The sequence below is a fragment of the Sphaerodactylus townsendi genome, linkage group LG06 (assembly GCF_021028975.2).
Source record: "Sphaerodactylus townsendi isolate TG3544 linkage group LG06, MPM_Stown_v2.3, whole genome shotgun sequence".
Lineage (NCBI taxonomy): Eukaryota > Metazoa > Chordata > Lepidosauria > Squamata > Sphaerodactylidae > Sphaerodactylus > Sphaerodactylus townsendi.
This window is the reverse complement of record NC_059430.1, coordinates 59,108,406-59,247,496: the sequence shown is the minus strand read 5'-3', so window position 1 is coordinate 59,247,496 and position 139,091 is coordinate 59,108,406. Positions and strand designations below refer to the sequence as shown.

Sequence of the window (139,091 nt, the reverse complement as noted above, 5' to 3'; positions counted from 1 at the left end):
TGGCTGGGCGAGCCTGCATGAGGCAAGTTTTTGAGTGCCAGCATTCGGGTCCATGGAGGCGGTGATGGTGGTGGACCACCAGCAGTGAGAGTGCTGGGGAAGCATTTGTTCACCATATGCAACCCCCAGACAGCAGTGGGGACCAGTGGCAGGGGCTCCCACAGTATGCATAGGACTATCGTGCTTGAAACAATTATGCATGGAACTCTCTTGCTCGACAGTCGAGGCAAGAACATGGCAGCAGATCATCATATCCCTCGGAGAACAGAGTTCAGCGTTGCTATCACTGAGTATGCATGCACTGGCTAGTGGGGAGGCTTAGTGCCTCAGCCAGCTGTTGTGAGATCTTGATTAGGTCCAGTTAGTTCAGCCTCCTTGCAATTGTTAGGTAGCAATAGCTCGCTTGGTTTCATATCATTAATAGTTTATAGAGTTAGTGTTAGGGTAGTTTGACTATGTATTAAGCTTCGTTTAGTGGTTGTTCTTATTTTTAGGTTAGTGCTAGGCTTACTCATTACCCTACCACTGCTATGGACTGTTTAGATAGATAGAACTAGTTTCTGATATTTTGGCTAGGATTATTGATGTTTTTGTTAATTAATGATATTGGCCTGTTATTGTGTAATATTTAATGATATTTATTGGTATTTTGCTATGTATATTGTCATGATTGTTGTTATCTTGTTGATATTGTTACATTATATGCTAATTTGTGATGTTACTGATATTTTTCTATTTTGTGATGGTATACTATGACTTTGTATTGTGCAATATTATGCCCTGCTATTTTGCTGACTTTATTGCCCATGTCTATTGATGTTTCCTGTTATATTGTGTTGCTTATTGATGTTTTGTTAGTATTGATATTGTTACTCATAGTACTGTTGTATGCCACCCTCAGCCCTTTGGGATACAAATTGGCAGGATACAAATTGAATCAATCAATCAATCAACATTATCCACACACACCCATTCCTGTTGTGCTTGTGGCTGCCACCACACCATCCTGCTTCTCCCCTTTTCTGTTTTGGATGTGCAAAAGCACAGCATGACAACAATTTTCATGTCCCCCAAGGGCCAGAACCCCCTTTCCTTTCCTTTCCTTTCCTTTCCCTTCTGAGCCACAGTGTAATGCTATGGAATGGGATAAAACCCCTAAAAGAGCTGAGTGGGATGCAGATGGGATGTGGAGTTTAAGGTCATTTATGCACTTGGTCTCCATCGCATTAAACATAGGCCAGTTTTTCATGGCGAAATTGCACCGGTGTGAGCACAGAAATATGCCTGTACATTCAAGGATTCCTCACAACTCCCACTGATTGGGGTTACTACATATTAAATTTGGCTGAAAAATGTAATTCTTTGTGTGTGTGGGTGTGGGTGTGGGCTAACCTGTTTCTATTCCTTCAGGTAATGATGCCTGCTCCAGGAATTGCTTTGGCTTCCATTTTGGGGTGGTAGTTCTGAATAGTAGAAATGGAAGCTGTGTCATTTTTTAATTGCTGCTTCAAAATGTAACTATGAAGTAATGCTAGTGTGCCTGCACAACAGAAAAATAGCAATGGGTTGTTCTTCTGCATTATGGATGACATCCCACTAACATCACGAATAGTATATTCCCAGCAGTAGCATGTAGAATAAATGCAGCTGAAGAGACGGGGGGGGGGGGGGGGACCAAAACAACAGGGGAAAAGGAGGTGCGCAGAATGATTTCACAGAAACATATCCAAGACGCAAGGTTCAACCAGTGGGAAAATTTGTGGTAAGCAATGCATGTGGGAAAGGCCCCAGAGCTGTTTTGGCCTCATGCAGCAAGTCCAATGTCTTCAATGAATTTAGAGGTGTGTAACTCTGTTTAGGATTGTACTAAATCCTGGATGCCAGACTATGAGACTCTAAATGGGATTTTAAATTTTTGCAAAGGTCTTATTGTAATTTTACTCTGAAGCTTTTAGAAAAGAATGGTTTGGGAAATAACAAAATTAGTAAAATTAATATCCTCCCAAAATACTTGTTTAAATTAAAAAACGTAAATCTTGTTTGGAGATCAGTAATTCAATTCATAATGTGAACTCAATGACAGAAGCGTATCTATAGGGGACAGGGGGTCACTTGGGGGCACATTTGTACCCCAACCCCAGTGAGTTGCTGGCCAGCATGGTGTTGCTTGGATGGAGAAAAAAGGTCTGTTGTGGGGGGTTGCCAGGATGGTGAAACAGTGGTGAAGGTGGCAGTGGGGGAGTTTAAAATGGGGTGGGGCTGGGGAATTTTGGTGGGGGCAGGGTGGGGGAGTTCAGTAAGGGCAGTGGGAGTTTGGTGGGGGCTGAGTGTGACACCTGGGCCTTGCTCTGGGTGCAGCTGTGTGGTGTTGTGCCACTGTTCAATGATAATATTTTACTATGGTCATTTTTATTTTAAGTTCTGCAATAGAGATTGTACTGAAGACTGAATGTGTAATCCCTCCAAAATTCTTTATTAATGTAAGGAAAATAATAAGGCATTTTTGTCTTCTATCTGAAAATAATTCCTCTTGCTCACCCTCTAAGTAATCAATCCTCCTTGCTTTTTAGTTTTTTTCAATAATTATTTGTAAACTCAAGGAATTCCTGTGGGGGTAAGTAGAAAATGCCATCAGGTCATAGCTGACGGACCTTGACCCCTCATAAGTTTTCAAGGTGAGAGATGAACAGAGATGGTCTGCCATTGCCTCCCTCAGCAGTGCAACCCTGGATTTCCTTGGTGATCTTCCATCCAAGTGACTGAAGGTACTTAGTTTCTGATCTAGTGAGATCAGGTTAATTTGAGCTATCAAGATCAGAGCATGAATCCCTGCAGCCATTTGCAAAGAACCAATGGATCCCACTAGGCATTCTCTATCTTTGTTTTTATGTGCCTCCTTGGTGAACAGCTGCATGTATTGGTTGTCTAATTACTATAATTACAATTTTAATATATCATGCTTGCGCTTGATAATAGGCCATGTATTTGCTGAATATGATTGCAAATGACTCCTTCTCTTTAACTGTTGTTATTTTTTGCAGCAACCAGCTGTAAGTAGCTCCTTTTTCCCCTGAAAAAGAAATTGCATAGGAATAGGTCATGCACATATAAATGCGTAAATATTTCAGATTTGTGGAACACAAGGACCAGGAGGCAAGGATGAAAGAAATGCAACAGTGTTCCTGGTAAGTGGCAGATGTTTTAGTTCTGTGGGGCATGAGTATCTTTTAATTGAATCTTTACAAAACCACAGTAATTGGTATAATCCTCTCTAGACACAACAGCAGGATGAGCTTGAAGATATTCTATAACAATCATTTCAGGATCCTTTTCTATATCATCTTTATTAGTTTTTCTTGTTACAAGATATCTGAGGGACAATCTGGGTTAGTTCTCTGAGAAGCTTATATCTGGGGTGTAACTTGAGACTGAAAAGTACTTTGATTTGCCTTCACACATTTCTCAGCAGAAAGAAAAGCTGTATCAGGAAGAATAGTCCTAGCCCGACCTTTTCTTTTGCATGCTAGTTTTGACAGTGCAGAGAGATTTCTTTTGGGGATAGAGGGTTATTCAATTCAGTGAGATCCCACCTGCAATTTGAAGTGGTATGGCCTAGGCACAGGTTACCTATATCCACTTCAGTGAGAACTATGTCCAAACAACTTATGGTTATGAAAGAAACAGAAACCGTTGTGTCTACACAAGGGCTATTTATGCATGCACTACTGACCCCCAGCTGTTTACTTCACAGTGGGCTTTTCCCATGGTTTTTTGCTTACACAGGATTTCTTCTTCTCCAGTCCCTAGTCAAGCCACCATTTTGCCCTCTCACCACTTTCTTTCAGTGTAACCTCCATTTGGGGACATTGCCTGGTGGCCCCCTTTTTTACCTACCATCTTTGGTCTAGCATTACCTTGCTAGACTTTGTCAATTTCACGTCAATTTTATAAGGTTAAAATAATTTTTAAATCCCTTTGGATCATTTGAAAATGGTGGCTTGAAGAGTTGGTAGAATTGCTGTGGTATAGGCAAGGGGAAGTGGGGACAAGTGAGAGAACCTGAAGAAAGCCTTATACACATGGATCTCCTTTGCTTTCTCTGCAAAGGGAGAAAAAAACTTGCTCTTAAACAGAGATTCTCTGATCTGAGGGTGAGGTGACTGTCAAAGAGGGCAAAAATGTGTGCATAACCAAGAATCAAGTCTGAAGGGAATGTATGCTCAATGTGAAGGAGACCACATGTGTTTAAAAGCCCTAGGAAAAATATTTGACATTATTATCTTTGCATGCAAGTTAAACAATACTAATTTATGCTTAAAATAATATTGTACTTAGGAAATTATACCTTTACTGATCAGAAGAACATGAGAAAAGAGGTTTGAGAAGAAAATGAAACTTACATGGAATTAATTTGATCAGCAGCTATTAATCTTGTGATATTGTTAAACTATGGGTGAAATATAATGCACTTTTCCACGGATGAAAAAGAAAGGAAGAAATCCCTTTGAATAACCTGAAATGCCTTACTGGGGGTCACATGAGACTTGCATGGCAGAACCTTTGTCAGATGAAGGCTGATGTAAGAAGGAATGAGACTGAGCAAAACTCTCTCTCTCTCTCTCTCTCTCTCTCTCTCTCTCTCTCTCTCTCTCTCTCTCTCTCTCTCTGGAAAGTGATGGTTTTATTGATTTCATTAGGACTGCTTTGCTTTAACAGAATTCTCATCAAGGGGTAATCCTTTATAATTCAGCTGGACCCTTTAGTACAAGTAGTCAACATGTCACGTCATACAAAACAAAGAAGTAATATGTGTTGTGGGAATTTAATTAGACTGCAGTGGCTGATGGAAGAATATACAAATGTTTGCATCATACAGAATTCTTCTGTTAAGGCTGCAATCCTAAGCATTCTTATCAGGAAGTAATTTCCATTAAACTTAGTAGGTCTTCTGAGTAAATTTGTTCAAGTCAGTGCTATAATTTGTATGTGTTGTGAACATGGAATTATCCTCTCGATTCATAGTATCAAATAACTACTTGAATTATCTGTACAAAATCCAAGAGTCACGTTGTGGGTCCTTAGGAGTTCTGTGTATTTATTATCAGGCTACAATATGACACTATTTGGATACAGGGAAGCATGTTTTCTCTAGATAAATCTAGTCTGGCTGGTACAGTAGGAATGCTCCTCTTGACCTATTCTGACTGTTGCTCAGCAGCTGTTGTAATTTGGGCTGCTAGTAGAACAACCCGACTTTGGAAAAGTAATGCTTTATTAAACTTTGAATTCTTTAATTAAGAAGATTTCTTCAAACAACCTCAAAATTGGCACCCACAAGGCATAAATGTGCCAACTGTACAAATCCATCTGAACAGCTCAGCTGAAAAGAAATCAACAGGGATTTACAGCCTGAATATCTGTCTCATTTCAAAATTATTCCTCTAATCAAGTTTAAAAATATGCACATTGTAAGAGATAACTTTACTAATATACTTTATTATTATTATTATTATTATTTATTTAATTTGTATGTGTACATAATGCACATGGACAATTTCTTCTGACAAGTAGATGGCTGGCACAGTGGCTGATTATGCACAAGGTATCTGCTGCCCGATGGGGGTGAATGTCCATTGTGGCAAGATTTTTTGTACAGATATATTTCCTCAAGCTTTGCTTGCAGTTTCCATTCTCTCCATAGCAAGCGAGACCACTTCTAGCATGATTTTAATTTGCTTCACCATCATAGTGGAACAGATTTGCCAATGAGAACAGCTTTGCCCTGGACATCTTGTAAGGAATTCCATAGAAGCAGAAATAAAAGGCTCTTTGGTGAAAAAAGACCGTTTATTCAGACATCTTAGAAAGCTCAAGTACACGCAGTGGCAGGAATGACACTTCCCGCCAGAAGCACAGGTTATAACTCTATTCATCCCATCCCCCTCCCTGCTTCCCATGGGAACGGAGACCTCATCTCCCGCGCAGAGATAAAGTCTCCGCCGATGAAGCTGGCCCATCGCCCGGGCTGTGGAATGTACTCAAGGTTAGGCGGCTGCCCTTACCATCAACACCATTGAAACCTTTACACTCTGCCTCCCTTAAAGAAGACCCCTCCCCCCCGGGTTTATGCGGAAAGGCGCGGTGGAAAGCAGAAATAAGGGAGGGGGCGTCAATATTTTCGGAATAAACCCATTGATTATACCCAGAGGAATATCCCACCCAAGAGACTAAATATTGCAAGCGTTTGCGATTAAAGCGAGAGTCCAGGATGGCGTCAATTTCGTAGTGCTTGTGGCCATCAATAATAGTTGGTGGGGGTCTCTCCGGCGGGTCGTGCCAGGCATCGGAAGCGGGAGCCTCCTTGAGTAAACTGGAATGGAAGACAGGATGAATGTTACTAAGAGAGTTAGGCAAATCCAATCGGGCAGTGACATCATTAATTACTTTAGTAATCTGAAAAGGTCCCACGAATCTTTTGCCTAGTTTGGAAAATTTATGCACGTCTCTGAGATTTTTGGTAGACAAATACACCCAAGCGCCCACACGCAGAGGAAAATCCGAGCGGTGCTTATCCGCTTGCAGCTTTTGGGAGTCCTTAGCCTGTTGTAAGGCGGTCTGGACCGATTTCCATCCCTCGGCTAGGGATGAAATCCATTGTTGAAACTCTGGAGGATCCAAAGCTGTAGCGGGTAGTTGTGGCAACGGCGGGAACGAGCGGGCAGACACAATTTCAAAGGGGGTTTTCTTTGTACTGCTATGAACCGCATTGTTATAGGCGTACTCCGCAAACGGAATGAGCTCGCACCAATTGTCTTGGTGGTAGTTGGTGTAACAACGTAAATACTGCTCTAGGGTTCTGTTCGTTCTCTCCGACTCACCGTCACTTTGAACGTGGTAGGGGGCGGCGACCGCCGGGGCGGCCCCCAACAACCCCAAAAACGCCTTCCAGAACTTTGAAATGAATTGGGGGCCGCGGTCGGAGACCACCTTAACGGGGGCGGAGTGTAGACGGTAAACATGTTGAATGAACAGCCGTGCTAACTTAGGAGCGGAGGGGATGGAAGCACATGGAATAAAATGGGCTTGTTTAGAAAATAAGTCCACCACCACCCATAAGACCGTGTTGCCATGACTTTCGGGCAAATCTGTAATAAAATCCATGGAGATGACTTCCCAAGGGCGGGAGGCCCCCGGGAGAGGTTTCAACAGCCCATGGGGCTTTCCCGGAATGGTTTTGGCTTCTGCACAAACAGAGCAGCCTTTAATATACGCCTCAATGTCCTTGCGCATTGCGCGCCACCAGAACTGACGGCGGGCCAAATGCAGAGTTTTCAGAAAGCCAAAATGTCCAGCCGAGCGGGCATCGTGGCAGGCTTCAAGAACCTGCTTGCGGAGGGGGGGAGGCACGTACCAACACTCCCCCCTCCGCCAAACTCCATTTTCCAAACGCAATTGGGAGTCACTTTCCTCCGCTGGAGGCTCGTGCAGCGGGACGCCACCTGGGATCCCAACTGGATCCAATCAGCAACAGTGCGAGGAACCCGAATTAAAAACACCGTTTCACGCAGCTTGCCGTCAACAGCATCTGAGAAGTATTCACATTTCATGCGTTCAGGCCACTCAGGAGGGAGTCGAGCAGCCGCCGCACGAAATTCACGGGCAAATTCTGCAAACGGACGGTTGCCTTGCTGGATAGTTTTGATGGTGCGGATAGCCTCATTCTCGGCGCCCGGATCTTGGAAGCGCGCTCTTAAGGCTTGGAGGAATGCGGGCACCGTGCGAGAGTCTTCATCTTGTAAATCCAAAAGGGTCACAAACCAGTCGGCTGCTGCCCCATCCAGGACTGAGCCGATGTCCCGTATTTTTTCGCGCTCAGACCAGTATAAATCATCATAGTCCTCCATGTGGGCATCGAGTTGCAAAATGAAGTAGGGAAGCTTGGAAGCGGTCCCATCAAAACGGGCAGGTATCGGGGGCCGATAGTAACCCCTTTCCACGGCTCTTGGCGCCGGCAGGGGCGGCGGTTGCACGGGTTGAGCAGGTTGGGCGGGCAGCGGTTGCACAGGGGGGGCCGGAATCGGAGGCGGTATCAATGTCGGTGCCGCTGGCGTTTGGGTGGCAGGACCCAGCCACGTTGCCCCCCTGGCGCCGGCAGTTTCAGTAACGGCATAGACTCCAACTTGGGGCTTCCTGGTCTGCTGCTTCCTCAGTTCCCTCTCCAACGCAGCCAGCTCTCTCCTTGCGGGTCAATGCATCCTGGTGCGCATGCAGGGCTGCTTTTTCTCGTTCCAATTTAGCCAGTTCGTCCCGTTTAATAGCTGCAGTGAGCTCACTTTGCGTGCGCAAGGCCTGAACGCTTTCGCGTTGCCGCTGTAAATCCAGTCTGGAGTGTTCCAGGACCTTATCATGGACTGACAGGTTCTGCGCATATTGTCGTTGGAGCGCATCTTTGGCACGGTCCAACTCGAGTTGGACTTCTTTGCGTTGCTGTTCCCGGTCCCTCTGCAGGTTTTCGCGCTCTTGCTGCAACTGAGCCCGTTCCTCCTCCCATAGCTGGCGTTCACGGGTCCATGCTTCTTGGGCATCTCGCAGTCGGCCCACTTCCTCATCCCAGTTTTCTTTCGATGGGAGAGGAAACAGATCCGGCTGGGAGTGCAGGCTTTCTTCGGACTCTTCGTCGTCTGGAAGCGAGACATCGGAGACACCGTAGCCACCGGTGGCTCCCCGGGGCACCTCAGGTGCAGCCGCCGACCCGGGATCAGGGGGGTCCGATCGGAAACCGGTACGGACACCCCTCCCAATCCCAGGCTTAGTCCCAGTGTCCTTCGGACGGGCCCCAGTGCTGTGCCACGGTGGTTCTTTGGGAGCATCACCAAAATACGAGTCCAGGAATCGTTCAATGGACTCCTGGGTTGCCGCATGAAAGGTGGTCAGGCCCGTCTCCTCCATGACAGGTTGCATCTGAGGTTTGTAATCCATACGAAAACGGGTAGAGACCCGATCCACAGGCGCTCGATCCATAGACAGCGCCCCAAATGACTCATGTAAGTCCCCATGGTCGTCGTCACGTCCCTCGTTCCAACGAAGTAAAGGAAGACTCGTGCTGATACGAGGACGGGAAAGAGTCACCAGCGAGGCCCGTTCTCCCGCCGGCTCCTCCAAATCCAGAAGGGAAAGGTCGGAGCCCTCTTTGGGGGCTACCGCACCTTCCGCAGTAATATTCAACCTCTCCATGCCGAGACACCAGAGGTCCACTGCACTAGGGGTATAGATGAATTAGGATTCCTGCCACAATGTAAGGAATTCCATAGAAGCAGAAATAAAAGGCTCTTTGGTGAAAACCATTTGAAGTAATAATTTGAAAGCTTGTACAGGAATAAAATGTAAGATCAATGCCCATACTTTACTTTAGAATGCTTGGTCACTTGGAAATAGGGTTGCTGGGTCCCACTGCAGCCACTTGGTGGGAATGAGGGGAAAGGGTTGCCAGCTTCAGGTTGAGAAAGCCCTGGAGATTTGGGGATGGATCATCAACAGGGAGACAGGGGGCTCGATGGGGTACAATGCCATAGAGGCTACCCTTCAAAGCACCCATTTTCTTCATGAGAGAACTCTTCTCTGTAGCCTGGAGATGAGCCACCTGTAACTCAGGCAATCCCGAGATCTACCTGGAGGCTGGTATCCCTAATGGAAAACAAGTAATGCAGCATCTAAGAAGCTAGAGCAGTGACTTTCTTTTGTTAAACTGAAAGGGCATTTATGCTTCTTGAAAGTTGTTTGGAAAATCTTGTGAAGATGAATCCTGCTGGACTGTCATATTTCAAAGAAGCATCTTTTTTTAAAAAAATGGAGATATTTGTGATAAAAAAGTCTAATAGAAATGGAGGGATAATGTATCTCAGAACTCTGCTTAGAAACTTACTACAAATCCATTAAAAAAGGAAAGAAACATATGTATAGGTGCTTTGAAGATTAGCTTAGGGAATAAATTAGGCTGGATTCCACAACTGAAACAGCTGCATTGCCCAACCTGAATCGTAAGCAATCAGTTTTATCCAGACATATCTTCTGCAGAGGCCCTGCTCCATGTGCCTCTATCTGCAGAAACAGAAACTGGAGTTGCCACCAGAGATAGAGTGTTTCTGTGCAGAAAACTATTTCTCAGCCGATGAAACATGGGGTTTTTTTTTGTCTCCTCTCTCTCCTGCAGCCTACAATCCTTTGAAATTCTGTTCCTGGGCTTGTTGTTGGTCCCCCAGGACTAGCACCTGGGGGGGAGGCATAATTTTTAAGCTGCAACAGCACAGGAGAGAGCAAGAGAAAATACTGTGCAAATGGAAAGCATTTCATTTTCCGCGAAATGCTCTTGGGTCCAGGCCATGGCCATGACTGTTGCTGTGCAGTTTCATCTGCCAGTTTGGCTCATGACTTATTTGCCAGTTGAGAACAGGGTGCCACTGTTTTGGCCGGACTGTGGGTAAAACTGTTCCTGACTGTTCAACAAGGTTGTTTCAGTGTATCTTCATATAATACAGCACCATCAGTTTTCTGCATACATGTGTATTCTCCGCACAGCACAATGTTGTTTTACTTCCCTCTCCTCTTGCTGCTCAGCTCAGCAGCAAATTGTTCATATAGTCAGTTAAATCAGTCCTGGAAATAAATGTTGTGTTTTAAAAAATTCTAGCTACCATTTGGTATTGTTGGTAGATTACGTTAGTAGTAGAGTTTAGAGGCTACCAATAAAAACCCAGATTCTAGTCAAGTTGTTTAATATAAAGTTTACTAGCTAAAAAAGTTAGGGTAACAGCTGGAGAAAAAAAAACAATAAACACTCTCTCTTACACTAATCTACATTACACTATTTACATTCTTACACTTCTTTTTAGAACATGGCAAGGACTGAGCACAGAACAAAACTTAAAGCAAGCTAACTGCAACTTCAAAATACATGCTCACAGACATGTAAGTGATGGCTACCAAAACTGGCCGATAGCTAATCAATAGCTTATTAGAATGCATGGTCTCAAACATCTTGTTTACATACAAAACCAGTGGCATAATAGCCACTAATGTCCGGTGGAAACATCCAATTAGGCCCGGGCAGAGTGGGGATCCAGCAGGTTCTCACAGGTTCCCCGAGTAGGTTACCTAATTATTTGTGTGTGCCCGAGAGGGGTTACTAATACGTGATTTTGCCACGTGATTTTTTACCCTTAAGTGGCGGCCCTCCTCTCGCAGCAATGTAGCCACAGAACTTGAAGCAGTCCTTGCAGGAGGTGCAGAATGCGATGCACTGGCAGCCTGCACTCCGCGCTCATGTGCATTTGTTTCCTGCCCAAGGACTGGCGCAGTGGCTTTGAAACGTCCTTGCCTACAGCCCTGCCTTGTGAATCGTCCGGACCGCTGAATGCCCGGCCATGCCCCCCCCTATCATGCCCCTCGCCCAGCCCCATTGGCTACGCCAATACGGCACGGTGATTTGAATCCCACCACCATGAGAACCTGTTACTAAAATTTTTTGGATCCCAAATTCACTGGGCGTGACAGGGCATGACGAGGCGTTCTGGCTTCCGGGATGGTGGACAGTGCTGCACCTTACAGGCGCCCAGAGGGCGATGTGTACTAAGGTGGCGCAGTTCCCTCTCACTCTGCCCATGATCACAAACAGATAGCAAGTTAACACTTTCATGACTGGTTGTTACAGACACTTGCAGAAATTACCAACAAGTATTCATTGATGTAGTTTATACTCATGTTAATAATGGTTGATAGCTTTCATGTATACAAATTGCACAAAAAAACCAGTGAAAACCTAATCAGAACCTGAAATAAATTCAACTATCAAGGACAATCACCATGAAATCCTGTGGATATCCCAAGTCTCTGTGGATATCCCAAGCACCATGATCTTAAAATAATAAGCAGTGGCACAATCAATTACATATTCACCAATGTGGATTTCCGCAAAGAAAGAAAATCTTCAATCTCCAACCGCTAAAAATCCAACATTTTTTTCTCTATTTTATAAGAGTTAATGGAGTCCAATTTGAATGCATGGACGGGTACACTCACACATTGTAAAAGGTGCCTTCAATGGGTGTTCGTTCTCCAGCACAGCAGCTTGGCCTTTGGAGTAGATCTCACAGACGAGGCGTGGGCCAGAATGGAAATGCGATTTCTCTGGCAGAGGCCTTATCTCACGGAGAGAGATGAGCGTGCCGTTCCCATGCGAGAATGGGGCCCGAAGGAGAAGCGAACCGGTGGGGATGGAACCGAGGGAGAAGGTTATAACCTGTGGGTCTGGCGGGAAGACTTCATTCCTGCTGCGCCGCGTTATGCATTGAGCTTTCAAAGATGTCGCAGAGATAAAAGCGGCTCTTTCCAGCCAAACAAAGCCTTTTTTATTTCTGCTCTATGGAATTCCCGCTTGACATTTGTGGCAGGGGAATCCTAATCCTCATTTACTTCTACAAATCAGTGCGGACCTCTGGTGTTCCGGCATCGCGAGAGGTTGAATATTCCTGAAACTGAGGAAGGTTGGTAGCCCCCATAGAGGGTTCCTCGGAGCCTTCCCTTCCCCAACTTTTAAGGAGAAACCAAGCGGGGAACGGGTCTCGTAGCTGGCATCTCCGTCACTGGCAACCTCGACGACACGAAGTCTTCCGCTTTACTTCGTTGGGGATGAGGGCAGCCGAGGAAGCTTCGATCATGTGGAGAGTGGCATGAGGCGTTTGGAAGCTTGTCTATGGATCGGCCACCAGGCGCCGATCTCTACCCGCTGTGGATTACAAACCTCAGATGCACCTCCTTCGTCACCGGAGGAGAGATGGAGCTCGACCACTTTTCATCTCTGCGGCAACTCCAGGAATCAATAGAGCGCATTCCTGGACTACAGATTTCGATGATACTCCCAAGAATCCTCTCAGTGCGCATAGCACCGGAGCCCGCCCTCCTGGGAAACTGCAGTTAACACCGGTCTTCTTTAGCCGGTGATCGGGTTCGATGATTGGAAGCGGGGCTCGTGCCGAATTCACCCAATCTGGCCCATCAGATCCGGGCTTAGAGGGTAAGCTGATGTCAGTTATAATACTGGCTGGCCAGCGATGGAATGGACTGGAGGTGCTACTTCTCGACGATGGTGAGGAATCCGAGGAAAGTCTGCTCTCCCTCATCCGATTTATTTCCCCCCCCCTCCGTCCAAAGTTAAGAAAATTGGGGGGGGACGAGGAAGTGGGTTCCGACTGCGAAGATGCCCAAGAAGCGTGGGCGGCGAACGCCAGCGCCATGGGAGGAGGAACGGTGAACAGCTGCAAAGGAGCATGAGAACCTGCAAAAGATCGCATTGAACAACAGCGCCAAAAGGCGTCCAGCAGGGAATTGACCGGAGCCAAAACGGCGTTACAGCGGTATTATATGCAAGATTTATCGCATCCGCACAATAAAGTCCTAGAAACTCCTGGGATGGACCTGGAGAGCGCCAACGCTGCAAGGTATTAAGGCCATCCCCGACGCCAAAGGTGAACTGACTGCAACTATTCAACGGGACGAATCCTGGACAAACTGGAGCCGGGAGAAGGCGGCTTTTGCACACAGCATCAAGATGCATAGCTCTGCCAAAGAGGAGAGGAGTTAGCTTTGCCTTAGAACAGGAGCAGAAGCTGAAGCCGCTAGCGGACAGGGATGACTTCGAGTTGGCGCTGCGTTACACGGCTATTCGAGCCGACACCATTACCCGTCCTACTCGGGCTATCGCAGCCGAAGTCCTGCTACTCAGCGCTCCTGCCGCAGCTTCAAAGGTCCTGCTACTCAGCGGGGAACCAGCGCACCACAGGCCCCGCGGATACCTCCCTCGATTCCTTCTTCCTGCTCCTCCTGCTCCACAGCGCCCAACTCCAGTGCAACCGCTAGGCCTTAGCGGGTTCCATAAGGGCCGATGGAGAGAGGATACTACAGGCCCTCGATCCTGCCCGCTTTCGGACATGGGACCGGCTTCTAAACTCCCCTACTTCATCTTACCTTAACTCGATGCACATATGGAAGAATATGATGACTTACTCTTCAGTCTGAACGCGTGAAAAATCTCACGGGACATCGGGTCTGTCCTGGACGGGTGGCCCATGCTGACTTGGTTTGTGACCCTTTTTTTGAGCTGCAGGAAAGCGGATGATACTAGCGTGACAGTGGCTGCATTTCTTCAAGCCCTAAGAGCCAGCTTCCAAGATCCAGACGGCTGAAAATGAAGCCATCCGTACCGCATTTCATAGCAAAATCTATTCAACAGGGCAACCATTCTTTTGCCGAATTTGCTTTCGTGAAGTTCCGGCAGCGGCGACTTATGGAAGACTTCCTCGGAGTGGCCTGGAACGATGAAATGTGAATACTTCTCTGATGCCATCGACGGCAGTAAAACTTCGAGGAGATGGTGTTTCTCATCCGTATCTCAGCGCGACTATCGCTGAGTGGATCGAGCTTGCAGGATCGCGAAGTAGCGGCTTCGTTTGGACTTCACGCTTCGGCAGGGGCGCACGGCCATCGAAACCCAGCACCACGACTACGAATTTCACCTCGCTACAACTAAAGTAGCATGGGCTTCAAGCCCAGCCGCCTTCTACCGAAACCACCTCCTGAACGCCGTCGGCGTTTAGGATTATTTTGCCTTTTATTATGCGGGGACGAAAGGCCATCTGGTCGCCAACTGCCAAAAAAACAGAAGGCCCACGCTGCACCGAATTTTATCGCACCACCTCCTGCCAAGCCACCACGGTCAGGATCCTGCCCTCCAACGGGTCTTCGATCTAAAGCTGCTACCGGCGGGTGACACCGAGGAGTGGGAAGTGGCAGTTTGCCTCGCCGAGCGTTTCATGGATGTGGATCCCTACTCCAGATTTGCCGGTGAGTGAAGGCAGCCCGGTATTACTGTTCAGCGTTTATTCTGGCCAACCCTGCTAAGCATACACGTGTTTTAGCCTCAGCCCTGCGTGAGATTCTGGTTGCTCCCATTGCTTAATCACCGCGCCCCAGAGTGGCTGAAGAGCTCGGTTTAGACCGAAGTTCCTCTTAGCAAAACCCATACCGCTCACACCAAATGAATGACGGGTAGCCTTCCACTTTCGGGCCGAAAATCTCGGCTCGATTCAAAGCGCGAACTCTGTCCTCCTTCGTTGGTACGCTGACCATTGGGAGAAGATTAGTTTCATACTTTATCCGCCCGTGGCCAAACATTCCATTGTCCTGGGCATGCCATGGTTATTGCTACATGAACCAAATATTATTTGGAAGGAGCAGTTCTAGAATTCACTGATCCCCCTGTGGAGAGCATATGTGAATTGGAGGGACAACCCCCATCCAATGAGAAAATCCCTTGGTTTCTTCAGCGTGTGCACACCCCAATGGCTTTCAATTCCACAGACATTCCTCCAGCTTTGACCAGGACTTAGCCAGAGTGTTTCAAGAACAGGAATGTGATCAATTACCCCCCATAGAGACATTACTCGACTGCAAAATCATACTACAGCCGAGGGCTCAACTACCAAAGGGTAGAATTTATCGCATGAGCCTCAACGAGGAGAAAAGAACTCCGTGCCTTCTTAGATGAAAAACCTTTCGCGGATTCATACGACGAACTTACCAAACATCATACGCCACGCCTCCTGTCCTGTTTGTAAAGAAGAAGGACGGGAATCTTTAAGACTTTGTACTGATTGCACGATTATCGAGGATTAAATGCTGTCATTCCATGTCCAATAAATATCCCTTTGCCCTTAATCAAGGACCTTTTAGATCGTTGGGCAAGGGGCGACGATTTTTACTAAGTTAGATTTGAGAGAAGAATAATACAGAGTCAGAATTGCAGAAGGCTACTGAGCATTTGATAGCATTTAACTTGCTAAATTAGGACAATATGAATACTTTTACAATGCCATAATTCCGGGTTAGCTGGGGCTCCGCTTTCATGGCTCTCATAAATGAAGTTTCTTGCATGATTTATTATATAAAGGAGTAGTTGTGTACTTTTAGATGATGTGTTTAATTTACTCCTACAAACCCGTGGAGGAGCATGAGGCTTTGGTTCGGGAGGTATTACAACGCTTTGCTTTCGACAACTCCCTCTTTCAAGCGAAAACTGTCTAAGTGCTGCTTTCATCAACCCTCCATAGACTATTTGGGCTACAGGATCTCATCCGAAGGTTTAAAATGGATCCTGCAAAGGTTGAAGCAGTCCAGCAATGGCCAGCTCCTCACCAACCGTGAAAGAGCTACAATCTTTCCTTAGGGTTTTGCCTAATTTTATCTCGTGACTTTATACCCCGCTTTTGCTGGAATTCGACCTCTCTTCCCACTCCACAGACCTATGCTACGCACTAAAGGGTAGCGAGCTCACAAGCTTTCGCCAAGCCCGGCCTCCCTCCTTGGTCTCAAAGAATGTCGTAAACTGCCTTCCAGCTTTTGAAATCGGGCTTCACTACCGAAAGCCTCCGTTCTTAAAAGCAACCCTTCCGACCCAGACCTTCCCTTCCATTGGTTCCATTTGGTTACTTAGGACAAGGCGCTTACGCAGCCCTATTGCAGAGAAATAAAAATGGTAGAGGCTTTGTTCCGGTGGTGCTTATTTATCCAAAAAATTTCTCCGGGCGCCAAACTCCAATCTGGACCGTGAGGGGATAAAGAGACTGCTGCCATCAAAGCAGCTGCCTAATTTCCGCTTGGCGTCACTGGCTTGAGGGGGGGCTTAAACACCCCTTCCAGGTTTAGTGGGATCATAAGAACTTAGCTGCTCTCTCCACCCCCCTCAAAATGTCGCCGCTTCAAGCAGCTTCTACGTTGGGCAATGATTTCTTTTCCGCTTTTTTTCCTTCACATCCCATTTGTTCCCCGGAAAACCAACAAACGGCTGATGCGCACAATACCGGCGCTTCTTCCTGGGGTGGAGCTGCCTTACGAGACATCAGCGCAAGCAATCCTCTCCTTCCTCCCAACTGGGGTTGGCCGTCTACTCGATCCCAGACATCCGCTCCTCCTCCAACGCTCGTTCCTCAGGCCTTTGTCTCCCCGCTTTCTCGCGGAACTTCGAGGAGGCGGAGTCTTCATCAGCGAGTTACCGTGGGCATGGAGGGAAGGTTGCGACTCCCAACTCGCGCTTTCAGTGAATAGCAGACGACAGGCGAATTGTTGGTCACGTGCCCCCTTATAGAAAAGTAACGCAGGTTCTGCGAAGCCTCGCCATGATGCCCGCTCAGCTGGACATTTTGGCTTTCTCAAGACATCTTCGCACTTAGCTCCGCCGTCAATTCTGGTGAAAGTGGCGCCATGCACAAAGACATTGAGGCTTATATCAGGGTGCTCTGTTTTAAAGTCGCGGAGGCCAAATCCATTCCGGAGAAAACCCATACGGACTGGTTAAAACCTCACGCCAGTCGCCTCCGCTACCCTGGGAAGTCATCTCAATGGATTTTATTACGGATTTTGGGAGGAGCCAAGGGCTTCACAGTCTGTGTGGGTGGTGGTGGACCTGTTTTTCCAAACAAAGCTTCCATTTCATTTCCCTGCACCTCCATCTCCTTCCGGCTCCCAAATTGCCGTAGCGGTTGTTCATTCAACATATATACCGGCTTACACTCCTCCCCCCTCAAGGTGGTGTCCGACCCAGCGGGCCCCAATTCTATTTCAAAAGTTTGGAAAGTTTTCCTGGGTCTGTTGGGGCTACTGGCGGGTTGCCGTACGCTCTACCACGCCTTCAAAGTGACGGGTGAGTCAGAGAAGCGACCTAACAAGAACTCTTAGAACAGTAATTTACGCATTCAATTACACCAACTTCATCACCAAGACAACTGGTGGAATTTAATTCTGTTTCTATGGAATATGCCTATAACAATGCCGCTTCATAGCAGTCACGCCAATTTTAAAACCCCTTTGAGATTATTGTCTGGCCGCTCCTTCCCACCGTTGCTGTTCCAACTAATTCAGCGGAGGCACACCGATCCTCCAGAATTTCGGCAGCAGTGGATTTCATCTCTGGCCCGGAGGGGTGGAAAATGGTTCAGAACTGCTTTACAGCAAGCTAAAGATTCCCAAAAGTTCCAGCGCAGATAAACATCGGACTCGACTTCCCTTGCTGTTGGGGCTTTGGGTTTGCAATACTACTATAAAACCTCAGGGGCGTGCATAAATTTCAAAGCTGGGCAAAAGATTAGCGTAAGGACCTTTTTTAGGAATTACGTAAAAGTGATTAATGATGTTGTTACTGCCCGTTAGATCTTGCCTAATTCTTTTTTGCTAATATCCATCCTGTCTTTTCATTCCTGAAGTTTACTCAAGGAGGCTCCCGGCTTCCGATGCCCTGGAGTAATCTAATTCGAATTCACTGGAGATTCCCCGCCGACTATAATTGATGGCTGCACAAGCATTATGAAGTGGATCGCCATCCTGGACTCGTTTTAACGCAAACGCTTTGGCCAGAATATTTGGACTTTCCTTGGGTGGAAATTCCCGCTGGCTATTGGCGTAACTTCAATGGGTGTATTCAGAAAAGTATTAATGCCCCCTCCCTTATTTCTGCTTTCCATCGTACCTTCCTCTACACAAACCAGGGGGGGAGGAGTGTTTCTTAGGGGAAGCAGAGTGTAAAGGTTCTCTAATGGTGTTGATTCTCAGCACAGCCGCTTGGCCTTGAGTAGATTCCTGGGCTCGGGCGATGGGCCAGAATCGGCTGCGATTTCTCTGGCAGAGGCCTTATCTCACGGAGAGAGATGAGCGTGCCGTTCCCATGAGAATGGGACGGAGAAAACCGGGTGGGGGATGGAACGGAGAAGGTTATAACCTGTGGGTCTGGCGGGAAGACTTCATTCCTGCCACGCCGTGTACGTGAGCTTTCTAAGATGTCTGAATAAACGGTCTTTCAACCAACAAAGCCTTTTATTTCTGCTCTATGGAATTCCTTACACACATACTATATAATTTATTCTAGGATGCAGTTGATTTGGCAAGGAATTGATTGGAATGAATATTAATGGATCACTTTGTTCCTTTCCCCTTTTTGTATGACACAAGGGCATAAGAGTATTTAATTAAATTAAAAGGCAATAAATTCAAAAGGCAACAAACAAGAATACTTCTTTATTCTTTAGATTGCAGTTCCTCTAGTGCTTTCTGTTATGGGAATATCAGTCTCTGACTCCTTACGGATAGAGCCCACGGCTGATGCACCATCCAGGACCCTTTCTAAGCAGGCTGCAGACAAACCTCAGTCATTGGGGAAGGAAAAGGATACTCTCTCTCTCTCCCCTTTCTCCCTTGCTCCACTCCTCTCCTCTTAGTGCAAGATAAAGGTCTGCCCTGTCCCCCTTGGCTACCCTGCTTGCTGCCTTTCAAGGGATTTTCTGTGGGCAGAGAAGCCCTGGGTTCCTTTAAAGTTGAAAGGGCTACCAAAAAGAGTATGGTCCTGCTGGATATGAGTGGCAGAGGTTTCATGTTTGCCTGATTCAGACTTGTAACATGGAACAGAAATACTTTTAACTGTTTTTGACAGGAACCCCACCCAAACTGTACCTATCAAGTCCCTTATGAATTCCCTGCTTAACCATGAGACCTCCCCCCTCACCTTGGTCTCTGTGGTGCTCCATAATTGAATTCTGAGGGGAAAACTGCTCCTGCCATCTGGCTAAAAGTTTTCATGGTGATCACATTACACATAATATCTGGTTAGGGTCTAAAACATTTTTAGTTCTAAAAAGGTAAGGGACTGTGGAAACTTGTGATACCTTTTTCTTCACATGGAATCTAAAAAATCCCCCTTATAAACTCCCAGAATTGGGTTGGTGTCCTGTTTTACTGTTACCAGAAAAAAGTAGTGGGCCACTCATAGCTAGAACACTTAATGGTCGAATCCCCACTACCGTCTTAGCCAGGTTTCAGAACACAAACTAACCAGGTTTGAGGGATGACCTCCCCATTGCTTGTGTGGCAGATTCTGTTTCTGGCGCTCGTTCTCCCCGTTAATCCGTGTTCCGGCAGGACCTGGTTGCAAGTGGCATAGACCCCATTAACACGGTTCAGAGCTGATCCGAGGGGAGGGATGAGGGTTGAAACCCTGACTCGTTTCCTGCCCTGGAGGGTGATGTGGAATTCGGGCAACCAATCAGCGCTGTGATGCAAGTGCAGTCTTTCCTTGGTTTCATTTCCGCTTTTGGGCGAATCCCCACTTGAAATTGCAAGCGGATCCAAACCTGTTCCTTGTGAATCCGTGTTCTCCTCATCGCAGTTTCTCCCTCCCCACCACAGTGAACACACAGCAGAGACTCCCGGGTGCAGGCATCGTTGCAATCCCCACAGCCATGTGATCGCGCTTCATTGCCCTAATCTGATTGGTCGGTGTTCAGTTGGGTGGGACCTGTTAGCCACTTCAGAAACACTACCCATTTTTACCCATTAAAAAACCTGTGCGAACGCTGAAGTGCAACCACTATGAATACTTGTCATTTACAGTAAAGCAACTATTTTCTGAAAGTTTTACTGTTAAATCGGTTACCAGGCGACCGTTTACTTGTATTGCACATGCTCAGAAACGTGATCGTTCCATCAACCCGGAAGTAGACTGCGCAAGGGTCAAATCAATCTGATTGGCTGCGCGAAATGCACGTCACACTCTGGGGCGGGGAACAACTCCAGGTTCCAAACCTTGTTCCTCCCCTCGGAACAGCCGTAAACTGTGATAACGGGGCCTGAACCACTTGCATCCAGGTTCTGCCAGAATGCGGATTAACAGGGCGAACGAGCGTCAGAAACGGTTGCTGCCACAGAAGTCATGGGGAGGACGTCGATGAAACCGTGTTAGTAAGTGGCCCGAAACCGTGCTAAGGAGGCAGTGGGAATTCGCCCTTTGTGATCGGCCAGCAGAAGGGGACGCACGCAAACGTTAAACAGTCAAACGTGTAACTTTGAATCAATGGTTTACACAGGTAACAATTAACTGTTTTCACAGTTAAACAGTTAAATGTTAAACTTTTACACGATGTTTTTTTAATCATTCCCCTACAATGTACGTTTCTGCAGTGGGAAAAGGTCCCGCCCCATCAAGGCACGCCAGCCAATCAGGGGAGACTGGTGAAGTGAGCTCGCCTGGTAGTGGGGATTGCTAAGAGTTCTGCAACCGGGTATGTCTGCTGTGTGCTCGCTGCAGTGGGAAGGGAGAAACTCTGATGAAGATAACACGGTTCCACAATGAACAGGTTTGGATCTGCGTGCAAATTTCAAGTGGGGATTCGACTAATGTTGCTTAGCAATTGCCAGTTGTGCTCTTTGATCTGAAGCGGAACATTTGAAGCTACTGTATAGTGAGTTAGCACATTGGTCCACTACCTTGAGCTAGTTTACTCTGATTGGTGAAGGCTCCCAATGGTCTCTGGCAGGGAAAAATATTTTCTACCATCTCTGAGATATTTTAAGTGGAACTGCTAGACACCCAGCCTGGGACCTCCTATGTTCTACCCCTGAGCCATCAAGCACACAAAGCCCCTTCAGTTGACGCAGACTAGTTAACGAAAATGAGATTGTTATCCTTAGACATAATTGCCTAAAGATTGGAATGTGTGGTGATGATGCATTTCCCACCAAATGAGCCCCATGAAATGAGTTCTGTGCTGCCATTGGTTGGAAATGAGTCATGGATTTATGTTCCAAACAGTCCCCTGCCTGCCTTCCCACCACACTCCTCACTGGGTCCATGGTTCCCATTTGCCCCACCTACCCCTCACTCCTCTGCCCACCATCTCCCCCCCAAAGATGAAGCCAAGCTCTGTGGGGCATTGCCAGTAATTTGCTGATGTCCCACAGGGTCAAGCAGAAGCCCATCCATTCCCTTGCCCCCCATCTCTTTGTTAGAAGTGAAGAACTTCATGCTGTTTCCTGCCAATGACAGAGGAGGACATGAATCAAATAGCTTCCCCAGACCCCCACCCACCCTCTGCCACCCCTGCAAAACCCATCGGGCCAGCCGCCCTCTCCACCAACCCAAAAGAAGCCTCCCCAGGCCCCTGCCTGCCCTCTCCCATCCCCCAAAACTGGGCTGGAGAGACCTGTTGGGCAATTCCCCACTGGAAATTAAATATAAATAAAACCAAGTTTATTTTTAAACTGCACCTTTTCATCTGGGTTTCAACCTCCCCATTGCAGCATTTATTCAGCGAAGACATGTAGGACTATATTGGGTTCCAGAAATGCAGCAATCCCCACAACAAATTGATCTCCGTTTTTTGTCTCTCCTGATTGGCTGGCGTGCTGTGTTGGGGCGGGTCCTTTCCACCCGCAAAAAATGTGATCACGTCATGATGTTAGAATGGTAACCACGTCCACCCCTGCTTTTTGATTGAGAGCTGCTAATCCTTGGGGATATGTGCTCCTGCTAGGCAGGAGCAATGCTGGTGAGTGGGGTCTGAGGAAGTGGGGAGGCTCCAGTTCTCCTCTATGTGGGGGTAGGGAAAGGACAGGGTGCGCCTCTCCTGGGATCTTTTCTTTCTCTTCTCCATCTCTCTTTCTCTTCCCTCAACCCTCAGATTCTTTCCCCTGTGTGTGTGTGATCCCGCCCAATCAGTCCCCTATTTGCCCTCTCCACTTTTGAACAAAAAAGGGGTTTACTGCTAGTTTAAAGATAAATTGTTTCAGGAAACTAGGAGATTCTTATATACAGAAGTATTAAATGCTGAACATATTGATTTTTCCCAGTAACAAATCAACAGCACATCCTTAGAATATTAGTGTGAGTGATGACAGTATGTGCTGATTTCTTGAACAAATTAAGACTCAACTATTCAGTTGCCTTGTTTAAAAATTGGTTGTAATTGGAAAATGGAGATAAAAACAGGCAATGGACCAGGATATCCATTTGTGGTGCTCTTGTACTTTAGCTCTCTCTAGTCACAGCAGCATTCATATCCTTTTTAAAAGTTCAAAAAATGTAATGTTAAACTATCTTACATGCACTTAATGAAGACGCACTGTAATGTAAATGAAAGGTGATACAATGGGGAAAGCAACAGGGAGCCAATAGCAAGCTTTATGTGATCCTTAAAACTGTCAGTAAACTTTAGAAGCTGCTATCATTAACATCTGTTTGTGTTTTCCTTTTCCAGAAGTAACCAGGATTTCCCTTTAAACTTCAGTTCTACTGATTCAGCTGAAAGAGTGAACGAAGAGTATTCTGTTGACTCCCGCTTCTTGTGCAAAACATTTTGCATGTTCACAATAGATTACACTGACAGCTATTCTCAGTTACTCCCAGTACAACCATCTTTTCTCATTGTAGATGTTCTTGCTGTTTATGGTGTTACTGACGAGGGCTAAAAAGGAAATTTCCCAATTTCCCCCCGCATTCATCCAAAGATCTGAATAAAGTCCCACATGCATACAGCTGTGTGAACAGTCCGGTACACATGACACATGGGTGTGTAGTGGTAACCCACATAGTTGGAATGGAACTTACTGCTCTGGTGCCAACATGGATTAAACGCATTTCACTGTGGGGACAGATTTGTTGGCTGGAAGGGTGAGTTTTACTCAACCCTCACCTCGCCTCCCTCAGGCTTTATGGACTCCAGTATTTGATATGGAATTGTAGAGCTGCACTGCTTTCCTCTCCGAGCAGGCTGCTCTGCCTCTGGCTGGTGCCTTCTCGGAGCAGAGTGCTCCAAGCAGGTGCTAGCCAGAGGTCAAGCAGGCTGCTCAGGCACGCTTCCCATCCGAGCCGGGGGGGGGGAGCTAGGCTGAGGGGGCACCCGGGGCTAGTCATGCCCTGGGCGCCATTTCCCCCTGCTATGCCTTTGATGTTATGTATGTGTCTTAATGTTCTAGGACATTATAATAGCATGTTCTGTGAGATAATCATAATATGTCCATGTAAATGCCAAGTTAAGTTCTATGTGCTGCTACATAAACCAATGTATGCTCAAATATTTAACAGGGTAGATTTCTCATCTCTGTCCATCAAGAGATGGCATCATGACCTGTCTCACCACATAGGATGATGAATAAGTGCAGTTACCACTAATAGTCAGGCTGAAGCTGTCGACAAAGACTTTAGCACATCTGTGGAAGCTGCTTCCATAACAATTAGAGCCATGTGCAATGTCAAACATTTTCCACTCTAGACATTATCACTTCTAGCTCACTGATTAAGGGCTATAAGCTCATAATTTCTGTTAATTGCTGGGCCAGGCTGATGGAAAACTGTCTGTCTTACAAAGATAACATATTCTCTTGGCCTCTAGAAGTCTGAATTTCTTTTTAAAAAGTTCATGCCAAAGCAAGGAAATTAATGAATTTATCATAAAGTGTTAATGTAGGCACAAAATTCAAGAGTTATTGTATTTTGAAAGGAAATTACTACAGTGGTTTTAATTCAGGAGAGTGTTAACACTCAAGCACCATCTTAGGGCTGAATCACTGTCTTAGCAGTATAGGAGGCTGTAAGTCCAGGATTGCCTTGAGTTTAAACATATAACTTATTTAGAAAAAGAACAAAAAAAGAAAGGAGCCCAAATCCTCCCAGGATACTCAACAGCAGTTTGCCTACTGAGCATACCTGAGTCATAAATAAAACCGAAGCTGGAGCCACTCCAGACTCTGGTTCCCTGGAACTAATATAAAACATGGAATATTATTATTGACAAAAACAAAAAACACATTGTATCACAACCCCCAGCTCACTGGTTGGTGTTGGCCTTCTATCTGCTTCGAGTTCCGCCCTGGAAGTTAGGAAGACGTGATGTATTAGTGTAAAATGTTTGCAGAACCAAGTAGAGAAGCCTTCTGCATGTGGCAGACAGAGATTTTATTGATGTTAAGTTGTTGCAAGTGCTGCCCCAGGGATTTTGGGACAGCACCCAGTGCGCCGATCACCACTGGGATCACTGCTGGTTTGTGCCATAGACGTTGCAGTTTTAATTTTTAAATCTTGATATTTTGTAATTTTTTCTTGTTGTTTTTCTTTGACCCGGATGTCATTGGGTATTGCAACATCAATAATCCACACTTTGTTGTTCTCAATGATGGTAATGTCTGGTGTGTTGTGCGCCAGTACTTTATCTGTTAAAATTCTAAAGTCCCATAATATTTTGGCTTGCTGATTTTCGATTAGTTTTTCAATGTTATGTTCCCACAGTTCTTGGGTGTGGGAAAACCATAATTTTTACATAAATTCCAATAAATCATTTTGGCAACTGAATTATGTCGCAGTTTACGATCAGTTTGCACAATCTTCTTGCATGAGCTGAGTATGTGATCCACAGTTTCATCCATTCAGTACAATACTATCATTCGTTCGTTCGTTCGATTTGATAGACCGTTCTACCCGCGAAGGGCTCAGAGCGGTTTACAGATCAAACAAGACAAACAGTAAATACAAAGTACAAAGTAAGTACAAAGGAAAGACAAATTGAATAATACAGTTAAAAATTTAGCAAAATTCAATAAAATCAGTAGCAACAATATGGCCCACCCATAATTTGGTGGATGACGTCTGGTCCTACCCTTGGAAGGGACTGGCAAATTGCCAGAAATAGAAACAGATGATACACAGGGCATCAAGAAGGGGCGGTAACTCCGTGGCCAACCCCCCAAAAGCCCAGTGGAACAGCTCCTGTTCAGGCCCTGAGAAACTCACCAAGGTCCCGCAGGGCCCTAACAGCTGGAGAGTAAGCATTCCACCAGGAAGGGCCCAGGGCCTGGGTTCAGATCACCTCCCCATTAGAACTATGTAATCCTCTGTGAAGAATGGGACAGTATTTTTTGCTTGCTGTGACAATCAGTCAGGAGGTGACCATCAGAAAGGGTTCTCACAGATAGATCCTAAGCATGGTTACAGACTTTTCAGGCTGTGTTCAGTGGCCTTGGAAAAGTGAGTCTCTTCTGCTTACAATGGCACTGTTAATTTGAGGGCTGGTGGACAACAACAGCACTTATTCCATTAGATTTTGACCCAGGGAACTTGGTGTGGTGAGCAGAATGTGGCAAGATACTTTTTCATCAGGCATTTCCATACCCCATGTCTTGTTTGAGGAACCATTTGTGCTTGTGATATGCTGCGTGTTCATAGTTCGCCTGAGAGAAAGGTTTGGGCAGCAGTATGCAGTGTTTCCAGACCAACCTCAAGGGATGCACCCAGATTTCTTCCCTTTGTACTGAAGCCTAACAAGCTGCAGACACTTCCCCTCCCACTCACAGTCTCATACTAAAGACACTCTTTTTTTCAAATAAGATATATCTATGTATTGAAATAATACATCTGTGACAAAGAATGACAAGCACCACCACCAGTGTACAAAGTGAATGTACATTATTCCAACAGAAGTGTGGGTCTTTGTGTGCAGTCCACAGTGTAGCGTGTACATATATAAATGTCAAGCTGCTCTATACTGAGACAGATTGCAGGGTGCCACTCACATTAAGTCGATCTGTTAGTCAGATCGTCTCTCTTTATGCACTGTTATCCCTTGCCGCAGATAGATGTGTTAGCTATTGCCTGGCATTGCAGAGGGGATCTGACGCTGCTCAGCTTTCTCCCACCAGTCTCGCCTAGGGCCACTGGGACTTGTAGGAAGCCTGCAAAATGCATAGCAATGGTGGGCATGCCGGCTAGATCACCTCATTAGCCTGAGGCAAAGCATTGGAGGCTATGAACAATTAACAGCACTGACAATTCAAGCGGCACACATGGGGCGAAATCCCCAACCACGGGCCAGGCGATCCTGTTGCTTTCAGACAGGGACTCAGAACTGCCATTTGCAGCCACTCCCATATGCTCACCTACACCTAGAGGTCAGGGATGAGGAAGGCCAACCCTGCATCCTTGCTCAGGCAGGCATCTGGGGACCGGAATTTTGGAACCTGGCAATTTGCTGGCCCAGCCCTCAGCGAGGAAGCTTGGCATCCACGCGGATAATAAGCTCTCTTGTTGGGTGAGCACGTAGCAAAAGGCATGCTGCCTGCCCAGCTTTTAAACAAAGCGATGAACATTGCCGCCCCCCACATTGACTCATGCTGGTGCAGCAATAATTGGCTGTTTCCGAGATAACTGTTCCCCAACACACTGCCAGGGGAGGGCACTTGGCCTCCCAATGTAGTGAAAGGAAGAATAGCCACCAAACCATGGAAGCCCCCATACAGCCAGGCAGCATGTGGGCAGCCCCCTTCAGCCCTGGGTTCAACAAGAGGTGGCTGGCAGGCCACTGAGGGGGCCTGTCCCCACCTCTTGAACCATCCTAACCACCAAGTCAGGGACCCTCGAGGAAGAAAACGTTTCCATAGTTCCAGAACACACTCTGTTTTTTATTTGTGTAGTTTCAAAACACTTTTAAAAAAACAGTTTTTCCCATGCAGTGACCCAGCACTGAATATAATGAGAATGAAAAGTGCCTGCACAGATAGGAGACCGCAACCCAGAGGCATAGCTCCAAAGGGGTGGGGAGGTGCGCAACGCACTGGGCGTGCGCCCCTGCAGGGGTGTAGCGAGGGCGTTCTGGGGGCATTCCGGGGCGTGGCAGGGGCGTTCCAGGATGGGACGGGGGCGTTCTGCCGGGGGACGAGGTGGAGAATGCACCAGTGCTTTCCCCACTTGCTTTACCTCTGCCGCAACCAAAACATTTCAAGTATTTCAACATCTGCTAACGCCTGGGCTGGGTTTTTCCCAGCAATTCCCAGCAAATTGATTCTTAGTTGTGATACTTTGCAAACTATTTTTTCCCTGACAAAATCTTTAAAATTTGCTCCAAGATAGAGACTGGCTTCAGGCAGTAGACATATCTACCATACCATCTGAGCTGTTTATAGATCATTTCAACTTGGTTACCTTGTTGGATATCAACAGAATTTTCTAGCCTGTGAAAAACTCGGGTTTATCTCACATATTTTATCTCACATGTTTTACCTCTCAATTTATTTATTTATTTTATTTATTTATTTATGGGATTTCTATACAGCCCAATCCCCAAAGGGCTCTGGGCGGTGTACAATATGGATTCCACATACAGTATATAAACAAAACCCCATTAAATTAAAATGTAAGTTTAAAAGTTTAAATATTTAAAACGCAGCAGTAGCGTTTATGTGCAAAGTCCTTGGAAGAGATCATTTTTGTGGTTTTTTAGTTGGGAGCTGTCAATATGATGATGACACTCAGCTCTACATTTCTTTGTCTAGACCGTTCAAGGCAGGTGTAATTTTCTGAGCTTGTAACTAGCTAATGTGGTTAAATAGCTAAGGATGAACAAGTTGAAACTGAATCCTGACAAAATAGAGGCTGTGCTGGTTGGGCATTAAGGTTGGGAAGGGGCCATGTCTCAGTTGCAGAACATTTGCTTGGCATTCAGAAAATCCTGAATTCAATATTGTTCTTGGTGCAGGTATTGTTGTACCTGTTTAAGAAGGTTCAGCACAATGTGTTAGAATGGGAACTATGGAGAGACCAGATGAAAACAAGCTGTGCATGATCTACAGACTCTGTTAGCTATCACAGTGTGTTTCAGATATTGGCAGCTATTTAGCTTAATGAATATTAAATCATGTGATTTTTAAAAATTCTACTTTGCAGTGGTACAATAGGATGCTGTGGGTTTTCTGGGTTGTATGGTTGTGTTCCAGAAGTATTTTCTTCTGACATTTCACCTGCATCTATGGCTGGCATCTTCAAAGGATCCCGTGAAGATGCCAGCCACAGATTCAGGTGAAATGTCAGGAGAAAATACTGCTGCAACATGGCTCTACAATCTGGAAAACCCACAATATCCTAGTGATTCTGGCCATGAAAGCTTTTGACAGTGGTACAATCATTCATAATGAAGAAATTATCTTGCTCAGTTGAATCTTCAGATGTGGAAGAATCAAAGGCAAGGAAAAATAACATCTGTGAATAAAGGTACACAAGAATTATATATTACACTTTTTTTTCATTTCATCCAGTGTACTTAAGAGTCATAGATCTAAACTTTATCTGCTATCACGAAAGATTGTAACTAGGATGGGCACATGTGTATAGGCTGAATGTTTTTTGATGGTTATATATGTTAAATATGACTGTGGATCTCTCCCTTCCCATGCTGTTGTTATTTGCAAAACATAGCATTAATTTGTCTGATGCTGATGGTCTGTTATCCAAAAAGATGAGACATTGCTGAGTAAGATTATATTCTGAAATGAAAACAGTTTCAATGATGCCACAGAGCAGATGCCCAGTCGGTCTGCTTGCAGGAAATTAAATCCATGCACTGCATTGCATATGGTGCACAATGCAATCCTACAAATAGACGATTTTATTAGTATCAAGTACAAAGTGTCTCTTACTGACCATGCACAATGTTTGACTGCTGGCAGAAGCAAAGATCAAGCATGAAAAACAGCTAGCCAGCCACATGGACTCCAATCCTATAGGGAGTTTTGGTTAAATTCCTCCTAATTCCAGAGTATGGCGCATGCCTTCTGGGATCCAAAATACAAATGATTGTTCTTCTTGCGAAATTAATTAAATTTAAAAAAATTATGAAAAGGCAGAAAAAATCCAATTGAGGGTGAATGTTTCGTTTATATTATGGAAAGAGCTTTCTGATCATAACAGCATGTACTTGAGTTTTAGACTGTTATCTTTATTTTATTTTCATAGAATCATAGAGTTGGAAGAGACCCCAAGGGCCATCAAGTCCAACCCCCTGCAATGCAGGAACACATAATCAAAGCACTCCTGACAGATGGCCAACCAGCTTCTCTTCAAAAACCTCCAAAGCAGGAGACTCTGACACACTTCAAGGTAGTGCATTCCACTGTCCAACAGCCCTTGCTGTCAGGAAGTTTTTCCTGATGTTTAGGTGGAATAGCTTTTCCTTCACCTTGAACATTTACTCCTGGTCCTAATCTTTGGAGCAGCAGAAAACAAGCTTGCTCCCTCACCAACATGACATTCCTTCAAATATCTAAACATGGCTATCATGTCACCTCTCAATCTTCTCTTCACCAAACTAAACATACTCAGCTCCCTAAGTCCCTCCTTGTAGGGCATGGATTCCAGACTGTTTAACATTTTGGTTGCCCTCCTCTGGACCTGTTCCAGCTTGTCAATATCCTTCTTGAATTGGTGCCTAGAACTGTACACAATATTTTAGGTGAGGTCTAACCAATGCAGAATAGAAAGGTACAATTACATCTTTCAATCTATTATTATTATTATTATTATTATTATTATTATTATTATTATTATTATTATTATTATTATTATTATTATTATTATTATTATTATTATTATTATTATTAATTAGGTTTATATACCACCCTCCCCCGGAGGGCTCAGACACTATACTAGACACTATACTCCTATTGATGCAGTCCAGAATCACATAGGCTTTCTTGGCTGCCACATCACACTGCTGACTCACGTTCAGCTTGTGGTCTACTAAGACTCCCAGATCCCTTTTCATGTAGTGTTGTCAAGCCAGGTGGCACCCATCCTATATCTGTGCATTTCATTTTTTCTGCCTAAGTGTAGTATTTTACATTTATCTCTGTTGAAATTCATTTTGTTTGTTTTGGCCCAGCTCTCTAATCTGTCTGGGTCATTTTGAATTCTGACTCTGTCCTCTGGGGTATTAGCTACCCTCCTAATTTGGTGTCATCTGCAAATTTGATTAGCATGCCCTCTATTCCATTATCCAAGTTGTTGATAAAAATATTGAATAGCACTGTTCTCCAGGAGTTCTCAAAGATCATAGCAAGTGGTTCTGAGACAACTTCTGCCAGTTCCTTAAAGTAGCCAGGTGTTCCTGCACTACCTCTTTATTTATTCTGTGCTGAATTTTCTCTACTTATATGTTATTCTTGGAGGACTGACTATACATACTCCTTGTGTAGTGACTGCAAGTGATGGTTTGCATGCATCAGACATGCCACACAAATTAAAGATTGCGGACATACTGTCATGAGTCAGCCCTGGGCACTGAAGACTCTGGTGTAGAGCTTGAAGAGGCTGTGCATTCAGAGCATTCGGCACACAAGGAAATGCAGCAGCAGAGCCAGTTCCAAGTCTCTCCTAGCAAGCTCAGAGCCTGATGCCGTGCAGCTGGAAGAGCCATCGGGAATCCCAGAGGAGCCGAGTAACGAGCCGGCTGCTCAAAGGAGGCAAAGGCAGAGGCTACAGCTGCAGAGTCACAGGAGAAGTGCTCCCATTGCTGCAAGGTATGGCAGAAGGCTTTGCCAGATGGAGGCACCTGCGTCTGAGGAGAATTGAGCTCTTGTAGGATCCCAGCCTCACTGGCTTTTTTATTTAAACCCTGGCTTATGCTTGGCTCTGCCTGTGTACAATGATGATCTCCTGTCTATGCCTTGACTTTGGACTGCCTTGACTATGTCTTTGTTTGCCCTGATTCCTGACTGTTGACTACGCCTCATATGCTACTTCCCTTGACTCTGGCTTGTCCAACCACACTCTAGCTGTTGCCTACCTACAGCACAGTTTGCACCCAGCCTTTGAGGCACCCAGGTTACAAGGTTGCCATGGAGGACACCCTAGCAGACCTGGTTGCCCAGAACCGGGTTCTTGCCAACCAGATGCAGCAATTTTCAGCTACAGTGGTTGCCCTGTAGCAACAAGCGGTCCCAGCTGTCCAGGCTCCAGCCTCTGCACCCACATGACCGCTCGCTCCTCCTGAGAAGTTTGATGGGCAACAGGGGAACTGTGTAATGTTCCTGGCCCAGTACAAATTACTCATTGTCACAAGAGCCAGAGAGTTCCCTGATGACCAAGTCAAAATGAGTTTCATTATCAGTGAGTTTCACTATATAATGAAAGTGAGTTTCATTATCAAAGTGAGTTTCATTTTATGATGAAAGACTGTGCTGCCCAGTGGGCCATACCCCTGCTACTCGCTGGGGCACTGGAGCTAATTGACTTTGATGTTTTCATGGCCAAGATGGAAGTCACGTTTGGGGACTTTCAGAAGGTGAGCCATGCCAGTCATTGGCTCGAAGCCCTGAAACAAGGGAGACCATCTGTTACTGAATATCTCACAGAATTCCAGCTCATTGCTCAAGACCTGGACTGGAATGAGCCAGTATTGGTGAACCAGTTTTCATCAGGGTTATTAGATGCGATCCTGGATGAGCTAACCTGAGTTGAGTGGCTTCGTACTCTTTCTCTTTTTCTAAAAAAAAGATTTTTATTGATTTCCAGATATATAATAAACAATACAAAATACCAAAAAGAAAATAATGAAAAAGAGAAAGAAAAAAAGAAAAGAAAAAAAAGGCAAAAATAACATTATCAGGATATCAATTAAAGAAAGAAAGAAGAAATACTACACAGAGCATCCAGAAATAATAAAGAGTACATAAAATAGAGAAACTTAACATGACTTCCCCAGCTTAACGAGAGAATCCCAGTCTGCATGTTGATTACCAAGGTACAGTTTCTTCATAAAACTATTCTTCTGCTTAATACCATTATTTCATTCTTCTAAACCTAAGTTTCATTCTTGCAGCTATTTGTTAATTACTTGTTCATTACCATTTTTTTCCAGATACGATATATAATCTTTACGTTTTCTGAAACTAAAAGGTAAGTCCTTCATTCTCTAGACTCAGTTCTAGACTCAGAGAGAATTTACTATAAATTTTAAAGGAATCTTCCCAAACATTTTAAAGGAATCTTCCCAATCTTGTAATGAAATTTATTAAAGTCCTCTGCCCATTTTATAACTTCCTTCACTATTTCTTTTTCTGTTATTAAATTTAACAATATTTTATAAAATCTGCTTATCATTTTTTAAAATTTTCAGATAGTAATATATTATCTAACTCCATAGGGTTCTTATCTATCCCCCATTCTTTATTCTTGTTGTATTTTATGTTGTACACCACCCAGACCCCTTTGGGGGAGGGGCGGTATATAAAACAAATATTAAATAAAAAAATTAATAAAATATTGTCTTGAAAGAATTGTTAGGCTATTTGATGGTAGGTAAATCAATGGCACTGACTTTTTCCTATCCTTATGTTTTGTCTCAGCTTTAGTCTGGGATCATTATTTTCCCATAATATAATATCTTTATAGGTAACCCATGGTTTATTATTAACATTCTGAGTGTTCATGCAGCTTTCAGTTTTGGAAACCCAATATGGTATCTTTTTATAAAAGCTATACTTGTAATGATCCCAAACCTATAGGGTGATTCTTAAAATTAAGGGGGTGTTCATTTTTCTCTTTTTTCTTGGGTCATAGATATCCATGGAGTGGCCTCGTACTCTCAATGGGTTATCACAACTCTGTCAAGGTCATCAAGGATTGCCTTGAAGAACACAAGCAGGCCCGGGAGGGGGCCCAACTGCAAATATGAGAGCCAGCCTTTCTGCCTAGTTCTGGTCATCCAACAGGGGGTGGGTCACAACCTGAGATGGGTGAAAACCCCATGCAGCTTGGAGAGATATTTGAGTCCTGAGGAGGTGTGCCAGCACTCCTGGAACTTGTGTCTATACTGTGCTGGGAATGGCCGCTACGCCAGGCAGTGTCCAGAAAAACCAGTGAAACACCAACCCTCAGGCCAGAGTGACCCTCTCAGCCTGAGGGAACACACTGGACACTTTGGACCCTCTGACTCCCAATTAAACCACAATTAAACCACTTACTGCTCTCTATGTCTTAGTGGACTTTGGTGCTTTTTGGTTCTATGTAGACCAGACTTTCGCACAGCAAAACAGATGCAGGTGGAGGCCATTGATGGATGGCCTCCTAAACCAGGACCAGTGGTTCAGGAAACAGCTCTTCTCACTATGGTGGTTCTGGGCCATGCAGAAACGATCCCATTTGACATCACTCAGATACCCTGGTACCCCTTGGTCCTGGGCATGTCCTGGCTGGAGGCCCAAAACCCATTCACTGGTGAACACAGGAGCTGCCTGCCCTGACCCTGGACTGCCTTGACCATTCCTTTGCTTTCTGCCTTCCCTGATTCTGCACTGGTTATGACTATACTTTTGCTTGCTGCCCGCCTTGAATCTGGCTTGTCCAGCCACACTCTAACTCCTACCTGCCTACAGCACACATACCACTGAACCAGTTGAACATATACTACTTCATTGGTCATATTATGATATTCATTCCCTTTATATTACTCCAATTTCATCTAATGACCCAATTCTATTGGGGGGGGGCAAACAGGCTTATGAAGGAGACAGAGTGGGGTGACAACGGTGCTGTTTCCAGCTGCCTCAGGGTTAGGATTTGGCTGCCCATTTCCAGAAAGATCTGATAAAATTTTATATTTTTATTGGAAATTTCTTTAATGAACCCACTTTTCAGGTGGTCAAAGTTGTGCTTTGGCTCAATCAGTAAGGAAGCAGATGCTTCAATCTTTTTATTAACCATTTTGAATAATTGAAAGTGTTTAATGAAGTTAACACTTTTTTGTTTTCTATTTTTTATTTGCAGTTCCGTTGACAATCTTGGCTTGTAATAAATGAAACAAGAATGTAGGCGTAGCTTTTTACTGCATGTTTTCCAGAGGAGATACACCGATATAGTTCATCATACGTTCCACTGTGAATCATCCATTGATGAGACATCAGTACAATGATGTATCTGCATGCATGCATCATCCTTCTGCTCTTGGGTAACAAGATCATCTCTGCTACAGATCCCACATTATGTTAGGAAGGGACAAGAAAACAGTATCAGGCAAAGCTGCAGAAGGAAGAACATGAGGACAGATGGAGAAATCTGCTACATCATCCTGAACTAGTGTTTTGGCAAGTAAGGGCATTAATTATCCCATGAACATACACCGTGTCAAGCTGCTTATTGTTCAATGTGCTTCTTTTGTCTTGCTCTGTCTGATGATAAAGTAACTCCTCTCCAAGTTCTGCATAAGCTTTGGTGAACAAACAGCTGAACCCCTGCATGGAAAAGGAGAATTGCCGCCATATGTGCCTATCATGTTGGCTTCCTGCTGGTTTAGTAATATAGGTCTTTGAGACTGCCTGTCGCTCCTGCCTTAATTGTGACACAAGGAATTCTTTGGGAGAACAACATTTCTGTCATAAATTGTTTTTAGTTTGATATGGGTTGTTGAGGGGCAGGGAATGGCTTTTCTGAAATGGGCTGTCCTAATATTTAAAAACAAAACAATTTACAACCTTCCACTTGATTAAATGGTGTGGAGTTGTTATTTTTAAAGCAATGCAATACTGGGAATGTTGCTTTGTGAGGCCAGTGTTAAATTAGGTGACCTGATAGTTCATCTTCATGCTCTGAATATTCTCAGGTCTGCAATGCATTTCCTCTACAACCAGTTTAGTGTTGTCATGAAAATGGGTGAAGAGAATGGAGAAAATTTTTCCTCTGGAGATATCAAATGAGGGAGCTGACCATTCAGACTGAAGCCTGACCCGACTGATTTCTTTCTATCATGCCAGGAACAGAAGAGCAGCAGCAGCATCTCTCAGCAGATACTGCAGGGTTCAGAGTGCCTCATAGTGTAGCTTCTACACTGGGCAAAAGGAGCACCCCCTCCCCCAATTTAGGCAGTGACAGACACAAATAGCAAAAAGGATTTGCTGAAAACAATAATGCAGTTCCTCCATGAGCCTTGCAAGGAATACTGAGAATCCAGGTAGAGAGAAGTCGGAAATGAAGTTTATGTGTATACAGCTAGGTTTGGATCCTGACTATAGTTTCCACAGATTGAAAGATTTCAATCTAGGGAAGCAGGACTTCCCCATTTTTGCTTCCACACCCCAAATGCTGTTCATGGAAGATGAGAGATCTATTCCAGGGGTTCCAAACCATTTTGAGTCTGTTGATGCCTTTGGGATTCTGACACAACATGGCAGATGCAGAGGTTGGTGAGCACCATGGCACCCTCGGGTACTACACTGGGGACCCACGGATCAGTGGAAGCTGAAGGTATAATTTATAGAATCTTGAATCAGAAAGGAGGAGAAAAGGAATGGAGAAGAAAAAAGCCCTAGCTTGAGTCAGGAAGGGGTCTCTATTGCATGGTGCTTGGCTTTGGCAATTAAGCCTCCTAAGGCCACCCCCTCAGACTGGTTTAAGTTTCTTGGGGATTTCTCCCAATGATCAGAAACCCTACTCACTCATCATCTGATAGGGCTGCAACCCTTTCCTCTTTGAACACTCCATTTCTTGATTTATGCTCACACAACAATTGGTCATAAACAAATATGGAAGACAAGATATACAATTATAAATTATATAGTTACATTATGAGACATCATTGTTATTATGAAATGCCTCTGACAGGAATTTTGCCACTGCAAGACCCACAAGAGGATCAACATCAGCTAACAATTTAGCTACAATGTCTACCTCCGGAACCTTATGGGACAAACATCTACATTAAGTGTTAACCAAGATGCTTTATCCTGGAGATTCCTTCTAAAGGATCTGAATTGCTGTCTATCAGAGTAGTCAATACTGGGCAAGTTAGACCATAACTAACTCAGGTTCATATATTCATATTCCCCATTGTCCCGGCCAGTGCTTGTTTCAGAGAAGACTTGCAAGATGGTACATGTCCCCTGTGTGGGGCAACCTGATATAGGAAAGGAAAAATTCCAGTTCTACCTTTCCCCCGAATAGAAGATCTCTGGTCTCTTTATAGTCAAGTCAACTTTATTGTACAGCCATAGGCCATTACAATATTACTACATTAAAACATCTAATCCAGCTTAATATACAAACAGAAAAAAAATGTATTACTAAAAATCAATTATGTGGTCACTAAGTCCCTCACAATCCCCCTTCCAATGTGTCTAGATTGGATTCAGACATATACAGCTTTTGGTTTAATCGTTTACTTTCATGCGTTCTTGGAACGAATCTTTGAGGCTGCCAAAGCGAAAAGGCCAACCCTATAGGATATGTAAGGATCCAAATCTGCAAGGAGAAGGTATATTTTGTTTGACTCAGAATATATCTGGGAGGGCTCTTTATAGAACTTCCTGTAGACACACACCTCAGTAGAAATGTTGCTTACATACGTCAGGTAGGATCAGTGATAAGGCCAACATGTGGCATGACATGGAAAACAGGTCTCTATGGCAAACTGCCCTACTCAAAACATAGATTAATAAAAGTAAAAATGTATCAGGTCACATATAGTTCCAAAAAGCACTTGGAATGTCAATGTTGAAAGGAAGACAATAATTTTTGCACAATTTTATTTGCATGTGTTGAGTGTCTCTACAATATTTCACCTTGAATTGAGCTTCAGGGGTAAAGCATAGTACGGAGTACAGAAGAAAAATTAAACCGTTGAAATAATCTGATACTTTTTTCAGCATGTAACTGGCAAAGTTCCCATCTTTGATTGTAATCTATGCCTACACAAATCTGTGTTAAAACACCAGCATTAAATCAACAAGCACTTTAGTGGCTCAGTGTCTAAATTAAGTTTTTATAACGGTCCCACCCAAAGTAAAGCTTCTGAATGTTTAGCGATATGGTCATTAACAGTGGCAGTGAGTGTTTCTAGCACTTCATTATGGAATAACCTACTCCTTCTCTTCTCTATATACCCTGTTTCCCCGAATATAAGACATCCCCTGAAAATAAGACATAGTAGAGATTTTGCTGAAGTGCGAAATATAAGGCATTCCCCGAAAGTAAGACATAGCAAAGTTTTTGTTTGGAAGCATGCCCGACGAACAGAACACAGAAAAATAAGACATCCCCTGAAAATAAGACATACTGCATCTTTGGGAGCAAAAATTAATATAAGGCACTGTCTTATATTTGGGGAAACACGGTACTAACTGGGTATCTTATTCTGGCTTGTTCCCAATAATGTCTAAGCCATCTAAACTTTGAAACTGCGCACACTTGAAACAGCTGTCCCACAGATACAAATCCCAATGGCCTTTGTAAACTTAAGATAATCCAGAATCCCCATATATCTTACCTTTGTCCCTGTGTCTTAATTTCCTTCCTGAAAATCCCATTTGGTCAGTTCCAATATGATTTTTACTGTCACTCCATTGAAAAAAAGATGAGACTGACAAAGCATAAGCTCTATCCTATCACTGGCAAAGCATGAAAATTTAGTGATGTTAATAATCTAGAAAAATTGTAGGAAACCCCCCCAAAGATGGTTGAACATTAAAAAAGAAAATCCAATGGAATTTCCTGGCTAAAGGAACTGGATATGTTTTGGCTCTAGAAAATAGAATGGGAGACACTGGATATGTGCACAAAATATACCAGCAACATGCACATGTTGAAAAACTGATGGAAACAATTTAAAGGAACGGGAAAGAGAACAAAATTATCCAAATCATGGGGGATGTGGCAATGATTTTTTGATAGCCCATTTACACATTGATGTCACTGGTTATTTATTATTACATTTATATTCTACCTTTCTTCTGTCATGGAATCAGGAGCTGGGGGTATTCCATGTCCCTGGGCGCACGCCTTTTCATCATGGGGTGCGTGTGTGCCGGCTGCTGGCTGGGTTGCTGTGTCCGGCCTCTCCTGCAGCACAGTGACCTGGCCGGCGCATGGCGGTACCCCCCGTACTAGAGTGCTGCCCCGGCCTCCCTGTAGGTCAGCTCATGCTCTCCCCAGGGAGGCTGGGGAGGGCAGGGCTCAGTGGAGGGCAGCCCCAGGAGGGCAGGAGCTGGCCAGATGCCTGATGAGCCCCCCCAGCCTCCCTGCAGGCTGGCTCCTGCCCTCCCCAGGGAGGCAAGGGCCTGGAGGTGGGCAACCCTGGCTGCCTCTATGCCCACTGGAGCTACCTGCCTAAGCCGCCTGCCGCCGAATCCCACACTCCCTACCTCTAGTGAGATTAATCACTTCCCCTGAATTAATAGCTAAAAACTTTATCAAATACTTGGTCCTTCAAGTTGGCTATCCTAATGACCAGCATCAAACAGGCCCTATACTGTAAAATGAGTAGGAAAATCTCTTTTATAACAATCTGTTCTTTTCGCCCCGAAGCTAAGTTTGATAGCATTCGTCATTAACAGTTATCTTTGATGATTCAAGTTGACAGTTCATGTCCAACCTTCTTAAATCTCAGTATTCTTGTAGACTTTCTTGCTAATGAGTTCTACTGCCTAACATCCATGCTTACTGATCAAGTTATTCTTTTTATCAATTTGGAATGTGTCACTTTTCAATTTCAAATACTCATTTTCTTCTTTTGCTGTAAGATAATTTTCTTTCTGTCTTCTGAACATGATCTGTCTTTTTATATGCTCATCCCAATTCTGCTTTTGTCTCATTTTTAAATTAACGGGTTTCTAAATCGTTCCTTAAAAACGACTTTCTTAACTTTACTTATTATTGCTACACAAACATATCAATGTACATACTGAGTTCTTTCAAGAAAGGTTTCCCAAATTCTATGAAGTTTAGATACACCGTATCCTCTCTTTAGATTTGTTCATTAGGTTAGGAGAAAGGTTTCCTTACATTTCAAAATTCACTCACAAACTGTGGGACTTGAATGATTTCCAGTGGTGCATGAAGACTATTCTAGCACTGTTAGCATATAATAATATAATATTCTGTTTATTCTTCATGAACATAAAAGTATAAGTTAATAAAATAACCTCAGCTGAGAAAGGGAAATCTATACCAATACTTTTTTTAGATATGCTGCCACAGAAGACCAGTAAGTTTTTGCCCTGCAATATGTTCACCTCATGCAATTAATCTGTTAGTAATTTACAATACCAACATGTCATGCACATTCTTGTAAATTTTAATGTACTAAATTTGCATACTGACAAATGCTGTTGACACATTTTAATTAATTTTTCTGTAATTCTGACGACACAATCCACAGCCTGAGGCGGCAAGGGAAGGTGTTACTTTCTGGTGGCTTGGGGAGGCCGAAAATACAGAAAAACCTCCCCACCACTGGAAACCCCTCCATGTTTATTCTGTTACCTGCAGTTTAATGAAAATTTAAACACTCCCCAAAATCTGATATGCAGTTTTGTATGAACTGAATGTATTATTTAATGAGATTTTAAAAGTTTCAATAGGATCTGTTGCTGCTGTTCTTTTATAAGTGTTGCTTTTAGAATAACTGCTTGGTAAACCATGCTTATTGTTTTTACCTATGTTTGTGAAACACACTACAAATCAAGCAATAGGAACTAATACAATGAAATTGTTACCACAGGCTCAGGATTTTCCATGCTGCATGCTGGGCTGAAACAATGTGAAAAATTCAGCAGTCTTGATCTTTCAAAAAAAAAATCCCCCATTCTTTCCATTTGAAAATGAAATACATGCACCAGTAAATTTCACAGTCCTGGGAAACATCTGACAGTCTTTTGATGTGAATTATTCACAAATTGATTCTGTGTATACCCACTGTCAGATGTTTTAAAAACCTTGTTCCAGAGATCCATTCTATATTGGACTTTTAAAAGAAAAAGGGCATAGTTCAGCTGGTTTTGAAACCCATTCCAAATTATTATCACTTCCATCTATCTTCTCCTAGCAAAAGGTTGAAAGAAGTCAGTAAGAGCTCAGAAAAACTGTCGGTGTGGTGTTCTTTCCATCTGGTTGTAAATGGCCCTTAGATATGAAACTGATAGCTAAAAATCACTGCATTAACTGAAATTCCCAGATTCACATATACGAGTGTTATTTGTGAAAGGGAAGAAAACACAGTGAAAGTTCACAGAGATCACTAAATTTTAAAGGGTTTTTTGCAGGGTGGGAGGGGATAAGTCTCTATCAGTCCCACCCAAAGGGGGATGCCAAAACTGTTCGTGGGAGCAGGATGCTGGCTGCGCCAGTGGATTTGCCCTCTCTGGGGCACTCTGGGGGGTGTGGCCAGAGGAATTAGTCCTGGCCATTTGGTGAGCTATGCTGGTGTGCTGGAATTGAGACATCTATTAAGCCCAATGGGAGCTTCTCACTAGCAGGGAGACTTCCACATTTGCGCAACTTCCCTGCGGTGCTGGGAAGCCCTTTTGGGAGCTGTGAGGGGGTGTGGCTGGCTGCATGGACTTGTGGATGGTGCTGTCCATCAGATTTCATAACAACATAGACAAACCTTGGTTTGCATTTCTCAGTAGAAAATTTCCGAGCTGCATTTCTATCTTGTGATCCAACCAGTTAATTCACTGACAGGCTTCATATCAAGAATGCATCAAATTAATATAATCCCAATGACTACAGGTTAAATAGCTAATTTGGAGATAAATTTATTAATCTGCTTTAAAAAGTCACACCACTGATCCACCAGTCAGGTGATTTCTGGGATATTATGATGTCACCATACTTAGATTATATCTCTCATGCTCAATCCCAGCATCCCTTGCTGCCAAAAGAGCCCATAGCACTTCTATCAGATATCTCCATCGCCACATGTACACAAAGGCAGCCAGGAATACCTGCCACCATAGGGGTTTAAATACCTTGTAGTGCTAAAGAACAGACAGCAGCAACCTGAAAACTATCTTGCCACAAAAACAGCCAGATATAGACAGCATCTTAGCCCAGTGAAAAGTAAAACCTACCCACCGAATCCCAGAATAACTGCAAGAAAAGCTGAGAATGTCACACATATTTACACAGCAACTATGCATTGAGTCTAAGAAATCAGAATGGATATAAATATTTTAAATAAATACAAGCATTCTGAAAGGGAATGGCAAAAGAATTAACAGGAAAAAGGAAGAATGCACTTGGCAACAGCAAGCTAAGAGCATGTAAGATGCGACAAGGCCCATGACATATTCAGTTCCCTCTTCATACATAATTTTAACTGACTTATGTGGCGACTCTGTAGAGTTTTCAATTGCCTGTCTCATCACAACCCTGGTATTCCTTGGAGATTGCCCATCCAAATACTAACCATGACTGACCCTCCTGAATTTCTGAGATCTAATGAGGTCAGGCTATCCAGGTTAGCTTGTTCATACAACTTATAGCTCCATTCTAAAAGATTTCTAGATGCAGCTCAGTTCATAAGAGGTCCCTGATTCAATCCCAGAGGAGGGGGCTCATAAATGAAAGGCCACAGACACAAATTCCTAAAGTGAAAGCAAGTTACTAGCATACATGTCTGTAAAGTAAATACATAATCAGTAGTCTCTCATTCAGGGAACTCTTCTGTTTCACTCCTAGCACAGGACACTTTTCATCTACCAGTCTTCCCCATTCCACACTACTTTCTTCTTCAACATTCATTTGACTGATTGTCAGCACCTTCTGTCTCTTCCCTCACATGGCCTGGTAGCAATGCACCCTAATGGGTTTGGTGGATAGTAAAGCCATTGCTCTTTCCTACTATTCTTACAGAGGATCTGTGGCTGCTTATTTCTACAGCACATCTTATGCTTTCCTCTCTGCTGAAGTCTGTAGGATAGGAAGAATATAACCGTGTCATAGTGAGTTCTGGTAGTGCTGAAGTATATCCTTGTGAAATGCCTAAGCTTTGACTAGAGAGGACTATCTCTTGTTGGTAAGAGTAGCCTCACCCTTAGTAAAAGAGTAGAACGTAAGTAACTGCAGAAACAGTCATGATTCTTATTGAACATTATCATTGTTGATTCTTACTGCATTACAAAGGAATGGGTTGCTAAACTTTGGGGGGCCCGAGACCCTGAAAGTGGCACCATATACAGCAGAACAACATTTTTAGCTTTCTCCATCAGTGCATACCCATGATCAGTTCTACTGCCCTGAACTCTGCCCTTTTTGTCCTCCAGTTACATCAGTGCTATAGGACTATGGTTAAAACCTACCATACTGGCATAATGTTGTCTACAGTTTCAGTATATTCAGTAGCAATACTAACACCACCCAGCAAGCATAGCTTCACACTCTATAAGAGTATTGCCAGATGAACTTATTACCACTGCAACTTTTTAAACTGAGACAGAAAATCTAAAAAGTCCATGTCTGTTCATCCTCTCCTTCAGTTTACAAAACAAATAACACCAGGTATATATGATTTTGCCAACCAGTTGTCTTAAACTGGTCAATAAAAAAGATATCCCTTTGGGAAACAACAATATGAAGTTTCCTATAACTAATGATACATAGATTGCAGATTGAAATATTTTAACAATTAGTAAAAATGACTTATTCTGACAGAACTATTCTGAATTACTGCAGTGGGGCAAAGCTATGGTTTTCTCAAATTCGTGTGCTAGTGGAGGCTAAGGCTATGTGGCTGTGGTGAATCTCTGCTACTGTAGCAGACCTTTGTGCTGGTGGTAGATACAGTCAACCAGGCATCCCAGGAGGCAATGCCAGGGTGGAAGTTAGCTAACTTCAGCTCCACCCCCGGCCACGCCTTCAGAACTCCCCCAGCAGGGGTGCTGATATGGCACTCTGTGCCACAGCAGGGCCTCCCAGGAGGCCGAAGCAGTCACTTACTGATGGACTTGCCCCACTACTTGCCCCCACTGCCTCCAAAACTGCCCCACTCTGGATTGGGCCAGCCATAAACAGCAGCTTTATCACAAATAGTGGTTAACTGAAATACTGAGAAGGGTGAGCAAGAAAAGATCATTTGTTCATGTATAGGTAGGTTTAAAAGGGAAGGTGGGATAATATCACAGGAGCAGCATTAACCAGTTTCTTTCTCAACCATTGGACTTACCCATGGTCTTTCTCCTTTGAGGGAAAGAGGACATCTGGGTTATGTCCAGCTACCAATCAGGGAGGCAAAATTCTAATTAATCTTCAGTTTCCTTCATCTGCTGGGGACCGCCTCCTTCTCCTCCAGTTCCAGTGACTCTGACTAGCTGTGCCAGCAATCCTAACTATAGTAACTGAAGAGCTCTCCCCTGAAACAATACTTGAAACATAGGAGAAACAGACATCACACAGAACTTGCTGAGAAGGACAATCACCCCCAACACACTAAACATAACTTAATCAACCAGGAAGCTTAAAAAGAACACACAACACATACACAGTTGCCTTGCATCAAGAGAGGATAAACAACTATCTGAGAGGGCAGATGTCCTCTTGCACTCAAAGGAGAAGGACCCTTCAAGGGTAAGTCCAGTGGTTGTTCTCCATTTGAGCTCGAGGATATCTGGGTGACCTCTCCTAGCAGTTTCATGATTTTTAAAAGGGTGGGGTCATTATCCTCCCCTAGAATATGCTCAAACAACCTGCGGCTGTATCTAGTGTCTGTTGAACTGAAGATGTTCAATCTGTAATGCTGGACAAAAGTGGAGATGGAAGACCATGTGGCTGCTCGGCAAATTTCCTCCATGGGAACCATGTGGAATGCCGCATTGGTGCAGGCATTGCACATGGGGTGTGCTGCAATTCCTGCAGGGACAGCTGACTTCTGAACCTTAAGGGTCTCTGCGATACACACCCAAAGACACTTACTGATAGTCTGAGAAGACAACTTACGTCCTCTATTGTGGTTGGAAAAAAAGATGAACAATGCCTCAGAGCACTTGAATTATCAGGAAGGCCTTAAACGAATGCCTAACATCCAGCTTGTGCCAGTAGACCTTCTTTGTGTGACGAGATTCTGGGGAGAAAGAAAATCTCCTGCTGTCTGTAGAATGTGGAGTTGATCTTTGGTTTGAAGGTAGGATCCGTGTGAAGGTCCACCTTCTCCTTGTGGAAAACACAAAATGATGGTTTAACTGAGAGGGTGGCCAACTCAGAAACTCTTCTTGCTGAGGTGCTCAACTGTGCTCAACTGCTCCCTCCAGAGGCAGGAAAGAACTGGAGAAGGAGGTGGTCCCCAGCAGATTAAGATTAATTAGAATCCTGCCTCCCTGATTGGTAGCTGGAGATAATCCAGATGTCCTTGAGCTCAAATGGAGAACGCGCAGCTTTCTTGTTTCTGACAGGAAAAAAGATAAAGGATAGAATGATAAAGATCTCCTGATTCTCTTTTGAAAGCAACCCTCAGCATGCAAAATTAAAGATCTGCAAAGAGACAACCCTCTCTTGCTAAATTTTGGACCCATGTAGTCAGCAGAATTACAAGAACATAAGGTAGTCAGTAAACTGTAACTGAGTTAATATTTGAAAAGATAAATTCTCATTCCTTAGTTTCTTAAAATTCACAAAGTTGTTTCTTAGAACAGTGAAGAGTCACAATTCCACTGGGAAAACTGAATCAAAAGTCACCACTGTTCTTCTGTGTGCTCTAATTAAAGGGCCCTGCTCCAACAATCGTCCTGCGAACAAAACATTGGCTCAATTCATACATGTCAAATCATACATTTGTTTTTGCAGAAGCTATTCCTCTTCTCCTTATTGGTTCCTTCTTTTTACTTGTTTGTACAAATTCCAACTGTGTGAGTCCTAATCACCAATTCAGTTTCAAATATATTTTAAAATGTAGCTTCAAGTTGTGTTTTGGAAACAAAAAGACAACAAGAGTTTTCATTTCTGAATATCACAGCAAACTATGGATAGTGAAAACCTGAAAGTCAAGGAAGGAGCCTAGGAGTGAGGAAAGACATGGAGGAAGGAGTATAATGGATCACTCCTGAGTACCAAACAATAATGTGTTATGTCCAAAATGAACTAAAATGTTGCACATACATGGCTTAATGTCAATAACTATATTACTAAAATAGGTATAATATAAAACTATAAACAATGTGACCTTATTCCAAGAAAGATTGAAAATGGACAATGCAAATATCAGCAGAGAATCACACTGAAAAACAAGAGAATGCACCCCCACCCCACTCCCTGAAAATCAACCAATGCAGTCCAGACCCAGTGGGAGATAAATACAAAATGTATGTATGTTGTTGTTGTGTTGCAATGTTGAACTTATAAATTCTAAATACTTAAAATAATTTTACAGCTCATTTTATATAAGGTTATTCAGATAAATCTTTACCTTCCTCACAGTATAACATTATCTGTTTTTGTCTTAATTTTTTGCCTAGTCAACAGAAATCAAGACAAAGAATAACAATTTAAAAACCTAAACATATAATTTGTTATGTATAATACAAAAGCTATCATCACATGTCAATGGGAAAGGATATTGGGGAATGGCAAAAATACTTCCAGTAGCACAAATAAATTCTACATAAAAGGAAGAAAATGTATTGAACTAGTTGAAATTAAGACCATTTGTCATTCTGAGTTCTTTTAAGCAGTACAATATTGTGAATTGCAATTACATTCCGTGCTATGGTATACAAAATTATGCTTAAAATAAACCCACAGATTTGTCACTTGTCATGTAGAGATTATCAGAGCAAACTGATAGGTCACACAGGGCTACTACAGAAACCATGTATGGAAACCATGAACACTGTTTGATTATTTCAAGCTTTCAAAAAACACATGGAGCAAAAAAAAAAGCCACTCCTCCGTACCAGCCATTAAGGGTAGCAGACTCTGAAAAAATTATGCTAACATCTAATTGAGTAACAACAGTATTAAATCTGTTTTTGCTGACCTATAACAAAGTATGCCTGTAACTCAGTGAAAGTCTTGTCAAGTACTGTGGCAAGTAACACCACAATCTCTAGCTGGATTGGATGCAAATTGTTGGTATCTAGATAGGTTGTCCAGATACGATTTGATGCTGAAAAACACTCATGATTAAACAATGCAGCTGTGGGTAGAAAGCTCGCCCTCAGTATTCAGCCAAGATAACATCATGCTATCACCATAGTAATATTCAACAAGTTACACAATCGAACATACCAATATCAGATGACCAGGGTAACGTCTAGAGAACTTCCCAAGATGAGCAGGCCTCTGTTTTACAGTATACAGACACTTAAAATGTCCTACCTGGCTAGCCCTTTCCCAGAGATTACTATCCAAAGACACAACAAAGAAGATGTATTTGAGATCATCATAACTTGCTACCTATATTGAGCAATTTATTTATTTGAAACATTTATACAAAGAATGAATGATATACAATTGTTACTGATGTAGAAAAAGAATGTCTGAATGACCTTTAGAATAATATGGAGGCTTTTATGTAAACATAATTGTCCCTCCAGAAGCAGCCTATACCAAGGAGTAGTTTAGGAGGCAGAGAATTTGACTTTTTGTACACGCATTTAGATGAGGTCTAACCCTATGAAAATGGAATGGCATTTTTGTAGGCAATACCAGAAACTGTTTGTCTCTACTTTTTCAAGCTCCTCTGTAGTGAAAAGGGGCCCTGATTTAAATGTACTGAAAAGCAAACTAGAAGAATTTATCCGTCAGAACTGAATTGGTCCACTGTCTCATTTAAAGTGGTTGCTTTACCACTTTTAATATGTCATCCGCAGCAACTGGGGGCTGTGTTGGCTTGCTAACACTGCACACAAGGAGGCAAAAATACCATGTGTGCATACAACATTTAGGTGGGCAAGTTCTTCTGGTACATCATCAAATTTAAACCTAGCCCTAAGATGTATCACCTAAGTCCCATGACACTAGGCCTAAATGTTCTTTTTCCCTACTAAGTGAAAATAAAGGGGTGGGGAGCAGGTTATTTATCTTTTAGTCCTCATTTTCTCCAGATGAAAAAGAATACCTTTTTCTTAGACACTGAAGTGCAGACGCACATCCCCTGTGGGAAGGAGGTTGTTGACCTGAATGCCAGCTACTTCCTAACCTCATGCCATACAGGTAAGTTCATAATAAAATACAGAGAATGGCCACACAAACAGAAACCAAACAGGTGCCTCATTTGAAACAGTCTAGAATGGCAACCAACCTGCACTTCCTTCCTAACAGGGAGGTTATTTCCGCGGAGGCTGAAGACGCTCGATTCGTTTTCTGAGCAACAGGGTAGTTACAAGCTGCTCCAGAGGCAGGGGAGGAGAAGGCAGATGACTTCTTCCCCCTCGTGTCCCGGAGAGAGCGCAAGGGTTGCAAGCCCCGGTTTTGCCCCCTCCCAGAGACTGGCCTGCGTGCCTATGGGTGTCAGCAAGGTCCCTCCCTCCTCCCCACGCTCCCTGCAAGAAAAGCCCCTTTCCCTAGATGCCTCTCCGCTGTTCCTGCAGGGGGGCTCTGCGGCCGGCTAGGCCTCGAGCGGAAGCAGCGGCCCCGCGGGCGCCTCCAGCCGTCCCGGAGTGGGCGAAGCGCGGGCAGAGCGAGGCCGAGGCCGGCTGCTGTTCGGGCAAGGCGGAAACGAGGAAGGCGGATTTTCTTTCTTTCTCTCCGAAGTGCCGGGGGGGGGGGGAGGGAACGGCGAGTCCGGGCCAGCCTAAGCGACTGTCGTCGGTCGTGCCGGTCCTGCGCTCGCTGCCGCACGACTGTCGCAGCGACGGCGGGGTCACGACGGCAGCGGCGGGGTCAGAGGGTAAAGGTCGCTCCCCCAGCATCCTCCGTGCGGGGTGCTCAGCCATCTTGGATCCTCGGGACAAGAAAATTCATGCGGTGAGTTCGGCTCTGTTATTCTTCCCCCGCCGCCTCCTTCTCCGCTGCGGCCCACCCGAGGAGCCTCCGGGGGAGTCCGCGGGCGCCCGGGGGAGGCTCCCCGCCGACTCCGCTCCGGTTCTGGTTTGCCGGGGCCGGCCTCATCCCGCTCGGTTTCCGTTTGCTTTTGTCTCTCTGAGGGAGAAGAGGGGAGGGGGGAGCGGGAGGGAGGGAGGGAGGTGGGGGAGCGGGAGGGGAAGGCTAGGAGGAGGGCGACGCGGCGGCGCAGCGCTCGAGAACCGCCAGGCCCAGGCTGCTGGTCCCTCGGCCCAGGGGGAGGCCGCGCCGCGGGAGGCGGCACAGGGGAGCAGGCCGCACTCGCCAAGGCCGCCGCGTCCCGCTTCTGCTTCGGCCGCTCCTCCCCTGGACCCTGGGCTTCCTTTCCCGCTCTTGTCGCCTCCAGCTTGGCCTAGTTGCGACGGGCTGTCCCTTCCGTCGGTGCCTTTTATGCCGCTGGAATGTGAGCGCAGGTCGGGGCCCGTGGCCGAGCGCTCCGTCCTCCCTTCATGCCTGGGGCTCTGGGTAAGGAACCGGCGGAGGCGCTTCCCGCCGCCTCTCTGCTTCTCCGGTCCCCCCACCCTCGGCTCAGGGGCCTTTTCCTGGAGTGCGAAGGAGTTTTTGCGCCCTTTTTATAGGGTGCCCCCCCACCCGCCGTGATAAGTGCGGCAGGGGCCCGGTGTCAGCAGGGCCCCCCTTCGTTGATGGCTGTTGCCGTCCGAGGTTCTGCAGAGAGTCCTCTTTCGGTCCTGACGGTATTTGCAGAACAAACTTCAAAACCAGCCTCTGCGCGCTCCAGCCTGAATTGGCTGATGTGCTGTGGGGATGGCCCGTGTTTTTGTTTTGAAAAAACAACCACAACCGTTCACTTCGCAGCTGGCAGGAGATGAGTTGATAACGGATATGGGGTGGAAAGTAGTGAAATGGCACCCCCCTCCCCCAGTGTTAAGCGAACCCTTTGTTTAAGTCGAGGCTGTGTGCAATAACGTGATCGGACCTCTCACGTTGAGTGAGCAGGAGTGTGGGCTTGGGGAGACTGGGGGATGGGCAGTCCGTCGTCTGCAGTCTTCAAATGTTGCAGTGGAGTTTCCTTACAGGGTTCGTGTTTAAAGTATGCAGATCCGGCCTTGTACGTAGCACACTTTTATTCATGTAATTCTGTGTGATAATCCAATAACAGTAGACCTTCTCCCTTCTCCATCTCTCACTTTTAAAATGTTCTTACTTTTCCAGGAGACATCTATTATCTGGCATCTGTAGATATCAAACTTTAGAGGCCAAGTGTTGAAAGATTGTTGGAGAGCGTTAAAATTGGTGACATAGTACTGAACAACCCAGTGATATCTACAGTTACAGATGTGTAATCATGGTGCTTTCAGTAGGCCTAATTTTTACATTTGACCAGACTACAATGCTTCTAAAATATGATAGCCCATCACAGACTTGCAGACACCTAGTAATCTGTGATGTGATGGCCTCAACCCTACACTTGCAGTTGTTGTTCCAGGAATAATGCAGTTAAAGTTTTATTACAAATTATTCACTTTACTATACCCCTCAGGGTATAGTAACATTCAGGACATTTTTGGATGAAAACGTGAAGTCACTGGAATGGATACTTCCATCTTCCTGCGACTCAAGAGGGGAATGGAGTGATCTTCCCCAATATTTATTTTCTGCAGGCCCTGTCAAATTTTTCCTTTTATCCATGCTGGTATCATGTTTTCAGGTCACCTTTGTGGATGGGGTGTGGGGGGAATAGAAAATGAGTTCCTTGTTCTGTCACCAGAAAAGTGGGTAAGAAATCTGGTCTGTTTTAATGATTAAACAACTTTTAAAAAAAAAGTGTAGAGAAGAACAGATGATGAAAATGACCCAGAAAACACCTATCCACATACAACAAACCACATTAAAAAAAACACCTGTGGTCACTTTATTTACTGTGTGATAAAAAGAAAACAGCAATGCCTGGAATAGAAATTAGTTTTCAGCCTTAAGGATCTTTAATTACACCGGGGAATTTGGGGGAGGGGTATAGTGAAAAAATCCATTTTTAGAAAATATACAACTCGTTCACTCACAACATTAAGAGATAAATGTTCATGAATCTGGCTATTGAAAGTTAAATGAACAAGCACCTGTTTTCCTTAAATTTCTGATATGACTTGAAAATTTAAACGGGCTATATTGACTGCCGCTTTATTAAATGCTTACGTAACTTCTTCAAATGTATAATACATATTTTGAACTCATCAACGTAGGTTTTATCAGGTTTCCTAGTGGAATGGGTATATCTGCTCAGAACTTTAGGTCTTTTTGTCTTATTCAAGTTTTGAGTAAGTGGCACAACCTGCCTATTCAACAAGAAGCAATTTTATATCATACTTACACTTTCAGAGATAGGAAGTTGTGTGATTTGCATACTAATAGTTAATTCTATAATATAATACATCTCTTTATAATGCATCTGATAATCTTAGTACTCCATCCAGAGGGGGAGGGGGGCTGAAAGGGCTCTAGGGAGTGGTGCAGCCTTGCACCGACACATTTGCCCTCACCATGGCACTTACCCTGGTGGAGAGGGAAGACCCACCAGCAGCTATTCATCTTGCAGCCCTGCCACCGCAAGACCCTGAAGTTCAGGCCATGGTGGAGCTGCACTAGCATCCTGCTCAGGGTTTTTTAGGTGTACTGGCCCTTGGACATTCACCACACTTTATGTGGCGTACATCCATTCAGCCCTATGGGGCTTTTCAGTGGTGGAGAGATCCAGGGCTTTTCGCTGCTTCCTGTCCCATTGAGAAGCCCTTTTGGAAGTAGCATGCCAGTGCTGCATCAGTGCTGTGGCCGTCTGCCTCTGGGTTTGGATGGGGCTGTTAAGTGTATACATTGTTTGGAAAACTTCTGAACTCTTTTCTCTTTGAATCAATAGTTTTGTTTACACTTATGTGTGAGAAAGTTCCATTTAACTCAGTGGCAAGTGGTTAAAAACTTTTGAATAACTGGTCATCCAAACAAATAATATTTCTATGTGTGTTGGACATAGATGTCTTCATAAGAAGCACCTTAATCTGAAGTATCATCAGTAATGGTAGAAAACTGTGTATATCTGAATGATCCAGGATAAGTGTTCCAAATGTTCTCATGCTATTACTGCCACAGATTCTTTCTGTTAGATTCTTTTATAAAAGCATGTGATGATGACTTTCTCTTTTTCTGTAAAATAGAAGAGATGTTTGAGATAATGTAAACCAGTTTTTTAAATTATATATCCAATATATGAATTACTCCAAGAGTTTGAAACAAGAAGCATTTCAAGAATGATTTATCTGTGGCTTTTCAGGGTAGTGTGTGCAGTTGATTTTCTTATATTGGTATAAATACTATGAGTTGCATGTTGTTTGCAAACTTGTTCCTACATGGAAGTAATTTTGGTGTGGACAGTTTATAATGTTTGAAACAGTTCTTGGTGTCTGTTCTCTGAAATTTCCCATCACTTCCTGGTTTGATTATGGTATCTCAGTACATAGTCTGACATACTCGACTAATGACATTTCATGGAAATACAGGAAATAAAAGCTGCTTGTATTTTGAGATGCCTCCTGTGAGTGTGGAAGTATAATCTGGATTTTAAAGAGAAGACTGAATTATTTGATGATCAGCTAATTTTGGAGATTCATCCAACACCTTCCATATAACAGTCAGTACGCATACCTGAACATGCTATCATTTTAGCTTACTTGGTGTTATGTTGTTGGCAGTTCCGCTTCCCAATATGAAATGTATATATTAGCCAACTGTTCTTTGCTTTAGTGTACCTCATTATTTATTTGAATTCTTGTTCTGGTTTTTGAAATGGCATTCGTACTCTTACAAGTAGCTGAAAAATCTGCAGTCTGATTATCTGTCTAGGATTTATTATTCAGAAAGATTCTCTGTGAATAAGGGCTTCTCCTTTCTCTTCAGAGTAGTAGATAGTTCAGTGCAGTACAAATGGTAGACTGTAATTGCGCTATAGTGTTTACCATTTTAAGGTAAAACTGAAAGGCTTTTTTAGTTTTCGTTGGTAAGTTTTTTAAATACTTAATGACTCCGCCTTTTGAAATAAAGTGTCTAAAATGTGACCCTGTACAAAGTTGTTAATTTTTAATCACATACTTCAAGGAGTTCAGGGGGTGCACATGGCCCCCAATCTCATTGTATTCTCCGAATAACTTTATGGAAGAATTTTCTGTGTACCAGTGAGCTTTCTAGCAAAGTGGGAATTTCACTCTTCCAGTGTGGTCATAGTCTGACTCTCTGGATAGTGCACCATAGAAATTAACATAACAGCCAAATATTATGAAAAGTGTTAGAGAGGTTTCCAATTTGAAACATCGGGACAATGAACTGTCAAGACAAAGGTGGTTGTAAACTTCAGTAAAATTACACTGGACACATCTGTTAGGAAGGCCCAATATGCATAGAATACAGTTCACTTTAGGGCTGAATTTGAATACTACATTAAATATTGAAATTCTTTGTAATCTTAAAATTGTTGATCCATAAGCACTGAATATAACTCAGTGATAGAAATCAAATTCACGGAATTACCCTTTTATAATGGAATTGATGATTGCCCGGGGGGGGGGGGGGCGCGGCGGCGGCGGCGGCAATGTGACAATATGCCAATGAGCCAGAAGAAAAAAATGGCCTGGTCTGCTTTTGAACCTATAACACCAGTTCAGTAAGCAGGAATCATCTACTAATGGCTGCACATCAGGCTGTTAAAGGTTCCATGAATGGTAACTGTTTCATGGACTATATTTTGTGTTGAATAGTGATTTTTTTTATCTCCGTGGGAGAGAAATAATGTTGATCAGTTTAGAAGGTAATACTTTGTATGACACATGACCTTGAAATCAGCTAGAGTTGTTAAGTTGCATAAGAATAAAAGGAGCAAACTCTGTCAGTACCAAGGAAGTGCAGGGCAAATAATATCTAATGAAACTTGGCAAGAGAAATTTCTTTTAATGATGCTCTGGAAGGTTGGGGAGACTTTGGCTTGCTAGGACTTAAAATATACTTGATATCATGGCTATCTCGCTAATTACACATGTATTTGTATTTCCTTAGTTGGTTATTAAAAAGTTCATGTTCTCTAACAATGAATATACTGAATGCTAGAGCATATAGCTAATGGATACTTTATTGCTAATGTTCTTATACATTATGCTGGTGTGTAAATTTTACTTGAGACAGAGCACACTCAAGTCAAACACATTTAATTCCTTTTTATTTGGAATTAAATAAGTGTAAAATAATTTGGTTTCTTAACTAGTCAATCACATTTGGGTCCTGTATTTTAAAATATATATTTTTAAAGAACACAACAAAACACTATTTTGATAGTGTTGATACAATAATCATAAAATAATGAAAATAATTTTAAAAACTACATCTTTTATTAGATTTTTATAAGTAGGAATGATTTGCTGAACACTTCTTCATTTGGGTTTTTTTATCTTAGTGTACTGTCAGTCTATAGTTAAAACTCTAAAAAGAATCAAGCAGAGTAATAGCATTTATTAAAATTGTCTGGTGCTAAATTTGCTGCTGTTTAATTTTTCCAGTTTGGAAAAGCCTGTAGTTATAGTGAATATTCAGTAGGATAAATTTTGCTGTGCTACTTGATTTGCCCTTTATACTGTAGGACTAGAAGACAAGTAGACCTTGATACTGAATTACTCAATAATATACCACCTATACCATGATGTTCTTAGCTGCATAGATTTTATAATGAATGTTAGACATTTGATCAGTTGATTTCAGCATGAAAGTTAAAAATACTTAAATCTTTTCCCCTGAAATTGAAGACGGGTTGGCACACTCTCTTCAAATAATAGGAAGTCGTTTAAACAGTCCAACTGGTCTGCCAGCAAGGGCTCCCAATATGAAGGTGGCGTCTGGATAGCTCCTGGAATTATAGCTGATCTTCAGACTACATAGATCAGTTCCCCATGGAGAAAAAGGCTGCTTTGAAGTCTGGACTGTAATGCATTATAACCTGCTGAACTCCCTCCCCTCCCCTCCCCAAATCCCACCTTCCACAGTTTCCACTCCAAATCTCCAGGAATGTCATAATCCAAAGGTGACAGCCCTAGTGCTAGCCCTCCTTTTATTTTTGTGGGCAAGATTTGTGTATGATTATAGCCTTCATGCTGAAATCAGTGCCTCAAGGGTTGGTTATATTATGACCTCACTTATTATGAAAATATAGGTAAATATTTGTACAACAGTGACTATACAGGTTTCATGGTGGATCATGTAGATAGTCTTTTTATATTAAAAAAATCCTAGCAACTATCTTCATATCAAATTTAGGAAATGGTCCAAACTGTACAGTGATACTGGTAACTAAATCTGTAGCTTGTTGATCACAATATGTTTTTACATTGTTCTCCCTCTAAGAAGCTGAGCGCAGTGCCTGTGGAAACTCTCATCCCTTCTTTATTCATAATAGTTCTGTCAGGCAGGCTAGGCCAAGAAACAGTGAGTGGCCTGCAGTTAGCGAGGGAATTTCAGATTGGTGGGGATTAAAGTCCTCCTCGTCCTAGTGCCACAGTCTAACCTCTGCACCACTCTGGCCTTAATCTGTTACTAATGGTGCAGTTGTCAATGTATGTCAGAAAAGGTACTACTCAGGCATAGCCAGTGATCTAAGCTTGTTTAAAGGGTAGTAAATCCTCCTGCTTCTAAAGGGCTTCTGAGTGAACATTAAAGAAGTGAAGGAGAGGGCAGGGGGAGGAATAGAAACCTTAAGAAAAAATAGATTTCCCTCCATTGTTATCTGAAGCTTCAAATGAAACAATTGGAAACTGGGTGGCTGGTGAAGTATTATTAAAAACTTTTATGAAATCTTTTTTTTTGGAATGATGAGTGAAGTGCTTCTTAAATGCTGCATTTTTGCTGCTGCTGCTGAACATCCAACTCACACGACTTTACAAAGCTTTGTTTTAAAATTCAGAGAGGGCAGTCAGGTGTTGATACTGATAACACTTGCCTACTACAAATGTCTGGATTATAAACTGGCAATACATTTTGGATGCGATGTTTCTGAAGTACTTTAAAATGTTGCAGAGCACAGAACATCTTCAAGGTTTTGGTGCAGCATTGCAACTTGGGAGCCTGCCAAGCATATTGCTCATGCAACATGGTGGCAACAGTTTTATAAAAGGCAGGCTCTGATTCCATTATTTTTCCTTACTTTGAATCCTCTATCTTTTGCATCAGGCGGGAGAAACTTAGGGTTTGAACATTATACAACATCAAAGAACAAACTAACTTGTTAAAGGAGTTGGGAAGTTTTGTTCGTTTTTTCCCCAGTTGATGCAGTTTCCATTTCTTCTAACGAGTGAAATTCCAGACTGGAAGTTGATTTTTCAGACTGATTCTGTTTACAAAACTGTGGGCAGGGTGGGTAGGCCAAATTAATTTGCCTCCAGCATGAGGTGGTTTACATAGCTTAAGGTAGGTGGGAGATAAAAATCTGTTTTTAATAGATGATCTAGAAGTTTCATACTGGAAATGGATTTTTCTGACTTTCTCTGATTACAAAAGTGTGTCAAGGGGTGGGTACAGGAGATTTTTTATTGTGTTTGGGTTTTTACTGTTGTATGTTTTTCATTGAAACCTGCCCTGAAGGTTTCATTGAAATCTGCCCTAAAGGGTGGGGAATAAATGTAAATAAATAGAAAAAAAATACTGAGCTGTAGTGGATTCAAATTTAAAAAGATGATTAATTTAGTCTCTTTACTGTTACTAAGAAGACACTTTCTGTGTACAATGAAGGCATAGCGGTGATTTTTTCAATAGCAGTATAAAGTGTAACATCCACAGCTAAATATTATGGGGTTGAGTTTTTAAAAATCTGAACTTTTACACTAAAAATAATTTTTTTAATTTCTGCATAAAAATGCTAAAGTCTGCATACTATTCTATTCTAAACCCAGATTATAATATCTTGTGTTTGTTTATTGAAATGTCAAGAGTTTGTGTTTTCAACTTTTTAAAGTTTTGTTCCGGCTTTCCAAAGAGACAGAGCTTAAGCTGTACTTGTTAGATTCAGGTCCAGTAGCACCTTAGAGGTTAACAAAAGTTGTAGGATGTAAGCTTTTGAGAGTCAGAGCTCTTTCAGTGGGCTTAGAAGGGTTAGAACTCTGTTTAGGATGGCGCTGTTGGGTTGAACTACTTGGACCTTTGCCTGTAATATTGGCTAGATCAGGGGTCGGCAACCCACGGCTCCTGAGCCACATGCGGCTCTTTCATCCTCATACTTCAGCTCTGCAGCGGCGACCCCAACGAGTTGCACTTGGGACACGGCGAGCGTGCCTCCTTCCCCGCCCCCTCCTCCCTCCCTCCCTCCGGCGTCCTTTCCCCTCCTTTCGTCTGGCGTCTGGGAAGGAGAGGAAAGGACGCTGGAGGGAGGAAGGAAGGAGGGGACAGGGAAGGAGGTGCGCTCGCCGCGTCCCAAGTGCAACTTGCCATCGTTGGTGTCGCTGCCGCTGTCTATCCCACCCGCTTGGCTGAAGGCAGGGCTTGGGGAGGCTGGGGCAGGGGCAGGGCTTGGGGAGGCTGGGCGAAATGGCTCTTTGGGTGCTAAAGGTTGCCAGCCCCTGGGCTAGATATACAGTTATTGTTTGTATATCGCATTTTTATTTGGATATTTTATAATTAATAATGAAGTAATGAGAAAGGTATTTATACTAATTGATATAGACGGTACTAAAGTCAATTTAAGTTTTTAAAAGTAATTCATATTTTTCAATGTCCCACCAATTCATATTTTTTACATTTCTAGCTGGAATTCACTGTTTAGCATGCTTGTTTACATACTCACCTGGGGGAGAACAATTCTATGATTTCAGAATTAAAGTTCAGTTATTTCTGCAGTTGTGCTTTGCTTCAACCAAGAAATCAAGGTGGAGGGGAAAGTACTGCATTTAGACATGCCAGGTTGGTATATGATCATCATCTGCTTTGATGTTCTCTGTATAGTCCCTCAGTATCCTGGATCGCATGGGTGATCCAGATTATTTGATAGTATTTCAAAATTGCAAGTGGTTGCTAAAGTTTGTGAGACTGAAACTCAGAAGCTATAAAAGTCCAGGGAACTTTTTGCCTGAACTCTGAAAACAACTACCTTCCTGCAGTGTGTTGAGATGAGACTCTATAACAACATTTAAATACTTTGAAGTTGTTCTAGCAATACAACATTTTATCTATTCCCTTGTGTTTCTTATTTTGCTAGTTTTCTGCTGCAGGGATGGGGATGTGTAGGGGAACAGTTGTAAACATGCCTGCAACCTGAAATGGTATAGCCTCCACTCCTAATTCTATCATTTTTTTCTATATGAATATACCAAGTTAAAGCTGACCATGTTGAAGCAGTGTTGTCGCCTATAAAACAGCAGAAAAATACACCACTTATATTTCTAACTTCCAATTCATGCATGACAGATATTTCGCTTTCACTGGGTCTTTTTCACAACCAGATCCCTGTCTTCAAAGGTTAAGATCCCTAAGGTGAAGTCAGTTGTGTTGTTTCCATACTTGTGTCATAGCTGCTTGTTAAAACTACTCCAAAGTGTTTAACGACTGTTCTGAAAAAACTGCTGGAGGACAGAGACTGTTGAGCAAGCCGTCATGCAAGAGGTTTCCTGGCCCAGTGCTTTTTGTTCTGAAGTCAGTTCTCCTCAGTTGCGTCTATTCTTTTCATACTTTGAAATAACCATTTAAACTGTCTGCATTGTTGAGAGCAGGCAATGTGGTTTAAGCTTTAAGCTTTACAATGTAAACTAAAAATAATTTGCATCTTTAGTTTGGAAAAATGTCTTATATTATTTATTGACCCATAAGAAAATTATATCAGCCATCACTTTTGGAGCTGGGTGATACAATCCTAAATTGAATGATAGCCTTCCAAGTCAGTGGAAGTCAATGTCTTAGAAGGGTGTGATTGTTTAGATTGTGCTGTGAGGCTGTATTCAGATGAGAACAGAATTGGATAAAATGGAATAGAGGAGAACGATGTAAGCTACTTTGGATCCTCATTGGGGAGAGGGGCAGAGTACAAAAATAAAGTCCTTTGCCTTGCAAGCACCTTTGCTCTTCTCCTTGTGTGGCAGTATTGGAAATGATCCTAGTTTCAAATTCATTAGTTTGTCATAATATCTGAATTGGGCACTTTAGCAAATTTTGATGGCCTTTAGTCTTCGTGGCCTTTTGTCCTTATGCAAGGAAAGGTATCATATGACCTCATGGATTTCATTGCTTGTGCTCATCACAAACCATGATTTGTGTCTCTTTTGGATGTATCCTGTATAATCGGCATTCCACAAAGCTAGCATATTCTTAAGATATTTTGTGAAGTTAAAATTCTCCGGTAGACGTAGGAAGTCTGCGATGGGTGTTCCTGTTGTCTGCTACCAGGAGGCAGGATCTTCTTAAAACGAATTGCTTCCCTTTGACCCCTCGTCAGGGTTAAGATCCCCAGTTGACTTCCTGCCTCTACAGGAGAGCAAGGCTTTTTCCAGAGCTCCTCAATACGCTCAGGACTCTAGGTTTTTAGCTTCCCCTTTTCATATTTCCTTATGTATGTTTGTGATCCCCCCCTCCTCTTCCCTCAACTGCTTAAATGTAAATAAAGGACTATTTTTCACCTCAGAAGGGCTCCTGTGCGTCCACCCGAGACTTCACGGAGACTTTTAACGCTTCCACACGCGAGATGCCGAGTGCAAGCGCTCTCTAGCGCCCATGTGGCAGCTTTTGGCCAGCTGCAAACATGCTGACTCGTCGGACCGATCCGGCCGGGCCCGCTTCTTGGCTTCGCCGCGAGGCGAGGCGCCATTTTGAACGCCGCTTTTTTTCTCTACGCCCAGCGCCACGCATCGCCCTCCAGAGCTCGTTTCGGAGGCGTTTTTTCCAGTATAGTGGCCGGCAACGATGGCGGATGGCCGTTTTTCCCCTGAGAGGGAAACCTACACCGACAGCCTGTGGCGAGGAGGCCACTTTCGAAGTCTACGCCAGAGCTTCCTCCCGCACTCAATCTGAGGCAGGCAGGAATGCTCCCTCAGCAGACTTGCCCAGCCCGCTTAAGTCCAGCCGCCAAGTTGTCCAAATCCGAGTAGCGCCTAAATCGGCGGACCAACAACTCCCAACGCAGTGTAGGGGCACAGCCTCCTAAAAAAAAAAAAGCGTGGGGCCCCCCCTGATGCCTCCTCCTCCCCAGGGACGCATGAAGCTGACAAAGAAGCGCCAAGTTAACATCGAGACCGAGGTGCAACAAACTCCTGAACCACGGCAAGTAAATGTGTCCGAGGGGAGTGTTAATGTCGGGCAACCAAACTCCGGTTCCCTTCAGGAGGGAGGCCAGGTCAACCTTTCCAGATAACCCAAAGCGCCTGAATTCCTATTTCTCCTTCCTGCAGTTTTGCTGACTTTTACTTATCCAACAACAACTCCAACCAGCAGGGCACTCCGCAGTAAGACATGCACCTAACTGCCCGGCTGGGTCAGTTCAGCCCACTCTAACACATGAATCAGAGAGCGAAGCAGGCATCAGCGAGGAGGAGTGTATAGAAGAAGAGGAAAAGTTTTCTGACACAGAAGATAGTCAGATTGAACCCAGTGAGCAAACCCCCAGATTTTTCAAGTTAGAGGACCTTCCATTTCTGATTTCTAGAACCATTTCTGCCCTGGATCTCCATGATTCTGCAGAGGCAGAGGAGGTCCCCAATTCTCAACAACTCAAATTAATAAAAGGCAGACCCAAGGGAAATCAGGATTATTTCCAGCAGGATGGAACAGACAAATCGTGCTTCCCCATCCCAGAAGCCTTCCAGGCAATTAATTAGAAGGAGTGGCGGGAACCCTACCTCTGGCAAAATCCCCTCCTCTGGCTAAGAAACTCTCTCGGCTCTCCCCAGCATTATGTGTACCAACTCCTTACAGTGTCCCCTGAGGTGATGCCTGTAAGCAGCCAAGCCAACTTCAGGTAACTTTAGTTCCCAGGGATGGAGATGGCTCCATCAGAGACCCCTCAAGACAGGAAGGCAGATGTGTAATCTTAAAAGGGCACACGCAGGTGCTTAACCGTGGTCCATGAAGGCACTTCTCCCATCAGGGCTACTGTGGCTAGAGCACTCCTAGCTTGGCTCAAAAAGAATTTCAGAACTTCCACCTGGAACACAGAGCCATCAAAGAAGGAATCGACAGGGTCAGAATAGGAGCCTCATTTTTTAGCCGGACTCCACCTTGGATGCCCTGGCTATGGCGGCCAGATCAATGGCTCCATTCAGTTGCCACTCTTCAGGCAGCACTCATTTGGCCCTGCAGCTCCTGGTGCTAAGCAGATGCTCTATCTAAGGCTGCCGTCACCAGCTACCATTTCCAGGGAGAGAAACTTTTCGGCCAGGAACTGGATCAAATCCTAGTTAAAGACAAAGATGATAGGAGAACCCTCCCGCGTTACGTTAGACATGATAGTGCTTACAATAGGGGTTCCTCCAGTTCCTTCAGATCCTTTCGCTCCTTTCGTTCTTTTCCTCGAACCGGAGACAGAAACAGATTAAATTGGCAGCAACAATACCAACCCAGTGGAGGTTCAAGAAGGGGATCCTTTCGGCCCTTTAGGAGAGGCGACCGATTCTCCAAATCAGACAAAACAAATAGGCAATGACTACTCTCAGATCCCTGTGGGAGGGAGGCTGTCTCACTTCAGCCTACAATGGGAACAACAACCTGTAGACGCTTGGGCCAGGGAAGTAGTTCAAGCGGGTTACACCATAGAGTTCTTACACTTCCCAAAACACAATCGCATTCTTCCCACCATCCCACTCAGCCAAACAATCCCACAAAAGAGACACAGGGCCACAGGCATCCAATTCAACACCTTCTCTCCATACAAGCCATCGAACATGTACCTGCACAACACAAACACATCGGAGTGTACTCACACTTTTTTACGGTCCCGAAAAAATCAGGGGATTGGAGGGCGATCCTCAATCTGCAATACGTAAATCAACACATAAGGATCGCCAAAATTCAAGATGGAAGCGGCTGCGCTACTATCACAGCATCCATCAGGGAAGGAGGAAGATTCCTGACCTCCCTCGATCTCCGCGGAGGCAATCCTCCACGTCCCCATCCATCAAGACACAGAAAGTTCCTCGGCCCGGCGGTGGAACAAGAACATTTTCAGTTCAAAGGCTTTGCCGTTCGGGCTTACATCCTGCGCTTGAGTTTTTCTCAAAATACTGTTACCCCTCTATAATTCACTTTACGGCAACAAAGGGATCCATCGTCCACCCTTATTTGGGCGACATCTTAGTCGGTCCAAAACCAAAACCAGTGCGCTAGCAGGCAGACGTCAAACTAGTAATTCAAACTCTTCAACAATTACGGATTCATTATAAACAAGTCCAAAAGCTCACTCCAGACCCACATGCAGAATGGAGCACAGGGTGTAATTGTGAGCCTGGAGGTTAAATTCGCTCTTCCTCCCAATATCCAAAGTCCAGAAAATTCAGAAGGAAGTTTCATTCCTCATCTCCAGAAAACAAACTCCCTATTGCACCTGGCGAGCATCCTAGGCCAGATGATAGCGGCCATCGATGCAGTTCAGTAGGCAAGAATGCACGCAAGACCCCTGCAGACCTCCCTGCGCCAGTACCAATGGGACATCACCTAAGCGGGATCAACAAATAGCTGTTTCCCCTCTCAGTGAAGTCCAACCTCCGATGATGGTGAGCCAAAACACACAATCTCTCCCAGGGGAAGATCTATCTGGTCCGAGAACGGACCCAGATCTTCACAGATGCCAGTCTCTCCGGCTGGGGGGCTACCCTGGGAACTCAGATGGTCCAAGGGCACTGGTCACAATCTCAGAAAACCCTTCACATCAACCTTTTGGAGACACGTACAATCCTCCTAGCCCTCCTTCATTTCAAGGATCAGATAGTTCACCAACACGTACTAATCAAAACGGACAATATAGCCGCAAGGGCCTACATAAATCACCAGGGGAGGCTCCAGATCGCGACTCCTACAGAAGGAGGCCCGGACAAGCATCATGAACTGGGCGAGTGCCAATCTATTGTCCATACAGGCAGAACACATCAAGGGTCAATTGTAAATATCACAGCGGACTGGCTCAGCCGACAGACCCTGGACAATGCAAGAGTGGACTCTTTCTCCGAGGTCTTCCAGCAACTAATGAGTCATTTTCCCAGTCCAAAGACAGATCTTTTGCTACTCAGAACAGCAGCTCAATTCGCGCTTGCAGTTCATGTCTCGCTTCAACTTCTGCAAGAACCCCAGCCTTAGCAACCTAACGCACTGAAAAGCCCCCCGGGCCCTATTTAAGAGACACTCTATGCATTTCCACCCATTCCACTCTATTCCAAAACTACTGGGACGCTCTGTTCCAGGAACAGGCAACAGTGATCCTAATAGCCCCATACACAGCCCACGCCCAGACCCTGGTTCTCCACCATACTAGAACTAGCAGTGGGGGGGAGCCCGATCCCCTCCACCTTCCTGGTGACCAGACTGCTCCTGATTCAGGGGCCCAGTATGGCATCCGGATCCAGACAGGTTACATCTAACCGTATGGCTATTGAGAGGGCAGGGTTAGAGAAAAAAGGTTACTCAACTCAGGTTATACAAACCATCCTAGACTCTAGACGCAGATCCACCACCAGAATCTACAATTACAGTGGAAGGTGTTTGTCAAATGGGAACCCTAAAGACAGGTAAGGTTAATCCCCAGAGCGAGGGGTTGGTTCACATCCTAGACTTCCTCCAGGGAGGGGTAACAGAAGGCCTTAGAGCATCAACAACCCTCCGCCCAGGCAACTTCGCCAACCCTCTCAACGGTTTTGGGCTCCAAAATCCAGGGTCACCGTGTATCAGTACATCCAGACATCCTGCGGTTCCTGAAAGGAGTTTCCCAAACACAGGCCCCTAAGACCCACAGGTTCCCCTCCTGGAACTTGCACACAGTACTATTGGCTCTCACTAGATCTCCCTTCGAGCCTGTCCGGGCCATTCACCTCCGTTGGCTGAGAATGAAACTCTTTATTCCTAAATGGCATTAACATCAGCCAGGAGGTTTCAAGAGCAGATCACTCCAGCATCTCTCCTGCCTGCTGCACAATACATCCCGGATAGGAGTCCTCCTAAGATCAGACCTTCCCGTCCCAAAGCCGCCTCCTAACAATTTCCATTTCCCAAGACAAGAAGTAGTGCTTTCCGGTCTTCTACACTAAGCCCACCAATGATAGAGAAAAAATTGTGGCTGCAAAATTAGGCGATGCGCAGGTCCCTTAAAATGTTCCTGCTACGTGCACGGAGGATATCAGGAAATCTAACAACCTGTTCATCAATGTGTCCCATCCCTAGGCTGGGTGACCAAATCGTCGAGCTGCTACATAAATGCGCTTTATTCACACCTGCATTTCAGAGGCTTACGCAGCCTCCACCAACTTATCGGGTGCCAACCGGTATTACAACTCACTCTGTCATGTGCTGCTACCAAAGTAGCTGTTAGACAACAAATCCTGAAGTCGGGGAGGATATTTGCAGAGCTGACCATATGGTCCTCTTCATACCTTAGTCAGAATACTATAGGTTCAGTTTTCAGGTTTTATTGCGGCCATTAGGCCAGCAAAAAAGAGCAGAGAAGAACAAAGAAAAGGAGGAACAACAAACAAAGAACAATCGGGTTGCACTCGAAATCCACTCTAAAACAGAAATCCACCCAAAAAATATCCTCACCTTGTAGCATTCTTACGGTCGCACCTCATGGTCTGTATCTTGGTCCCAACATGGTTCTTCTCTTACTATATGCCAGCATACAAAATTTAGCTACCTGCTTGAGATATAAAGAGAAACTCTCGGTCTTCAAGCAAAATTCTCACAAGAACTGATGAGTCGAATTAACTCTAGTTAAATTCTGTCCTGGATAAACAATGGATGAATTAACGCCTCCTTTCCCTTTATGGAGTTCTGAAATGCAATAAAATATATGTAATACAGAGTCCACTTCCCTGAGTTACAAAAAAACACATAGTCTCCTATGTGGTAGGTTTTTGAAATCTGCCCATTAGATTGGCTGATGGAAAAGCGTCAAAAGCAGACCCTTGAAAAGGCTCCAGCTGACATTTAAGTCAGATGTTATATTGGACAGGTATAGGGGCAGCGAGATACCTGGTCCAAGATTTTTTAATAGTTTATATAGCGCCCGGTAACAAGGAGAAATCTGTTTTTTGCATTTCAATCATCATTGAGCCGTTGATAGACCAAGGCTGTTGCTCTGCAATGATCCAGTTCCAATAATTGTACAGGATCCAAACCACACTGTGTAAGTTTAAAGTGTTATTTTTCTTAGCCAGCTTGGATATGAATTGTTTGCTGCCAGAAGCTAAAGGCAATAAACCCATGGGATGGGATGGAGGACTTTAAAGCCAGTGATGTTGATAATAAGCCTCCAAAAGGTTGTCTCAACTCTTTAACCAACCCTGCTTCTTGTCTTAAAAGCCACATTAGCTGTACATTTAGGAGCTGTTAAAAAGAGCTCTGAGGAATGTGGATAGGACTCTCTCTAATAGAGTGAAATCGAAATTATTTTGCCAATGGGGGCTCCATAGGTGAGTTATTGCCAGCCAGGATTTAGCACAAAATAATAATCTAATTGTCAGCTAAAGATAAATCCACCCCTTGTGATCGTAAAAATATCTTAGGATTGCCTGTGAGCTCCTTTGTGCTGTGTGTATGGCTGTTTGTATATGGGCTGAGGGTTTTCCGTTGTACTGGAAAACCACACCTAGGTATTTGAAACACCTTTTATTTGTTCAATCTGGATGACCTAACAACTGCCATTTCAGTTTTCTTAAATTTGGCATTAAAATGCACTATCTTAAGTCTTTGTGTAGTTGGAGCACTTATCTGTTCCTCTGTGCATATCTGAGCAAATATCTTCAAGCTCTTTTAGCCCCACTCTTTGTCAATGATAATACAACAGCATCATGCGGCATACATGAGAATGGCTATACTCTTTATCAGCGGTAAGGATAGGTGCATAGGTATCTTTCTTATGAAACCCTGTTATTTAATGTGTTAACATAAAAGTTAAACAACATGGGGTGCTAGGAAGGCACCCTTGCCTTACACCTTTCTGAGTAGAGATGAAGCCGTTAGATGACCTTTTGTGTGAGAACCTTACCTGTATGGTCGTGTTCTCATGTAACTTGACAATTAAGTGGAGAAGGAACACTATAGGTTAGATTCCTGGTCCGCAGTACAGACTGCCTTCGCTCCAGGATTCTTGGATTCCTGGTCAAGGAAAACTGAAATTCCCACCCGGGCAGCAGGGACGCGGCGTTGTAGGTCCCCATCGCAGACTTCCCTCGTCTACGAGGAGAATCGGCATTATTGGTTCACTCACGCGTGTGAAGAGCCTTCTCTCGGGTTAGGCGTAGGGAAGTCTCTGGCCCTCAACGGAGCAGTTTTCCGTCCAGATCTTGAATGTTATCCTACTCAATTCCTAGTTACATTCCCTCATGTTAGGGGGTTAGTTCTTAGTTTTAAGACTGTTTTCTCTTGAGTGTTGTTTGTTTAGACTACGTGGTCAGTTCGCAACTGGGGATCTTAACCCTGACGAGGGGTCAAAGGGAAGCAATTCGTTTTAAGAAGATCCTGCCTCCTGGTAGCAGACAACAGGAACACCCATCGCAGACTTCCTACGCCTAACCGGAGAAAGGCTCTTCACGGTGAGTGAACCAATAGCCGATTTCCTGTCTTACTTGGAACTGGACATACTTTGCTTATGATTAACCGTAGAGTGGTCTGAAGTCTACAATGAGTTTTTCGACTGAAATAAGGCCGTTTTCTCAACTCAAGGAAAATAAGATGACATTGAGCCTATTAAGCCAGCAGACTGCTTCTGACATAGCTGTACTCACTCTGCAACTCACACAGTTGCCATAAATGAAAAAGCCACATGTATATTGTATGCCTTGTGTACTTCCCCAGCAAAAACATACGTATGGTAATATAACTATTAATATTAAATATGTAACCTTTTACGATTATCAGATTGAGAAATATTATGTAGTAGGTTTTAGGAATTGATTTTAAGATTTATTGTATAAATGCTTTTTAAAGATCTGCATAAGAAAAATGCAAGTCATACAATAAATAAATAAAATACCATATTACTTCTGAGTATGAGGACCCCACTGTTGAACCTTTGCAAGCCCTTGTGTATCTGGAGTGAGGGAAAAGGGCTTTTCTCCTGGAGGCGGAGAACATCTTGTATGGGGATCTCCTGTTCTCTATCTTTAGGATTCAGGAACAGAAACTGAAGCTTCGTCACTTCCCTTGCTATCCTCTGCTCCCCTTCCTTCCAGTTTCATTCCTGCCTCTATGTCTTTTGGAAAAAGTGAGCTCTGTTGTTTGTATACTGTGATTTTTCCTTGTGTTGTTTGTTGTGCTGACTTCCCCGATCATTTTCTTCCTCTGTGTGTGTGTCCGATCAGACCATTGTGCCAACTATTTGTACATTTTGTGCAACCCCAAACATCGCAGAGCATACACTTTGGCTCGTTTTAACGCTCTGCCTAACGCTATGACTCTTGGCAGGTATAATAACACTCCATATGAGAACAGGTTATGCCAGTGTAATATGGCCGTTGTTGAGACTGTTCAACATGTACTATTGGAATGTAATCCCAGTATGCAGTGGTTCAGCTCTATACATCTGTCCATTGATAGAGAGCTCAAACGATGTTAGGCTACCATCTGTTATGAATTTTCTACTCAACGGTTCCTGTGATCTTGTATGTGAGAATGTTGCAAGTTTTTTGAGGAACTATTTGGTAAAGCGCCAATCATTGCTACATGGTAGCAATGGCCTAAATTATTTATGTGTGCATAGATATTTGTGAATGTTCAACGCTGTTTTAATGTATTTTAATATTTGAATGTTTCAGTTAGTAGATAAATGCACCTTTTTACTAACTCTGTAATTTATAATGCCAATAAAGGCTTTGGAATTGGAAATAATACTGTGATTTTTCCTTGTGTTGTTTGTTGTGCTGACTTCCCCGATCATTTTCTTCCTCTGTGTGTGTGTCCTCCCACCTTCCCTTTCATTTTTGGGGGCAGAGTCCCTGAAGACCAGGCCTCAATACGAGGCACTTCAACGGCCACCATTTTGACCACTCTTTTTGGTGCGGAGAAGGGAAAAAGAGAAGGGAAAAAGAGAATCAAAATGGCCAAAGTTTCTTTTTCTCCCAATCGGGAGAATTTTGCTTAGTCAGCTGCTGAAGAAACCAGAGCTGCAATGGCCAGGGCTTCCTCCACCCACCCAGGGACCAGTTGGGAAGACCCTTCTGCAGACACCAGCGCCTCCTTAGACCACTAGCTGTCCCACCCAGGGTGCTCAAGCTCTGCTGGTCAGGCATCCAAACCTCATAAAAACGGTGGTTCTAAGCGCCACAGGTCACCCAGTGCTCTGTGGAGCAAAAAGGTGCCCAGAAAAAGCAACTATGCTGGAACATCAGAAAATGCGCCTGAATCATGGCAAGTTAGTTCCCAGGGGGTGGGAGAAGCAGACCCTGAGGAGGGAGGCCAGAGCTACCCAGTCCTATCTGGTAATCCAGGGGTTTGGAGTAATATTTCTACCTTAGAATTTGCACAAATCCTCACTCAGTCAATCACGCAAAAGCTCAGTCAGAACCAACAGACTTCCCAATCAAGAAACTTACTCCCTACGGTGCCATTCCAGGGAGGATTACTAGACCCTGACATCGAGAGTGCAGAGGATTTCAGTGAGGGAGACTATCTTGAGGAAGGAGGCCAATTTTCAGACAATGAAGAGTGGGTTGTGGATCCCACAGACCAGACACCTAGATTCTTTTAAGCAGAAGACCTGCCCTTCCTGATTAAGAAAACAGTGACTGCCTTAGACCTCCAGAACCCTGCTGATGCAGAGGATCCAACTAGCAGGCAACCACACAAACCCATCAGAGATCATCCCAAGGGAAACCAAGACTACTTTCCCCAGGAGGATGATATTAAAATGTTTTTCCCAATGCCAGAGTCTTTTGAGAAAAGAATTAGGTGTGAATGGCAGAACCCTGCAGCAAGTAAAGCTATCCCCCCTACAGCCAGAAAAGCTTTATGTGGTGCCTGAATATGTAAATCATCTCCTTCAGGTACCTTTGGTTGATTCACCTGTTGCAGCCATCCAGTTGGGGGGAGGTTAGTTTCCTGGGAGGGAGTGGGCTCTGTCAAAGACCCACAGGATAGAAGATCTGATTTGACACTCAGTAGAGCACATGAATGGCTGGCGATGACAATGAAAACAAATTCTGTCAGCCACGGTAGCCAGAGCCCTCGTAATATGGTTAAAGAGGGTGATAGACATCCTGCCCCCAGAAGAGAAAGGTGTTCGTTAGGGAGGACATTGACAGGATTCTACTGGGTGCATCCTCCCTTGCAGATTCTACCCTGGATGCCCTCATCGTGGCCACCCAATCCATGGCATCCTCTGTTGCCACCAGACGTAACGTATGGTTGCGTTCCTGGAAGGCCGGCGCTCACTCTAAGACTGTAGTGTCAGAATACACTTTTCAGGGCAAAAAACTCTTTTGGGAAGAACTAGACCACATTCTAGTAGAGAACAAAGACAAGAGGAAGACCTTACCTCGCTTTGTCCGACAAGAACGTCCTATATATAGAGACACTTTCTGTTCTCATCGTTCCCTTCCCCTTTCCCCACATACCCAGAGAAGGGAGGAGGCCAAATTGGCAACCACAAGGTTTCCAGAGGCGCAGGGGAAATTTCAGGCCTTTTGGAAAATCTGAAAGGTTTCCTAGGCAGGATAAGGCACAATGTCCCTGACTATCACCATGTACCAGTGGGAGGCAGGTTGACCCATTTCAACACAACTCTGGGATCAACCTTGCATAGATCTATGGACAAAAGAAATCATATTTTCAGGTTACGTTCTAGAGTTTGCCAACGTTCCAAAGCAACAATTCTTTCCCTCCCCACTGAGCAACAACCCAGACAAGAAGCTCAGGACTCGCAAAGCCATTCATCACATGCTCAGCATTCAAACCATTGAGCTGGTACCAACAGAACAAAGCCATCTCGGAATTTACTCCGGTTTTTTCACTGTGCCAAAGAAAACAGGAGACTGGAGAGTGATACTCAACCTCTGGTACGTCAACCAACATATCAAGATGAGAAAATTCAAGATGGAGACATTGTGCATGGTTACTGCTGCTCTCAGAGAAGGAGACTTCCTCACCTCTCTCAATTTAACAGAGGTATATCTGCACATACCTATTCAACAGGCACATTGCAGATTCTTCCAGTTCGCCGTAAACCAAGAGCACTTTCAGTTCAAGGTATTACCATTCGGCCTCACATCAGTACCATGCGTTTTTACAGAGGTACTTCTATCAACCATCATGCTGTTGAAGGACGGCTTTCGAAGGAATACCGCATTACACCTGAATTCCGGATTATTTGCTCATTAGTTTCCCGGGTCAAGATAGCTAGCGTAGGCAGATGTCCAACAGGTAAAGCAGACCTTACAACATTTTGGCTTCCTAGTCAACAAGCAAAAAAGCATCTTTACTCCCTCCAGAAGGATGGAAGCAGTTGTGGACACATCAAGAAATGCTCTTTTCCTCCCCAAACACAAGGCAGTGAAAATTCGAGCAGCAGCAGCCAGAGTCATAGTTGACAAGGAATCAACCCTGATGCAGATGGTAAGTCTTCTAGGTTGGCTTATAGTGGCAATAGACTCGGTCCAGTGGACCAGGATGCACACCAGACCACTTCAGGCGTTCCTTTGCCCATAATAGCTGAACATTGCGCGCAAGAGGGACAGGAGGATGATAGTCCCTCTAACCCTCAAGTCTCAACTGGAGCGGTGAACAGTTCCCCACAACTTATCCCAGGGGAGGGCTTACCTGTTTCCAACGTGTGTGCAGATTTTCACGGATGCCAGTCTCCAGGGATGGGGAGCCACGCTGGATTCCTGAGTGGTCCAGAGGCGTTGGACCTCTTCCCAGAGCAAGTTTCCAATCAGTGTTTTGGAGAAACGCACCATCTTCCTGGCATTGGTTCACTTCAAGAATTTCATACAACACCAACACATTCTGATCAGGACAGATAATGTGGTAGCAAAAGCCTACATAAACCACCAAGGGGGATCCAGGTCGATTTTACTTCACAAGGAAGCAGACAAGATCATAAGGTGGGCCAAATAGCATCTGCAGTCTGCATGTGGAACACATCAGCGGTCATCTCAACACCAAGGCCGACTGGCTCAGCAGGAAAACCATCTCCAATGCGGAATGGAGTCTGCTTCTGGAGTTATTCTAGGACATCATCACAATGTTTCTGACACCGGAGAATAAATTCCAATTGTTGCATTATTCATCCAGACAGGGTAAAATTATGCATGAACCCTACCTTCAGACCCAAAGCAAGCTCTGCTTTTCACTTACATCAAGAGATAAATTTTCCCACCACTAGAAATAACAGCATTTGTCTTGCTTAGCCAGACGGGAACAAATTAGGCCAATTATTTAATACTATTTCTCCTACTGTTTCACAAGCATTTGTATCACTCTCTGTGAGTGGGCAAAAGATTTTATAGCACCACCTAGCGTAATTTGGAATGAAGATGTCAGCTCCATGTCACATTTGGGGAGGTTTGTGATTTTTGCCCTGACCTCTTTTGCATTTTTCCACCTTTTTTCTCTCAGTGATTGTTGAACACATGGAAGCCTTATGCTGAGGAAAGAATGTCTCATGCCTAAAAAAAAAGGGAATGCTGTGGAATTTATGGTGGTCATCAAGTTTCATAGTTGTAGGCACTGTCTTGAAAAGCCTGTGAATGTATTTACTTCATTTCGAATAAGAGTTTGGACTTATACGCCACCTTTCTCTCCTGTAAGGAATCTCAAAGCAGCTTGCAAACTCCATCCCTTCCTCTCCCCACAACAGACACGTGAGGCAGGTGGGGCTGAGAAAGTTCTGAGAGAACTGTGGCAAACCCAAGGTCACCTAGCAGGCTTCATGTGTAGGAGTGGAGAAACAATTCCAGTTCACCAGATAAGAGTCTGCCACTCATGTGGAGGAGTGTGGAATCAAACCTGGTTCTCCAGATCAGAGTCTACCACTCTTTTGGCCACTCTGGCATATGGGCTTTCTTGCACTGTAATTTTTTATACGGGTGCAGATCCGGAGATGGGATCTCTTTCCTGCACTCTTTTCGATCATCTATGTTCCCTTCTGCTGCACCCTCACAAAAGCGCCATATTTTAGACTAGGCTGAGTGTGTGTGACTTGCCCAAGATCACCCAGCAAGCGCCCATGGCAGATTGGGGATTCATACCTTTGTCTTCCAGATCCTGGTCTGACACTCTAACCAGTTCACCACATTGGCTCTTAAATAATTTATTTAGTGGTTTATTTAATGGATGGTGATTCCTTGCGGAATCAGTGCTTAATAGGTTTGGGTGGGAGGGAGGGAGATGTGCAAACATTTTGCTCATTTAAATTGTATCTTATAACAGATTTTTTAAAATTACTTCCAAATAGTTCGACAAAAGTTCATTGATCTCAAGATTTAAAATGTTAGTGTTGGGTGATGGCAACCGTGTTGCATTTAATGTCCAAGCACTGTTGATACCATGTGGCAGTTACTGAATATAGTGACATATAGCTTTTAAAATTTGAAATGGGATGCTAGAGAAGGGAACTGAGAGAAGAGGGCAAGTAGATAGGTCAAATTAGAGGTGTTTCAGTTAATACATTGTATTATTAAGTCTGTATGTATCAATTTTGCTAATTCTGTAGACTGAGTTCAGTACAGATTCATTTATTGTTGCAAGAATTCTGTCAGTGTTAAGAACAAGATTCAAAGCTTTCTGCTGAGAACTAGGATTGAGTTTACAGTGCAATCCTAAGCAAAGTTACTACTGCACAGGCTGTACAGAAGACATTAAATTTAAACTATATTATGTTGTTGTGAATAATATTTATATATAAACTCTTGAGGAACAATTCTAAATTTGTTCATAGATGCATCCCACTGATTTCAGATTAATTTACTTCCTGAGGGAGTTGGATTACAGTGTGGCCAGTCCTGCTTTTAATGATTCCAGTCAGATTCAAATCTGTTACTTTCACTCATTCGTTTTCTAAATCCTGTTATCGCAACAGTGAAGGTTGGTTTTTTTAAAAAAAGGAGTGACTTGAATTCTCCTGTAATGAAAACAGCATTGCTATGCAAAACAATGTTCAGTGCTGAACTCCTTGTTTATTCCTGTAGTCTAAATTGTAGCACTTTTATTTATGTAAACTAATGAGCAAAGGATTTAATTTTGGACTTACAGGTTGGATTGACTTGCCTTTGTTTTCATCACATTTTCTTATTTCTGATTCTGTGAAGAAAATTACTTCATATTTGCTTGTTATATGTGATGGTAGTAAGTTTATGGTAACAGGTGATCGTAGTACGTTTATGGTAACAATTAGGGTGAGAGGTGACCTTTGCAGTTTCTGTGAGCTTTAAAACTGTTTGGAGTGTATAGCTCAGTGTGACACCATAATCAAGAATACTCTTTTCCCCGTCAGGACCAGATTGGTAGTAAGCACAAATTTTGACTGGCTGACTTGTGGATCCTATATATTTAACTGTCTTTTTGAAGTCTATTTCTTTTTTTCCCCATAAGACATCTTCATTGTTTTCAGACAGTGTCTGCAGTAACTTTAGGATGTGCATTTCAGAAATTCCAGCTCTCCTTTTACAAGATTGAGTCCCTATCTAACAAGGCAATATGAGAGACCCAATAAAGAGATTTTTGCCTGCATCTATGATACCACCCCATTCATACTAGTGTAAATGAGAAGGACACGGAAGAGGAGTAGGAAAAGAGGGAAGGAGAGGCCAAACAGATGGAATACCATTGCTGACTTCAACCATAAGCCTTATGGTATAGCTCTGTCTATATAGTCCTAATTGTTACCTGCGGAACTGTATTATATCCTGAAGGACCCTGGTCTCATTTGACAGAGCAATCCACTATTGATACTGAAAGCTGTGTTTGAATACTTTAATCCACACTTTTAGACAGGTGACTATAGCTAGAATCTCAGATAGAGTTGAGTTGTAGGTTGCAGGATGACATCTGGCCAGTTGCAGTTGCCACCTTCCCCACGGGTCTGAGTGCTGCTTGGCACTATTTATATTCTTGAATTCAAAATGGGTGCTTTGGAGCAATAACTGTTGGGGGACAGGGAGTGTGGCATAACAATAGCTGCTTTTTAAAATGTGAAGACTGACTGGTCAGTTTTTCTTTAGCATCAATATGTGTACATGCTAATACTGTGGTGGAAGTTGCTGCCACAATGAGATGAAAAATCCTCAGTGCAGTAATGGACAACTCATGTTCAGTATGTGATTGTGCATTTAATTGTGTGCATCCACTAAATCTTTGTAGCCAGCCAGCAGGTGTCTTAGGTGCTATGCTGAATTTTGGAGGTCCTCCAGAAACTCCTGAAGCACAATGCAAATTCAGGGACCATTCTTTGTTCTTTTCTGAAGCTCTGAACTCTGGAAAAGGGCTGAATCTCATCTCTGCATGTTGCAGCATTCCCACACTGCAGTGCATCACAACTGAGCCATATTCTTCCTCCTGAACTTGGACATGGGGATATAAGATCTCTGCAGGTGTCCTGGACCTTTTAGGAACAATGGAGGGAGTGCATCTTCCCATCTCCAAGTCTGGGAGGGGGAGCTAGGGCTCATCTGGCGCAGAGTGCTTCTGAGGTACTTAAAGCACCTCCTGCTGAAAAATGTATACCACAACTGTGGGAATTGTTCTCTCGGAGGCATAGACCATCTTGGATGGGTGCTTTCTTGCCCTTTATCCAGGAGGCAGGAAATGACTTTTTAAAACTTCCTGTCTGGTCTTTGTCCTCCATTTTGGCAGGATCTTTTCCTGCCTAATCGGGAGTGCAGGGATCTCTGGTCGCTCCTTGGAATTTATTGATTCCTTCACCTTAGTCCTCGTGCAGTCCTGTCTTTGTGTCGTCTGTGAGTTGTTAATTGTCTACCCTTACCCCTCTCCCTCCTTGTCTGTGTGAGCAATAGATTAAGGAGTGAAAAACAGGGCTAGTTTCACTTTTAGCCACGCATTTGGTGCCTTTTCTCCCCGACCATTCAAGATGGCGAACAGATCCTTCTCCCCTGAACGGGAGACATTTGCCAGGACGACTGCAGAGGGCACCTGAGCTTCAGTAGCCTGCAGTCTCTCATCCCCCTCCAGCAGCCGCAGGGCTAGCTTGGAGGAGGGCAACGGAGCCCTTTCAGGCAGTCGCTGGGTCGACCGAGGACGGGACGAAGAGCCACACCCCTCTCAGAAAAAAGCGCAGGGGGAGAAAAAGCAGTGGGAGAACTCAGACACTACTGAGTGTTTTCTCCAAAGTGTTACTGGCTCCAATTGTGCTCCTTCGTCTGAGAGGCATACACCTACATCCCTACCTCGACGACATCCTTATTCGATCGAGTTCCCAGGAGAAAGCCACCAAGGACCTTGCTCTGGTGATGGAGGTGCTGGAACAGCACGGTTTCGTGATCAACAAGGAAAAGAGCTCCTTGATTCCCAAGATGGAAATGGAACACTTAGGAGCACTGATTTCGACATCAAAGAACTCTTTCTTCATTCCCAACAAAAAGATCACCAAGATACAACGGACAGTGGCATCAGTGATTCGCAGTTCCAAGTACTCACTTCTCCAACTGACCAGTCTCCTCAGCCTAGTGATCTCCACCATCGATCTCCTACAATGGGCCAGACCACACGCAAGACCTCTACAAGTTTTTCTCTGACCTTATCAGAACGACATCATAGAAAAACACGACAAAACCCCAATTATACCACAAACACTGAAGATGGAACTCAGTTGGTGGATGGTCAGAGAACATCTGAATCGGGGAAAAGTATATCTTTTTCCAGAAAGACCTCAACTGTACTTGGACGCAAGCCTACTGGGGTGGGGAGCCACCCTCGATGGCAAAATCATCCAAGGAAAATGGACTCACAAAGAATCATCCCTACCAATCAATATATTGGAGGTAAGAGCAATCAGACTGGCATTACAGAGGTTCAAGAGTGTACTGAGACAACGTCATGTGATCATCTGGACAACGACATCTCAGCAAAGACCTACCTCAATCACTAGGGAGGATCGAGATCCCCACAACTTCATCAGGAAGTCTGCAAAATCCTCAACTGGGCGGAAACCAACATCCTTTCAATTCATGCGGAATACGTACAGGGCAAGCTGAATGTACAAGCAGACTGAATCAGTTGCATGACAGTTCAAGACGCAGAGTGGAAACTGGATCCCAGGATTTTCCAACAGATCTGCCAGAAATTCGGGACTCTGTCCATAGATCTCTTTGCCAACAAAGACAACCATCAGATACCCAAATATGTCTTGAGGTTCTTCGACCCGAAGGCCTTCGCGACGGATGCACTAACTACCCATTGGCCTAACACCTTGATGTATGCGTTCCCTCCAATTCCGGTGATCCCAAAATTATTACGCAGGATCATGGCATCTCAAGCATCAAGCATCCTGGTAGCTCCAGCGTGGCCAAGAACAGAAGGCCATGGTTTTCCGTCATTCAACAATTAGCCATAAGACCAGCCTTCCATCCACCAAACGTTCCACACTTACTCACTCAAGGACCTATAAGACATCTGGACCCAGAATGGTTTCGACTGACCACATGGTTGTTGAACGGGAAAAACTAAGAAACAGGGGTACTCAGACAAAATGACTGAGACCTTGATGGCCTCCCGTTGTCCAGCGACTATGCGAATCTATAATGCATCCTGGAAGGTCTTCGTTCAGTGGGCATCAAGACATCATGTTGATCCGATATCACCCAAAATAACTTCGATTCTCGAATCTTCAAGAGGGATTTGACTTAGGTCTGAGAAGTGCTACCCTAGGACGTCAAATAGCGGCCCTCTCCACAGTCTGCTCCAAGGTCCAAGGTGTCCCAGCTTCACGTCACCCAGATGTAGTGAGATTTCCAAAAGGCGTGTCCCAAAGACAACCGCCGTTGTTCATAGATTCCCCGCCTGGAGATTGCATACGGTGTTATCGGCTCTCACTAAATCAACCTTCGAACCAATACAAACCATCCACTTAGGTCAGGGGTAGGGAACCTGCGGCTCTCCAGATGTTCAGGAACTACAATTCCCATCAGCCCCTACCAGCATGGCCAATTGGCCATGCTGACAGAAGCTGATGGGAATTGTAGATTCCTAATTTATGGAAAGCCACTACAACAAATGACTTAGGTCTAAGAATGAAAGCGTTGCTTAGCAGCCATCCACATCAGCCAGAAGGGTCTGCCGGGTGAAGGCCTTATCCGGTGAATCCCAGACTATAGTGTTCCATCCAGATAGGGGTGGTGCCTACGCTGAATATTAACTGCTTCGAAACCAGAGCAAAGCCAGCTCAAGCATCCATCTTAGACAAGAAATTATCATCCCTAATTTCTGCCCGAGACACACTGATTCCACAGAGAGATTATGGCACAACCTGGACGCACGCAGAGCAGTAAAGGCCTTCATTATTCGCACCAAAAACATCAGACAATCAGACAGTCTGTTCATTAACATTTCACCTCCGAATATCGGACACCAGATGTCGTCGGCATCGATAAATTCTACACTCAAAGCATGTATAATAGAGGCACACAAGGCGACAAATCTACCAGTACCTCACGGCATCACAGCTCACTCCATTAGATGTTCGTCAACTAACACAGCCTTTCGAAACCGAGCGTCATTAGAAGACATTTGTAAAGCAGCGATATGGTCTTCTCCTTCCACTTTCATAAAACATTGCAAACTCCATTCCTGGACCACAGCAGAATCCGCCTTTGGAAGGAGGGTTCTGGAGCACATCCTGGATGATCATATCTAACCCTCCGGTTTTTGAGGACACTGCTATAGGAGGTCCCATCCAAGATGGTCTACGACTCCAGGAGAACGGACCATTGGATACTTACTGGGAAGGGTCCTTCTCCTGGGGGATAGTAGACCATCTTGGCCCTCCCTTAGACATATCATCCAGTGGTGCTTACCTCCTCTTAAGGTGGAACAGGTTAGGTTAGAGGTATAACAGTATATAGTTAAGAATAACAGATTACAATAATTTCCACTCGTTTGGTGGACTTGTTTCTGTGTTGTTTATGTTTTGTTATCAAGTTCTAAGATTAGTAGCTATGTCAAATGGGTACTGCCAAAATGGAGGACGAAGACCAGACAGGGAGTTTAAAAAAGTCATTTCCTGCCTCCAGGATAAAGGGCAAGAAAGCACCCATCCAAGATGGTCTACTATCCCCCAGGAGAAGGACCCTTCCCAGTAAGTATCCAGTGGTCCATTCTTCATTTCCCACCTTCAAGTGCAGAAGAAGGGTTGGACTTCATCATGATCACCAGAGATGAGTGGGAGATTCTCCACATTGCTACAACATGCAGTTATAAACTCTTGTGCATGTTTATGGGAGGGAACATTGCCATATCCTGTATGGCTTTGTTTTTATATGTTTTGCATACAAGTACTGCTGTTACACATTTGAGCAGGTAACACATTTTTCCATAGGACAAGTTTGCTAGTAACTTTTTTATTCTACTAATACTTAAGAAATACTGTATCGTGGTTTCTTTTTATTCCATTATTAATGTAATTATTATTATCTTATTAGATTAATACATGCTTAGAATACCTGTTCTGTAGTGACTGTGTGTGATACATCTTATATACTGTGTTCTGGTAGTTGTATAACATCAGTAATAATTTCTGTGATATTTATTTACTGAATATTTGTCTTGCCTCTGCCACAGAAAAACTTGTATAGTAGCTAACAGTAAAATCCCATAAAAACAAATAATTACAAAAATAAAGAAAAACCACAGATTGCAGGATCCTGTCAGCCAAATCCAGAAGTGAAATTTAGTCTAGAGTGAATTACTTCCTGAACAGCATAATGTTTTATAGTGCCCTGGAAAGGCAAAATGTGTAGGAGCTATCTCCTTACGACTGCATTCCAGAGTCCAAGTGCTGTAAAAGAAAAGGTCTCTCCCTAATGCCTGCTTGCTGTAAAGTAGAAGATGGTGTGGTGGGGAGACACAAAGATGGTCTTGGGTCATGTCAGCTTTAGGATTGTTTCTATGAGAGGAATTGTTCCTTCAGATATCATGTTTCCAGGGTCTTTGGGGCTTTAAAGATCAAAACCAGACCTTGAATTGCACCTAGAAGCAAAATGAGATCCAGTGAAGATGAATCAATGGATTTGTATTTCCTGAGCAAAGAGTGCCCATTAAAATTCAGGCAGCTGCATTTTATACTAGTTATAGTTTCTGAGCACTTGTCCAAATCATCCCTGTCTAAAGTGTGTTATACTGTTCCAGTCTGAAGAATGGATGGTGGTGATTAGGTTACTTTTCTTGAGGAATGTTAAATTTAGATTTAATACTCAGATGTAGTGACTTTTATAGGTGAAAATTATCATAGGTTGTAACTTGTGAGATGTGATTATCGCAACCCTTCAAGTCATCAGTTTGGTCCTGACTCCAATTGGTGGATCCTCAAGATCTGTTCTTTTTTTGCTCTCTTTTTTAGTAATCTGGAAAGGGAGGTTAAGTAGAAAATGTGAAGGAAAATGTTAACTAAAAAAGTCCACATCCATGATAGAAAGTACTGGATGAGTGTGTGTTGAACGAAAGCAGTCAAATGGCTACTAAAGTACTTCCTCACCTTACAGACTTAAAGCTTAATATAGAATTCCACAGATACTTTTGACAAGACACTGTTGGCCACTGTGAATTACTTCCTTTTCTGACTGCCTTTCCAATTAAATCACAGCTTATGACACCCCTGGGAAGAGGAGACCTTGCTGAGTGAACCCGTCCCCCATTTTGACAAATGCACATTGAGAAGGGAAGGTGATCAGCCTCATGCTGGGATTTGTGGGCATGCAAAGTAGTAAAAATCCCTCTTGCTGTTTCTGTCTTCATAGTATGGTGAGTGAACAACTCACTTCATGCTGTGCTGTCAAGTCATCCTCAAAGTATGGGAAGAATTACTCTGAGTAGATTCAAACCATAGTGTTAAGCCTTGGGGAAAGGGTGGGTCACTCGTCCATGTATTTTTGAAGATTTTCACAAGCTGTGGGAGAGACTTCTTGTTGCTTCCAGTAACCCACAACTAAGTCCTAATCTATACTAGAGGAATGGGGGATGGCTGCAATTAATGACTGTTTACTGAAATCTGTGTGCCATGGTTATTAGAAGGTTTCAGATACTTTAACCTTGATTGATTAGTTCTTTATTTAAATAAGAACAAAGTTGATAAACTTCAGTTATCAGGGAGGCTGTAGTCTGCTCCTAATCTTTTACAAATGTTAAGGGATTGAAAGTGTTAAACCTATGCCTACCCAAATAGGTGTCTCTTCTTTAAGCAATGCATTAGTGAATTGTGAAACTTTCAGTAGTCACAGCAAGCCTGATTGTGAAGTAGGTTAGGTGAAGAGATACTGACTGGACATGGGTGTCATCCCATGAACTTCATAGTAAACAGATTTGAACTTTAACCCATGCTCTAACCATGCTACTGGCAGTACAGTGATAAAAGGTGGACATAATTCATAACTATGATTTTTTAAAAAACAAATAGAGGTAGGGGAATCTTCTAGAGTATGTTAAGCAAAGGAAATGTTGGCTTTAACCCAGCAGACTCAGCATGTGGATAACTGGATAGCCCTGGCTCAGTCAAGTTCAGTCAAGTTCTAGGTGAGGCAAAGATTTTATGAGAACTATGTTAATGTCTGTAGTGTACTGAGGAAGCACTAAGATTTTTCTGTATGGATTTATATATTATTTCTTTGTGTTTGAATTAAAATGTATATCAGATAAGTTGTATAAAATGTCAGATATATTTAACCTGCAGTAAAAAATAGTTTCATAATATTTCTGCAACATCAGTTACATTTTCTCCTGAAATATCTGTACATCATTTTGTGTGATAATTAAATTAATATAGACATTAAATGGATTACTCCAGATTTTGTAATAAGGAAAAAAAATTCAAAATGCATTTTGCTTCACAGCAACCCACTCCTTTTTGTCAAATACCCTATTTTATCTGGAATCCCAGCACATATTGATGTCCTAATCTCTTGTCATTACTGTATTACATTTCATTGTTGATTGTGCCAGGACCCTGAGAACAATATAATTTTCTCTAATTTGTGTTCCCATCTGTTCCCTGTGCCAAGATGATAGCAAAGGTGACAGCGAGCTACAAATATACCATTCTAGGCTGATTATGTTAAGCTTGCTTTTTGATTCCATAGATAGCTTTTGAAATTAATTTCAAAATTTATCTGATTAGATACCAGTCTTAATTTTTTCCCCCTAAAGGATTGTGTATTGCAGGGTTCCTCAACTTTTTGAGCTGACAGAAGCTTTTGGAATTGTGACACAGTGTAATAAGCACAGACACGAAATGGCTGCTACAAAATGGCTGTTTCAGAAGGAATAGCCGGCCACAAAATGGCTGCTGCATTTTACCTTCAGTCACACAGTTAAGATCTTTGTGCTGTGTTGACACCTGCTGCCAAAATAAGGTTTTTTAAAAGTCCGTGCAGCCAGTCAGGAACCTTGCTGGGGAAAAGCCCCACCTAGCCCCGCCCATTTTCTAAAAACCATTGATGAGCACCAGGAAAAGTGTGGGTAGGCACCATGGTGCCCACAGGCATGATGTTGGAAACCCTGATTTATTCTTTCAGGCTAACCAATGGCATCACAAATAAAATTGTTTGGGAACATTTAATATATGCTGAATGTGAATTGAATAAGTTTTATAGCTTTATTTGGTACACACAACTGTAGAGAACTAGCACTTGTTCAGCATTATAAGTCGGTCTGGATGGGAAGTAAACTATGCTTCCAGATTTGTATTTCTTAGTCATCTTGACTTTCCACATGAGTTTATTTTTGGTGCAAAATTGGTACAAGATCAGTGTTCTTTTTTCTTCTGCTTGGCAATATCCAACATAATTATGAGTCGTCAAAATGAGAAAAAACAACAAACCTTAACATTTAAATACTGTCACACTCCAGTAGAATCAGTGACACACAGGCAACATTTTGTCCTATTGTGTGCTGGTGGTGTGTCTAAAAAAACTCAAGAATTCGGCTTTGTATGTGAGAAGTTGAGCTGAAACTATGTGTACCACATTGGTATAATATATCTGAGAGATTTTAAGCTCCTATTAACCCGTGCTTTCACTTTTGCATGTCCTTGCTACTTAAACTATTTTGTTGGAACGTTGTGGGGAGCATAGAAGTAATGAAAATTTTGAAGTTGCTTGGTTCATGGCCCTGACTTTTCCTAGCTGACCGTTGATGTGGTTTTCTTCATTAATGAGGGGACGATTCTTGCTCTCATGTCTGTTTGGGGCTTTCCAACCAGAATGCAGCACTAAATAAACATATGAACATATTCTGCAGGATCTTATATATTTACCACTGTCAACAGACTTAGGTAACTTCGCTTCAGTAGAACAGGAGTCTGGTAGCATTGTAAAGATTAAGAAAATGTATTCACAGTGTAAGCTTTGTGAGTCAGAGTTCATGTTATTTAGAGAAATCTGGATGTCCTTGACCAGAGCCAGAGCTTTTTGGCTCTGGGCTGAAAATTTGATGCAGAATTTGAAAAAGAAACAGAACAAGATGGACAAGAATTACAAGAAGAAATGCTGGAAATGCAAAGAAGTGAATGGTTCTTTTTCTGATCATTTCCCCTTCCCTTTCATGTCTACATTTGTTTTTGTGGTTAATTGTCGTTTGTTCACCCAGCCCTGCGTGTCTTGTGTTGCGAGTGACTGTGGAGACGTGGGGAAGCAGCGGCTCAGCCGGGAAGGCTGGCACCATTTTAAAGAGCGTTTTTGGTGCAAATTCGGCAAAATGGCCGACAGGTTGTTTTCTCCCGTTCAGGAGGAATTTGCCTGATCCTTTGTCAGAGGTAGCCATGCAAAAGGTGCATGAATGGCTTGTCATGATCATGAAGGTCTTGATTCCTTCCACCACAGTATCCCTAATAGTTTGGATAAAGCGAATAATTGACCTCCTTCCACCTGAGGAAAGGGCTGTAAGAGAGGGCCTAGACAGACTCATGATTGGGACCTCATTCTTGGCGGACTCTACTCTGGACGCTCTCACTTTAGCCGCCTGATCTATGGCTTGCTCTGTGCCAGAAGAAACTTATGGCTACGTTCCTGGCAAGTCGATCTACAGTCCAAATCTGTAGTAGCAGGCTATGCCTTCCATGGGCAGAAATTGTTCGGGAAGGATCTCGAACAGGTTTTAGTCAGCCCTAGAGACAATAAAAAGGTCCTTCCCAGGCAGGTCCACCAGGACAGACCAATTCCCTGAACATCCTTTCGCACGCACAGGTCCCTTTCCTGAGTTTCCAGAGACAGGAGGAGGTCTCCCTGGCAACCACCTCAGTCACGAAGGGGACAGGGAAATTTTCATGGCTTCAGAAAACCCGATAGATTCCCCAGGCCCTACAAGGGTACCAGATCTTCTCATGGGAGTCTCTTCATATGCTTACCGCCACGGAGATTTACCATCGTCTAAAGACCAGACTGCATGACCAGAAATTCCAATCTCTCCTGAGTGCTGCACAAAGCTCTTGTTCCCCTCTATATTTTGGGTTCACACCCCAGAAATCTAGCCCTGCTGTATATTTAGAACAGCTTGTTAACTATAAGTGCAGATGGGTCATGACCAGACCAAGGTGCAACTCATTCCCCTCTGTCTATCTTCAAGGTCGTTTCCTTAACATCCCACGAAGTGAGCGTTGTTGTCGGTTCTGTCCCAACACTATGGACTCAATTCCTAATATCCTGCTTTACTGTTCGAGGTATAATATATTAGAACTGATAATGATATTAGAACTGATAATAATGATAATAGAGCTGATAATAATAATGATATTAGAACTGATCTGTGAGCTTTGCTACCTCTAGAATTTATGTTTTTCTCAGACAAACTAAAAATGTCTAAGCTATTGAACAGCCCTAATGTAAAAATTTTTGAAGCAGTTGCCATATTTTACATCCGTGTTCTTCAATGATCCTGTTATTTTTACATCCGTGTGTAACAATGATCCCGTTATTATACTTGGAATGTATGGTACTTCTGGTTTTATGCCTAATAAAGGTTTTTGGATGGGATTGGATTGGATTGTGTACCAGATCTTGACTATCCAAACATTCCAGTAGGGGGGTGGCTGCTCTATTTCCAGCACCACTGGACCAAACTTTTTGTAGATATTTGGACCAGGGATGTGGTAACAAACGGATATGTCATAGAGTTTGCCAGATTACTTCCCCACAGATTCTTTCCATCATTGCTCGGCACCCACCTGGACAAGAAAGCCAGAACATCCGCAGCAATAATGCATCTGCAAGCCACCCTAGCTGTAGAACCTGTCTGTTCCAGACTCAGAGAAGCACACCAGCATATACAGCTGTGTGTAGGGCCCTAAAAATGTATATTCTACGCACCGAGGATATCAGTCTCCCATCCAAAATTGGGGCAGCAGATGTTCACTCTGGCGATTAGCACAGCCTTAAAATTATGCATTGCCGAGGCATACACAGTCAGTTCCCTCGGGTATTACGGCCCACTCGATTCCCAGTGTGTCGACAAAAGCTGCATTCAGGCAGCAGGTGTTCTTGGAAGACATCTGTAAGGCAGCACTGCTTTGGTAGGTCTCAGTGAGATGTCCTTCATCTCCAGGAGAACAGTCCATTGGCACTTACCGTGAAGGGCCTTTCTCCTGGTAGGCCGAAGGACATCTCGGCCCTCCCTATTTTTAGTCTCCGCGATTCATGGGTTATTGTTCCTATCAGACAGGTTTTCAGAATAGTTGTAAATAGTTTTAAACAGTTTTTTCTGTCAAGTTTGGGCTGTACACAGCTAGGCACAGTTATTAATTAGGTTTTTCTCCAGAGTTAACATGTGTCTTATGTGAGTATGTGTCTGTACTGCATGTTCAATCCGATACTGGCGACTGAGAGGAAGGGGAACAAGGAGAGAGGAAGTGATAGAAAAAACCAGTGAAGTTCCTACCTCCTGATTAAAGGAAGAGAACTACACAGCAAGATATCCTCCGGCCTACCAAGAGAAAGGTAGTGCCAAAGGACTGTTTTTCCATATATGGTGGATGTGCAAAAGTTAAAATTTTTGGAAAGTTTATGAAAATACACAAAAATTTTAAAAATAAATTTATTATGGATGCCAAGATTATGTTATTAGGTTTATTACTGTGAACTAGTCCAAAAACCTCAGAATTGTTCAGTATATGATAACAGTGGCCAGAGTAGTATTTGCAATAAAATAGAAGGCAGAAGAATGCCCTGGCCAACAGAACTGGGAAAATAAAGTAGGTCAGTATGCAGCAATGACAAAACGAACAAACTTTGTGAATAAGAGACCATTCAAAGTATTTAAAGATAAATAGAAAATATATTATGCAAATTATCCCCACCCCCAGAAAAGAATAATGGGGAAATGTGAAAAATATTGTTGAAATAATGGGTGTAAGCTATCAATACTTTATGATATATTCTATATTATGCTGAAAAAATATGAAAGGAGAATAGAAGAATGTAGAAGTATATTAAATGAGAAAATAAGAATTTGCGGTTTTAATGTATATTTATATTTTTATGTTTTGTGAGGAAAACTCCTGAAATTTATTATAGTAATCACTCTTTTATCATTCATCAATGCTTTATACTAGTCTACTTAGAATTGTTTGAATTTATATCAAAAATAGCCTTTATGGGTAACTGTTTCAAGATTACTACAATATTATACATATAATTTTGTGGGTTTTTTTCTCAGTCTTTAGAATTGCAGTGATGATAAGATTCTGTTTTCTTTTTCTGTTTAATAAATGAAAAAAAAATTTAAAGTCCAAGAAAAAGGTTGTCATTTTGGAATGTCTGGTGAAATCCTGAGTACCTCTGTTCTAAATTTTTGAAACTGAGAAAAATATTTGTGCAAGCAAGTCCAACATTTGAATAAAAATCTGTTTCAAATTTCTTTTCAAATTGGCTCTGTGGCTCAGCTGCAGGGATTATCGATATATATATCTGTACTGTTACGTTGATGAGATATTTTAAGAATGAGAGTTGTCAAGGCATTTTATAGTAATGCATTGCATCCTTCAGCATGGCCTTTAAAAGGCCCTCAAGATGGGCTTGCAGACTACAAAATGAACATCAGTTACCAGCAACAATAAAAACTTTATAAATTATAATCAAACCATTGAAATGGAGTAAAGCAGCCCCATCAAGAGGCTGGGTAGCTGCATGGCTCCCATGGAGGCGTCACAGCGCTGTGAGGAGACTTTAAATTAAAATGCTTCTCCGTCGTCAAGAAGCCCCCTTTGGGCTTAACAGAAATGTGAAGCACAGACTGCTGCTGCGCAACGGGGCAAAAGGCAACTGGCTTTGGCTCCTCCTCTGGTTTACCCCCACAGTGGCAACAGTGTGGGGAAACTGTCACAGCATCAAGTGCTGCATGCCAGCACTTGTGGGGGTGGGGAGAGTGGTGGCACCCGCACGCTGGTGAAACTGACCCTCTGCTGGGGTACGTTCCCCAGGGAGGACAAATCCACCAGTTCAGCTGTGTGCTGCATCTACCAGTGGGTTTGCTCCCCCCCCCCCCCAGATGGGGCTCTAAATCAAATCTATTTTCCTAGTGCATTAATTGTGTCAGTCTGAGTGGGGCAGAATGTGAACCACTGAGAATTTTCTGGGTTACACTGTATCTTTTGTGTGCCTTACTTCCTGCATGCAGTACTTGACTATCATTACTCACCATCTGTGTTCTTCTAGTACCTGCTACTTCTGTGAATGTGATATGTTATTGGAGGAATATGGGGAATGAAGGTTCTGTTACATAAGCATTTTACCTCACTACTTATTTAATCTTCATGAATGTTTACTTGTTGGTGAAACCAAAAATTATATATTTGGTGATAATTTGTACCACAGCAACAACCCAAAGAAGAAATACAAAATATTAAGAACATAAGAATATAAGAACATAAGAACTAGCCTGCTGGATCAGACGAGAGTCCATCTAGTCCAGCACTCTGCTACTCGCAGTGGCCCACCAGGTGCCTTTGGGAGCTCACATAAAACCTACATGTGTTGTAGTTGATAGAGATTTTTAGGATAAACTGTTGTTTATATCACAACCTAAGCAAAAAACCACTGCTGCTTCTGCCAAAAGAGCCCCATGCATCCTCCGTGTAGTAATGATGAGAGGATACCCACCTCCTTAAGTGACTAGGAGAATAAAAGAATGGGTCTCTCTTTGCTCTTTAAAGAGTTTATGAAACCCTTTTTTTGAACACTGACTTCTGTGAAATTCAAGTGGCTTGGATTGAAATACTGCAGCTTAACAGAGGCATATGGGAGGGAAATGATGCTCCAGCTTTCAAAAGCTAGCAGGGAAGTGGGGACCGGGGCTTGGTGGCGTTTGGTCATATGAGGGGTGTGCCCGGCGCCCCCGCCACATGACCAAAACATGTGCGCCCCACTGCAGATATGCCCCTGCGTCTTAATGTAATGTTGGTAGGTTTTTAAAATGTGGTTTAACAATCTAATCACACTTCATTGCTTAACTAAATACTACGAGCACAATCCTGATGGGGAAGGGATGCGCTGTGGCCTCCACAGCAGAGGAAAGGGGGGAAAGTTTAAATCCCTCCGGCTGCCCAAATCATTCCATAGAACAAGCAGACTTATGCCGCACTTTTGTGTGGCATAAGCCTACAGGCCTGGGGGCCAGCATTCCCAGACTGGAATGCCAGTGGAAGCCTCTCCACCCCCAGAAACACCCTGGCCAGCCACTCTGTGGCAGCCCAGTCATCTGGATTAGGCTGCCCAGAGGTTGCAGTTTGATACGTATTAACTTGGGTATGTCCCGTTTAATTCTATAAGTTTTGCTACTTCGTAGAGATATATGCTCAAAATTGGTAAGCATATTTTATTTATTTTGGTAGATTTAAGCATGCCTGTCAGTTTGTGGCCTCTTTCTATGCAATGTTAAATTATGTATCTCTAAGCAATGTTAAATTATAAATTATGTATACAGTTTGACTGTGATATTTTATGCCCTCTGTATTCTTTTAGAGAAGGCAGATTAAAGTATATCATAAAATAAAGTTCAGCCCAACTGAACTAAATCAGTTCTCGGTTTCATAATAGGGAAATAGTGGCAATTCTCTTCAATTGTGGAATCAAGAATTCAGTTCATTGGCATTTACCTCCTGCTTTTGTTGATTGAAACTGGCCAAGCAAAGAAAGGTTGGGCATGAGAACACCATCCCTTATCTGTTGATTTCTCATGAAATTTAACAGGTATTGCCACAAATCTGGCAAAAATTCTCTCCAGTAATAGCAATCATAGATCATGTTAGAGTATGTATAGGATGTGGTATCAAAGAAATGAAGAGAAAACAACATCAGATAGTTATAGAGAAAATATTTTTAATATATGTTGCATATATTTATGTCTTTTAAATATTTAGGGAGCATCCTCATCAAAGAAATGAACTGCCCTTGATTATAAAAAACAACCAATGACAATATCAGTGTTAACTGTGTAGGGCAGAATAAGCTTTTAAAATCACACATAAACACATACATGCACATACATGCACATACACACAGATATACATACATACTATTTGGCTGCCTGCTACCTTTTCTTTTTTTAAAAAAATACTCTACTAAAGGAACAGTACTTAGATCTGTTTTGGAATAAATCACACTTTATTTAGTAAATCACGCACCTGGGTACAGGCCACTTGTGTGCAGTATTCTGCAGTGGATAACAATCAATGATTTTTAAAAATAAAAAATGGATATTTTGAATTTAAACCAAGTTTTAAAAAGTTGGATTTGTAAATAAAATTATTTTTGAGGAAAATATATATCTAAAGATAGTTTAAATAGTTTTCTGTTTAAGATAATGTTATAGTCCAAAGGTTATTGATTATGAAATAAGGATTATTTATGTAGCATGAAGCTATATATTCATGCAATGTTTGAATTTCATTTTGGCAAATGAATTTCATTACTCCATTCACAATGTCATGCTCTTCCAGAGGTTTCTGCAAGGTTATTTTGGGCATTTTCTTTGTCTAGAAGTTATTGTCACAGATGCTTGATCTCTTAGTTCTCCTGGAGGCAGAGGACATCTTGCCGGGTGTTTCTCGCCTTTGTTCAGGGAGGCAGGAAAAAGAAGTAATCACTTCCTGTAGATGCTCTGGACTCCATTTTGCCACTATTTTCCTGCCTCTACAGGAAGTGCACAGATTCTTTGACTCCTCCAACAGCTCTATCTGTTTTTTACTATTCTAAAGTCATTTGTTTCCTTTGTGTCTCACTTTCTGTCTTCCTTGTCTCTTTCTGTAAGAATAGGGTAGACTTTAGTTTCGAGAAGGCTTATCTTTAAATCTATAGCCTTCCCACCAAAAGTGTGAGGTAAAATGGCCTCTAGGGAATTTCCCCCCATTAGAGAAATCTTCTCTATTTTGGCCGTGGATGGCAACCAGGACTGCAACTAAAAGCAGATCCCTCCTCATTTTGCCTACTGACACTGAGGATCTGGGCCAGAGCACTTCCAGCAACCTGAAGATAGACCCCTCTCATTAGAAGCTGACCAGCCAGGGCGAGACACAAGGAGCAGCCCCCGCTAAAAAGAAAAATAAGCGCAAGTGGGTGGACGCTCCTGAAACGACCGCTCGGGGTGGCAAGAAGAAGAAAGCTCTCCCTGTGAGCCTGCAAGCCACCTTCACAGGACCTCGCTGCAATGCTGAAAATGAGCAGCCGCTCCAACCTGTGTCCTCCGGAGACACCAGGCAAGAGCTCTCCGGCTGCGGGGAGGAGCTGGAAAACGCGGGACTGGGGGGCTCCCAAAATCATCCAAATCAATTTGATGGAGTTCCATTTCCCCCTCTTGATTTCTGAACTTTCTTAACCATTCAGTTGTTCAGCAAATGGAGAGATTTCAGCAGGGCAGGGAGGCCCAGGGCTACTGACCATTCTCCCAATGCAACAGCAAGTCACGGCGTGTTCCCTGGGGAGGGAAGCCAGGGCTACTTGCAATTCTCCTCCCCTTGTTAATCACTCGATGGGACACCAAGGGAGGGAAGCCAGGGCTACTGGCAATTCTCCTCCCTTCATTAATTGGTCAGTGGAATGCCAAGGCAGGGAGGCCAGGGCTACTCGTCATTCTCCTAACAGGCAACAGCAATTCATGGCGTGTCTTCTAGGGAGGGAGGCCAGGGCTACTGGCAATTCGCCTCCCTTTACGAATCAGTTTCTGACATACTAGGGCAGGGAGGCCAGGGTTACTGACCATTCTCCCCCACCTAGAATGGTTGATTTGCCACAGCAGGGTAGGGAAGCTAGGGTTACTGGCCATCCCCCTCCCATGACAGACATGGGCACAGACCGTCCTCCTTATCAGGCCCTCCAGGGCTACAGTGACTACCCAAAGTTGCTACTTAGACCCCCCATAACCTTCTCACCAAGGGAAGGAGACAGCGGGGACGAGGAGGAGGAATTGCCAGAAGGGGACCATTTCTCTGAACCGGGGAACCTTATCTAGTCTCTTCAGATCACTCTTACAGATGTTTCAGACAGGAAGATCTTCCCTTCCTAATTAGCAAAATTGTCTCAGCCCTAGAATTACAGGAACTGGTGGATGCCCAGGCTCCCTCAGCCTCCTCGGTTTTCCAGTCAGGGCTCATCAAGGGTTGTCCCAAGGGCAGTAAACACTTCTTTCCGTAAGGGGAAATCTTCTTTCCGGCCTTTCCCCTCCCAGAATATTTTATCAACAAGATAAAAAAGGAGTGGGAAAACCCAGCATCACACTAGTCTCTGTTCTCGGCTGCCAGAAAGTTATATGTAGTCCTGGAATTTGTGGATACGATGTTACAGACGCCACTTGTGGACGCTCCCATAGTGACACTCCAAAATGGTGGTTTAGTATCCAAAGATGGTGAAGGGTCCATTAGGGATGCTCTAGATAGAAGATCAGACACTATTCTAAATGCTCTCATTAATCTCTGACTCTAGGTATGAAAGCCATAGTGCCTGCCTCCACCGTCACCAGACCCATCCTGGTGTGGGTTTGCTGCATCTTGGCTCTTTCCCCGCTTGAGGAGATGGCCATTGAAGAGGGACTAGAACACATTTCAATGGGCATATCCTTTATTGCTGACTCTACCCTGGATTCATTATCCCTATCTGCATGTTCTATGGCCTCCACTGTAGTCGCCAGACACAACACCTGGCTCAGGACCTGGCCAGCCAATACCCAATCTAAATCTCTAGGAGCTGGGTATTCCTTTCAAGGAGGAATGCTATTCGGCAAGGATCTCGATCAACTCATGATCAAAACTAAAGATAAAAAGAAGGCTCTCCCATGCATGTTCAGAGGAAAAGGGAACAGGCAATGGCCCCAGAACTCCTTTCGCCCCCAAAGGTTCTTTTCCAGACAACCTAGAGGTGGAAAGACCACTACCTGGCAACCCAGGGGATCCTTTTGAAAGCGAAGTGGCTTTAGAGACGGCTTTCATTCCCAAGGGAGATTTGACAAATCTTCCATACAGGACACCCCCACCCCATTCATGACTTCCCCAACATTTTGGTAGGTGGCTGCCTCCTCCACTTCCGGGACCACTGGGAGGGGGAGCATGTTGACCTATGGTCCAAGGAGGTGGTAACTCAAAGCTATGCAATCGAGTTTCTGCAGTTGCGCCCCCCCCATGCTTTCTTCCATCTCCACTCAGCTCCAGAGATCTACACAAGGCTTCCCAGATAGTGGCAGCAATCCACCACCTTCTTTCCATCAGCGCCATAGAAAGGATTCTATTGGAAGAAAGATTCACTAGCTACTATTCACATTTCTTCATAGTCCCCCAAAAGAACGGGGACTGAATCTGTGGGTGGTAAACAAACATCTCAAGCTCCACAGGTTCAAATTGGAATCCCTACACACAATTACAGAAGCACTCCATCCGGGGAACTTCCTGGTATCTCTGGATCTTACAGAGGCATACCTGGATGTCCCGATCCTACCCAGTCACAGACGGTTTCTCAGGTTTTCTTCTGGGAAAGACCATTATCAGTTCCGGGCCCTACCATTTGGCCTGGCCACAGCCCCCAGAGTCTTTTCCAAACTGCTGCTAGTCCCAGTAGCCTTCTTCCATCAACAGGTGATACACGTAGACCCCTACTTGGACGATATACTCATCCAATCCAGCTCAAGGAGACAGTGTTCCAGGAGCTAGAGAGGGCCATGCAAATATTACAGAACTATGGCTTTCTGGTCAACAAGGCCGAGAGTACTCTGATCCCATCTTAGAGAATGCAACATCTGGGGGCCATCCTGGACACCACAAGGAACACCCTGTTCCTCACACAAGACAGAATACAGAAGATTCTGTGGATGGTTTCATCAGTTATATCGGCCAGTTACATCTTCGCTACTGTTCCTGAGCAAACTCATGGGAGTTCTCATAGTGTCCATCAACATTCTGCAATGGGCAAGGTTCCATGCCAGGCACCTTCAGCGATTCCTCTGGCCATACCAGGGGGATATCATAGACAAAAGGGACCTTACCCTCGTCATTCCCCTGTTTCTCAAACACAGCCTCAATTGGTGGAAGTCGCAGAAGAACCTCTCTCAAGGCAAGGTGTACCTGCTCAAGAAGCAGGTTCAAATCTTCACGGATGTGAGCCTCTGGGGCTGGGGCGCAGCATTACAGGATCAATTCATCCAGGGCCAGTGGGACCAGGAACATTCCAGCCTCCACATCAAAATCCTGGAACTCAAAGCCTTTGGCTGTCCAACACTTCCAACCAACCCTTTAATGACAACATGTCCTTATCTGCACGGACAACATGATGGTCAAGAGGTACATCAATCACCAAGGCTCCAAATCCTCGAGTCTCTCCAGGCAGGCAGCCCTAATCCTATGCTGGGTGGAGGAACACGTCCTCAAACTGAAAGCAGAATACATCCAAGACAAATCAAACCTTTAGATGGACTGGCTCAGTTGACAAACCATCTCGCAAGTGGAGTCGTCCCTCAACCCGAGAACCTTCTAGGACATAACTTTCAGGTTGGGTCAACTGGGAGTTGACCTATTTGCCACTGCGGAGAACACTTAGGTCAAGCACTTCGTCTCCAGGTTCTACCATCCCAAAGGCACGGTGGTAGACGCACTCACATTTCCCTGGCCCAAGACCAGTGGTGGGATTCAGCAGGTTCGCACCACTTCGGCAGAACCGGTTGTTAAAATGGTGCTTGTAAACAACCCGTTGTTAAATTATTTAAATCCCACCACCAGAACCAGTTGTTAAATTATTTTAATCCCACCACTTCCCAAGACCCTCCTATATGCCTTTCCTTCGATTTCACTAATATCGAGACTCCTCCAGTAGGTTTCCCAGGAGAAAGCACGACTGATCCTGATCGCCCCTTACTGGCTGAGGTGCCCCTGGTTCTCCGTGATCAGGGAACTACAGGAACAAACCCCTTATTGAATACTAGAGAGTCCAGACCTCCTAAATCAGGGCCCGCTACGACATCCCAACCCCAGATGGCTATGTTTAACCACGTGGATATTGAACGGCACCGGTTAGAGGACAAAGGCTACTCTTAAGGGGTCACTGACACCATGCTTGCATCTTGTCGACCTGTGATGGTCAGGATCTATAACTATTCATGGAAAGCCTTCGTCCGTTGGGCTTCTCAGAAACAGGTGTATCCATTACTACCATCTCTTTCAGCAGTCCTGGATTTCCGGCATGATGGGTTTCAGTTGGGCCTTTGTAGCACCACACTCAGGAGACAGGTAGCAGCCCCTTTCAAGGTTTCTCAATCACCCAGCACCCTGATATGGTTCATTTCCTAAAGGGGGTCCAACAGAACCAACCACCTCAAACGCACAGGTTTCCCTCTTGGAGAATACACAACGTCCTGTCAGCCCTGACAAAGTCCCTTTTCGAGCCTGTGCACACCATTAACCTCCGATGGCTGCGCATGAAGGTGCTCTTGCTTGTGGCTGTCATGTCAGCTAGAAGAGTATCAGAGCTCAGAGCACTGTCAGTTAACCCCAACTTGTGCGTATTTCATAAAGATAGGGTCATCTTAAGAATGGACCCCCACCTTCAAACCAAAAGCTAGCTCCTCCTTTCATCTGCAACCGGAGATCATGCTTCCCACATTTTGTCCGCAACCCAAGCATCCAAAAGAAAAACTTTGGCATAACTTGGACGTTAGAAGGGTTCTCAAAGCCTTTATCATCTGGACGGACACTATTAGACAAATGGAAAGCCTAACCTGGGACATCAAATGTCCAAAGCCGCAATCAGCTCTACGTTAAAGGCATGTATTATCGAAGCCCACAAGTCACAAAGTCTTCCAGTACCAGTCAGAATCACGGTTCATTCTATTCAATCAGCTGCCTCAAATGCAGCATTCAGGCGAAGCATCTCCATGGAACAAATCTGCAAAGCGGCAATCTGGTCATCCCCCTGTTCATTTGTCAGGCACTACAAGCTACACGCCTGGGGGGCTGCTGAGACTGCCTTCGGTCACACTCTTTTAGATCACATTCTGGAAATATAACGACAGCCCACCCTAGTTGTTCCTATTGTTGTGGTTATTGTTATCATTAATGTTCAAATCTATCTGTTAGTTCTATCTTTCTATCACTGCTGAGTCAGGAGTATACTGGCACAATGGAGTCCAGAGCATCTACAGGAAGTGATGACTTCTTTTCCCTGCCTCCCTGAGCAAAGGCGAGAAACACCCAGCAAGATGTCCACCTGCCTACCAGGAGAAGCCCCTTCACTGTAAGTATCCAATGGACCGTTCTCAAAACTGAATTTGCATCTGCAGGGATAATGTGCCTCTTCACAGCAGAAATGTTGTACAATAGAGTGTTAAGAAAAAGATCTTAATCCCATTGATCCTTTGCAAATCTATGTACCCAGAATCAGCCCCTTACCTCTTAAATGCTAAGTTTCAAAAAATTCAATTAATGTAAGAATTTTTGAATTGGAATAGATTTGCACAAGAAGCTAAATATGAGGAGAGAGGGCCAGCAGTAAAATTAAGGTGAAATCAGACGGTTCCACAAGTTTTGGAATCTCTGTTGGTATATCCTGATCTTTATCATATTATTATCTCCTTGGAAGAAAAAATTACATTGGCAGCAGGCTGTAAAAGAGACCCAGTTTGGGAATATTTTAATTAAGTTCAGTCTATAAAAGATAAGGCATACATCTCACAATGATTTCATCGTTATTTATCTGTGTATTTCTAATAGTTTAACTAAATCAGTAATTTTTGATATAACTAAAACTAATCAGAGAAGTTATTATTTTAAAATGAAATGTTCTTATTATAAATATTAAGATTATACCCGCAAGAGTGTGTCTTTATGTAGAAAACCATGATTTAAATCTAGTCTTACTGTCTAGTTTAGTGATTTAAATGGATTTGATTTAAGTCAAATCCATCCTGGGCTTATGGCTGGGATATCACAATCTATTGGGTTATATTTTATGTGCCATGTGAAAACTTGCATTGAGAGAACAATGCCAAAGGGTATACAGGGAGGGGACAGCTTCTAGTTACAAATCAAAGTCACAGAAGTTTGGATCTGTCATAGGTAAATTGATGGTAAGTTTTGTTTCACTCAGGACTTAATTAACAATTCTTCCTGATGAGCTATATTGAGTCTAGCACAATTTAGTCATAACTGAATCTGAGTTGAGATGAAAACTGAGATGATCAGGTTTGTAAATAATGTAAATGTATTATTTAGGTTCAGATCTAGTCACACCTTAGAGCACAGGTGTCAAACTTGTAGCCCTCCAGATGTTATAGACTACAGTTCCCATCATCTGGCAGGGGATGATGGGAACTGTAGTCCATAACATCTGGAGGGCCACGAGTTTGACACCTATGCCTTAGAGACTAACAAGATTTTTGGAGTATAAGCTTTCAAGAGTCAAAGCTCCTTTTATTGGGTATGTTAGAAAGTTCTGACTTGCAAAAGATTATGCCCTGAAAATGTTGTTAATCTCTAAAGTACTATTGGACTCAAATCTAGTTCTATTTCTGCAGATCAGCATGGCTACTCTCTAAATGTAAATATATAATTTTGTTGGTGGGGATCTAAACTGGCTATGACTACTGACCACACAGGAATTAGATGTTAATGTCACAGTAAAAAGCAACAAGCAGTTGCTCTGTGTGCTGTGACAGCATAAAAGACAAATTCATTGTTTGTAAGAAATGGGGGGAAAAATCAGGAAATGCCATAATTCCATAAAGACTTGTAAACTACAGCTAGAGTACTATGTCAGATTTTGGTCACACCATCTTAACATTAATACTGTAGAACTGGACAAGGGCAGTAAGGTGTTAATATTCTTCTGTGAGGAAAGACAAGCTTACAAGGTTGTGTTTTGTTGCTTTCCAGATTAGGGAACAAAAAAAAGTTTGATGCAATCCTTATTACGTGTAAACATGTAAAACGTTGAACTGTATGTAGAATGAATAAAGATATTATTCTTTCTCAAGTTGTCAAGTGAAACTTTTTCCTATTTGGGTAATGTTAAAATGAAGTGGTTTTTTTTTCATGTAGCACATAATTATTTCATGGAATTTCTGCTACAAGATTTATGGTCAGTAGTTTAGTGCCTTAGTGGAAGGCATGCCTAATCATGCCTAATATTTAAAAGTTCTGTAAAATATGAATACATTCAATGTACTTTGTTTTCAGATAAGTTGTATATGTGCGCATTTCACAACTAAAATGTTTTTAAGACCTTTTTCAAACTTATAATAGTAACAGTCAAATTAGAGTTTGAACTAATATTATTCTGATTTCATTATGCTAAAGTAAAAGTTACTGTATTTGCTACTGTAGCCAATTCACAGAACTTTACTAATAACGTACTCTACTTCATTTACAGGAAGTGTCCATCAAAGCTTGCTTGCTTCAACAGACACAAAAAAGTTAATGGGCAAAAGTACAGTTTTTAGGTAGGTAGATATTTTCCTAGTGTGTGTTAGGTTTTTCTAGGAAAGACCTTAAAATATTGATAAAATGATAAAATTAAATATTTCAGTATTGGAATCCAGGATGAAAAAGTTACTTTAAAACTAGTAGGTACTTCTGTGAACTCTCCGTATGTTAAACTGACTCCACAATGGTAGTCAGGGTTGGTGTATGTGTATGTGTCAGTAAAAGAGAGGGAGAGATGGATTTTGCTCATTGATAATTATTTAAAATGTGGGGAAAGGAAATGCTTAATTAGCAATGTTTTTTTCTATGTTATAGCCTATGGAGTTTTGATAGATTTGGTTTTGAACTGGATTGTTAATGGTGGATTCCACACAGCAAATGCATAAGGAGTTGCAGTCATTATAAAGGAACCCGTTTTCCTTTTTCCCGTTCACTTGTGTGCTGTTTGGGCAGCAATTGGAACCCATGGAAACAACCTGGGTTGCTTTTGTGCCTTCATATGGAGACGCTGCTCTTTTTAAAAATTTTCCTGTAACATGTGTAGCTGCGCAGGCATACAGAAATGAACCCCCATAGGCATGCCAATCATCTCGGAATGCAATCAGTTTAACCTGAATAGCTGCACATGTGCAATATGCAAAATAGAAAAGGCAAAAGGGACCTCCCTGCAATGGCAAAAAAAATGACTGTGTTGTAGATTGGTCATATCTCGCTGCCATGGGGAGAAAACATGCTTTGGGGACTTCGTATCCTCAGAGAATTTGCCCACACCCTGTTGGTCACCTGCACAAAATGGCAGTCAGACTGATTCTCCCTGACGGTGAAAGGTGCAGAACTTAAAATGAACAGATGGAAGGGAGAGAATAGTTTGTTCACATTATGAGATGGGATCATGCATGATAAGTTAACAAGAAGTTTATATCTTTGTTTGAGAACTGATGGAAGATTGAAAGACTGCAATCATTACATCAGAAAAACATGTTTAAGGATAGGCAAACAGACAGGCTTCAAGATACACCCTCATATGTGCATATAGATCTTAAGATACATGGATAAAATATATGAGGCATATTTGAAGAAATTTAAACCATACCATGTTTGATCAATCATGGAAAATCAAGGTTGGAAGATTCAAGAAAACTTAGCAATTCTGGCATCTGATTCCTGCTCTCACTGCAGCCACTTGACCTGTATTGTTTTCTTCCTGCAAATGTTACCACACTATGTCTTTTTAGGGTTCACAGAAAGTTGTTAAGAGGAAGAGAAAGGCAGGGGGAAATCCACTTCTGCCTGTAGGACATCCACAGGACAAGTCCCCTTTGGGTTTATACCCTAGTCTAAAGTGTTTCAGAGGTTTATAAAATGGCAACAGTAACAAAACCATGCAATTAATGTAATCACAGTTAAAATAAAAGAATCACTATAATTTAATTAGTACATAAATAAGAATAATGCATACTGCAAGAGGGCTACAATGAATCAGATAAACATTGGTGTATTCCGCACAAGGTAAATATAACGGGTGTAGGACACAATACAAACCGTTTTTTGGGGGGCGGGGGGGGGGCTCTGTACAGGTCCATCCCCAAAACAAGTTTGTCCCATTTTATTTTCCTTAACCCAGGATTTTTGACAAGTGCTCAACCAGCAATCTTTGTGCAAAATCTCAGTTTGCAGCCGCTGCCATGTGAATGGTCAAGCAGGAGACGTATCATTTCCCCCTGCTTTATCTTGGCTGCTTTTACCTTATCTTTGCAACCACTTGTTATGTCTGTATGTTGTAAGGCAAACTTTGACAGTTTTTTCTTTGGCTGTAGGCTCCAGACCAAAAATTTAGGAGTCAATGTATTTTTCAGCCTCCAGCATTTTTGCATTTTAATGACCATATTTTCTAATTACTGCTTCCACAATACTTAATCCTAAACTCTTTACAGTTTTTGTAATTTTATTATAGCTGAGACAAAAGTTTTGTACATAAGTAAATAATGGAGTGACCCTGGTTGTCATCACAATAACAAATAATTGGTCTCATAAGTTTTCCCCAGTCTCTAGTAATTATGTTTATTGCTTTAAAAAGATCAATTTAATTGACTATTGGAGTCAGTTTAGAAAGCAACTGTATTAGAAATTAATTCATCTGTCAACACTGAATGGTATAATGTTAGCATGTGAACAAGCAATGGCAATGACTTCATGAACATGCATTTTTATAATATCAACAAAACATTATTGTGGTGTGAAATTATAAACGTGGGATTTGTCAAGCTCTGCTGTAAGGAAAATCTTTTTTCTTGCACTATAAGTCAGGAAGGTGGACTTTTATTCAAGTTAGTTAATTACTTTGCCATTTAAGGATGCTTTTGGTTTCATCCTTAGTGATGTTGGGAGCACACATGGAAGTGATTTTCATGCACATGATGAAATGCTTAATCAGATCCCCTTGTGAGAGAGTGAAGTTTACCAAGACTTCCTGAAGCAGGTTACCAGATCATTTTCTACTCTCAGTATAAAGTCTATGGCAGTGATTTTTAGCCTATGTTGTGTCACTGAAATTTGGCGGGGGGCGGGATATTTTTGCACCCTACTCACAGATCTTCTCAAGAACATAGGCCAAGAACTTGCGTAAGGTTTTTCAGAAGCTGTTCTTATTGGTGGTCTTCCGATGCAAAATGGAGTCTGAGGTTTTTCCATTAAGCCACGTATCATTTTTTTCTCTTGGCATCCCCCACCTTAAAACAAACACACAGCAGTTAGCCTGAAGAAGAGCTTTGGGGAACTCCAAAAGCTTGCTTTTTATGTTGTGCTATTATACTTGATCCTAATAAAAGTTGCTACTCTGCAGTTGCTTTTGGATTTTCTTTTGTAATTGGCAAACAATATTACCAGCAATTTTTGCCTTGAACAAAGTTGTAGTGTTTAATGATTAATAGCTTCTTTACCTGCTGAGGAGGCTTCTTGATATCTAATCCTCACCATAATGCCAGAGAACATTGCAAGAGAAAGGACTATCTATAATTTTTATGTTAGAAATATTTTTGAATAAAGGAACTCTAAATCAATGTAGGAAAATTAGATGGCAAGAATTATTTTTTTGCCGAAAGAACTCTCTGATACTTAAGGCTGAGATAAGAACGGTAAAAATAAATTGGCACAATGAAGGCTCTTCAAAGAAAGAACAAGTGGGAGTTCATGCCAAATAAGACAGAATGACAAAGCATGTTCTCCTGGAGGCGATCGAGGGCATCTTGTATGGGTGATTTCCCAACCCATTCTCAGGGAGGCAGGAACTAAATGTTGCTACTTCCTGTAGAAGGCTTGGGCATCCTCTCAGTCCAACAAGAATTATATACTTTTATTATAACTGAACAGGTCAACTCAGGAGTCATACAGAAGCTATGGTGTATTGTCATTGTTTTCATAGTTGATGAAAAAGTGGCATTATGACAGTTCCTTATATTTCTTCTTAATCCAAAGAAGTTAGAAGTAAACAAAATGTTCTGGAATAGAACTAATATCAAACTAGAGCAGCAGAAGTAGAAATTAATACAAAATCTTCAGCTTTGTGCGAATTAACAGACTAATAATTTTTGCTGTTGTACTAGTTTTAGCTAATGACTGATGCATCAGGTTAAAGGGATACTTCAAATTGTGTTTGCAGATTATATGATTTTGAAAACAGTGGAGAAATTTCACAGTGACTGCCAAACATAGCCAGTGTAGGTAAATTTTAATCACTTGGCTTAGGCAACTTCCCCAAAGAGATTTAAAAAGCAGCAGAAAAACTCCCATTAACAGTTAGCAAAACAGGTCAAGAGCTTGTGAGCTGCAGATGGAATGCTGAAGGGAGATGTTCAGGCAGTAAAAAAGTTAATCACATTTTTTCCATTCTGTTGCCCCCATCCATAGGTCTTCATTTGTATCCATACTCAGTTCTGCTATCCATTCAGCCAAGCAGCTTCATGCTGTTGGTTCATAATCATATCCTGATACTCCATGAGGAGATACCACATTTGCTTCCCCTTTCAGTGGTTCTCACTGGTGCTAGCTGCAGTCATCCTAGTGACACAGTACATGACCTGCTTCCGCCCATCGGTAGTAACTGCATTGCAATATTAATGTATGGGAATATAAGTAAAAGATTGTTTTATAATTTGAAGATGAATAATAGCCGTTTGTGATAAATATGGAGACCTCTTGAGCCAATGTAGGCAAATATCTTGTGGGAAGTTCGAATATTTTTACGGATACATTACCTATAAGTGGTATTTCTTAAGCAGAAAACAGTGCGAGGAATATGTATGGCAAAGAAATGCATACTATATGCAGTGGTATAATTCCATTCCCTTTATAAAAGCTCCTTCCTGAACAATTCTGAACAATTACATGTCACGTAATTTGCAGCATAACTAATGCATGGGAGCCTTCCTTATCTTCTCAGTCGGGTCATTCCCCAAGGTGTGTGTGGGGGTGGGGGTGGGGGGGCAACAGAGAATTAATGTATATGGACAGTTGTTGATCTTCCTCATTTGCAGAAAGGCACCTGCAAAATGCCCTACTCAGGTGAGTGAAGTTGTCATGGCAGATTGTAGGAGGCGAGGCAGTCTTGTAGATAGATATAAGCTTCATTCAGTGCCTTGAATTAAACCCAGTAACTGTTCTCTAAATTTGATGAGGTTAGCTCTTGGTGAAGTTATAGATTTCTTCACATTGAGGTGTTAGGTGTCTAAATGCAGATCTCTAGTCTAAATGTAGATCTCTAGTCTGCAGTTTTCCTATTGGTATATAAATGGTGATAGGAGCTGCGTGGCGTAGTGGTTAAGTGCTTGCACTGCCACTCACAAGGTCAGGAGTTCGAGCCCCCTGTGGGTCAGATATCCAGGCATCTGGTTCATGGTCATCTCAGCCATCCATCCATTTCTTGATCGGTAAATGACTACCTAGCTAGCTCATAGCTAGGGGGTAAAGAATAGCCAGGGAAAGCAATGGCAAACTACCCCACAAAAACGGCTTGCCTATTAAATCACTGCGTGCAGTGGTACCCCAGGGTCGAACACGACTGAAGGGGAAACTTTATATAAATGGTATATGAATGGCAGATGTGTACCCCTTCCCATTTAATGAAGATCTGTGTTTTTAATCTTAATTAGTCATTTTTGTTTCCCAATTGTTCCTTATTTAGACAAACATATATTAGGCTTGTATAACTCTGCTCTTTTTAACTTGCTAATCAATTGTCTGCTATGGAAGGGCATCTGTAGAGGGAATGTTTGAACACATCTTCTTTTGGGGGGGGGGGTTAGAAAAGGTGAGAAAATGCAGGAAGAGAGATATTCCCATATGTCATTATTCTGCCATCTGGAATGCAGTTGTTCAGTTATCCACATTTGTTTAAAGTACTTTTAACATAGTCATACAGCCCAAGCCAGAGGGGGTGGCAGATTCGCCTATCGAGTCAGTGAATTTGCCCTCCCCGAAGCACTTACCCCAGTGGTGGGCAAATCCACCAGAGGGCAGCCACTGTGACCCTCTATGGTGGGCAGGCACAGTGCAGAGCACTATGTCAGCACTCCTGGGCCTCTGCTGGCATAGCAGAATGCTCTGGAGACATGGGTGGGGATGGATCCAACATTAGTTGACTTCTACTTGGTTGCCAGGACACGAGTGCTGGGGACTTGGGCCTGCGCCACCCTTTTGGGTAAGCCCACTCAAAAGTCCATAGAACCCTAAAGAGACCTTTTCGGCAGTGGGGGAGTCTTTTGTGGGGGAGAGTTTCTCCTCTTTGTGCCACTGAGAAACCCTCCTGGAGGCGGTGAGGCAGTGTCACAGCAGTGCTGCGTCATGCCGCCAGGGAATCTAGATTGGGCTGCCCATGTAGTAGAAGTTTATTTGAACAATTTCATGAAGCAGTATATTCTGAAAGACCTTTAATCAAGTCTGTAATAAATCAGACTTATATCTAAGGCATCAAGATAGATTTGTAGCATTTTTTCCTCATTCCACTGTGTGTTATACAGTTTCTTATTAGCACAGCCAAGACTTACTCGTTGTCTTTTGTATCTGCTGTTAAAAACTTGTGTCCATTCTTATATGCCAACTAAACTTAGAGTTGACCATGTAAGGTTTAAGAGCCTATACCGCGTACCAAAGCTTTTTTTTTTTGGAGGGGGGGGGGGTCCATCCACTCCATGTTCCTGAATCACCAATTGATGGTTTTCAAAGGGTTCTATGAGATCCATGAATGAGAAGTTGTTTTGACCTCAGTATGACTTTCAGACCTTATATGGCATAATCTAACGACAGTGCTTTTGCTGGCCTGTCCTAATGATCTTTTCCCTCTTGAATGGTTTGGCTGTAGCTGATCTTGTCACCAAATGGAGTTGCTGCATCCTGTTCATTGTTGCATTCTGCATAATGTTTAGGCTCCTATTAACTGTGTTTATATCAGTAGGATTCTTTGTCCTTTATATCTCCCTGTAGTTTGAGTTTGTGAAGCAGAGTAGTTCAGTCTCTGGAGTTCAGTCTCTGGAACCAGCGAGAGGAGTAGCAGCAGAAGAGACTTGGCCAGGAAGAGCAGAGTGACCTGCTGGTGTTCATTTTGGAGGGCTTTTCTCAAAGCCACAGCTTTTAAAACAGTGTATTTTAACAGGGGTTATCTCTTTTTCTCCTTGTAAGGCTGCTGAATCTGGAAGGTGGGGCTTAACAGGGGTTAACAGAGTTCATCTCTTGTTCCTCTTTGTCCTGAGAGGTGGGGCTTTTGTCCTTAAAGGTGGGGCTTTAGTTCAGTCTCTGGAACCAGCAGAGAGGAGTAGCAGCAGAAGAGACTTGGCCATTGTGAAGAGTAGAGTGACCTATTGGTGTTCATCTTTGGAGGCCTTTTGATTTAATTTTTTTGTTTTTGCCATTAATAAGGACATATTTGACAGATAGTACGTGTATAAACCGGTGGGGGGGCAGCAAGACTAAAAGCTTAATATTTAAATATCTAAAGAAATCAGATATGAAGGCAGAAAGCCAGCAGGGGGATGGGGGCTTTCCAGTACTTTGCACTGAGTGACTAAGTGGACTATCTGCCACTAGGACAGAGAAGTCATGGGTGTGCCCTCGCTGTAATGAGCTCCTGGCACTCTCAAGGAACGTATGCGTTCTCTTGAAGCCAAGGTGGCAGACCTGGAGAAGCTGAGAGAGGCAGAGAGGATGACAGACGCAGGTTTCTCTAGGACCTAACAGCCGGGTCCCACTCTCCAAGGTGACATCTCTTCAGATGTCATGGAGAATAAAGGTCTTGGGGATGGAGGGCGCTGTTCTGAGGTGGTGGAAGATGCTCCCCTTAGATGGGATCCCTTCCTTAACTGGTGATCAGCTATCCTCCTCAAGCACTGAGGATACCCCTCGGGGAGGTGGGGGGCTCCCTGTAGTGGGTGATTCGATCATTAGAAATGTAGAGAGCTGGGCTCTAGTGAGAGTATGCGTGATGACCGCGATGGTGACTGGCTCTGCCTGGTGCGAAGGTTATGGATGTCACGCCTCGCCTAGATAGGCTTTTAGACAGTGCTAGGGTGGAGCCGCCAGCCAGGTCCACATTCGCACCAACGTATTGGGAAACAGCCGGGAGGTTCTGGAAGCCAAATTTAGGTTGCCAGGGAAACAGGTTGAAGTCCAGGACCTCCAAGGTGGTGATTCTCAGAAATGCTGCATCTGCTCCACGGGCAGGGCGCAGAAAGTGCTGGAGATACAGGGTCTCAGTGCATGGGATGAGAAGGTGCAGCGTAAGGTAGAGGGTTTCAGATTGCTCAGGAACTGGGGAACCTTTGCATTGGACAAGGTAGGCCTGTACAAACGGGACGTATTTCATCTTAACCAAAGATGAACCAGGCTGCTACGCTCAACATTAAAAAAAGGTGGCAGAACAGCTTTTAAACTGATCACTGGGGGAAAGTCGACAGGAGCTGGAGGTAACTTCGCCCGGGAATACAGTATCTATGGGGATGCAGACAGAGAGGGAGGTTTTTTCTAAAACCAACCACATACAAGCTTTGTAACATAGCAATGTGCATGTGACAAGGCGGATAGTGGCTACAAAAGACTTGAGGGTAAAGCAATATAAATCCTGTGGCTAAGGACAGAGATAGGGTATACAGGCGTCTCTATGCTAATAGTAGAAGCATTCGACCTAAAATGGGGGAACTAGAGTACAGAGTTTCAAAGGAGGGACTCGATATAGTGGGCATTATGAGACATGGTGGAATGAGGAGAACCAGTGGGATGCTGTTAAGACAGGCTACAGGCTCTATAGGAAGGATAGGGATAGGCTGCATTAGGGGTGGAGTTGCCCTTTACATCAAAGAGAGCATAGTGTCACATAAAATAGACAATGCAAGGGGAGTTTGGTTCCCCTACAGAACCACCGCGGATATCAATACCAGGTGCAAAGGACAGTTTAATATTAGGGAATATATTATCGCCCCCCTGACCAAAGTGCACAAGAGGATTCCAGATGGAAAAAAGAAATTAGAGAGGCCAACAAAAACAAAAAAATGTAGTGGTAATGGGTGATTTTAACTATCCCCATATAAACTGGAAAAATGCACGTTCTGTGGTCATAGTAAGGAGAGAGCATTCCTCGATATGCTAAATGACTGTGGATTAGAGCAGATGGTTGTGGAACCAACCAGGAGAGAGGCTTATCCTAGATCTAATTCCCATGTGGGACCCAGGACCTGGTGCAGGAAGTCAGTGCTTGTTGAGCCGATAGGGAACAGCCACCACAATGCTGTCAGATTCAGTATCTCAGTACGCTAACAAGTGGCAACCACTAATGTAGTTACATTCGCCTCTCAGGAAAGTGTAGAAATTTCTCTGATGAGGGGAGAAAAGCGCAGGAAGCTGAAAGGGAAAACGTAAGAGAGTCAAAACTGTCCAGGATGCTTTGGAGGTTATTTAAAAACACAGTAATAAAAGCTCAGCTGGAATGTGTTCCACAGGTTAGAAAAGGCAGCACCCAGTCCAAAAGAAAGCCACCATGGTTAACAAGAGAGGTTGAGGAAATTATCAGAAAAAAGAAAATGTCTTTTAGAAAATGGAAGTACAGTCATGGCTGATGAAGAATATGAGCCGGACCACACATGGTGGCCAAAGAGAAGCAAGCTCGCTTTAAGGGAGGTAACAAAGGACTCTCCGCAATGCATGGCCGCCAACATCAAGACCAGCACCAAACAGTTCCTCAAGTACACGCTATGCAGGAAGCCAGCAAGGGAAGCGGTAGGTCTGCGATGACAAAGGAACAAAGGGTGTGCTAAAAGATGGTGAGACGGCAGAGAAGTTGAATGAATTCTTCTTTGCATCTGTCTTCACCCAAGAGGAGGTGGAGAACATTCCTGCACCTGAACCGTGCTTCTTAGGAGGCGAATCCGAGGAACTGTTTTAAGATAGTGGTAGATAAGGAAGAAGTTCTGGTGTTTCACATAAACTAAATGTTACTAAAATCCCTCTGGCCCAGATTGTATCTACATCATGAAGCTCTTGAAGAGCTCAAGCATGAACACATCTTCTCAATTTAATATGCACCTTATCCCTGGAATCAGGCTCCATCCCTGAAGACTGGAAGATGGCTAATGTCACACCAATCTTTAAGAAAGGATCTAGGGGGGACCCGGGAAATTACAGGCCAGTCAGTTTGACATCTGTTCCTGGTAAATTAGTAGAATCTATCATTAAAGATAAAATTATAAAACATGTAGAAAAAGCAAGACCTGCTGAGAAAGAGTCAGCATGGCTTTTGTAGAGGGGTAACCTGTCTTGTACAAACTTCTACTATAGAGTTCTTTGAGGGTGTAAACAGGCATGTGGGACAGGGGTGAACCGGGTGGACATTGTCTACTTTACTCTGTGTTAGGCTTTTGACAAAGTTCCTCACCAGAGACTGTTGAGAAAAACCAGCAATGAAGGAATAATAAGAGGGGAAGTCCTCCTATGGATTAAAAAACTGGTTGAGAAACATATTCAAAGAGTGGGTGTAAATGGGAAGTTCTCACAATGGAGAGATGTAGGGAGTGGTGTCCCCCAAGGATCCGCTTTGGGACCAGTGCTCTTTAACCCATTCATAAAATGACCTGGAAGTAGGGGTGGGTAGCGTGGTGGCCAAGTTTTGCAGATGATACCACACTATGTAGGGTGGTGGAGAACCACAAAGGATTGCGAAGAGCCCCAAGCTGGACCTTGATAAATTAGGTGAGTGGGCTCAGAAATGGCAAATGCAGTTCAATGTAGCAAAATGTAAAGTGATGCACACAGGGGCAAAAAATCCAAACTTCACATAACATCGGGCCAGGGCTTTCTCAGTGCTATCAGTCACAGACCAGGAAAGGGATTTAGGCGTCTTAGTTGATAGTTCCAGCTGGGAATGTCAACTCAATGCATGGCAGCTGTGAAAAAGGCAAACTCCATGCTGGGGACTGTTAGGAAAAGGAATTGACACAAACTGCAAAGATTGTCATGCCCTTATATAAAGCAGTGGTGCGACCAGACTTGGAGTACTGTGTCCAGTTCTGGTCGCCGCATCTCAAAAAGGATATTGAGGAGATAGAAAAAGTGCAGAGAAGGGCAACAAGGATGATTGAGGGACTGGAGCACCTTCCCTATGAGGAGAGGTTGCAGCGCTTGGGACCTTTTTTTAGTTTGGAGAGGAGGCGGCTAAGGGGGGATAAGGATTGAAGTCTATAAAATTATGCATGGGGTAGAAAATGTTGACAGAGAGAAATTTTCCTCTCTGCTCACAATACTCGGGAACCAGGGGGCATTCATTGAAAATGCTGGGGGGAAGAATTAGGACTAATAAAAGGAAACACTTCTTCACACAACGTGTGATTGGTGTTTGGAATATGCTGCCACAGGAGGTGGTGATGGCCACTAACCTGGATAGCTTTAAAAGGGGCTTGGACAGATTTATGGAGGAGAAGTCGATTTATGGCTACCAATCTTGATCTTCATTGATCTGAGATTGCAAATGCCTTAACAGACCAGGTGATCGGGAGCAACAGCCGCAGAAGGCCATTGCGTTCACATCCTACATGTGAGCTCCCAAAGGCACCTGGTGGGCCACTGCGAGTAGCAGAGAGCTGGACTAGATGGACTCTGGTCTGATCCAGCTGGCTTGTTCTTATGTTCTTATGTTCTTAGAGTAGTTTAAAATGTGTCTATTATGAGCATCACCATACTAAAACTATTAACCATACATTACCTGATATATAGCGGACTCCTCTTATGCTTCCTCAACCTGTTAATGACTGGGAGTTTTTAGGGATGTACTGTTTTTGCTCTATCCTTCTTACTTTTTCAGCACATACTTATGAATGAAACTAGTTGCTAGTATTACACCTAAATCAAAGGCATAGCTACATTAAACCTACATGAAAGACTAGAACTCCCTGGGCAGTTGTCAGCTGAGCAAGCTGTCATGTGTTACTTTGTAAGTAGTTGTTTTTTGCCCTTGACTGAGGAAACCTTTCTTACACAAACCTAACCATGCTAGTCTGGCAGCCCTGACCATTCACCTTCTCTTTCTATATTTCCTTGGGTTTTTTTTAATTTGGCAAAACTTTTATATTCTTACTTGATAATTGTAGTGCTGAATTCAATGACATAACATTAGGAATGTAATTTTTTTTTGTAGTGGAGGGCTATGACTTGGTTGAGTCTGCTCTTCCTCATCCTCGCTAGGAATAAACTGCCATTAAGGATTTCTCCTCTCATCATCACTTTGCTCAGCCAAAGTAAAAGAGGAGATAATCCCCTGAGCTTGTCAAATCGGCAGTCCATTTTGTGTATGATAATTACATTCTCAGGAGATTTGTGCAATGGGATATGCCAGTAGTGAAGTCAGAGCACTAGGTAAGAGTATTGGGGAATCCGAAATATTATTTGGTGCAATAGAAACATGCTTAAATAATAGTTTTTGCTGAACGTAATGCCAGTGGTGACTGAGTACAGCACAAGCTGGTCCAATATGGGCATCCTCTAATGTCTGAATTTGTCTCCCTTTTGCAGTTTGGATTGCCCAGATATGCATGTTGGTGTATGAAGTGTTAAGAATCCTCTGGCTAAGAGGAATTTGAATTGATAACTACTTACTGAGGTACAATATAGGCTGAGAGGTGATAGATGTGTACCCCTCAGGGTGGTTGTCAGCGCAACACTTCGTACATCTGTATGTAACGTTATTTTTTAGAGTAACAAGTTCAGATTTTAGCTCTGAATAATTTAAAGTAGCATAAACAGTAATTGGGTTGCATTCATTGTGTTTTAACAGAACATCTATAAACTGAGAAAACATTTTTATTTCACTTATAACAGTATACAAAGTATAATGCTATTTTGTTATTCTCTAGGTGACAAACAGCATGTTTGGTGCTTCAAGAAAGAAGTTTGTAGAGGGGGTCGACAGCGACTACCACGATGAAAACATGTACTACAGCCAGTCTTCGATGTTTCCACATCGATCAGAAAAAGATGTAAGTTCTATGACTCTCTGTTTCTTTTTCATAAGTGAAAATCTAAAATCAAGTACATGTAGCTGCATCATGTCAGTGCAGCAGACTTTGCTTCTACTTCTCCGTTGCAGCCCAACATGGAATATCCAGGAACAGTAGGAGGGGTAGTCAGAGGTCTACAGTAAGGCTGTTTCTGCACAGGCCCTCGGACACTGGAGCGCCAGTGTACATGACACTGGCGCCGGCCTCGAGCCATTCTCACACTTGTGTGCTGGTGGCACTCGCGCCACCGCAGCAGTACCTCTGCACAAGACACACTGCTTTTGTTTTTAAAACTTACCCCCTCTTTCCCCGTCACTCCGTCAGGATGAAGGGACATGCCCCCGTGGCCCTGGCAACACCCCTCGTCCTGACGGAGCGATGCAGGAAGAGGGGGTAAGTATTAAAAACAAAAGCAGAGGGCCGATAAACGGTGCCTTACACCTGGTGCTGTTTGCTCTGCACCAAGTAGAAACAGCTGTTTTCTAAAAGCCTCGCTCAGTGAGTGAGGCAGCAAAACACCGTTGGGGGCGGGGGGAAGAGCGGCACTGCCTTGATTTGGAAGTGGCAGCCATGCGAAGTTTCCCCCCAAAACGGTGTTTTTACTGGGCCGACACCTGTGATTTTGGCCTGTGCAGAAACAGCCTAAGAGAGGAAGGTTTTTAAAAAATACCTCCCCCGTTTGTCAAAAATGTTCAAGGGTTCCAATTTATAATCCTGATAAATTTAGAGGTTCAGAGTTAATTGGCAGATACGGCTGGATGGAAAAAATATTTCAAAATCATAGAATGCATTGTTCAAAGTATAGTATTCAGGATTATATTGATTAAAATGTAGAATTTACTGCTAGAGATGTAACTGGTGGCCACAAACATAGATGGTTTTAAAAAGGGACTAGATACATTCATTGATGGGAGTCCCACCAGCGTCAATAACCTTGGCGATTTCAGGGAACCTTCATTATCAGAGGCAGTAAACCTCTGAATGCCAGTGCTAGGAGACAGCATACAGGGAAGGCATTGACCAATGTTCCCTGTTATTGACCCTCCAGAGTAACTGGTGCACCCTTGCATGAGACAAGATGGACTAGATTAGCCATGTGTTTAAAATCATTCCAGCTGTACAAGAAGATATCTGATTGCAGCATAAAATTCTGTGTGATCCAAAAAGTCAATTTCACGAGTAACGTGAAATTAGAACAGTAGTGGGATGTATTGTACATCAGGGAGAGCAAAAGGTAGCAGAGCCAGTTATCCCCAACGCGGGGCAGTTTCTGCCTCTCAGCATGGAGGTCCCACTTTGTTGTCATAATAGATCTATTTGTCATAGATTTGTCAAAATGCTTCAATGCTCCTTTTCAGAAACTGGGGGTTCTTTTGCTTGTTTGTAACTCCTGCCTTTTTACATTGCGTTCCACTGAAACAAAATCTGAGTACCATCCAAAATATTACAAACCTAAAAGGTAGCTATACTATTTATGTTCATGAAAATCTTCATTAGAATGATAAAGCAATACCATAAACACCATTGCAGTACATTAAATAAATAATGCAATAAAACTGGAGTCCACCATTAGAGAATAACAAAAAGTGCATTTATGAATATCTCCATTTTATAACATCCCTTTTTCCTTTATAAAATGTCCTCCTGAACTGTTATTTTTTAAACCTTCTGCAGAACAGTGTAAGTATGGGAGCCTTCTTGACCTTGTTAGGCAGCCGCAACAGAGGATTCTACTCTACCATGTTCTGTATCAGTTGGTGTTTCTGAGATGTCTCCAAGGGCAGGCCCATGTAGAGCAAGTCACAGTACTTTGGCCTTGGGGTTACTGTGGCGTGGATCCATGTAGCTAGATTTCCTGGGTTAAGGCAGGGTTCATCAGGAGGTCTAGACTTTGGAGCTAAGTGTCATTAGCATATTGGTGATGTCCAACTCTAAAACTATGAATTATCCCTTCCAAGGGGTATACTTGGAAACTTAACTGTATGGGAAATAAAACTGAGTCTTGCAGGACCTCACAGTGCAAGTACTACCATGCTGGATTCCAACAGCAGCCCTCTGAATCTGATCTATGCATGGTTGAAATTATTCCAAAGCACACATCCCTTGATACCTTTTTCTACTTCCAAATGTCTCAGCTGGATGGTATGATCCACTGTATCAAAAGCTGCTGATGAATCCAGTAACAGCAACAATGAAGCACATTGGTTATTTACATTCAAATGGAGATCATAAACTACAACAACCAATACTGTCTCCATCCCATAGCCTGGCCTAAAACCTGATTCAGAGGGGTTTAGAGCAGTTGTATCACATAGGAAAACTGCCCTTTCTGGACAAGACAGAAAAGCTTCCCTGTCTGATTACTTGAAGGCACTCAGGCAAATGGCTCTCTTTATGAAAGCCAGAAATCAGTAGCCTGGGTAGTAATGTTGTGCATCTGCTGTACCAATTCAGAATGCAGTTGAAAGTTTACATGACACTTTTTTAATGTCAGGGGTACCCAACTTTTTTGAGTCTGACGGCATCTTTATATTTCTTATACAGGGTGGTGATCACAACCAGAAAAGTTCAGAGATTGAAATTATCTTTAATAGTAACTCTCCAGCATTTCAGGCAGAAGCCCTGTTTAACAGAATGTTTTTTTCATTTACATAGCCAATCAAAAGTTCTGCTGTGCAAAAGCCTCATCTAGCCCCACCCACTTTCTACAAGCACCAAGCAAGGTGTTGTTGGGCATTGTGGCACCCATTGGCCTTACACTGGGTACCCGATTCTATGTAAAGTACCTGTTAGAGAAAGCCTTGGGTTGGAAAGCATTGGACTGGAAGCCTTCTTACTGTGTTTTTTGCACTGAGGAGTATTAAATCACATGAGCATCCACCTGCATTCTGAAGTAGACAACTCAACCTGAAGAAAACATACAACATTGGAAAATCGCTGTGTATGTGTTCATGCATGTATATAAATAAAAGCCACATAGTGTTACAACTATGCATTTTGGATTCCTCTTTTGAACATTAGAAAGTGATGGCAAATAATCGTTAGCTGTAGCAAGTCTTGATGAACCTACACGTGTATTCTGCATATCTTACTGAGAAACTATTTCCCTTGACCTTAAAACCATAATGCCTAATGAAGAGTTTTGTAGCATAAATTCTTTCTAAAATTATATTTTGTTTGGTGGTACTGATGAGAAGAGAGGTTGGGAGGATCTAGAAAATGACATGCATATACCCAAACATGTCAGGACTCCTTCAGTGTTCCTTCTGCAATTTCTTTTAGAGCATTGGAAGCTTCTCCCGAGATTCCCCTGTCTATGGAGCAGCTTTTGTGGGGAAGGTGGCACTCAGCAGGTCCTGTGCATGGGCAAAATGCCCTCCCTGGGGGTCTCAGTTGTTGATTCTGTTATCACATCATTCACATCCTTCAACTACTTGGTTTCTGTATTTATAGCCATGTTTTGCTAATTTTTTTGGTAAAACTTTCAACTGATGAAGTTATTTTATAGTTAGCCTGTGTTGCTTTGAATTAAGTGTATAATGCTGTAGAAAGATGTCATTATTTTGACCTTGACTGACTTTTTAATTTTCAAATCTAGATGTTGGCATCACCATCAACATCAGGTCAGCTGTCTCAGTTTGGGGCAAGTTTATACGGGCAACAAAGTAAGAATGCTATTTTTATTTTTTTAGCAACACGATCCTTTAATGGTAGATATGTTATTTTGAAACTACTGGTTTGTTGTAGATATCTTATTTAGCTCCCCATATGACTTCAGAATATAATTAGTTTAGAAAAATGGACTTTAATCAGAGAATCAGGAAGGGAGACTGCCTCTAGGATAGCTCCTAGGATAGTTCCTTCTCCTTTCTGCAGCCTCTTTGAAAAACTCCACTGGCATAATATTGTGTGTCAGGAGCAAATTCTTCTGATTCCTTCTTTCCATCATAGCCTCTTCATGCTACATCCCACACTGTTTGAGAGCTCCCCAACCATCAGGAATTCCTGTTTTGGGGGTAGCTGCAGAAAGAAGAGAAAGATGGCCAATAATCCATTCTATGTGCTTTGCGTCAATCTCAGTTCTCTGAATACAAGCTCAAGAGTAGTTTTTGCTTTAACTTTTTTTTAAACTAGGAAGGATACTGAAAATTACATTTTTCAGTATAGTAGTACCATATGCAGTATTTAAATTATTTTAATGAGTGATAGTTGTAGACCAATTGTTAGTCAACTTGCCCTGTACTGAAAATTATATTGTTTTTGTTGTTTATCAAATTAGTTATTGGATTGTAACAAAAGCTTATAGATTGAAAACAATAGTTTGAGTGATCACATATTACCCACCCTGGTTTTAGAGCTGTTCCTACTTCTTATGAAATAATTAGGTGATTGGACATCATAAGAATTTATCTTTTGCTGGGGACTATGGACATCTTTTGTTCCTTGTTTTTTTTAGAATAGCATCATTCAGTGTACCAGCCATCATTGTAATATTCATGAAACATGGGTTTTGTGACGGGCAATCTCCCTTGGTTGTGACGTGAAAATAATCTGGGTTTCCTGTGATGTTTTGCTGAATGTCTGACAATAATCCAACAGGATTTGGACAAAACTAGGAGCATAAATAGCAAGTGAACCTGGAAACAACTCAAAATCATTCTCATTTCAACAGGGTACCATTGCCGAGTCCCTATTTTCCCACAATGCTCCCCATGATATAGCAGCATGACAATTAGTGTTATTCCTTACAGATTATAGCTGATTTTTACAACTAATCAGAACTGCTTTAATGAATAGCCATTTTTAATTCATGAATTCTAACACTAGGGTATCCTAGAATTCTTCAAAACTCTGAAACACTTAGAGTGACAAAAAAGCATAGATGAGGGTACCTATTTTCTTGTTCAGTTTTTCCATAAATATGAATAGGAGAACCTGTTAATATTTATGATAAACAGATCTCCTTTTGTATTGTCGAAGGCCTTCACGGCCAGATTCAACTGGTTGTTGTGAGTTTTCTGGGCTGTGTGGCTGTGGTCTGGTAGATCTTGTTCTTAACATTTCACCTGCATCTGTGGCTGGCATCTTCAGAGGTCTATCACAGAGAGAAGTCTGTTATAACAACAACCAGATCTCCTTTTGTTCTCCAAAGCTGATGTGGGAGCAGAGTTTGGCGGGCAGTGGGAAACTTTGGAAAATAGTTTTGACAAGTGAAGTAGCAGAGCTTTTCACAACAAAGGTTAATAATAGTGACATACTTATCCTGTGGGAGTCTGAAGACCAGACATGTGTAGGTGAATCAGTTCCCATAGCCAGCACTATTGGCTATGCCCCCCTGTTCATCCACTGAGATATCAAAAAGGTGTACCTTTTTGAGCTCTTCTAGAATTCCCTGTAGTAAAACAAAAGGCACATGTGTCTTCATTTTTAACGGACTTTAATTGCACCAGTTAATTTTTTTTAATTGATCGCTGTAACATAGTTTGTTAAGTAGACTGTATATTTCAGAGATTTGGAAGGGTTGATTTTCTATTTTAGTTGTTTATATTGGGGTTGGTAGCTGAATAGAAAATATAATACCCAGTAAGTCCACTCTTAGCTTAAATCTTTGAGTATATGCCCTATCCCAGTGGTGGCGAACCTTTGGCACTCCAGATGTTATGGACTACAATTCCCATTAGCCCCTGCCAGTATGGCCAATTGGCCATGGTGGGAGGGGCTGATGGGAATTGTAGTCCATAACATCTGGAGTGCCAAAGGTTTGCCATCATGGCCCTATCCTTTCCAGTGTGCTTTTTAATATTACACAGAAGCCTGACTAAGAAACAACTCCTTATGGGCCCTAATCAGTTTCTGTGATCTCCCAAAAAACAAAGAGTCCTTTTTGTGAAACAGTTTAAATCAGTTATGTAGAAAAGACGTTAGATGTTTTCATCTGCTGCAGGTTATAGATTTATTGTTACAACTGTGTATGTGTTTTTGTTGATTCAAAGAGGACACACACCTCCTGAAAATCTTTGAGTGGATGATTGAAATGGTACAATAGCAAGACTTCTTATTTTTATGATTAAGTTGCCTTTTAATGTTTGACATGTTAAAATGGCAATAGTCTGCTCTATACCGCAAGTACATATTCTAGCATATAGATGAGGAAACACACGATTTTCTTTTACCACTTAGAAATAAGATTAATATACAATTATATGACTGAAAAAAGGACTAAAATTCAGATTCAATGTCTTAATCATTAGTGACTTTGTGCTAAAAGTACAGTTAGATTAAAGTTAGGAAGGTGTTTTTAATTAAGGCCTTTCATCAAGTGTTTTTAGCAAACCTCAGCAAGTAGACAAGATGGTCCAGTACTCAGAGCAGCATGGCTTGGCTGAGACAACAGAACAATAGAGAAGCATGTTTGCCTTGCTATAGTAGATGCAGGTATTGTGACGATGAGGGAACCCTTGATAGAATGTGTGCCTTTTTATATGGCTCCTTGTCCTCTAATTGGGACCCCAGGCAGCTTGCAGTATTTCCCCCCCTCCTCCATTTTTATCCTGATAACAGCAGTAACAACCCTGTGAGATAAGAGTCTGAGGGTAACTGACCCAGGGGCGCTTGGCTGATTTCCATGACAGAATAGCATTTTGAACCTGGGCTTTTCAGGTCACAAACTGGTGCTTTAGTTGCTGCACAACACTGTTTAGTCAGAAGGTCCCACTAAATCCATGGGAGCGTCTTCCTAGTAAGGGTGCATAGATCTGAAACCTTTGCTGCTTGTTACATATGTAATATATGTATTTACAAAAATTATATCAGCCTTTCTTTCCAACCAGGTCACTAAGGTAACTAAAAGCAGAACAGTATAAAACACATCACAAAACCTCTTTGAAACTGAGAGCAAAATATATATTAAAAAGCACAGACTTGGCAATTAAAAACATAGGGTGGGAAGGAGAAGTTCTCAAGGGAATGTGAAACAAAACAAAAAATTTTCACCTGTTGGTAAAAAATAGCCATGGAAGGGTACAGGTGAATATCCCTGTGTGAGATAGCAGTCTTCTTGTTGTGCACACTTAAAAATATTGTTTCATTGTAGTTATTAGATAAGTAGATTTTTAACAGAATTGTTTGAAAACAATTAGCCCTCCGGGGGAGGACGGTATGTAAACCCGATAGATAGATAGATAGATAGATAGATAGATAGATAGATAGATAGATAGATAGATAGATAGATAGATAGATAGATAGATAGATAGATAGATAGATAGATAGATAGATAGATAGATAGATAGATAGATAGATAGATAGATAATGATCAGAATTGTTTGAAAACACACCCTTGACTTGACTTAATTAGAAGGTTGATGGTGATTTTCAATTTTAGTTTGAGATCTAGTAGAAAATGTCAAATTTTCAAATGTTTATTTGTTTATATCCCACCATATCTCAGGCTCAAGATTACTAACAGAGCAACCATCAAAATAAATTTAAAACTTAAGGGGGACATTTTCTTGTGCAGATTTTTTTCCAAATAAAAATCTGTACAGTTCAATAAAACTACGGCCCCTTCCACACATGCAGAATAATGCACTTTCAGTCCACTTTCACAATTGTTTCAAGTGGATTTTGCCATTCTGCACAGTAAAATCCAGCTGCAAAGTGGATTGAAAGTGCATTAGTCTGCGTGTGCGGAAGGGACCTCCATGTGGAATTTATATCTGATTTTTTATAATCTGCATTTCCTTTCATAGTTTTATAAAATGTTTTTTTACTGTCAAATCAAGAGTCCCCATCTTCACAGAACCTACAGCCGTTGTTCCTGAATTCTGCACATTGCCACTCTGAATTTTTTTAAATAGGTGCACTAGGCCTTCCAATGAGGGGGATGAGCAACAATACCCCTCAGTTAAATCGCAGCTTATCGCAAGGCACTCAGTTACCGAGCCACGTAACGCCAACAACAGGGGTACCAACAATGTCACTTCACACGCCTCCATCTCCGAGCAGGTATTTATTGATAGCAAATGCTTCTAAAGGGTCCTTTTCAAATGTGCTGTGTTTGTATTTGACTGTGTCTGTATGTATAAACTTGAAGCTGTTTTGCATTCCGGATACTTAGAAAAAGAAGAGAAAAATGTGTTAATTTTCTACACCACTGCAAATGCTTGAGGGTGCTGTGCAAAAGATTGCAACGCAATATTGATTCCTGTCTACCGGAAAATAATAATTGCATTCTGCTGTGCAAACTAGTGTATGTTACATAACATTTCAAGTTGATATCCCAAGAACATTCATATATTAATGACCTGTAATTTTTCAAGTGTTTCCAAATTTTAATAACTTGTATTTGGATGCTTCCTGATGTTTTACATTTGGTTGGACTAGCCTTGTTTCCTGAAGTTACTTATAAACTATGGCCACTGGCACAGTTGCTCAAATTATGTGTTCCAGGTTTGACCACTAGTGTAATTTTCCAGATTTGAGATTCAGAGCTGAGTAAGGTTTGCATCTGAATGAAACTTTGTGAACCGCTATCAAGATGGCTGGTACCGAAGATTGTTGGTTTAAAGCAGTGATGGCGAACCTGTGACATGCATGTCAGAGGTGACATGCCACTTCCTTTGGCTGACATGGCAACATTCACCAACACCTGAGAACAACTATTCTCCCTGTTTTAGTTTGAATAATTTTTGTAATTATTTGATGTTTCTTTATATAATACAGTGGTGGCGAACCTTTGGCACTCCAGATGTTATGGACTACAATTCCCTACTGGGGAGAAAGTTATACAATACAGTCTGATCATATAGGGAGATAGACAGTATAGCCTTTGTGAGAACCTTATATCTCCAGATGTTATGGACCACAATTCCCGTGGGAATTGTAGTCCATAACATCTGGAGTGCCAAAGGTTCACCACCAAGGCTATAATATATATCACCACACATGATTGGACTGTATTTTTAAAAATAAATATTCATAGAACTGTTTCCCTTTTGTTTGAGGATGCAGAATCTAGTTAGGCATTTTCTGAATTTTGATATGCTGAGCCAAAAAAGTTTGCCATCACTGATCTAAAGCAATTCTTTATAAACAGATATCCAACAGTCATTGTACTTAGAAGCAGTTCTGAAAATTATGTTGTGTTTCCAAACTATATTTTTAAAAGTAGGCTATGACTGAATAACATGGAAATAGTTATACAATTTGCTGAATTGGTTCATTGATTATTTTCACGGGTTCATCTTTTTTCAGAGGTATATTGCCTATGAATCCAAGGAATATGATGAACCACTCCCAGGTTGGGCAGGGCATTGGAATTCCCAGCAGGACAAACAGCATGAGCAGTTCAGGATTAGGCAGCCCCAACCGAAGTTCACCCAGCATAATCTGTATGCCAAAGCAGCAACCCTCTCGACAACCTTTTACTGTGAACAGGTAAAATGGATTTAATTCTTCTACTTATTTGTGCAGTGAGCTATTTGGGTTCTATTATGATTCAATAGGCAAATAATACTTCTTTGTGGAGAAATAAATCAGTCCAATCTGAAAAAATATTTAGAACATCTGTGATTCATTGTAATGCTTTAGGATCAAAATGTAATGTTTAATATTTGAAGTTTAATTTTATTAAATTTGCATCAAGATTAGGGAGTTCATACATAATATTTTCCTGAGAAGTTGAGATAAACCAAATGCATATGCCCATGCAGCTTTTATGGATGCTATGAAATTTCCAACACAAATGCCTTTATTCCAAAACACTTAGGAACACAAAGGAAGTTAGATGTAGTCACTAATATAGCCTGTGCTCTTTCAGAACTGTTAATAGCTCTTTGGATCACTTCCATTACTTACCAGTATAATTGCTTGGTTGTGTTAAACTTACACAAAAATTCTACCTCTGTTTGTTAGTTTGTTTAATTTATGGCAGAACTTACACTATTTTGGTTTATACTAATGGAGTTTTACATATTTTTCTGGTAATATATTATTTATTTCCTACTATTGCTATGTAGCCTCTGCAATTTTTTTTCTCAAACCTAGTGCTTTTAAATAGATTTTTGGAGAAGAGGAAACTTCAAATTAATACGTATCTTCTAGAGGTTATCTTCTACGTTTGACAAACTAGTCTTTTCTGATTCATTGAATGAGAGATAGGTTTTTTACCTCATGTCAAACTAATTAAATGAGATCTTTGCTAATTAACCAAAACAGTATTTAGCATATACAGTTCTACTTCTGCTTAGCCTTATTGATTTTATTGTAATCAAGATAATTGTGATAAAATTGTGATAAATTTGTGATAATTGTAATAAAATTTTCATATTGTGAGAGGCATTTTGATATTTAATAATGTTCTGGGTATTCACTTTAGATCTGTAAATGAGGAAGTAGATTTGTGATAGAAACAATATGTTTTCTAATGACAGTTCTCCCAAATATCTTGGGGAGGGTAGATCAGTACTTGATGAAGTTTTCCAAAGAGGGTTTTAAAAATGCCCTTCTATTGTATAGAGAACAGTGCTGTCCCAGGCTTCGGTTGATCTTGAACTACTAGCTACCAGAGTAAATCTCTTTCTTTTCACACCTTGGATGCTGAGGACAGCAACCTTCACTGTTTGTAGCCTATGATCATGAAGTCAGAGCCATGGAAGGTGTGGAGTCAAACTTTTTCACAGGCTACAATCCATTTTTGATACACTCTAAGCAAGGAAAGCATGCATTATCATTACCCGATTTAGGAACAGGAGCACATTTCAGACTTTAATGAAATATTATTTACTGGTATAGTAGTACTCTAACAAAGAACGAAAAAAATCCTTATATTACTAGAATATATTCAGTTTATATGTTACGTTGTTCAGGCTGAAGCTCATTTAAAACTATTGTTCATTCTGTAATGAAGAGCAATTCTCATTACTCCAAGAAATGAGGATGTTAGAATGCAACGTGGTTGTTGATTCTTGTTTGTACCCATTCCTTTTAATTCACATAGAGAATCCTGGATTGTGAATCTGAATATCAAAATGTCATTTCCAGGTGACTAAAATAAGCTTCTTAGTGCCTTCTTATTACCCTCCTGCCTGAGATTTATCCCCAAAGACTGATTGTTTGGGTAAACCTAATAGTGCTTGAAGTATAAATAGAGAAGTGGCTAAAAAAAAGTAAACAGTTGTAAGAGTAAGCAACAGGAAGAGAGTAAGCTTTTTTCCTTCAGAACTGAGACATGTTCAAGCAGAGAAACCATTTTTGCTGCTTGGTTTCTTTTTTCTTTTTCGTCACATACTGGTGTATTCAGAGTTGTACATGATCTTGCCGTCTTCCTGATGAGGTTTTGGACTTCCTGCACTATTTGAGAGCTTATTTGTATAAACTTTGCTCCTGAGTTGTTCTTCATATCTTGTTCTGTTCGGAGCTTTCTTTTTATTAACAACCCTTCTCATAATGGTATTTCAAGCAATCTTGGAGTACACCTCCTGATAATTTCATTTCTTAACATTTCTTTTTAAAATTTCATGCCACAACTTATTCTTGAACATCTTGACTAGCATAGTATATAAAGGCTTTAAGTTTGTGAATCCTTTTTTCCTGGGTTGTTGTAGGAGATCAGTTGTTCCAGGAGTCTAGCTATATAAGTTGTCAGGCAGCCCTTAATTCATTTCTAGAATTTTTTTTCTCATTTGAAACCAGTTACTTCTGTCATATGATCAATGCATGTTGAGGTAAATGCTAATGTTGTATACCTTTTTATTTTATTTTTTAAAATCTGGTCATTTTAACCAGAACTTACATTAATATCTTCTGTTGAACTTTGTCATACATCACGTCAAATGGTTATTTTTAAAAGGCAGAACAGCTAGAGTGAAGTGTCTTGTTGTATTAGTTTGTTGTTATCTTCCATAGTTTAAAATTAGGTGTTTTAAATTAACTTCTGTTTTACTTTATGTGTAGTATGTCTGGATTTGGAATGAACAGGAATCAGACGTTTGGAATGAATAACTCTTTATCAAGTAACATTTTTAACGGAACAGGTAAGCCTACTCTGAATTCTGTCTATGCATTTTTATCCTATCGTTCTTCCAAGGTCATCAGGTTGGCATACATGGTCTCTTTTCATTTTGTCTTCACAACAGTCCTTTGTGGTAGGTTAGGTTGAAAGATGAGAGACAGCTTAAAGTCACCTGGTAAGTTTATGACTGAATGTTGATTTGAACCTAGGTCTCCCAAATCCTAGTCCAGCATTCTAGTCACGCACCACACTAGCTGTCATTTGTCAGGATACAATGAATGAAAGCATATTTTAAGCATATTTATTGAACAGTCCTATAGTCCCATGATTCTGATAGCCCATAATTCCAAATATGATATCCTAAGTGCGCTCAGTGAGGAGGGAAGCCAGTGTGATATAGTCTGATCTTATCAGTATGGAAGGCAATGGCAAACTACCAGTGTGGTGTAGTGGTTAAGTGCAAGTAGACCAGGTTTGATTCCCCACTCCTCGACCTGAACAGTGGACTTTTATCTGATCAACTGGATTTATTTCCCCACTCCTACACATGAAGCACGTTGGGTGACTTTGGGCTAGTCATAGTTCTCTCAGAACTCTAGCAGCCCCACCTACCTCATAAGGTGTCTGTTGTGTGGAGAGGAACGTAAAGGAGTTTGTAAGTTCCTTTGAGTCTCCTTAAAGGAGAGTAAGGGGGGTTATAAATCCAAACTTTTATTCTCTTCTACCTCTGCTTAATCTTTTAGGCCCTTTCCGCATGGGCCAAAAACGACGGCCTGGGGGCGGTAAAAACGCCGCCCCCAGGCCGCCGTCTTGGCGGCTGCTGCAGCATGGCAGGTACCGTAATCTGACCGCGCCCCTTCCCAGGGCGGGCGCGCCAGGTCGCCTCTAAACAAACAAACCCTTTTTTTTAGTGGGTGTTGTTAGAAAGCGCCTTCCCCGGTGATATGCTGTCGCGAACTTATCGCACTGCCGGGAACATAGCCTTCATCTTCACGAACCTCAGCCACGTTGTTGGAGCCGTCACCTGCTGGCGTGAGGGGCCATTTCGCTGGTCCCTCCCCGACCCCTGGAGGTCCGGGGAGGGCAGCTGTGGGCGGGTCAATGGCTTCAGCAATGGCTTAAATGAATGGGACAAGGTGAGTGGACGGGTAGAAGATACCCGCGCGAGTCCGGCCTGCTGCTCATCGGTTTCGCTTCCGCATGCGCAGCATGCGAGCGGTTACTTCCACGCCGCGGCGGAATTCTTTTTTGCCGTGGAGGCGACAGGGAGGCCGTGCGGAAACGGCCTTACATTGCAAGCCTCTTGCTGAGGTTGCCATGAGTTTACTGCCTCATGGCATCATTTCACTCACCCACAAGTGCACTCAGCAGACAAATTAAGGGTTGAGGGAGATGTAGCTTGAAAGAATAGAGGGTGTAACAACATTGCCTGATTTTATGGCAACCTGCTATACATTAAACATAGAGGAGCATAGTAATAGTGGTGCTCTCATGTTATCCATGTGTGAAAGGAGCTCATTTATAACAGCAGAACACTGTGACATAACCATATCCCACAAAATACAATCCAGATCATGTGGAATTAAGCCAAAGTGCTTCTTTTTGGTGCATCTTATAAGCTAGCATCAAAACGGGCAACAGACAAGGCTGGAACTCACAGTTCACTCAGCAGCTGTTGTAACTGTACAGCTGTAGGGACATGCACACAAAATGGGTATTTAGAATAGAATAGAATAGAATAGAATCTTTATTGGCCAAGTGTGATTGGACACACAAGGAATTTGTCTCCGGTGCATATGCTCTCAGTGTACATAAAAGAAAAATACATTTGTCAAGAATCATAAGGTACAGCACTTAATGATTGTCATATAGGTCTAGTAAGCAATCAGGAAACAATCAGTAGTAATGAAAACATAAAATGTAAAATCATAAAATAAAATAAAATGTCAGCACAGGCTATAGTCATACAGTCATAAGTGGGAGGAGATGGGTAATAGGAATGATGAAAAAAGTAGTGCAGTAATTATATAATAAGTATATAATAAATAGTTTAACATTATCGAGGGAATTATTTTATTTAACAGAGTGATGCAGCATTCGGGAAAAAAACTGTTCTTGTGTCTAAATGTCTTGGTGTGCGAGGTTGCCTCCATAGCGACGCTTAGAGGGTAAGAGTGGAAACAGTTTATGTCCAGGGATGCGAGGGGTCAGTAACATTTTCACAGCCCTTTTTTTGACCCGCGGCAGTATACAGGTCCTCAATGGAAGAGGCAGGTTAGCAGCAATTGTTTTTTTCTGCCCAGTCTCTGATTATTCCTCTGAAGTCTGTGTCAGAAACTTGTTATTGGGTTGCAGAACCAAACCACACAGTTATAGAGGTGCAGATGACAGACTCACTGATCTCCTCTGTAAACAGTAACTCATCAGCAGCTCCTTAGGCAGTTTTGAGCTTCCTGAGTTGAAGCGCCAGAAAAGAACATTCTCCTTTGTTGTGCTTTTTTTGATGACATTTTTGATATTGGGTGACCATTTTAGGTCAGTGAGATATGATGGAGCTCTAGAGGAAATTTAAAAGGTCTCTACTATTGATAATACTGTGTTGTCTAGTATTGTGAGAGGAGGTAGGATGAGAGGTTTCTCCTGAAATCTACCACCATTTCTAAATGCCTTAAAGTGTGTTCAGTTCTAGATTGTTCCAGTGGCACCAGGCTAAGTGGCTTGTTCAACCCTCCGCCTGTATATGGTCGTCATCAAGAAACTGTCAATCGAGACTAATCATCACTGTTGTATCATCTGCAAATTAAAGTATTTTAACAGATGGATCGCTTGAGATGCAGTCATTGGTATACAGAGAGAAGAGAAGTGGTTCGAAAGTACATTACAAATCCCTGGGGGGCCTTGTGCTCATTCTTCTTACAGGTGTCTGATGTAATTTTTCCCTAGCTTCAATCTTCGCTGCTTCATGCTGTTAGGAAGCTTGTGATCCACTTACAAATATGCTCAGGTACTGCTAGCTGATTTAGTTTGGTTAGAAGAATGTCCGGTCTGATAGTATTGAATGCTGAACTAAGGTCAACAAAGAGGACCCTTGCATAGCCGGTGCTTCATGGCGATTCAAGATGCCTGTGGCTTAGCCAGGATATAGTGCAAAGCCATATTAACAGCATCGTCTGTCGATCTGTTTGCTCGGTATGCAAATTGCAAGGGGTCCAACAGTGGATCCGTGATGGTTTCTCAAATGGTTTCAAATTTAATGCACACCCTTACTTAGGAGACCCTTAAGAAACTACTAGCCTTCTGAAACACCACAGGTTCACTCTGCCATAAAAGGCACACCTCTCCAGCATATGTGAGAGAGTGCATTAACAGAACCAGTCAATACCAGTTGACCACTTGCCCTATGTAGCAATTGGCTATTCATGCTTTATTATGGCCCTCTTCCATCTGCGGTTCTTCCTCTTATGGATGATATTCATTTCCTACACTTGTTGCTTATTATCCTAGCAAACGTTATTATCCATCTTCCCCACCACCCTGTATGTCATATTGCATGATTTATGACACCAGCAGTTATAGAAGAAGCTGGGAGCCCTTAGGAGCCTGCTCCCTTATTCTTGCTGGAACTCAAGTAGAGGACCCCCTGGGACTCCACTCCCAGTGGAGCAGACCATACTGAAAATAGCTGAGGTGAGCAACAAGCAAGGAATGGGGACATATCCCTAACTATCAGTCACAATCAACTCAGAGTGCATTGATATTCCAGTCTTTATTGGACAATACCTGTGGTGGAATTTTGAAAGCAAGTCAGATAAATAAAGTTGCTGACCACCTTTCTTTAGCAGAGCTTCTGTTTCTTTGATGTCTACATGATAGACAGTTTTCCTCATTATTGTATGCTGATATAAAACTAGATTCTGCGCATAATTGTTCATTAGTCACTTTGCAAAGGTGCAGCTGCTCTGCTAGAGCAAAAGAATTGGTGTTCTGCAGAGGAACATCTGGATGTCCCTTTGGTTCTGTTGTGTCCCTAATTTTTGCTTCAGGCCTTCCTTCATGCTACAGAGAATGGGGAACATCCTTGCCTCTGCAGTTGTTGGAGGGATGTCTGGAAAGAGCCCAGAGTAGAACAATACAGTGATGGTGACAATCAGCACCTGCAACACATAACATTTAAGCTTAGGAACTCAAGTGGGGCTTATAAACTAGTGAATCACAGTGGCAACACCTTGCTGCTCTCGCAGTTCCCATGCTGTTTTTCCCCGACTCGCATTTGATCACGCTTTGGGATCCAGCCGCTGAGGAAGATACAATAATTATTGAGACAGTATCTGTCCTTCCCTTATAGGAGTTTGCAATGGAACTCTGTGTAGTCCCTGAGTATACCATTTCAAGTAACTTTGTTGTGATCTTGTGTATCAAAGAAAGTGATGAGTTTTTGGCCAGTAATAGTAAGTCCTCACTCAGCAATGTGAATGTTCACTCTGTTATCTTTACCAGTGTCTAGTGCAGGGTTATCTGCCATGTAGCACATGCTTACTCTGTGTCCCTTGTGTTGCTGAGAGAGAAAGGGTTGCTAGACCAGTATACAGCACTCATAGATTGGCTGTGTGTGAGAGAACTATTTGCAGTGGTCAGACTTTGGGACAGCTGATCACTCTCTCTCACATACCTGTATGGAGTACATTGTTTTTGCATTCCAAGTAGAAATAGAGCTTCTTGTTGAGTGCTTGCACTTTGCAAATGGAGACTATATAAAGATTTATTGATTTATTTAAGACATTTATTAGTTGCCTTGCTTTCATATAGAGCTCAAGGTAGCTTGCAAATGTAGATGAAGCACATAGGACAAAATACATTAGAAACATAAAACATTAAAATCACTATTCAGGGCTGCTACTAAACTCAACCAAATGCAATCCTGAATAAAACCATCTTTAACTGCCTCCTATAGATAAAAAGTGAGGGGGCCAGGCACACCTCACTAGGGAGTTTGTTCTGTAATTGTGGGGCTGCTACTGAAAAGGCCTTCCCTTGTGTACCCACCAAATGAGCTTTTTTGATGGATGGGACAGTCGGGCAGGTCTCTTCCTGTGATCTAAATTCTTGGGCAGGAACATATGGAAGAAGATTGTCCTTCAGGTATCCTCGTCCCAAGTTGCGTAGGGCCTTAAAGCACAAAGTCAACATCTTGAATTGGGCTCTGGAGTGGATTGGTAGCTAGTGTAATTGCAATAATATTGGGGTCCCATGCTCTCAGTAGTTAGCCCCAACCTGCGGTCTAGCCACAGTGTTCTGCAGTATCTTCAGTCTCCAAGCACTTTTCAAGGTTGGCCCCAAGTAGACTGCATTGCAATAGTCCATTCTGTATGTAACTAAGGCATGGCTAAATGTGGCTTGCATCTGGCTGACCTGGGAATGGATGCATTTGATGCAATAAACAAAACTGGGCCTAAATCCTCTGAGCCTCCATAGCCACCTTGTTTTATAAGATGACTGCTGTGTTGAATAGCACTCCCAAGCAGTGAACCAGGCTTTTCAAGGGGAGTGTAACCCCATCCCAGACAGTAGAGATCTCTAAATCCCATGCCCTGCTAACCCAGAAAATCCCTGACTTATCAGGATTAAGTTTCTGTTGTTCACCTTCATCTAACCCAGGAGTCCCCAAACTACGGCCCGGGGGCCAAATGTGGCCCCCTGAAGGCATTTATCCGGCCCGCCAGGCATGGCGGTGATGGCTCCATTCAGGTGCAGTGGGGGCTCGAGGGAGAGGAGGAACCGGCCCCAACGGCTGTTGATTGCAATTACATGATGGCACCCCCAAATCTCCATGAATTTTCTGACCCAGAGTTGGAAACCTTACATGTGGCAACGCCTGCTCCGCCCTTCCTCTCCAGCTACTCCATGTGTTGCTCCTTCCAGGCTTTTCTGTTCCGCCCTCACTCCCATTGGCATCAGCCAGGCTGGCGAATCGCTCGCTGGCTGCTAGGGAGGAAGAACCCAGGAAGATACCTAATCCTGGGTTAGATGGAATGCTTCATTGGGAAAGTTCTGCTTTTTTTTTTTTACAGGGGAAGGTATTCCACAGCCTCCCCAACAATATTTGGAGCCCACCCTGTACTTGACATACTTTGGTCACTGTTCTAAAAATAGACCATGACAGAAAGGCTGAAAGGTGAAATCCAACATTTTACAATCATTTGTGCATAGGAATTTGTTCATAGTTTTTTTAGTCCGGCCCTCCAACAGTCTGAGGGACAGTGAACTGGCCCCCTGTTTAAAAAGTTTGGGGACCCCTGATCTAACCTATTACTGACTCCAAGCGCTGACCATCAACAGCACACTTGGAATTAGTGGGAAAGTGGAACCCCATAGGTCAATGGCCGTAGGGCAGACAGCCAGGTGCACTTGCTATGTTTTGTTATCCGCTTTGGCTGATAGGGCATTTTTCACTTTCTCCAGAGTCCATCGCCAAAGCCTCTGTTTGTGTATTTTTCTGTTGGGTTTAACAAATCCAGGCACCAGGTTGTCATAGTGACTTAAAAATTATCCTCTTGAGTGGCAGGGAGATGGTCTACTCGCACAAACAAAATTAATTTTGCATAATTAGAGATTCTCTTAGCATCTTTGGCCAGACCTTCTACGTATAATTTTAGCGGTACAAGAGAAGTAGATGCTGCAGCTGTTGGAATTACCACTGGTTTCTCTCCATTTCAGCCAATGGATTTTGCCACTGCTCCAATCAGGTGCAAAATCTTTTAGCCATGAACAGGAAAATGAGGGCAAAAGCTTAGTGGCCACAGTAGTTGACAGTTCAGTTTTCATTGGTTTCTCAGGACTTGCACTGGGTAGCTTGTCCCTTTTAAATGCTGCTTCCTCTAGGAAGCTTCAAATTATTTAGATCTTTAGGATGCTTTGAATTACTGCTGGATCTCATGCTAGTAGTTTTAAATACTTGATTATCATTGGCCAAATGCAAATCCATCAGTGATAGCAGAGGTACGTTATTTGGTCCTGGTGATAAATCAGTAGTTAATTGTTAGTGTGTATAAGCCTGATGGAGTATGCAATCATAATGACATTTCTTCATCTCTTAAAGCCCCCCTTTTACTGGTACTTTACTCCTGCAGTATGTTGTTTCATCCCAACTCCTTTACTTTCAAGTGTTTTGTATCTATAGTTCTCAGGTGTGATGCCTTCAGCCACCAAACTGTAGTTATAAAGCAGGATATAAATATCTAAATACATTGCTATTTATAATATTGATTATTTTCACTAAATAGTTGACTCTTATATTTTATTGAGTTCCATCTGTCCGGAATATCTCCCTCCTTCCCCCCCCCCCCTTTTATGGTTGTAGGATAGAAAGACAGCGTAAATTTTTATCTTGATATTAGAAAGCTACTGATTTATTTTTTTGTGATACCATGGTGTGTGTACATAACCATTTTTGAGGGAAATTCTTTTAGAATAAATATTAGTTAAATGTATTAATTTTTTTAGATGGCAGTGAAAACGTGACAGGACTGGACCTTTCAGATTTTCCAGCATTAGCAGACAGAAACCGAAGGGAAGGAAGTGGGAACCCAACTCCATTAATAAATCCTTTAGCCGGAAGGGCACCCTATGGTAAGTGTGTAGTCAGTACTTTCTAAAGATTTCTTCTGAACATTTTGTTTGTGACTTCAAGACATCAGCAAACATTTAAATGAGCTTTGTTGGATTTCAACATGACATTGTTCTATTGCTAATTTCCTTTCTCAGATACATTAAGATAAGAGCCCCAAAGGAAAATACTAAAACACTGTTTTTGGTTTTTTAGAGCTTGCTGTTTTAGGCTTTTCTAAAGTTCTTTTCCCTTAAGTTGTGACAAATCTTTTTTTTACCGCCTTTTTACATGACATTTCCAGTAATTTTTTTATTTTAAATTGGGAATAGGCTCTATTTACAATTTCAATGTATTTTAATAAATGTTCAGACATTATTTTACTTATTTTACTCCAAAGGTAACTTCAGGATCAATCTCTGACATATTGCTAAAAGTTTCCTTTCAGGGAAAAAACCCAAGTGGGAAAACTGTTCAATCCATTCTTTATGTACAGCTAAAAAAAAAAAAACCTTTGAAAAACACACCACAAATTTTCTTACATGGTCTCTTTTGCTCTTATAAAACTTTTAAGGAGTAAAGATTCTAAAGGAAGTGGCAAATTTAAGTGATATGTAAATGATCAGTAATTGTATGAAAGAACAAAACAGATCAAATCAAGAGAAGAAAAGTAGAAACAAATGGGCATTATGTGTATCTTCCAAACCTGCTGGAAGATATACTACAATTTTCCTTTATTCTGTCAAAAAAGTTGCTTAGTAATTTGTGATTATTTTAATGAAAAGAAATGGGGTCTGACGTGCTTTTTTCACAGTGTAGTAAAGATGATGCTCTCCAGCTCTAGATGGAAGTCTTGAATGGCTGGCCTCCTTTTTTGAATTAAGGGTCATAGAATGTTAACATACAATGTGCTATAAATTCAGGTATTTTGGGAAAAGCTTCCTTTTTAAAATAGATGGATATATCCAGAATCATTTAATAGGCTTGCACCTGTGATACTTTTTTCAAATATAGCCTGAATTGGAAAATTGTTGCATGCTCATTCACTTTGTTTTGTTTTTGTATTTTTTCTTTATCTCAGAATCTGTTGCAGTGGAAACATCTGGTATTAGAATTCAGTGTTCTGTGACTCACTGGTAACAGACAAATGTATTTTATAATAACTAATATAGTACATTTGCTTTTGATACAGTTGGAATGGTAACGAAACCAGCAAGTGAGCAAACCCAGGACTTCTCAATACACAACGAAGATTTTCCAGCATTACCAGGCTCCAACTACAAAGACCCAACATCAAGTAATGATGACAGCAAATCTGTAAGTTTACGTTTCAGAGAAAAAATACTCTCCCCTCAAAAAAACCCAACTTCCATATGTAATTTAAGGCAATTTCATCCTGTGGTTATCAGCTGGACAAATACTTTCTCAAAAAATTACAGTTAAGAATGGGTCAAAGTCTCTGATAATCATGAATTCTGTATGGGCAGCCAGTCTTCTGAGCTTGGTAGTTGTCCACTGTAATTACAAAACTGATTACCTCCCAAGGTAACTTCAGGATCTACCTCTGACATATTGCTAAAAGTTTCCTTTCAGGAAAAAAAAACCCAAGTGGAAAACTATGGTGTTCAGACAGTTCCTCATGTACAGCTACAAGGCTGCTATCCTTAGAACCCCATGCAAGTCTTCCCTTTTATGCGTTTGTGTCACCTGACTCCCTTGCAACATTTTTCCTAATAGAACTTGAACGCATCAGGCAAAACTTCCTCTAGTGCAGATGGACCTAAGTTTCCTGGAGATAAAAGTTCAACCACGCAAAACAATAACCAGCAGAAAAAAGGGATCCAGGTGTTACCTGATGGTAGGCATGTTGGATTCCCCTTCTCCATGTTATTTCTCGTATGAATGTTATCCAAATAGTTCATTCTGTACAGTTTGCAATTAATCTGTTGTTCTTGCATAGGTCGGGTAACCAACATTCCTCAAGGGATGGTGACAGATCAGTTCGGAATGATTGGTTTGTTAACATTCATCAGGGCAGCAGAGACGGACCCCGGTATGGTGCATCTTGCATTAGGAAGTGACTTGACAACACTAGGTCTCAATCTGAATTCTCCTGAGTAAGTTGTTTTTAGACCTAATATGATTTCTGCATATTTTCTTGTGTGTATAACTAAAAACATCTATGCCATGCTGCATCAACCAATACTTTTATATAGCAGCGTGCCCATAAAGATTTGTTTCTCAGAAATTATTTCTCAGAAATAAGAAATTAAATTTCTTATTTAATTGCTATTCACCCTGACCTGGATGGCCCAGGCTAGCCTGATCTCATTAGACATCAGTTGTGCAAATTCTTTATCCTGTTTGTTACACAAAAAATGTGTTCAGTGCATCAGATGATACCAACTTAATGGTACTAGCCTCGAGGAGGCAGTGATCTTAAACTACAGAGACAAAATATGTTGCTCTGGGGGAAATGGCAGCTTTGGAGGGCACACTCTTTGGCATCACTTCTCCACTGAGCTTCATCTTCTCCCCAAACTCTGTCCCACGCAGCACTCTCAGATCGCTGATAATTTCACAGGCTTTTGTACGTGAAGAGCGTCCTGACAATTACTCCTCAACATTTCTGTGCATTCTTACCATAGCAAGAGGTCAAATGAAGCTGGATAGTCACAGATCAGAGGCTTTGGTGGATGCATTGTGAATTTGAGTGCCTGGTACCATTAAGTTGCAATTTTGTCTTCATCCAACCCCTCTCCCCCAATTCTCTCAGAGGTAAACCCTAAAGATTGTAGTTCTGTTGGGGTGTGGCCTTCCCATTCTTATGAGAATGAGGGACCTCAGGAAGAGTGTTCCTTTAGGAAATCCTGGCATTGGTTGTATGGACTTTTTCAGGGTGTAGCACTGGTTTGGGAAATAACAAGATGACCTGTTGTCACCATTGTGACATGGAGCCAACCCTGTAAAATCATTATTTTGGTGACTGTGCAGTCACGACGCTATGTAAACTAAGTCTGAATGGATAATTGTTTAAAAAATAGCGCATGAAAAAAGATGAATATTGGACATGACTCATAATTTGTTTGTTTCCTGTGCAGAAATCTTTACCCCAAATTTGCATCACCTTGGGCTTCTTCACCTTGTCGACCTCAAGACATAGGTAGGTTTAATTTAGTTTAGTTTTGTATAATAGTAAATGCCTGATAAAGAGTCTATTATGGGTTACAAATTAAGTCTCTTCTCATTCCCTTATGCAGACTTCCATGTTCCATCTGAATACTTAACGAACATTCATATTAGGGATAAGGTGAGTGTGCTTTTTGTGCCCCTGTAAAAACAAAACTTGCATAACAGACTGTTTTTAAAAGAAGCTACATTTAACAATGTAATATAGTATAATGGTTAAGGGTGTGAGCTAGAGATCCAAGTCCAAAGTTTTAGTTGTTATATTCAGATGCCATTTTACAAATAGGATAGGTGTCTTTTGAGAGTTTCACTAAGTACAGTGTTCTTAGAGTATGCAAGACTGACATTTTTTTAATACTACAGGAATTTGCTCAATTTTATTACTTAATAAAATGCTCACATCTATTTTCAGTTATAGTTTAAGTGAATGGATGGACCTTTGCTAATATATACTCCCAAGTATATACTTGAGCTTGTTTTGTGATTTGACTTTTAGCTTAAAGTAAATTAAATCTTCTCTCTTAAGACCTGGCAAATACAAATCTGTAAAAATGCTTGTTTTAATGGCTGTAGGTAGCTCAGTAACCTCTCTCACAGAAGTGTGTACTATTGCTAACACTAGTTATATAAACAAATAATATCATGACTATCTCTGAATTAGAATGTAACCAGTATGGCACAATCCCTTATCTCATTTATTCACTTGATGCCAAATTTCCTTCATTTCCCAGTCTTTTGACTGGTCGATGTGTGTATGGCCTGATGCCCCCTTTTTAACCTGCTCAGATAAATACACCAATGTTTATTTTATGTGTTAGGTTTTAAAGATAATGTTCAAGTTGCTATTTTATTGTATTGTCGATCCTCTGAAGATGCCAGCCACAGATGCAGGCGAAACGTCAGGAGAAAATGCTACTAGAACACTGCCATACAGCCTGGAAACCACACAGCACTCCTGCTATTTTATTGTCCTTTTCCTGTTTTTTTGTTGGTTTGTTTCACTGGTAACTGTTTTATTGTTGAGATTGGAAGCTGCTTCAGTCTATATGGTGAGAGTTTTGGGATATAAAATATTTTAAATAGACAAAATAATAAATAGATTAATTCCACTACTACTACTACTAGGCAGAGGGTGACATGTTGTTCCTAAAACAAGCATTAGCAACATACTTGTTCACCTCTTTTGCAAATGTTGTTGTTATCTCATTGAAGTGGACTGAAATTCTGACACAATAATTTGTGACTTAATAGTCCCAATGATAGAATATTGTAACTAACTAGGTTTTGTATCAGATTGTAATGTCTTTATCCAAACCCTTTTATTTGAAAAGTATTCATCTTTTCTTTTGCAGTTGGCTGCAATAAAGCTTGGCCGCTATGGGGAAGATCTACTGTTTTATCTGTATTACATGAATGGGGGAGATGTATTACAGCTATTAGCAGCAGTAGAGCTGTAAGTTCTGACTTCAGTAAATTTTATACTTAAGTTGGGAAGGGATGACACACTTGTTTAGACTTATTTGTTTTAAAATGTTCTGTTTCAAATGCAACTTATTTTAATATACCATATTACTGTATTTCTTCATCCAGTAAGAGTCATGCATGTGTGGAAACTTGTTTCTACTTGCTGGGAAGAAGACCCTCCAACATCATCCAGCATATGTGTACAAGTTGGTTAAATTCTGGTCAGCACCAGTCGTCTGTTAGGCCCTTTCCGCACATACAGAATAATTCACTTTCAAGCCGCTTTCACAATTGTTTGCAAGTGGATTTTGCTATTGTGCACAGTAAAATCCAACCGCAAAGTGAATTGAAAGTGCATTATTCTTCATGTGCAGAAGGGGCCTTAGACTGGAGGAATAGGTTGTCATGGTGAAGACTGGTCAGCTTTGTGCGGGTTTCCCCAGCAATGTCCCCTCAGTTTCTTATCCAGAACTTTTAGCCAGTAGCCTGGAGCCTCTTAAATTATTTCAATATTTAGAAATGGTACTGAAATGTACTGATGCTATGTGAGATTTTTATTACTTGTATAGAATTATGGATCAAAAAGTATTTTGAATGAATGTAAACACTTCCAGTATTAATCCCTCTCTGTCCACAAGTTAGGATGTTCTAAAATATCTCTTTTGTTTGGGATACAAACTCTATTTTCATATTAGTTAAATTGAAATTCAGTGCATATTTATCAAACAACAGCATTTAAGTGGGTATTTTGTGCAGTTTTTTAAAAAATGACACTGAAATCATTCTTGCTGACAGATGCATTTCTTCCCTGATTAAATAATAATAGATTTAACCGAGATTGGAGATACCACAAAGAAGAAAGAGTGTGGATTACCAGGGCACCAGGCATGGAGCCAACAATGAAAACCAATACATATGAAAGGGGAACATATTACTTCTTTGACTGTCTTAACTGGAGAAAAGTAGCTAAGGTATTTTTTCCTCAGTCAAATTTTTGAAGTCTTCATTTGCAGAACTTTTTTTTCTTACCTTGCTGTGCCTATAATTTTGTTTATAAAAGGAAATATATCCAATGTAGTACAAAGCCATTAGTGGCTGATTTAAAGGGATAGAGTTCCGTAGTGTGCAGATACATCCCTTGTGTTTCACTTGGCTCAGTGTGTTTGGATTCTTACCGCCATTCACTTGAATGTCTCAGTTAATGATTGCATTATTGCTTACCTATCTAAGATAAACCAGAAGTGTTTCAAGATTCACCACTAAGTGGGAGCTGTTATCATTTTCAGCTTGTTTCAGCCTCTGATTAATTCTTTGCCAAATAAGTGATCAAACCAAGTTAAGCGTTTTTTCATTAAGATAGCTAATTCTGTAATGACATCCTATGACTTGTATTTTTCTGTGAATCTTAGGTGAACTGAATATATGAATTGCAAAATACCAGCAGTTTGTTTTGCCACATTCCTATATACATTTATGTTGAGAGAAGTGTGATGGAGAGGGATGAGCTCAAGGCATGATTTTTCTACTTGCTGTTGCCCCCACAGAGTTGTGATATAAGACTTGTATGTCATCACGTTAACCAACAAAATGGTAATGGAGATTCAGAAGAAGAAATTGGAGATTGAATGCTTAATTCTCCTGTTATGCCGTATTAAGGCAGATCCTTCAGACAACCATGGGCCAATAGCAATTTCTTTGGTTTATGGTATATTTGGTTTCATTTATTATTTAAGAAGAGCCTGCTGGAGTCCAGCATATTGTTTCACACAGTAGACAAACAGTTGCCACTTGATGATTGGTCTATCCCAGAGGTATAGATGGGTAAAAGTTACTTTATGTAGATTAAGAAAGTGTTGCAGAGAAGAGGATAGGAGGAGTTAACATGGCTGTTGGCCCTTGTGTCTTTAATGCCACCCATCAGTAACAGCTTATTAACAGTTGTCCATACTTGGATCATGAACTCTCTGGAACTTTACTAAAATGTGTGTGAACTTCTTCTCAAGCACAGACTTTGTACTGACTGCACTTGTGGGGATATCTCTGGGCCACAATAGAGCTTTCTCTGATAATGAAGTGAATAGAGATGCTTTTGCATCCACAGTAGGGGATTTAGAGCCAGGGGCGATGCTTGTTTCCTGGAACACTGGACCTTTCTTGTTAAGCCTTCCTGCCTCATTCCTCCTTACACCCTCCCCCCTCCACCTCTGGACACCTGGATTGTTGTGGTTTCCTTTTAGGGACTGTCATGGGTGTCAGTTGATGCTGGGTTGGAGCAAGGAGGGTAATTGGAGCAAGGAAGTGATATTGTTTTGAGGTTGAGGAAATATAAATTAATTTCATAACTCTTCTGTTTTAAAAAGTCTTCTGTATAGCTGAACTTAATCTTTTAGTGCTAAAATGAAAAGCCTACTGATATTTTAGTATGATTCTAATTTAAAGTAAGAATTTTCAAACAGGAGCCAGCCAAAAAACATACTGAAACCAGAGAATTACTAATAATGTTTACTCATTGGGAAATCTTATGCTGCAAAAGCTAGAAAAAATGTGCAAGCTGAAAAGGATTTTGTAGCCTTATCCTAGCTGTGTTTTTTTTTAAAGAAGTAGGTCCTGTAGATTTAAATTGGACCTGAACTAAGCAGGCATGTTAGGATTACAGTTTTAAAGTACTAGCAATTCTCAGAAATAGTGGTTATGTTTTTAATGATCATGGAGTATGTAGATTTTCTTGTTTTATTTAAATTGCTGTTTTAATAGGTTAAAGGTCAGTGTTTTTACTATGCTATCTTCCCACATATACTTAATTCACTTTTACAAAGTTTCTCTGCCATTACACCTCAAAGCAATTCATGGGGACCTATCCTGCTATCACAAAGGAAAATGCTCCAGCAGAAGGGTTACTTACCCAGCAGGTGGATGCCATGACTCTGGAGTGCCCAACCCAGGAGCAACTACTGTTGCACAGGCTTGAGGGTGTGGCTGACCTTCACTGCTTGTGGGAATGGTTGTTCCCAACTGAGCCCATCACTTCTTCTTGTGGATCAGGAATACTATCACCGTAACTCCCATCCTACTGGTAGAAATTCCCTTTTACTCCAACCCACTAGAACAACCTTTGGACCCAGTCCGTTATTGGTAAAGAATATTGTTTTTGCTGGGTATTATATTTCCTGATAATAAACCAGAAGAAGACTTGTTGACCTTTTTAAAAAAAATGAAAAGCAGCATCTCGCTCTGTCTGTCTCTGTGTATTATACACATGAGCCCTTAGTTCTTGATGGATTATCTTCTGATAATGAAATTATTACCTTTTTATTTGGGTTATAGGAGTTCCATCTGGAATATGACAAACTAGAAGAAAGGCCTCATCTGCCATCAACATTCAACTACAACCCTGCTCAGCAAGCCTTCTAAAGACTTCCCTTGTCTTGGGGTATGGCTGTCTCAGCACAATACTCAACATAACTGCAAAACTGATGTGGCTCAGGCATCCTGGTTTTAATTCCTTCTGAGGATCTGGCAATTGGCTCATGCAAAGGGGTCACCATTTGAAGTCCTGCCTTACTAATTATGTGCTGCCCAACAACTAAATTTATAATTTGTTTTTCTTTAGTTTGAGCAGGGTCTGATTTTTTTATTTTTTATTTTTTATTTTTTTTTGCCAGCCGACAAGCTTGGGTCTGTAAAGACAAGCAAGTACACTGACAAAGTTTACCACTTAGTTTCCAAAATGTAAAAAAAGGAAAAACAGAAATAGACAACAAAATTTGCATTGTTCATTGTAGCACTCTTGGTAATAAAAGAAATGTTTGTGCATTTTTATGTGAAGATCCTTCTCGTATTTCATTTGGAAAGATGAGCAAGGTCTGCTTCCTTCATTTTGCTTCCCCTTCAGTTTTTGAAAAGGCAGTTTTCGCCAACTTAATGCAAGAATATCTGACTGTTTAGAAGAAAGATATTATCACAACCTTGGGTTCATTTCCAAGGTTGTGTGTTACTGAGCTTCATCTTTCCAGAATGAGCAAAACACTGTCCAGTCTTTGTTACGATTTTGTAATAAATGTGTACATTTTTTTTAAATTTTTGGACATCACATGAATAAAGGTATGTATGTACGAATGTGTATATATTATATATATGACATCTATTTTGGAAAATGTTTGCCCTGCTGTACCTCATTTTTAGGAGGTGTGCATGGATGCAATATATGAAAACGGGACATTCTGGAACTGCTGGTCGGGGGACTTCTTTGTCGCCCTGTGCACTAAAGGGCCAGATTTCAGCAGCCAAGGACATCCATACCCAAGTGAATGTGATGGGACTTAATGAAGTGAACTGAGACAATTCACTTTGGCTGTTTGAACAGCAGCGTTTCATAGGAAGAGAAAAAAAGATCAATCTTGTATTTTCTGACCACATAAAGGCTTCTTCTCTTTGTAATAAAGTAGAAAAGCTCTCCTCACTGCAGTGTTGACTTTGATTTGAGATTGTGATATTGCTTCTTCAACAGTGGAAAAAATATGGAAAAAAGTTGAAGTATTAAAAATATCAAGTTATAAAGTGATTGTCGCACTTAAAATGAAGAGTCTCTTTTGCTGCTGACGCTTCATTGAATTAGAGTTGTTTACCCTTCTACTGTTGGCCTGAATTTATTATAAAACATGTTGTCATCTCAGGACAGGCTAACAGAAATGTATTTTAGCAGTGGGCGATCATGGGAAGACGGTCCAAAGATTTATAGTGAAATAACTTCATTTTTGTCATGGGCATGTTGTTTTAAACCTTTGAGCTGAAAAGGTACATTTCATTTGATGCCTATTTTTCTTTCTGGAGGTTCAAATTTAAATAAATCAACATGAATAACATTTCATTTGTGAAAGGGACTGTAACTGTTCTCCAGGCAAAGAGAGAGGGATAGTGTGTGACCCATTTTTTATTAATATGTAATTAAGTCAGTCCACTTTGACTAATACTACAATCAGATGTTGTAAGGTGGTACATTGTACCTGAAATTACCAAAGTGAGAAAAGAAGCAGAACAATGTCAGTGAAATGTTTAATTTTAAATTGTTTTTCCCTCAATCTAGTGCAAAAGAAATTTGTTGAGGGTTTTTTCTCTCTAAAATGTCAATGGGAAACCAGCCATTAATAATATTTGCTGTTTCTATATCAGGTGTATATCAAATATAAATCTACATTTTATATGTATTTTGGGTTAAATGATAGACATAAAAATATAAACTGACCACTGTCATCTGATTATTTTAAAGCAAAATGCTGCCTCACCCTGAATCGTGTTCATGCTGGTAACACACACTGCTTCAGATTATCTGGGTTTTTAAATGATTTGAATACACTTTTACAAAGGTATTTAAAATGGACAACACAATATACACAATGTAGACATTTGTGAAACACTGACCCTTTACCACAAAAAATCACCACAAAAATCCTATGACACTAGCACATCTTGTGTCTGAAATGAATCCCCCCATTTTATGCTTAACATGTGCCCTATAGATTTATAGTTATGGAAATATTACAGAAGATTTTTATGTGCCTAGCAGTGTACCCTGAAAGAACTTTGTTCAAAAAGTTAGT

General features: G+C 42.4%; 1 protein-coding gene across 4 annotated transcripts; it reads left to right on the top strand.

The window, feature by feature from the left end:
• The first annotated feature begins 47,936 nt into the window (after positions 1 to 47,936).
• CNOT2 (CCR4-NOT transcription complex subunit 2) lies at positions 47,937 to 137,953 on the top strand. Of its 4 annotated transcripts, none has more exons than XM_048502441.1 (16): positions 48,273 to 48,352; positions 96,649 to 96,718; positions 109,085 to 109,207; positions 112,827 to 112,893; positions 117,085 to 117,232; positions 118,481 to 118,663; positions 121,181 to 121,260; positions 128,739 to 128,864; positions 130,034 to 130,158; positions 130,579 to 130,699; positions 130,802 to 130,958; positions 131,943 to 132,004; positions 132,102 to 132,151; positions 133,383 to 133,483; positions 134,321 to 134,465; positions 136,819 to 137,953. In XM_048502441.1, exons 3-16 carry the CDS (start codon positions 109,097 to 109,099, stop codon positions 136,903 to 136,905), a joined length of 1,563 nt encoding a protein of 520 aa, XP_048358398.1. In that variant the 5' UTR covers positions 48,273 to 48,352; positions 96,649 to 96,718; positions 109,085 to 109,096; the 3' UTR covers positions 136,906 to 137,953. The 4 variants fall into 4 exon arrangements, with proteins under 4 accessions (XP_048358395.1, XP_048358398.1, XP_048358396.1 ...); XM_048502442.1 differs by lacking the exon at positions 48,273 to 48,352 and adding an exon at positions 48,862 to 48,913; XM_048502438.1 differs by lacking the exon at positions 96,649 to 96,718 and having other exon boundaries at positions 47,937 to 48,352.
• Positions 137,954 to 139,091: the final 1,138 nt, after the last annotated feature.

Excerpts from the sequence above, each read along its gene's own strand:
- CNOT2 (XM_048502438.1), top strand. The coding sequence starts at position 47,954 with ATGCCTCTCCGCTGTTCCTGCAGGGGGGCTCTGCGGCCGGCTAGGCCT. Across the intron at positions 117,233-118,480 it reads ACGCCTCCATCTCCGAGCAG|AGGTATATTGCCTATGAATC; the intron begins GTATTTATTGAT and ends ATCTTTTTTCAG. Across the intron at positions 128,865-130,033 it reads AGCCGGAAGGGCACCCTATG|TTGGAATGGTAACGAAACCA; the intron begins GTAAGTGTGTAG and ends CTTTTGATACAG.